This window comes from Motacilla alba, chromosome 3 (assembly GCF_015832195.1).
Source record: "Motacilla alba alba isolate MOTALB_02 chromosome 3, Motacilla_alba_V1.0_pri, whole genome shotgun sequence".
NCBI lineage: Eukaryota > Metazoa > Chordata > Aves > Passeriformes > Motacillidae > Motacilla > Motacilla alba.
The window spans coordinates 268396-377320 of NC_052018.1; the positions used below are offsets into that span (position 1 = coordinate 268396).

Sequence of the window (108925 nt, forward strand, 5' to 3'; positions counted from 1 at the left end):
GCAGAGCCCGGGGGCTCTCTGCTCTGGGTCCCTCTCAGAGGCAGCAGCTCGGGCTGTGCTTTTGTCGGCAGTTATTGCACCAGGAGTAGATTATTTTACAGGCTGGGAGGTGTGAGGTGCGCCAGGACCCCGGGGCTGGGGCGCTGCGGGGGGAACGGGGGGGCTGCAGCTGCAGCTCGGGGGGTGCAGTGCGGCTGCCAGAGCGGCTCCAGGAGGCTCAGGCAGGGGAGTTGCTTCAGCGTGGACACACAGACAGGCAGACACGGACACACGGACACATTTCAGGCGCCTGGAGCAACCTGTTCTAGTGGAGGGTGGGGTGTGGAAGGATGTGGAAACCCAGGGCACCACAGGGAACATTTCCCTGTCTGCTGTGGGGTGCCCTGACCCCCAGGGCAGCGCTGACTGTGACCCTCACTCGTGGAGAAAGTTTCCTGCACTTCAGGATGGACTGGAACCCACGGAAGTGTGAAACAGATTACACAGAGCAGTGCAGGTGCAGCACTGGGTGAGAAACTGAGGGCTGGGGATTTTTAGTGTGCTGGGGACAGAAGCAAGGTGGAGGGCACAGGGTGTCGTCCTGGGTTTCTTCTTCATGCTGCTTCCTCCTCCTTCTCCATGGGTTTGGGTGGCACTCTGTACCTGGGCAGGACAGGCTGCACTGGGGCTCTGTGGGATCAGTTGTTGGGTTAAAAGGGGAATAATCCAGGTGTCAGCTCTTATTTGGGTAGTTCAGTCTTAGATCACCTTGTACCAAGAGATCGTTGGCCATTTCGTGCCTTCTGATGCAAAGCTGCCGAGCTCACAGCAGCGAGACTGTTTCACTGATGAGGAACAATGAACCCCTGAGTCCCAACATGAACCACTGCCTCAAGCACCTTCCGTCCAGACCCAGAGACACCGACCACTGGTACCACCACAGAACCAGACGGGTTTTAAGGTCCCTTCCAACCCGACTCATTCTGCAATTCCACAAAATCCCCAGGGCTTTCTTTGTCTGGGTCCTGTAGGAACGTGCCCCCTATGGACAGAGTGACAGAACTTTCCCCTGTCCCCCAAAAAGGAAAGAGCCCAGAACCTTCTCCCAGTGATCAGGTAGAAAAGTCACTGATAGAACCTTGGGGCTTCACCTCGAGTTTGGGGACAGCTAATTGGCCATGAGCCAAAAGGTCCCGCCTGGGCCATTGAGTAGAAAAGGACAGAACAAAGAAGCCAAATCGCTTTTGTGAGGTGTCTTTACCAGGAGCACAAGCCTGTGGCACCTGGGTTGGTTTTGAGTTTGTTATTTTGCCTTTATTAAACCTTTTTTGTTCCTGCCGCTGTCACATCAGCCTCCTGCTCCTTTTATGCCTCCCGATGAAAGCTGAGCTATTCTGGGGTGTAACGTTGGGGTGTGAGAGCTCATCAAATCAGCTCGAAACCCCCCGGGCAAAACGGTAGAGGGTCCCTCTTTTGAGGCAGGAGACGGTGTGGTTGATCTGTGCCATAAATCCGGTGGCTGTGAGAGCCTGGAGCCAAAGCTTCCTTCAGTGCTCCCCCAGGCAGGGCTGCCCAGGCAGCGGGGGTTTGCTAATTCCAGTCTAGAGGGGGAAAAGGGCTGTTCCCTCTCTTGGGAATGTGCTGGTGTCGGCGTTTGGGGTGTTTTCTCTGCAGCTGCCACCCTGGTGCCGCTGCAGCCCAGGAGCGGGGCTCTGCACGTCGTGGAATTGCAGCTCTGGAAACGCCCGGCGCGGTCCCGCGGCTCCCCGCACTGCCCAGCCCTGAGCGAGGCCGGGGGGACTCAGTTCCTGGGGCCAGGGGGTGCCGATCCCAGCTGCGCCTGGCAGCGAGTGACGCGCCCAGCATTCCAGCCGTGGTTTGAGTCTCAGGGTAACTCCCTTCCAGGTCTCCCCAGGAGCGGCAGCCCCAGGTGCGGATGGTGCCCGGCGGGACATCCCTGCACACCTGGGCTCTCTCCCGTCCTCAGGCTCACGGGAGCCCCGGCTGCTTTCGGCTGCTGGTGCTGCCTCTCTGGGGCTCGGGGCTGAAGGCGCTGGGAGGATGGCTCACCTTCAGACTCGGGAGTTCATCGTTTCTCACCTGTGTCACAGCCTCACCGCAGTGAGCTCTGCAGCTCTTCAGTGACAAGGCACACAAATGGTTAACTGTCTCTTGGTGCAGGGTCTTTGAAGGCTAAATTATCCAATTAAGAGATGACAGCTAAATTATTTTCACCTTTAACCCAATGACTGATCCCTCAAAGTCTGCAGGGTGGGCTTTTCTGTCCAGTTACAAAAAAACACCCAAACCCATGGAGGAGAAGGTGAAGGAGAAGGAGAAGGAGAAGAAGGAGAAGGAGCAGCCTCCACCCTAAAACCTCCATCCTGCCCCAGATTTATTCCCATATTCTGAAGCCCCAAACTCCAAGTTTTCCACCCTGTGCTATCACACACTTCTGACCAGCTCCACGCCCACAATCCCAGTGCTCTCAATCAGTTCTGGAAGCTTCTCAGGTCACACGCAGAGCTCTCCTGGGGGTCAGAGCCTGTCAGCACAGAAAGTCTGAAATCCCAGCAGCCAGGGCTCCAACACCCAACCAATTGCCCGGGGTAATGGGACCCCTCTCGCTTCCCGCGCAGCAGACCCAGCTGATCTTCCCCTCCTAATGGCTCACTGTCCACCTCCCTTTCTGGAGAGCGTCCACGGACAGTGAGGGGTCAAGGGACAAAGGATGATCTTCCTCAGCTGCCTCAGCCCCGTCCTGCTGTGCCCAAAGGAGCCTGCAGCTCCCCCAGCGCTGCTCTGCCCACCCCCGGAGCCGGGGGGATCAGCCCTCCAGTGACCAGGAACGCGATCCAGCTGGGAGCAGGGCAGGACAGCCCCGGGGCACCGGAGGGTGCAGAGCCCCGGGAGGGGCTGAGGGAGCTGGGAAGGGGCTCAGCCTGGAGAAAAGGAGCCTCAGGGGGGACCTTGTGGCTCTGCACAACTCCCTGACAGGAGGGGACAGCCAGGGGGGTCCGGGCTCTGCTGCCAGGGGACAGGGACAGGACAAGGGGCAATGGCCTCAGGCTGGGCCAGGGCAGGCTCAGGGTGGGCACTGGGAACAATTCCCACCTGGAAAGGGCTGTCCTGCCCCGGCACAGCTGCCCAGGCAGGGTGGATTCCCCGTCCCTGGAGGGTTTAAAGCCCTGTGGCTGTGGCACTTGGGGACAGGGGACAGAGGTGGCCTGGGCAGCGCTGGGGGATGATCAGGAATATTTGATGGAATTTTGGCTTTTCCATGATTCTAGGAGTTGTAGGAAGACTCTCACACCCGATTTCCTTGTGAAACTCTTTCTTCTCAAGGTTAGGAGGACGGTGATCCTTCTCAGACTGGTAATTCTTGGAAAGGAGCCAGCAGCAATCCCTGCTTCCCTTGGCACCCCACGGGCAGAGAGGGGCCAGGGCCGTCATGGCCCAGGGATGACCCAGGCTGGGACAGAGAATCTCCCACGTGGACACAGTGGAGGGACAGCACAGAGAGGCTGAGCCCTTCCCAGCCTTCAATTCCCTCCCCTCCAGGAATTACTGCCACGGCTCTGGATCCCCACCTTCTGCTGACAACGGGAATGCCATCCCAGGGAAACGCCTTCCCGAGGATTCTGCTGGGGTTTGCTGCCCCAGGGCAGGGCAGGACCAGAGCCCGGCTGTGAGCAGGGATCCCCCTGATCCTCAAGTTCTGCTGATAAAAGTGGGTCCAGAGGAGGCCAAGGGCTGAGCCCCTCTGCTCTGGAGCCAGGCTGGCAGAGCTGGGGGTGCTCCCCTGGAGAGGAGAAGGATCCAGGCAGAGCTCAGAGCCCCTGGCAGGGCCTGAAGGGGCTCCAGGAGAGCTGCAGAGGGACTGGGGACAAGGCCTGGAGGGACAGCACACAGGGAATGGCTGCCAGTGCCAGAGGGCAGGGCTGGATGGGATCTTGGGAATTAGGAATTGTGCCCTGGCAGGGTGGGCAGGCCCTGGCACAGCTGGGGCTGCCCCTGGATCCCTGGCAGTGCCCGAGGCCAGGCTGGACACTGGGCTGGGAGCAGCTGGGACAGTGGCAGTGTCCCTGCCATGGCAGGGGTGGCACTGGCTGGTCCTGAAGGTCTCTTTTCACCTTAACCACCCTGGGTTTAATGACGTTTCTCACACATTTTCACACATCACCAGCAGTGGAGCTGCATTAACAGAACCAGCACCGACCCTGTCCCACACCAAGCCCCAGTGAGCTGCTGAAGAGCCCAGACACAGACAGACAGACAGACAGACAGGCAATGCCACTGGTGCACCTGAGCACAAAAGGTTCAGTCCCAACCTCACCATCAATGAGCTCCCACCGGAGTGGGGGCACAGACTGGGGCTGGCCCCAAATCCCGACCTTTCTGCACCAAAACCGCCTGAATCTCCAAGGAGCTGCCAGCGCCCAGACCCGCCCCATTCAGGGGTGCCGCAGGGCCCCCCGGGCAGGTACCTGCCTGCCACCCCCCCAGCACACCCCTCCCCTGGGGACACGGGGGGCATGGAGGGTCCCCAGCACACCGGGACACGGCACCTGGGAGCTCCCAGCACCTCCCATCCCAGTCAGAGCACCCCAAAACAGCCGGGAGCCCCCTCCACCCCCAACCCCCGCCCTGCTGTGCTCAGGACTGACACTGCTGGGCTGCCATGGTGACACCTGGCAGCTCGGTGACACGGTGACACCTGGCAGCCGGCAGCCCCTCCCCACGCCGTCCCCCCGCGGGCGAGGGACGGAACCGGAGCCGCGGGTACAAAACCCGGTGCCGCATCTTTATTGTGGGGGGCGGTGGGGGCCGTGGGGGGCGTGGGGGGCCAGGGCAGCCCGGGCGGGCGGTGCGGGGCCGGAGTGCGCGACGCTGGGACGGCGAGGGCGGGGGGTGCCGATAAATAACGGGGTGGGGAGGGGGTCCCGGCAGGGCGTGGGGACCCCCCGGCCCGGCTGTGCCCCGGCAGCTCTAGGGCTCCTCGGAGTCGTAGAGCAGCGCGGCGCTGAACACGGTGAGCGGCTCGTCGGGGGCGTGCGCCAGGCGCCCCGACACCAGGTCCACGCAGAGCGTCTCGCCGGCCGCCAGCGGCAGCAGCAGGCTGAAGACGCCGAGGGCACCGGGGCTGGGCCCCTGTGCGGCCACGGGCCCCTTCTCCAGCCCCTCGGGCTGGAAGCCGGCCGAGTCGAGGCGGGCGATGCCGTGGCCGGAGCGGGACAGGACGGCCTCCAGCGCCTGGCCCCGGTGCCCCGTGAGCACCGCGCTCACCAGGTACCGCCCGGGCACCGGCACCGTGAACGTGCCTGCGACACGAACGGGCCGTCACGGACCTGCCGGGACTCCCCGAGCCGCATGCCCGCAGCACCCCGAGGTCAGCGGGGGATCCCGGGACAGGCACGGCACCGAGCGGGAGCCCCCGGCTGCCGCCCCACGCGGCACCGGGCACCCCGGGACTCTGCCTCCCGCGCCCACCCACGGCCCCTGCTGCGACACCCCTCGCCCCACAAGCACCCCAGAGCCCCCAGAGCCCCCCCGGGCCCCCACCTGTCTCGGGGTCGTAGGCGCCGCCGTCGTTGAGCAGCACCTGGTCGAAGGGGACGGTGCCCGGCTCCGTGCGCTGCGTGCTCAGAGCGGCCGAGAAGGCGACGCGGGGCACCGAGCCCGGCTCCCCGACCGCGCCTGGGCACGGCGGCAGCATCAGGCACCCCCGAGCGCCCTCCCCTCAGCCCTCCGCCGCCCTGCTGCCCCCTGGCCCAGCAGCCACACCCCACGACCCCTCCACACCCGCCCCTCCAGGGTCCGTGCCCCTCTTGACTCCGTCTCCACCTCGTCCCCAGCGCCCCCTGCCCCCCAGTGCCTCCCCACGCCAGCCCAGACTGCTCCCTGCTCCCCCTGCAAGCCCCCAGCCCCCCACACGCCCCCAGCCCTCCGTGGTGCTCCCCACACCCCAAGCCCCCCAGCCCGCAGCCCCCCAGCCCCCCAGATGCCCCCAGCCCTCCGTGGTGCTCCCCGCACCCCAAGCCCCCCAGCTTGCAGCCCCCCCCAGCCCCCCACATGCCCCCAGCCCTCCGTGGTGCTCCCCGCACCCCAAGCCCCCCAGCCCTACCTCTCTCTCCGGGCAGCCCTGCAGGAAAGATGAGGAGGGGCTGCTGCAGGGCCGGCGTGGGGCAGGACCCCCGGGGACGGGGTCCAGCCACACCTGTGTGGTCGGGGGCATGTGGGGGGGCTGAGCCTTACCGGGGGGGCCCACGGGGCCCTGTTCTCCATCCTTGCCAGGGGGCCCAGAGGGGCCAGGAGGGCCCGTCTCACCCATGGGGCCAGCAGGTCCAGGGGGGCCAGGGGGGCCTGGAGGGAGGAGGGTGTTAGAGCCACCTTGGCCCCACGGCCGGTGCCCCACGCGTGATGTCCCCTTGTCCCCACACACTGCAGCCCCACAGCTGAGATCCTCCTGTGGTCCTGTGCCCCACACCACAGCACCACCCAGCCAAGCCCCTGCCTCCCCACACCCACTGCAGCACTGCTGCTGACCTCGTGTTCCCACATCCCCATAGCCCCACATCCCTGTGTCCCCTCGTGTCCCTGCACCCCTGTGTCCCCACATCCCCATAGCCCCACACCCCTGTGTCCCCTTGTGTCCCCACATCCCCTCGTGTCCCCACACCTCCACCACCGTTCCCGCAGCCCCATGTGCCCTCCCTGCCCCAGGTGCCCCCATCCCCTGGGTGCCCTGTCCCCCCGCGGCCCCCCACATGCCCCCATCCCCCCAGCTCTCCGTATCCCCGCAGGTCCCCGCAGCGCCCGGTGTCCCCGTGTCCCCGCACCGTGTCGCTCCAGCCGTGCCAGGCGCTGCAGCTCCCCGCGCAGGTGCCCCAGGCTGGCGTTGAGGGCGCCCAGCCGGGGCGGCAGCTCCAGCGCCTTGTCCAGCAGGGCGGCCTGCCCGCGGGCCGTGGCGTTCAGGTCCCGCACGGCGCCCCAGAGCCCCGCGACGTGCCGGCCCAGCCCCTCGCGGACGCCCCGCAGCCCCCCGGCCACCGCCTCCAGCTGCTCGCAGACCCCCTCCAGCTTGGCCACGCGTGGCTCCAGCCCCGCGGGGCAGCCCCCGGCCCGCGCCAGCTCCCGCGCCAGCGCCTCCAGCCGCTCCTCGCTCTCCGCCTGTCGCGCCGCCGACGCCGCCGCCGCCTGGTCCAGCTCGGCCACCACGCGGTCGGTGGCGGCGCTCAGCTGGCGCTGCCGCGCATCCTGCTCGTCCAGCGCGTCCTGCAGCCCCTCCACCGTGGCGTTGAGCCCGCTCAGGGCCGCCAGCGCCGCCGCCAGCTCCCCGCGCAGCACCCGCAGCTCCGAGGGGGACGCGCCCCCGAAGACGCCGAAGCCCTCGAGCGGCGCCTCCGGCTCCTCCGGCTCCGCGGGGCCCGGCGGGAGCCGCTCCGGCGCCCGGGGGGGCGGCGAGGCGCAGGGCCGGGCGCAGGGGTCGCCGCTCAGCTCCCCCAGGGCCGCCTCCAGCCGCCCTGTCCGGTTGCGGAGCTGCTCCAGCTCCTCGGCCAGCGCCTCCCCCCGCGCCCCCAGCGGCCCTCCCAGCGTCCCGGTCAGCCCGTCCTCCCACACAGCCTCGGTGTCCTCGGGCTGCCGGAGGTGGGGGCCCAGCGCCCCGTCCTGCCCCGGGCACGGGGGCCCGCAGCGGGCCAGCAGCCCCTCGAGCTGGTCCAGGCGGGCGCCGCGCTGCGCCCCGCTGGCCGCCAGCCCCTCCACCGCCCGGCTGAGGTTGGCCAGGCGCCCCGGCAGCCCACCCGGCCGCCCCTCGGGCTCGGAGAGCCACGGGCCGGCGCGGGAAGCGTTCAGCCGCCCCTCCAGCTCAGCCAGCCGCCGCGCCAGCACCGGTCCCTGCCCCGGCCCCGCCGCCGGCACCGGCAGCCCCTCCAGCCGCCGCTCCAGCTCGGCCAGGCGGCGCAGCACGTCCGGGGACGGGGGAGCCGCAGGGGCGGGGGCCAGGCGGCTGCTCAGGCTGCTGATGTGCCTCTGCACCGACTCCACCGCATCCCTGTTGCGCTGGTCCACCGAGCCCACCAGCTTCTCCAGCGCCCGCATCCGCTCCCGGTCCTCGGCCGCCTGCCGCCGCAGCCCCTCGGTGCCGGTGGTGCAGGCGGCGCACAGCTCCTGCAGCCGCTGCTCCAGCTCGAACAGCGCCGCCGTCCCCGCGCCCCCCGCAGCCCCCGGGCCGTCGCGGCCGCCCTCGGTGCGGTGCAGGCGGGTCTCCAGCTCCTCCAAGCGCCGCTGAAGGTGGCTCAGCGCCTCCCGCACCTCGGCGGGGGCGGCCGCGTCAGCCGGCTGCTGGCCCCCGGGCTGCCCCTCCACGGCCGCCCGGGGCGGCTCCTGCCCGGCCCGCAGCTCCTCCAGCTGCTCGCTCAGCCGCCGCACCTGCTCCTCCAGCCGCCGCACCTTCGCCGGGTCCCCGCCGCCTGCCGTGCACCGCCGGGGACACGGACAGGGTCAGGGGCAGGGGCAGGGACGGGGACAGGGTCAGGGGCAGGGACAAGGACAGGGACAGCGACAGGGACAGGGACAGGGGCAGGGGCAAGGATAGGGACAGGGGCAGGGACAGGGTCAGGGGCAGGGGCAGGGACAAGGACAGGGGCAAGGATAGGGACAGGGGCAGGGGCAGGAACAGGGACAGCGACAGGGGCAGGAACAGGGACAGGGGCAGGGACAGCGACAGGGTCAGGGACAGGGTCAGGGGCAAGGATAGGGACAGGGGCAGGGACAGGGTCAGGGGCAGGGGCAGGGACGGGGACAGGGTCAGGGGCAGGGACAAGGACAGCGACAGGGACAGGGGCAGGGATAGGGACAGGGGCAGGGACACGGACAGGGGCTGGGGCAGGGACAGGGACGGGGGCAGGGACAGGGACGGGGGCAGGGACGGGGGCAGGGACGGGGCAGGAGCAGGGACAGGGACAGGCACAGGGACGGGGCAGGGGCAGGAGCAGCGACAGGGGCAGGAGCAGGGACAGGGGCAGGAGCAGGGTCAGGGGCAGGGACGGGGGCAGGGTCACAGCCACACACAGGACGTTCCCCCCACCGCATCCCCCTCCCCAGCACTACCTTCGCCCCCCAGGCCACTGAGGGGGTTGCCGAAGCCAGAGAGCGTGGGGCGGCCGGGCCGGGGCGGGGGGCGGCCGGTGGGCTGGGGGGATGCTGGAGCAGGCCCCTCGCTGCAGTCTGGCCCCGAGTAGCCCTGGCAGCAGCGCCAGGCCAGCTCTGTCACCGTGCGCTGGGACACCTTGTAGCGGGGCCGCAGGAAGCTGCGGTACCTGCAGGGGTACGGGGCGGGCTTGGGGGACGCCAGGAGGGGCGCGGGGCTGCCCCAGAGAGCCTGAGCCAGCACCGGCTGCGGCTTCACCCAGCAGCGCCGGCGCCTCGCTCAGCAGCCGGGGGGCTGCCCCTGCCCAGCCCTGTCACCCTGTCCCCAGTGCCAACACCAGTGTCATCCCAGCGCGGGTCCGGAGAGCCGCGGGGCGCCCCAGGGCTGCACGTGACGAGGGGGACAGTGGCCGGTCACCCTCCGGTCCGGAGAGCCGCGGGGGGCCCAAGGGCTGCACGTGACAGGGGGGACAGCGGCCGGTCACCCTCCGGCACTGCTTGAGGTCACTGACTCTTGCGCAAAAGTAAACATGACCCCAGGGTGGGTAAACACCAGCGGCGGCGGCGCGGCCGGGGCTCGCCCCGGCTCTGTGCTGGCCCCCCAGATTGCCCCGAACCCCCCCAGAGCCCTCCCGCCCCGCCCCAGCCCCACTCACGCCAGGACCCGGGGGCACTGGAGCTGCCCCCAGGCGCAGGGCTGATAGTCCGGCTTGATGAAGCTCTCGACGCCATCCTCCACCACGCAGCTCACGCTGCGTGTCACCACGTAGGCACACCAGTTCCTGCCGGAGGGAGGGGGTCAGGGCACGCAGCCGGGGCGCGCTGGCACACGGCGTCACCCCAGGACACACCGGGAGTCATCCTGGTACGGACCGAGCACGGCACACGCCGGGCATCATCTGGGCACTGTCCTGGCATCCAGGAGGCGTCGTCCCGGCACAGAGCAGCCACTGAGCTGCCCTAGCACGGCCCTGGCATCGTCCCGGCACAGAGCAGACACCGAGCTGCCCTAGCACGGCCCTGCCATTGTCCCGGGATAGAGAAGACACTGGAGCTGCCCTAGCACGGCCCTGGCATCGTCCCGGCACACACCGTGCACAGCATCCCGGCACACACCGGGCATCGTCCTGGCGCGGAGCAGGCACTAGGCATCGCCCCGGCAGAGACACAGCACACCCCGTGCCCCAGGCCTTCCCGGGCACGCTCCAGCTGCCCAGGCACACCCCGCGTCCCCCGGCACCCCGCGGCCCCTCCGGCCACTCCCCGGATCCCCCAGCGCGCTCCTGCGCTCGCCCAACCAGCCCCACCGGTAGCACCGTCACGGCCGGTGCGGCGGGTTAATGGGCCGGATCCCGCCCCAGCAGAGCCCCTCAGCCATCCCGGCGACCCTGCAGCCCCGGCTGCCCGCGGGAGCCCGGCAGGGACGGGCCGTGCCCGGAGCAGGATGCCCACACGCCGTCCATCGCAGCGTGCCGCGCATCCCGCGCTGCCCGGCCCCGGGAGGGCACGCTGCGCGCTGCCCCGGCAGCGACCCCGGCAGTGCTGCCAGCCCCTCTGCGCCGCGGGGCGGGAGCAGAGCCGCGGCAGCCCCGCACGGGTCCCAGCGCGGCGCCGCAGGCTGGGGGACCCCAGCCCCCCCGCGTGGGACTGCAGCCTGGCCCCGCTGCAGGGACCCCGTCTCTGCAGCCTTATATGGTCGGGACCCGAAGCCCGGGCCCCGCTCGGGCCCCCCAGCCCCATCGGGCAGCCCCCCGGGGAGCGGCCCCCGGTCCCCGCCGCGGGGCCCCGGTGCGGCGGCCGGTTCCCGTCAGCCCGGCTGGTTCCCCTCAGGCCCCGGCTGGATTCCAGCTCCTCCCCGGGGGCCGCCGGGAATTCCTGCGCCGACCGACGGCCCCCCTCCTCTCCCTCCCATCCCATCCCATCCCATCCCAGCCCGGCACCCGCGAGGCCCTGGGACCCCCGGGCTGCCCCGGGGTCCCGCACCGGGGCTGTCCCCATGCCAGGCGACGGATGGGACCTGAGCTCCCCCGAAAGGGGCGGATATGGGGGCACCTCCCGCGCCCCCCGAGCCGCGGGGATGGAGCGCTGCCCGCCCCGACCCGTGGGGAGCCCCCTGAGCCCCCACAGCCGCACGTAAAGGCTCCACCGTGCCCGTGCCCCACCGTGGTCCACCCTCCCCGGGGACCCCGCGCTGCGACCGGGTCCCGCCATCCCCCCGGGGCCACCGTGGGGCCGGGGCAGTCCCAGCCCTGCGGCCGCGCTGCTGCGGCGCTGCTGTGTCCCCGGCGAATGCGCTGCGACCCCAGCCCAGCGTGGGGCCGCCCCCGGCCCGCAGCCCCGGGCTGCCCGCGGCCCCACGGTGCCCGCGGCACGGGGCAGGACGGGCTGGGCGGAGGGAGGCTCCGGGCCGCCGTGCCCCTCTCCGGCAGCGCCGGACCACGCGTGATGCCGAGCAAGGACCGGCCCGGGAGCCTCGGCCCCGCCGCACCGGCGGCCCCGACCCTCCACGTGCGCCCACTGCCCGCCCGTCCCGGGCCCGGGGGTGACGCCCCCGCTCCGGGGACCCCCCGCCCGTCCCGCCGCCCCCCCGGGCTGGACGTGGCACGTGCCGGTGCCTGCCCGGCGCCGGGCTTCCCGTGGCAGCGGGGTGGGGGCTGCAGCCCGCGCCCCCGGTGCCGCCGGGGTCGCCCCGGTGCGTCCCGGTGCTCGCGGCTCCTACCTGTGCCGGCTGGCGGCCCGGGCACCGCTGTGGGCCGCGGCCGGGCCGGGGGCGAGCGGGGCGGCCCCGCCGGTGTAGAGGCTGTACCGGGGGGGGAAGTTGGCGGCCAAGGCCTGCGCGGCCAGAAGGCACGGCCAGAGCCAGGGTGCCATGCTGGGCCGGGGCGGCTCCGCTCGGCTCGGTCAGCCCGGTCCGGCGCGGCTCAGGACCGCATGTGGCGTCCCGTCGCGGCTCCGCGGCTCTCTGGGCGGCTCGGCACGGCTCGGCTCGGCTCTGCCCTCCCCCCGGCCGCCCCTCGGCCAGCCCCTCGCCACCAGAGCCGCCCCGCCGCCGCTGCCCGCCGGCGGGGTCCCCGGGGCCCCCCGCTTCCTGCCCGCCGCGGCCCCCGCCCCAGCCGCGCCGGGCACCGCGGCCCCCGCCGGCCCCGCCGCCGCCACATCTGCTCCTCGTTAGGCCGGGCCGGGGCCGGGGCAGCCGGGGAGGCCGGGCAGGGGGCCAGGGCGCGGGCGGCCAGCGAGGCGGCCGGGGCTACCGCTGCGGCACGGCCATCGGGCCCCGCGGCCGCCGCTCCGCCACCGGCTCCGGCTCCGCACGGTGCCCCGCGTCCCGCCGAGCGCCCGTGGCCTCGCGGCTCACCCCGCACCGGGCACAGCGGCGACAGGTCCCCGCGGCGGCACCGCGTCCCCCAGTGCCACGTCCCCGGTGCCCGTGAGCCCGCGCCAGGTGATGCGTCCCGGTGCCAGCACCGAGCCCGGTGCCGCCCCGCGCCCCCGGCCCCACCCGACACCGCGTTGGGGACACTGGGGACACACTCTGGGGACACTGGGGACACTGGGGACATGCACTGGGGACACACTCTGGGGACACTGGGGACACACACTGGGACGGCAGCGGTCACACCGCGGGCCGCCGTGGCCCCGAGCCCACGGTGATGCCATGGCTTCCCCGGAGCTCTCGGTGACGTCACGGCCGCACGGTGACGTCACGCCTTGGCCCCGGCCCCGCGGTGACGTCAGGGCGCGGGAACCCCCCGCCCCCGGGGAGCCGCGATGAGGGTTAAGCACAAACAGCTGGCGGCAGCTGGAGGGGAAGGGACAGGGGAGGGACACAGCGGGGACCGGGAGATGCGGAGCAGCGACACACCGGGGACCGGGACGCGGGGGAGGGACACACCGGGGACCGGGACACGCGGGGCTGAGGGGCCCGGGGCTGGGCTGGGCCCGGCGCCAGCCGCCGCTGCTCCCGAGGGGGATGGTGGCACCTCCTCCGTGCTCTCAGGGGCTGTGGGGGGCTGCAGGGGCCATGGGGGGCTATGGGGGCCATGGGGAGCTGCGGAGGGTGTGGGGGGCTATGGGGAGCTATGGGGGGCCATGGGGGGCTGCGGTGGTCGTGGGGGGCCCCGGGGGACGCGTCTTTGCCGTGTCCCGGGGGTCTGCAGACCGCGCTGGGGGGCACAGGGCCGGGGTGCGGGCAGCACCCCGGGGGGGCTCGCTGCTGGCACCCCTCGAGTGGAGACCCTCAACCCGTGCCGAGACAGAACAGCCCACCCGAGTGCGTCCCGCACATCGCAGCGCACTCCCGCTACGGGTGGCCTGGCGTGCCTCCGGTACAGCCCGGTATGGCCTGGTACAGCCCGGCACAGCCCCGGTATAGCCCGGTACAGTGCCGGCACAGCCCGGTAGAGCCCCGGTAGAGCCCAGCACAGCCCCGGTACAGCCCGGTACAGCCCAGTATGGCCCGGTACAACCCGGCACAGCCCAATACAGCCCGGTATTGCCTGGTACAACCCGGCACAGCCCCGGTACCGCCCGGCATAGCTCAATACAGCCCGGCGTGCCTCCGGTACAGCCCGGTACAGCTCCGGTACAGTGCCGGCACAGCCCCCGTACAGCCCGGTAGAGCCTGGTACAGCCCGGTACAGTGCCGGCACAGCCCGGTAGAGCCCCGGTACAGCCCGGTACAGCCCCGGCACAGCCCGGCAGCCCCAGTCCGCCGCGGCACGTCTCCGCGCAGCCCGTCCCGCTGAGGCCCCGCGGCCTCGCCCGCTGTCAGCAGCTGCGGCGAGCTGTCATTAGAGTCATTAGCGCTAATTAGCCGCGGCCGCCCGGCCCCGCCCCGCCCTCGCGCCGCGCCTTGTATGGACACGGAGCGGCCGCCAGGGGGCGGAGCGGCGCCGTGACGTCACACCGGGGGGCTGGGCGCCGTGACGTCACGGCAGCCGCGAGCGCGCCGCTGGGCCGGGGCCCGGTTGCCGTGACGTCACCGCCGGGGCAGGGCGCCTCCCGCCGTGCCTCGCGACCGGAAGTGGCGCGCGCTGGGAGACGTGTCGGTGCGGCGGGACCGGAGAGTGAGCGCGGGGCACCGGGGGAACCGGGAGCCGGGACACCGGGGGGAACGGGCGGGAGAGGGAACCGGGGGGAGAGCGGGGCACCGGGGGGACCGGGCGGGAACGGGAACCAGGACACCGGGGGGACCGGGCGGGAACGGGAGCCGGGACACCGGGGGGACCGGGCGGGACAGGGAACCGGGGGGAGAGCGGGGCACCGGGGGGACCGGGCAGGAACGGGAACCGGGGAGAGAGCGGGGCACCAGGGGGCCCGGGCAGGAACGGGAACCGGGACATTGGAAGGCCGGGCAGGAGCGGGGACCGGGCAGGAACGGGAAGTGGGGGGAGGGCGGGGCACCAGGGCCCCCGGGCCGGAACGGGAACCGGGGCACCGGGGGGCTCGGACAGGGGCGGGAACCGGGACACCGTGGGGCTCGGACAGGGGCGGGAACCGGGGCACCGGTCGGTCCGGGCAGGGGCGGGAGCCGGGGCACCGTGGGGCTCGGACAGGGGCGGGAACCGGGGCACCGGGGGGCCCGGGAGCCGGCCCGTGCCGCTCGGGCGGGTCCCCCCGCGGCTGCCAGCGTGCCCGTTGCCCCGGCGTGCAGGATGATCACGGACGTGCAGCTCGCCATCTTCGCCAACATGCTGGGCGTCTCGCTGTTCCTGCTCGTGGTGCTGTACCACTACGTGGCCGTCAACAACCCCAAGAAGCAGGAGTGAGGAGCCCGCGCAGCCCCGAGCAGCCCGCCCCGCCATGCCCCGCGCCGCCCGCCCGCCCTCCCTCCCGCCAGGCCTCGCTGCAGCCCCGGAGGCGCCAGGCCGAGCTCCTTCCAAACCGGCTTTAACGGAAACACGATGATACACGACACACCCGCGTGGCGTCATCAGCCCCCGCGGGCTCAGCGCAGCAGCAGGGGCGCCGTGGGCAGCAGCCGCGCCAGGGGCGATCGGTGCTGCGGCGCCGCTACCGGGGCCCTGCCCGGGCGCCGCAGGCACGGGGCGGAGCAGGGCCGCGGTGGCGCTGCCCGGTACGGCGGGGCCGCGGCTCGGGGAACGGGCCGCTGCCCCAGCACGGGAAGGGTCTCTCGGTGCTCAGGGGGGGCGCGGGGGCCTCCGGGCGCAGCCCTGCGTGACAGAGCGGGTGTGAGTGGGGCACGGTGCCCCCTGCCCGGGGCGTCGGCTCTCCTGCCCCGCGGCGGGGGCTCCGAGGGGAGCAGCAGCACCTACCCGGGCCTTCCTGGGGCTCTGCGGGCGTTCAGCTTCATGGGGAGCACCTGCGGAGAGCAGGGAAGAGGATCAGCGCCAGGTCTTTGTCCCTGGGCTTCCCCCGTGTCTTGGGGAAAGGTGTGTGGGACAGAAATGTCTGGCAGAGCCCCACGGGGGCTCCCAGTCTGTGGGGCAGCCCCCCAACGGGGGCACAGGCCCTGCTGCCTGCCCGTCCCCTCCCTGCCGGTGCCCCTGGTACCTGCAGAGGTGCCACGTCCTGGAGCTCCTGCACGCCTCGCTGGGCCTCCCGTGCTCCGTGGCCGGCGCTCGGCGCTGCCCGGCTGCCCCTGGGGACGGGCCCTGTGTGACAGAGGAGACAGAGCTCAGCCCTGCCGGCACTCGGTGCCGGGCTGGAGCCATCGTGGGGCACGGTGGCACAGCCTGGTGACATCCCTGCAGTGTCCCTCCCTGCCGGCTCTGCCCCTGGGCACGGCCCAGCAGCGCGGGGTGGCTCTGGCAGTGGCGGATGCCGGGATGGGATGGGCACAGAGCTCAGTCCCAGCTCGTGCTGCCCGTGCACAGGGCTCTGCCCGGCTCCTGGCGCGGTGTCCCGCGGCACTGGTGTGACCGTGCTGGCCAGGCTTACCGGGAGTGAGGAGCTGGGGGCACAGCTGTGACCTCTGAGCCGGGCTGTGTCCTGGGGCAGGGGACGTCTGCTCAGCCTGGGCAGCTGGGGGGAAAAAGGAAGCTGTTTGGGGGCCTGGCTGCAGTGGACAGCGCTGAAGGAACACACCTGAGTTGCCTCAGTTTCTGCTCACCTGGTTCAAGTCTTTATCCCAACCCCGTTTTTCCCCATCCCACAGAAGTGGTGAGGTGGGGGGCCCGCTGGGGGGAAGCCAGGCCCCGCAGCAGATGGGACCCTGCAGGCAGGAGCCCCTGCTGGACTACAGCAGCACAAGCAGTGCCAGCCTCGGCCAGCAGAGCCAGCAGCAGCCGGGGGTGTCACTGGGGCCTGGCAGCCCCCCTCAGCCCGGCACGGACACAGGTCTGGGCTCCCCGGGGTGCAGCCAGGGGGACACGGGGAACCAGGGGAGGGTGGGACAGGAGCAGGGCAGCAGGGGCTCCAGCCTGTCACAGCTCCGAGCACACTCGGCTTGTTCCCTGCTGCCTGGGGAGGGCCAGGCTGGGGTGGCACAGCCAGGGGCTGTGTGAGGGCACCAGCACGGGCCCTGGGAGGAAGAGCCAGGGCTCAGAGCATCCCTGTGCCCACACAGTGCTGCTGACAGTGCTGGGCCCCTCGCAGGTGGCACTGTGCGAGAGGGTGGTGGGAGGGCTGGAGGGGCCAGGCAGGAAGCAGGGCAAGCTGATGCCAGGGCAGGGGAGGAAGAGCCGGGTCCTGGTGCCGCTGGCAGGCAGCACGAGGGTGCAGTGTCCCCTGGGGGCTCACTCTGCTGGGCCCTGTGCTGGAGGAGGCCGTGCCAGCGGGGAGCACGGGAGACCCCAGCCAGGGGACACCAGGGACCAGGCTCTGCCCCTCGGGCTCACAGCCAGGGGACACCAGGGACCAGGCTCTCGGGCTCACACAGTCTGTTCCTGCTCACGCCCCAAGCTGTCCCCAGTCCCTCGGGCAGGGATGGGGCCAGGGCTCACTCCAGGCCAAAGGAACAGACGGAACAACGTGCCCATGAGAACATCAGCCTTTTATTTCCTCCCCACCATGTTCTCATGGCAGACAAGACACAGTCATGACAGAGGGCTGGGCAGCAAACCCCGAGGACAACACAACAGACACCAGAGGAACACAGCTCAACACAAGCACAGCTTTAGCCCCACAGTGGATGGGAGCACAGGGCTGCAGGGCTCCCCCTGCCACGGCCCTGAGCCCCTGCCCCACGGTGGCAATGCTAGCACAGGGGGCATAGCCAGTGTCCTGCCTGACTCTGGCACCCCGCTGCAGCACATCAGCCCCCGCCAGAGGGGACTCTGCGTGTTGGAAACCCCCTGGTGCCCCCTGCCAGCTCACAGCCACAGGTCACAACCCACTGTTGCCCAGCCAGTGCCTAAAGAGGAGAAAGGCACTTTGGTGTGTCCCTGCTGGCCTCAGGAATGCTTGGGAACAGGGCAAGTTGAGCAAAGGTTTTCTGTGCTGGCTTCTCCAGAAGCCCCTTGGTCTCGGCACTGGAGGGGGGGCACCTCCCTGCAGCCCCAGTGCCCAGGGTCCCCCACATCCCAGTGGAGCAGCAGCAGCTCCTGCCCAGCCAGGGCTGAAGGGCTCCGGAGCTCAGCTGGGCTGTGGAACTGCAGGCCTTGCTGTGCAGTGGCAGCCCCGAGCCCGCTCAGGCCCCTCCTGTGGGGCCAGGCCCCCACGCCCGCCGTCGCCGTGTCCCTCAGGGGCTCCCTCAGGGCCGTGCTCCCGCCCAGCAGCTGGACAGGCGCCGCAGCAGGCGGGCCAGGGCTCCCCAGCCTGGCTTACCTCTGCCCGGGGCCGGGGCGCTGCCGCCGCTCCCGGGGCTCTGGGAGGCCGCGGCCGGGGCCGGGGGCCTGGGGGGGCTGCCCAAGGTGAAGCTGGGGGAGGCTCGGATCCGGGGGGAGTCCTGCTGGCTGCCCCCGCTCACACTGGGGCCGTTGCTGAAGCTCCTGGCCCGGGCCAGTGCGTTGTCAGAGGCCGAGGTGGGCAGCCCGCTGCAGGGGTGAGAGATGGGGGTCAGCCCAGCACGGTGAGGGGGCTCCCCTCCGCACCCTCCACCCAGCACCACAGCCCAGCAGCGAGTGCTGGGGCTGCAGCCCCACCCTGCAGAGCCCCGGACTCCTCCTCAGGAGCTGGTGAACAGCTGGGGACAAGGATGTCACCAGCACTGTCCCTGAGAGCTGCAGCCCCAGGGCCCTGTGCTGGACACGGCTGTCCCAGCAGCGTTGTCTCAGGGTTCCCACTTCCTCACCCCCAGCCCCAAATCAGGGAATTGCTGAGTTTGGAAAAGGCCTTAGACACCATGGTGTTCCACCCCTCCCCAGCACTGCCCAGGCCAGCACTGACCCATGGCCCCCAGTGCCACATCCACAGGGCTTTAAATTGCTCCAGAAAAGGAGACTCCACAGGCTGCACGTCCCTTTCCAGGTGGGAATTATTCCCAATGCCCACCCTGAAGTTCCCCTGGCCCAGCCTGAGGCCACTTCCCCTTGTCCTGTCCCTGTTCCCTGGGAGCAGAGCCCGATGCCACCTGGCTCCACCCTGCTGTCAGGGAGTTGTGGAGAGGAAGAAGGTCCCCTTGAGCCTCCTTTTCTCCAGGCTGAGCCCCTTCCCAGCTCCCCCAGCCTCTCCCATCCCAGCCCAGTGCTGGACGTGCTGCAGGAGACACTTCCCAGATTACTGGGGCAGGTAAATCAAATCCTAACCAGTTCACCCTGTGCCTTTCTCTGCTGGGGCAGGCAAATCCAATCCCAACCAGTTCACCCTGTGCCCTTCTCTGCTGGGGCAGGCAAATCCAATCCCAACCAGTTCACCCTGTGCCCTTCTCTGCTGGGGCAGGCAAATCCAATCCCAACCAGTTCACCCTGTGCCCTTCTCTGCTGGGGCAGGTAAATCCCAACCAGTTCACCCTGTGCCCTTCTCTGCTGGGGCAGGTAAATCCCAACCAGTTCACCCTGTGCCCTTCTCTGCTGACGGCTCGGAGCAGAGGGACTGACAACCGCAGTTCCCAGAGCTGGCAAGAGCTAGGGCCAGGGCAGGCGACCCTGGCAGGTGACTCACTTGGGGACATTTATCATGTCTAAGTGCCGTTATCCTGCAGCTGCCACGCTCGCCCCAGCCAGCCCTTACGTGGAGCTCCTGGGGGGGGTCCTGGCACCTCCTCTCCTCCGCGGGGCCCCGGCGGTGCCGCGCAGCCCCCGCACGTGCTTCAGCATCCAGGCGCGCAGGTTGCCCAGGCAGGTGTGCTCCGAGAGCACGATCCGCGGCCAGGGGTTGCACTCGGCCATGTCCAGGGCTGCCACCGCCACCGCCCGGCCCACCTGCCCGGGACAGGGCACAGGTGAGGGGCACGGGGGGAACGGCACAGTGCGGGGCACAGGTGAGGGGGAACAGGACAGTGTGGGGCACAGGTGAGGGGCACGGGGACAGTGTGGGGCACAGGTGAGGGGCACGGGGACAGGGGAACGGCACAGTGCGGGGCACAGGTGAGGGGCACGGGGACAGGGGAACGGCACAGTGTGGGGCACAGGTGAGGGGGAACAGGACAGTGTGGGGCACAGGTGAGGGGCACGGGGACAGGGGAACGGCACAGTGTGGGGCATGAGAGGACAAAGGGACAGGGGGAACAGGACAGTGCGGGGCACAGGTGAGGGGCACGGGGACAGGGGAACGGCACAGTGCGGGGCACAGGTGAGGGGGAACAGGACAGTGTGGGGCACAGGTGAGGGGCACAGGGACAGGGGGAACAGGACAGTGTGGGGCACAGGTGAGGGGCACAGGGACAGGGGGAACAGGACAGTGTGGGGCACAGGTGAGGGGCACAGGGACAGGGGGAACAGGACAGTGTGGGGCACAGGTGAGGGCACAGGGAAAGGAGGAACAGGACAGTGTGGGGCACAGGTGAGGGACATGGGGAGAGGAGGAACAGCACAGCGTGGGGCATGAGAGAGCACAGGGAGAGGGGAACAGGAGAGGGGCATGGGGACAGGGGGAACAGGACAGTGTGGGGCACAGGTGAGGGGCACAGGGAGAGGGGGAACAGGATAGCGTGGGGCACAACCAGAGAGCACAGTGAGATGGGGAGCACAGGAAGAGGGAAAGCATGGGGGAAGAAAGGGGGACACAGGGAAGGAAGGACACAGTGGGGGGCACAGGGAGAAGAGCAGTAGCGAGGGGCTCACAGGGAGAGCAAGCCACCAGGAGAAGGGGGGCACGAGGGGAGATGAGGGCACCAGGAAGAGAGAATGCCAGGGAGTGGGGGCACCGGGGAGAGGGGCAGCTCCCCAGAGCTTGGGACAGCAAGGCGAGGGGAGGAAAGAAGCCCCACGCCACATCCCAGCCCACCCTCCGGATGTCACTCCCCCTGCAGGCTGCCCCGGGCCCCGTACCTGCTCGAAGAGCTCCACGGTGTACCGGGAGGGGAAGGCGGGCGGCGGCGGCGGGCTGGCACGGCCGTTGTCGTGGCAGGCCCCTGGGATGCTGTTCACCGAGCGCCCCGTGTTGTAGTTGCACTCCAGGGTGTAGCTGTGGGGCATGAGGGAGCTCCTGTTACCCCAGAGACCCGCAGCAGGGCTGGGGTTATCCCACATTATTGCCCCGGCAGAGCCACTTCAGCAGGTTCAGGGCACTGGAAAGGGGGTCCCACTGCAGCAGGAAGGGGGTCCTGCTCCAGGGACACAGAAGTGCAGGGAAAGTGGTGGGGTTTTGAGGAGAGGATGTCCCAGAGATCGGCAGAACAGGAACTCGGGATGGATGTCTGAGGGTGGCACCCAAAGTGCCAGGGTCTCTGTGAGGAGACCTCTTGGTCACCTCTGGAAGGTGACGGGGAATGGGGGGGTCCCTGATGGGTAGAGAAAGGGAATTATGACCTGTCAACACCAAGAATCCAGGGAGTGGGCAGCTGCAGCCTTCCCCAGATCCTAAGGGGCCTTGGAGCACTTCCTCCTGGAGGAGAAGGAGGAGTTGGGCAGGAGAAGTGTGGGCTGGGGGCTGCCAGCTGGGATGGCTCCCGTCTGTCCCAGTGCCCAGACAGCTGCAGGGCCAGCACAGCAGAAAGCATGAGCAGCTCTGTCCCAGGCTGCCTGGGGGCCCACAGTGCACGGAGAGCACTCCCAGCACTTTTTGGGGTGCTGCTGTTGGATCACCAGCCTGGGCTGCTCCAGGTCAGTCACGGAGCAAAGCTCCCCAGTGACCCAAAGCCCACGTGTGTGTGTGTGTGTGTGTGTGTGCGCTCCTGTGGGGCTGGACTGGTGCTGGGGACACTGCAAGAGCTGAGGAAACTGAGAGAACCTCTGCTCTGCGGGTCTGGCTGCCTCACCCTGTGGGATGTTCCCAGGAATATCCCATCCCACGCGGGAGAGGGATGGATCACAGGCATCCCCAACCCACGGGATCGCTGATGGGCTGAGGCTGGAATCTCACACACAGCCATGGGGATGCTGTGCCCACCAAGGCTCAACACAGCCAGGAACACCCAGGAAAGGGGAGAACTCCCCTCAGAAAGCTGTGCAAGGGCAGGGAGAAGCAGCCAGAGCAGCTGCAGAGGGGTGGGGAGGAACAGGAAGGAAAGCAGCCTGGCTGAGCCTGCTGCATCTCAGGAACACAGCAGCACCTGGCACAACCAGGCCAGCCCTGGGGCCACTCAGGTGTGTAGTGATGGTATTTTATGAAAATCCTTTTGCTAGGATTTTCTTCTCTTGAGAAGTTGAGGGGCTTCAAGGACAAATGTAAATAATTGACTATTTGCTGCTGTGGAATGCAAGAGGTGGAGCCTTGATTGGTCGATGTTAAGTGTTTCTATTTAATAACCAATCACCGATGCAGCTGAGTTAGACTCTTTGGGAGTTACAAACTTTGTTATTCATTTTATATTACTTTTTTTTAGCTCTTTGATGTATTTTTTTAGTAAAGTTTTAGTGTAGCATTTTAAATATAATATATATTCTAATATAATAAACTATTCTTCTGAAACATGGAGTCGAGATTTCTCGTCTCTCATCCTAGCTGCCCTAAAAACCACTCAGGAGCCTGTCCCCCGGCACTGGCTCCCCCTCTGCCCACATCCCCCACGCAGCAGAAGCACTCTGGGCCCCAGGAGCTGCCCTACCTGTGGATGATGCCCAGGGCCTTGTAGACGGCCACGCGGCCGCTGCCCTCCTTGGACTGCCCGTCGCGCTTGTCCCGCGCGTACATGTTCTTCTCCGAGAAGTTGCAGCCCGTGAAGTCAAAGTGAGGGGAGTTCAGGGAGATGAGCTTGGGGAACAGCATGTTCTCCACCTGCAGAGGGCAAGGGAGCAACAGCGGTGACCTTGGCTGCTCATCCTGCTCCAGGGGGAGCGGGGCTGAGCGCAGGGCTGCACCAGGGCTGGCTCTGCCCGGTTCCAGGGTCTCACAAGCTCCAGCTGTGCCCGGGGTATACAGGAATGTGCCCCTGCTGAGGGAGTGACAAAAACATCCTTTGTCCCCTTAAAAAGGAAAAAAGCCCAGAAGTTTCTCTCCTTGATTAGGTGAAAAGGCATCTCACAGGACCTGGGGGACTCCACCTCAAAGTAAAGGATGGCTAATTGGACAGGAGCAAAAAAGTCCTGCCTGAGCAATTCACTAGAAAAAGGAGAGAACAAAGAAACTAATTGCCTTTGTGAGGTGTTTACCAGGGGCAGGAGGGCCTCTTGCACCTGGCTCGGTTTTTCTCTGCAAAGAGTTTTGTAATTTTGCCTTTTATTAAAACCTTTTTGTTTCCAACACTCCCACAGGAGCCATCCTGCTGATTTCATGCCTTCTGAGGCAGCTGAGCTACCTGGGTGTGAAATAGATCTCCAAGAGCTGAGACCTGGCTCCAGGAGACCCCTATGTCAAGGGTATGCTGCCCACCCCTCGATGGCTCTCCTGACAGCCAGCTGGGAGGACACCCTGCTGCCCCACTGCAGCTCCCGGGGGGAATCTGAGACCTCCTGCTGCCCTGCCACCAGACTGGGGGAGCAGGAAGAAGAAAAGAGGAGGAAGGAAGGAAAGGAGGAGGAAAAGGAAGGAACTGTGAAGGGATTCCACGCCCCTCTCCCGGCAGCAGGAGGGTCCCGGCAGCCGCAGCAGCCCGGGATTTGGGCGGTGCCCTCACCTGGTCGTTCTCGTCGCTGAAGCTGTTGCCGTACATGAAGCAGCCGCGCTTGGAGGCGTGCCCGTGCAGGTCCACGTAGTAAGCCAGGCCACTGTCCCGGGGCGCGATGGGCTCTGCGGGCTCGGCAGCGCCGGGCTCGGCGGCTGGGGCAGGCGCCCACGGCCCCTCCTCACGGTGCCCGCTGCTGTGGCTCGACGGCAGGATCCAGGCGGCCGGCTCGGTGCTGTCGGACAGCTGGGCATCCCGGGCCAGCGTCCCGGGGCCGGTGCCGGCACGCCAGGCGCCGGGGGAGTTGCGGAGGTTGTTGGTTTTGTCCAGCTCTGATAACGCGGCCTCCGCGGCAGGGGTGGGACAGTTGGGAGATTTTAAGCTCAGCGAGCCGGTGCTGAGAGGGGAGACAAACGTCCTCCAGTCCGGAGAGCCGGGCAGCACGCGGCTGTGGATGTGGTGGTAGAGCAGCACGGCCTTGGCCCCGTAGACGGCGGGGTGCAGCTCGGCGTCGGGGTGCAGGTACTGCCGGTTCAGGTTCACCCCGCGCGAGTCGGTCCTGCAGGGAGAGCCGGGATCCTGAGCGCCTTGCAGGGCACCCCGGCACAGCTGAGCTCGCCTTGCAGCGCCCAGGGCTTGGGGCTCTGTCCAAAAATGCCAAACAATGGCCAGACCAATGGAGCTGCCAGAGCAGAGACACTGCACAGGGCACAGTCCTGCACGGTCCTGCCCAGAGACACAGCGGAGCTGGGAAGGGAATGGAGCCCCAGGAGGGGCTGAGGGAGCTGGGAAAGGGCTCAGCCTGGAGAAAAGGAGGCTCTGGGGGGACCTTGTCACTCCCTGCAAGTCCCTGACAGGAGAATGGAGCCATGTGGGGGTTCTGCTTGCAGAGAGCAAGGGACAGCAGAGGGAAGAGCCTTGAGTTGAACCAGGGGAAGCTGAGGTTGGATATTGGGAACGCTTTCTTTAGCACAGGGCTGTCCTGCCCCAGCACAGCTGCCCAGGCAGGGTGGATTCCCCGTGCCTGGAGGGTTTAAAGCCCTGTGGCTGTGGCACTTGGGGACAGGGGACAGAGGTGGCCTGGGCAGTGCTGGGGGTGGTTGGGCTCCATGGTCTCACAGGGCTTTTCCAACCCAAGTGAACCCAGGATTCCATGATTTTATAAATGTTACAAAACCCACAGAATCAGCTTCCTGATCCCTTCTTCAGCAAACTCCCAGCCTTTTCCATACCTACACCCATCAGGGAAGGACACTCACCTTTTGCTCACATCTACCAACCACTACTCAAATAAACCACTCCTGCTTCCTTCCCTTGGGGGAACGGCTGGACTCGGTGGTCTGGGAGGACTTTTCCAGCCCGAATGACTCCAGAATGAAACCCGGAGCAGGCTGCCAGGCAGGGGGGCCCTGCACCCACCTGTAGTGGCCCCGCAGCACCCCGTCGGGGTTCAGCATGGGGATCAGCTTGAACACGAACATGCGCCGCAGCATCTGGGCGCGGGGATCCTCCTCCCGCAGGATGAAGTCCAGGAAGCCGTTGAAGACAAAGCTCGAGGGGGTTTCTCCTGGGTGCACTCTGCTGCTGAGGAAAAACACCTGGGGACAAACAGACGGGCTGAGGGGGGCGTCCTGCCTGCCCCAGGATACCCTGACAGCCAAGGGTCTCACAGACTTTGCTCCACAGACTCTGTGCAGAACTCCAGCCCTTGGGGCCACGACGCCATTCTGGGCACAGCCCAGCCCAGCCCAGCCCAGCGTGGTCCCTCACCCTCTTCCCAGTGAAGCAGCGAGGCCGGGGTGTGCTGGTGTCTGGGAAAAGCTTGTCCAGCCGGGGCTCCCGCTTCTCCTGCATGCCGTGGCACGAGGTGATGGTCAGCAGGTCCACACGCAGCTTGTCCAGCGAGTGGCACAGCAGCTCCCGGTGGTAATAGACCGAGTCCAGGGGGCTGGGGGTGAGAAGGGAGCTCAGCCAGCCCCAGGGGGCTCCCGGCTGGGTTGGGAATGCTGCCCACACTCACAGCCCCACAAGGAGCACCCCCACATCTGGGCTGCTGGCTGCCAGACACCCTCAGAGGCTGCTGGGAGCACGAGCAGCCCTTCCTTCAGGGCAAGGAGGGGGGCCCAGGGCTGGGGTTTGCCCTGGCCAGCCCCCCAGCTGTGGGGGATCAGCTCGGGCACAGACAGGCTGGCACAGGAGCTCAGGTCATCCCAGGGGAGACAATGCCTCCCTGCAGGAGCAACAGGGCACTGAGGGATTCATCCCACCAGGCAGGGAGGTAACCCATTCTGGCAGGAGGCACTGGGCTGCACAACAATAGGGATCCTCTGGAATCCCGTGGGTGGCTCAGGGCGAGCTCAGGGCACTGCTTGTGCAGAGCTGGGGCACACAGAAGCACGGGCCAGGCAGCCGTGGGGAGAGCACAGCGACCCTCCTGCTGCAGACAGAGCTTCCCCAGGGGAAAAACCCAAGCAGGCATGGGCCAGGAAGGTGGGACAAAAGCCAGGAAGGAGAAATGGGGGGCGCACCTGCTGGGGGACATGTGCCTGCAGTCCTGGAAGCGGCCGTCCAGCTGTGCCAGCATGTCCTGGCACTCGGTGTAGGAGAAGGGGTAGCAGAAGGCAAAGTAGGTGGTGGCCCCGCGGTGCTCCAGGAAGCGGTGCACGAAGGACAGCACAAACTGCGTCTCCACCACCTGCCAGGACACCAGGAGAGGGCTGGGCACGGCCCGGGGGCAGGGCCAGCCCAGCAGAGCCCCTGCTGCTCCCCTGGGACACAGAGCCAGCCCAGCACAGCCCCTGCTGCTCCCCTGGGACACAGAGCCAGCCCAGCACGGCCCCTGCTGCTCCCCTGGGACACAGAGCCAGCCCAGCACAGCCCTGCTGCTCTCCTGGGACACAGAGCCAGCCCAGCACAGCCCCGATGCTCTCCTGGGACACAGAGCCAGCCCAGCACAGCCCCTGAACTCCCCTGGGACACAGAGCCAGCCCAGCACGGCCCCTGCTGCCCTCCTGGGACACAGAGCCAGCCCAGCACGGCCCCTGAACTCCCCTGGGACACAGAGCCAGCCCAGCACAGCCCCTGCTGCCCTCCTGGTACACAGAGCCAGCCCAGCACGGCCCCTGAACTCCCCTGGGACACAGAGCCAGCCCAGCACGGCCCAGCACAGCCCTGCTGCCCTCCTGGGACACAGAGCCAGCCCAGCACAGCCCTGCTGCCCTCCTGGGACACAGAGCCAGCCCAGCACGGCCCTGCTGCTCCCCTGGGACACAGAGCCAGCCCAGCATGGGCCCAGCTGCTCCCCTGGGACACAGAGCCAGCCCAGCACAGCCCTGCTGCCCTCCTGGGACACAGAGCCAGCCCAGCACGGCCCCTGCTGCTCTCCCCTGGCCTCAGCAAGCACTGGGGGTGCCCGTGGCCCCTAGCCCTTGGCCATCCCCACGGCACAGCAGCTGTTGCTGCTCCTGTGCCTGCCTTAGAGATGCCAGGAACAGAGCAGCTACTCCAGCGAGCCGGCAGAGCCCGGGGCTCCCCCCAGCGCAGGCAGCAAGGCGTGGCAGCGCCCGGAGGGCGGGGTCCCGGTGTGGCAGCGCCCGGAGGGCGGGGTCCCGGTGTGGCAGTGCCCGGAGCGCGGGGTCCCGGCGTGCCCGGCCCCTCCGGGAGCGCTGCCGCTCTCACCTGGAAGCTGGGGCGCTGCCGGATGCGCTCCCAGCGCGGCCGCACGGGCAGCGTGCGCACGAAGGGGGTCATGCCCTGCGCGTACAGCCGGCTCTGCTTGTTCATGTTCAGGATGTGCAGCTTGATCAGCTTCCCCGGGGCTCCCCCCCGCACGCTGAAGTAGAACCACGACCTGCGGGAGGGTGCAGCGCCGCCGCCTCAGCTCCTGCCGGGGGCTCCCCGAGCTCTCCGGGGCCTCTCTAGCCGCCTGGCCCCACCGGGAGCTGCCAGAGCCCCGGTGGGAGTGGAACCGGACCCCCCGAGCCCCCTGCCAGGGCACCCCCAGCCCCCTTCCTCAGACCCCCGGCCCCACCGCTCCTCTTCCCGAGGCACCCAGAGCCTGTCAGGCGGGCACAGACACCCCGAGCCCCCTCCCAGGGCACCCTCAGCCCCTTTCCTCAGAGCCCCCGGCCCCACAGTTCCTTTTCCCGAGGCACCCGGAGCCTGTCAGACCCCCCGAGCCCCCTGCCAGAGCACCCCCAGCCCCTTCCTCAGAGCCCCCGAGCCCCCTGCCAGGGCACCCCCCAGCCCCTTCCTCAGACCCCCGGCCCCACAGTTCCTTTTCCCGAGGCACCCGGAGCCCGTCAGACCCCCCGGCGCGGGCACAGACCCGCCGGCTCCCCCCGCCCCGCCGCCGCCCCTTCCACCGACAGCCCCGGCCACTCCCGGGCCCCCGCCAGCACCCTTCCCGGGGCGATCCGCGCGGAGCCCGGCCCCCGCCGCTACCGGCGGCCCCTCCCCGGCCCCCCGCGCGGCGGTACCTGTTGCCGTTCTCATACTCCGTGTGGGCGCAGTCGGGCCGCGTCCACACGTTGAACTCGTAGTCGGCGGCGGGGAGAGCGCTGGCGCGGGCGGCGGGGCCGCCCCCCGGCTCGGCGGGCCGCACCTGCTCCACGTGCGCCAGGTTGCCCGAGTCGAAGCGCGAGCTGAAGAGGAGCCCCCCGCAGCGGATCTCCATGGCCCGGCAGGCCCGGCACCGGCATCGCCCCGGGACGGCCGCCGCACGGCCGGGCCGGCAGCCCGGCAACAGCAACGCGCGCGCCCATTGGCCGCCGCCTCCCAGCAACGCGCGCGCCCATTGGCTGGCGCCTCGGCAACGGCCGCAGCGGCGCTGGACCGCTGGGCCTCTTGGCCACGCCCCTCTCTGGTAGAGACAGGTCACGCCCCCTCAGGGAGAGGACCACGCCCCTCATGTATGGACACGCCCCTTCGTGGTCAGAACCACGCCCCTTCAAGGCATGGCCACGCCCCTCGCGTCCCCAGGGGTGAGACCGGACAGAGCGGACAGAGCGGACAGAGTGACCGGACACTGCGGGTGACCGGACAGAGTGGACAGGGTGACCGGACACCGGGGGTGACCAGACTGAGTGACCGGACACTGGGGGTGACCGGACAGAGTGGACAGGGTGACCGGACACTGGGGGTGACCGGACAGAGTGGACAGAGTGGACACTGGGGGTGAGTGGACAGAGCGGACAGAGTGACCGGACACTGGGGGTGACCGGACAGAGTGGACAGAGTGACCGGACACTGGGGGTGAGTGGACACTGGGGGTGACCGGACAGAGTGGACAGAGTGACTGGACACTGGGGGTGACCGGACAGAGTGGACAGTGTGAGTGGACACTGGGGGTGAGTGGACAGAGTGGACAGAGTGACCGGACACTGGGATGTGAGCAGTAGCTGTGAGTGGACAGTGGCTGTGAGTGGACACAGGCTGTGAGTGGACAGTGGCTGTGCATGGACACAGGGTGTGAGTGGCTGTGAGTGGACACAGGGTGTGAGTGGACACAGGGTGTGAGTGGCTGTGAGTGGACACAGGGTGTGAGTGGCTGTGAGTGGACACAGGGTGTGAGTGGACAGTGGCTGTGAGTGGACAGTGGCTGTGCATGGACACAGGGTGTGAGTGGCTGTGAGTGGACACAGGGTGTGAGTGGACTCGCACAGGTGTGCACGGAGGCAGGGACACCTGAGGGTGCCCACACGGGGCTGAGCACAGAGCGCTGCCCTGCGCACACACCTGCAAGAACAGGCGCTCCCAAACCCCGCGCACACCCGCACGGGTGACACAGCCACGGGTGACACGGCCCATGGGTGACATGGCCCACGGGTGACACAGCCACGGGTGACACAGCCACGGGTGACACGGCCCATGGGTGACACGGCCCATGGGTGACACGGCCACGGGTGACACGGCCCATGGGTGACACGGCCCATGGGTGACACGGCCCACGGGTGACACAGCCCCAAGCAGGTGACACAGCCCACGGGTGACACGGCCCACGGGTAACACAGCCCACAGGTGACACACCCACGGGTGACACAGCCCCAAACAGGCGACACCCATGGAGGTGACACAGCCCCACAGAGGTGACACCCCCACACGGGTGTCACAGCCCCATAGGTGACACAGCCCCACACGGGTGACACACACCCACAGGTGACACACCCCCACAGAGGTGACTCACCCCCAAACAGGTGACACAGCCCCCACAGAAGTGACACACCCCTACAGAAGTGACACACCCCCACGGCTGACACACCCACACAAAGTGACACACCCCCACAGAGGTGACACAGCCCCACAGAGGTGACACACACCCAGAGGTGACACACCCCCACAGAGGTGACACACCCCCAAACAGGTGACAGAGCCCCCACAGAAGTGACACACCCACACGGGTGACACACCCACAAAGGTGACATAGCCCCACAGAGGTGACACCCCCAAACGGGTGACCCACCCACACAGGTGACACACCCACACAGAGGTGACACACCCACACACGGGTGACACAGCCCCACAGAGGTGACACAGCCCCACAGAGGTGACACACCCACACAGGTGACACCCCCACACCCACAGGTGACACACCCACACAGGTGACACACCTACACAGGTGACACACCTACACAGAGGTGACACCCCAACACGGGTGACACACTGACAGAGGTGACACACTGACAGAGGTGACACGGCCCCACAGAGGTGACACACACCCACAGGTGACATACCCACACAGAGATGACACCCCCACGGGTGACACCACCCCCCCCCCAGAGCCCCTGTCCCCCCGCCCCAGCCATCTTCACCCAGGAGGAAACACCAAGCGTACGGAGCAATTATAAGGAAAAAATAATAAAATAAATCCGTTCATTCCCGGGGGGAGGGCGAGGGGCTGCAGGCGCCGAGCCTGGCCCTGTGGGCAGGGACACGCGGGGACGGGGCTCACCCACCCGGGGACAGCGGGACGGGCACGCCAGAGCGGTCACGGGGCGTGGGGGAACCTGGACCAGTGTCTCCCCAGCCCCCCAAAAAATAAACCTCCCCGAAAGCCCCGTGCGAGCCCGAGCTCCGGTGGGCCTCACGCCGTGTCCTGCAGCCCCCGGGGCAGGCAGAGCGCGGCGTGAGCTCCGGCCAGCCCTCGGCGTGAGCCCCGGCCAGCCCTCGGCGTGAGCTCCGGCCAGCCCTCGGCGTGAGCTCCGGCCAGCCCTGGCCAGCCCTCGGCGTGAGCCCCGGCCAGCCCTCGGCGTGAGCTCCGGCCAGCCCTGGCCAGCCCTCAGCGCCCCGAAATCGCGGCCAGCGCCCAGTCCTTGAGCGCCAGCGCGGCGTTCCGCAGGAAAACCCAGCAGGAGGAGGTGAAGCTCGTCAGGTGGTCCCTCACGCACTGCCACGTCACCTCGCCGCTGCAAAGGCAAGGACACGGGGTTGAGAGGGGGTCAGAGCCACACGGGGGACACGGGAGCCCCCTGGGCAGGGCTGGGGACAGGGACAGCGGCGAGGGTGGCAGCAGCAGCCGGGGAGGGCAGCCGGCAGGGCAGGGAGCCCGGGGGAGGCTGGGACGGGGGCTGCTCACCTGCAGGAGTCGAGGCAGCGCTGCCAGCCCTGCTGCAGCCCCGCAGCCAGGCCCTGCAGCAGCGGCAGCAGGCAGCTGTGCAGCAGGAACTGCAGCAGCTCCCGCACGCACTCGGCCAGGTGCAGCAGCGCCTCGGGGAGCCGGCTCCGCAGCTGCGGGAGCAGAGGAGGCACCGGGTGAGCTCCGGGCCCTGCTGGGGCACCGGGCACACACAGCCTGGGGCACTGCCTGCCCGTGACAGCCCCATCCCGTCCCATCCCATCCCATCCCGTCCCATCCCGTCCCGTCCCGTCCCGTCCCATCCCATCCCATCCCATCCCTTCTGCTCCCCAGCACCCCGCAGCTCTCCCCTGGCACTGTCATGCTTTCTGGGAAAATCCCCTGCCCAGGATTCCTCTCCTGGGAAGCTGAGAAGCCTCAGAGAAAAAGGAAAGCAGGGATTATCCGATTGCTTCTGCTGGGGTTTGCTGCTCTGGACTGTGGTTGGAGAGGGTTCATCCAACATGTGAATTGTTTTGACTTAATGGCCAACCACGGCCGGTGTGTGGGACTCTGAGGAGAGGCACCAGCCTCCATCATTATCTTCTTAAACCCTCTCAATGTATCCTTTGTCTATCCCTTACTACGGCTTTGGAATAATATCCTTTAATATATTATAGATTATAAAAATAATTAATGAGCCTTCTATACTGGGAGTCAGATTCATCGTTTCCTTCCTGCCACGGGGAACCCTGAAAACGCCACACTCCCCACGGGCCCTCTGCTCCAGAGCTCAGCACGCGGGGCAGCCACGCGGTGTGACACTGCTGCCACCACACTCTGTGACACACGGCTGCCACCCCACTGCTGCCACCCCACGCGGTGTGACACTGCTGCCACCCCACTCTGTGACACACTGCTGCCACCCCACACTGTGTGACACTGCTGCCACCCCACTCTGTGACACACTGCTGTCACCCCACTGATGCCACCCCACACTGTGTGACACTGCTGCCACCCCACACTGTGTGACACACTGCTGCCACCCCACGCTGTGTGACACACTGCTGTCACCCCACTGATGCCACCCCACACGTGACACTGCTGTCACCCCACACTGTGTGACACTGCTGTCACCCCACTCTGTGTGACACACTGATTCACCCACTGCTGCCACCCCACGCGGTGTGACACTGCTGTCACCCCACTGCTGCCACCCCACACTGTGTGACACTGCTGCCACCCCACACTGTGTGACACTGCTGCCACCCCACACTGTGTGACACACTGCTGTCACCCCACTCTGTGACACACTGATTCACCCACTGATGCCACCCCACGCTGTGACACTGCTGTCACCCCACACTGTGTGACACACTGCTGTCACCCCACTCTGTGACACACTGATTCACCCACTGATGCCACCCCACGCTGTGTGACACTGCTGCCACCCCACTGATGCCACCCCACTCTGTGTGACACTGCTGCCACCCCACACTGTGTGACACTGCTGCCACCCCACGCTGTGTGACACTGCTGCCACCCCACTGATGCCACCCCACACTGTGACACACTGCTGTCACCCCACTCTGTGACACACCGATTCACCCACTGCTGCCACCCCACGCTGTGTGACACTGCTGCCACCCCACTGATGCCACCCCACTCTGTGTGACACTGCTGCCACCCCACTGATGCCACCCCACACTGTGACACACTGATTCACCCCACGCTGTGTGACACTGCTGCCACCCCACACTGTGTGACACACTGGTGCCACACTGTGTGCCACACTGGTTCACCCCACACTGTGTGACACACTGATGTCACCCCACACTGGTGCCACACTGTGTGCCACACTGGTTCACCCGCCGCGGGGCCGTCCCCTTGCCAGCATCAGCGGCACACCCGTCCCCACCCCACCCCAGCCGAGCTCCCCGGTGGCACTCCCGGTGTCCCCCGGCACTCACCCAGTCGCCGAGCCAGGGCAGGCTGCCGTGGAGCCAGGCGAGCAGCGAGCAGCCCTGCTGTGACACCGCCCGGGCCACCTCGGCGCCCGTCCCGCCGAGCCGCTCCAGCTGCGGCCACAGCGCGGCCAGGGCCACCGAGCCGTGCCGTGCCACGCCACGCTCCAGCCACCTGCAACGGGCCCAGGTGAGGCCGGGCTGCACCCAGGGGGCTGGCACCCCGGGGTGCACGGGCAGAGCCCCAGGGTGAGCTGGGTGCTCCCAGGGAGGCAGGGGAACAGCCCCCAGCCCTGCTGGCACCCCGGGGTGCACGGGGCCAGCTCCAGGGTGAGCTGGGTGCTCCCAGGAGCCAGGGGAACAGCCCCCAGCCCTGCTGGCACCCCGGGGTGCACGGGGCCAGCTCCAGGGTGAGCTGGGTGCTCCCAGGGAGGCAGGGGAACAGCCCCCAGCCCTGCTGGCACCCCGGGGTGCACGGGCAGAGCCCCAGGGTGAGCTGGGTGCTCCCAGGGAGGCAGGGGAACAGCCCCCAGCCCTGCTGGCACCCCGGGGTGCACGGGGCCAGCTCCAGGGTGAGCTGGGTGCTCCCAGGAGCCAGGGGAACAGCCCCCAGCCCTGCTGGCACCCCGGGGTGCACGGGGCCAGCTCCAGGGTGAGCTGGGTGCTCCCAGGGAGGCAGGGGAACAGCCCCCAGCCCTGCTGGCACCCCGGGGTGCACGGGCAGAGCCCCAGGGTGAGCTGGGTGCTCCCAGGGAGGCAGGGGAACAGCCCCCAGCCCTGCTGGCACCCCGGGGTGCACGGGCAGAGCCCCAGGGTGAGCTGGGTGCTCCCAGGGAGGCAGGGGAACAGCTCCCAGCCCTGCTGGCACCCCGGGGTGCACAGGCAGAGCTCCAGGGTGAGCTGGGTGCTCCCAGGGAGGCAGGGGAACAGCCCCCAGCCCTGCTGGCACCCCGGGGTGCACCCCCAGCCCTGCTGGCACCCTCGTGGCGCTGGCACGCACCTGTAGCCCTGCAGGCAGGCACGGGACACCTTCTGCCAGGCGGGCAGCACGCCGGAGGAGCGGAGCAGCCGGGCACAGGACGAGGCTGCAAGAGACAGGCGTGCTCCCTGAGCGGCCCTCGGCCGTGGGGACACGCGTCCCTCTGTCCCCAAGGGCTCTGGGGGGGACACACGGCTCGAGCTGTGCTGTGGAACCCCTCGGGAGATGCTCCAGGAGGGGACAGACGGACAGAACCCCCTGAGCAGGCCCTCCCAAAGGGGAACAGGGGTATGCCTGCATCCCCCAGCTGGACAGACGGACAGAACCCCCTGAGCAGACCCTCCCAAAGGGGAACAGGGGTCTGCCTGCATCCCCCAGCTGGACAGACGGACAGAACCCCCTGAGCAGGCCCTCCCAAAGGGGAACAGGGGTCTGCCTGCATCCCCCAGCTGGACAGACGGACAGAACCCCCTGAGCAGACCCTCCCAAAGGGGAACAGGGGTCTGCCTGCAGTGCCTGCATCCCCCCGCACCCCCCAGCTGGACAGACGGACAGACAGACAGGCCCCACTGCTCACAGCAGCCACAGGACAAAGGCAGGGGAACAGCCACAGGAGGGATCCCCGGGAGCAGGATCACTCCTGAGCAAGGGGAAGCAGCCTCCAGCTTGTGACAGGGAAGGTTTAGGCTGTAAACAAAACCCAGTTTCTTCACAGGAAGGGCTGAGCAGGCTGCCCAGGGCAGGGCTGGAGCTTCCATCCCTTGAGGGGTTTAGAAGCCGGGTGGACGTGGCACTTGTGGGGACAGTGGTGGCCCTGGCAGTGCTGGGGGACGCCTGGTGCTCCCGGAGGATTTCTGAGCCTGGATTGCTCCCCGATGCCCAGCTCACCCTGGAAGGAGCCGTGTGTGTGCACGTCGTGCAGCAGGAAGCCAGCAGCCAGCAGCAGCAGGACGAGCAGCAGCCGTGGCCAGGGCAAGCCCCGGCCCCTCATCTTGCACAGCAGCTCCTGGGGGGGAGGACGAGGCCCTGTCACTGTCACCGCAGGCTCCTGGCACCGGGGAGGCCCCAGCACGGCGGCACCACCCACCCCTGGCTGCCCGGCCGGGACAGAGACATCTGCTGAGCAGCTGGACGGGGACCAGCAGCACATCTGTCACATCTGTCCCCAGCGTGCGTGCCACCCTGGGGCCCTGCAGCAGGAGGGGCTGGCAAAGCCCCAGCAAGGGCTGAGAGCTGGCCCTGGGGGCTGCCGGGCAGTGCCAGCCCCCCCTGTGCTGTCCTGTCCCTCACCTTGCAGGCGGCGTCACAGGCGGCCACATCCGTGTCCCCTCCGGCCGCCCTGGCTGCCAGCTCCTCGTTTGTCACCTTGAAGGAGCGAACCGTTTCCTGCAGTGACTGCTGCACCTTGGGGACAGCAGGAGCTGTGTCAGCACCCCCCGGGCCCCACAGAGCCCCCGGGCTGCCATGGCACCGGGAGGGAGGGGCAGGTGCCACGGGGACACTGCCCCAGCTCAGGGAGAGCTGTCCCAGCAGCACGGGGACACTGCCAGCTCAGGGAGCTGTCCCAGCAGCACAGGGACACTGCCAGCTCAGGGAGCTGTCCCAGCAGCACAGGGACACTCTCCCAGCTCAGGCAGAGCTGTCCCAGCAGCACGGGGACACTGCCAGCTCAGGGAGCTGTCCCAGCAGCACAGGGACACTGCCAGCTCAGGCAGAGCTGTCCCAGCAGCACAGGGACACTGCCAGCTCAGGCAGAGCTGTCCCAGCAGCACGGGGACACTGCCAGCTCAGGGAGCTGTCCCAGCAGCACAGGGACACTGCCAGCTCAGGGAGCTGTCCCAGCAGCACAGGGACACTGCCCCAGCTCAGGGAGCTGTCCCAGCAGCACGGGGACACTGCCCCAGCTCAGGCAGAGCTGTCCCAGCAGCACGGGGACACTGCCAGCTCAGGGAGCTGTCCCAGCAGCACGGGGACACTGCCCCAGCTCAGGGAGAGCTGTCCCAGCAGCACAGGGACACTGCCAGCTCAGGGAGCTGTCCCAGCAGCACGGGGACACTGCCCCAGCTCAGGGAGAGCTGTCCCAGCAGCACAGGGACACTGCCCCAGCTCAGGGAGCTGTCCCAGCAGCACAGGGACACTGCCAGCTCAGGGAGCTGTCCCAGCAGCACAGGGACACTGCCAGCTCAGGGAGCTGTCCCAGCAGCACGGGGACACTGCCAGCTCAGGGAGCTGTCCCAGCAGCATGGGGACACTGCTAGCTCAGGGAGAGCTGTCCCAGCAGCACGGGGACACTGCCCCAGCTCAGGGAGCTGTCCCAGCAGCACAGGGACACTGCCCCAGCTCAGGGAGCTGTCCCAGCAGCACGGGGACACTGCCCCAGCTCAGGCAGAGCTGTCCCAGCAGCACAGGGACACTGCCAGCTCAGGCAGAGCTGTCCCAGCAGCACAGGGACACTGCCCCAGCTCAGGGAGCTGTCCCAGCAGCACAGGGACACTGCCCCAGCTCAGGGAGCTGTCCCAGCAGCACAGGGACACTGCCAGCTCAGGGAGAGCTGTCCCAGCAGCACGGGGACACTGCCAGCTCAGGGAGAGCTGTCCCAGCAGCACGGGGACACTGCCAGCTCAGGCAGAGCTGTCCCAGCAGCACAGGGACACTGCCAGCTCAGGGAGCTGTCCCAGCAGCACAGGGACACTGCCAGCTCAGGGAGAGCTGTCCCAGCAGCACAGGGACACTGCCCCAGCTCAGGGAGCTGTCCCAGCAGCACGGGGACACTCTCCCAGCCCACAGCTGCCCCCGTCCCCCTGCTCACCCTACCTTCTTGCTGCTGCTCTCCCAGGTCTCCAGGAGGTGGTTCAGCAGCAAACTGGGGGGAAGGAGAACACGGGGCTTGGTCAGGAGCTCCAAGGAGCAGTTCAGGTGTCCCGAAGGCTCTGCAGGTGAGCTCTGGCCCCCCTCGGAGCCGCAGAGTGGACTGACCTGGACTGAGCGAGGTGCTTGGTGTAGAGCTGCCTCCAGACGCTGAAGCTCAGGGGGTCCAGGCTCAGGCACTGGCTCAGGGAGGTCAGAAGCTGGGCAGGGGGCAGAGCAGCTACGTGTGACCCTCTCTCTGGCACACCAGGCACCCCGCAGGTGCCAGAGCCAGGCAGCTCCCGAGGCACCAAGCAGAGCTGCTGCACCCCTGCCCACACAGGGCGTGGAACTGGATGGTCCTCAAGCCCACCCAAACCACCCCAGGATCTGCTGACTGCCATCCCCTGGGAGCAGGCAGCACACCCTGCCTACAGGAATGTGCCCCCACTGACAGAGTGACAAAAACATCCTCTGTCCCCTTAAAAAGGAAAAAACCCCGAAGTTTCTCTCCTCAATTAGGTGAAAAGACACCTCACAGGACCTGAGGGGCTTCACCTCAAAGTTAAGGATGGCTAATTGGACAGAAGCTGAAAAGTCCCGCCTGAGCAATTCACTAGGAAAAGGAGAGAACAAAGAAACTAATTGCCTTTGAGAGGTGTTTACCAGGGGCAAAACCCTCTTACACCTGGCTCGCTTTTCCCTGTAAAGAGTTTTGTTACTTTACCTTTTATTAAAGGTAAAAGAGCAAAACTTCTTTCCAACACTCCCACAGGAGCCATCCTGCTGATTTTATGCCCTCTAAGGCAGCTGAGCTATCCTGGGTGTGGAACAGATCTCCAAAAGCTGACGAGACCCGGCTCGGGGAGCCCCAGTTCCACCTGCCGAGCCATGGCCACCCTCCTGCCAGCAGTGCCACCCCTCGGTGCAGCAGCACAGCCATCCCGGGGCTCACCTCCTCCTTCATGGCCGGCGGGCAGGCGGGCGTGGCGCGGGACAGGAAGGAGGGGAAGAAGGTGTGCAGGGCGGCCTCGGGCCGGGCGCCCAGGGCCAGCACCTTCAGCCGCGGGTACAGGCGCCGCAGCTGCTCCTGCAGGCTGGGGGACAGAGCCAGGCTGCTGAAGGGCCACCGCGGTGGCACCAGGGGACACCGAGGGCGCGGCCGTGCCTGGAGGGAGCAGCGTACCTGGGGGACAGCGAGTTGTTGGGCATGAAGGCGAAGTCCAGGAGGGGGAAGAAGTCCTTGGGGCCGATCATGCCGAAGCCTTTGGTGAGGTTGGGGTGCATCCTGCAGAACAGAGCCCTGAGCTGCCGGGGCCTGGCCAGGGGGGGCCGGCTGCAAGCCCTGGTGGCCGCAGGGACGCGGGGGTCACTCACATCAGGAGCCGGTCCAGGTAGGAGACGGCGTAGGGCGACAGGGACTTGATGCCGAGCACCGGGAGCATGACGCCCAGCCACACTGCAGGGACAGGAGGAGGGTCTGCCCGGGCTGTCCCCACCGCCGGGGACAGGCAGGCACATCCCCGGGGAGGGCTGCGGGGAGCTGCGCTGCAGAGCTTGGGGAGCCTCCCCAGGCTGTCCCCAGCCCTCAGCAGTGCCACCAGCAGCAGGGGAGGGGTGCTGGCAGCCCCAGGAGGGCACCCCACACGGATGCTCCCTGTCCCCACCCGTCAGCAGTGCCACCAGCAGCAGTGCAGCTGTGCTGGCAGCCCCAGGAGGGGTCCCACAGGGCTGCTCGTGGCTCTCACCTCTCAGGCCCTCGTGCAGGTCGGTGAAGCCAGCCTGCCCCAGAGCCCACAGCACGGTCAGGCACTTGGCCGGGCGGCTCTGCTGGGAGCGCAGCACCTCCAGGTACTGCGGGAGAGAGCTCACCTGAGCTGGGAGCAGGGCAGGGCAGGGCAGCCCAGCTCAGCCCAGCCAGCCTGGGCCAGCAGGGGAAACCCCAAACCCAGCTCTGGGGGTGCAGGGGAAATCCCAAACCCAGCCCTAGGGGTGCAGGGGAAACCCCAAACCCAGCTCTGGGGGTGCAGGGGAAACCCCAAACCCAGCTCTGGGGGTGCAGGGGGAACCCAAAACCCAGCTCTGGGGGGATCAAGGAAACCCCAAACCCAGCCCTGGGGTTGCAGGGGGACAGGGGAAACCCCAATCCCAGCTTAGGGGGGATCAAGGAAACCCCAATCCCAGCTTAGGGGGGGCAGGGGGACAGGGGAAGCCCCAATCCCAGCTCAGGGGGTGTAGGGCCGCTGGGCAGGGCAGACAGAACCCACTGGGGACAGCAGTCCCTGTGCAGGGGAGGGCTGAGGGGTGCAAGGGGATGGAGGGGGACGGAGGGGCAGTGGGATGGAGCAGTGGGATGGAGCAGAGGGATGCAGGGGCAGTGGGATGGAGCAGTGGGACAGAGGGGCAGTGGGACGCAGGGGCAGTGGGACGGAGCAGTGGGATGCAGGAGCAGTGGGATGCAGGAGCAGTGGGATGCAGGGGCAGCGGGATGGAGCAGTGGGACAGAGGGGCAGTGGGACGCAGGGGCAGTGGGATGGAGTGGGAAGCAGGGGCAGTGGGATGGAGCAGTGGGACGCAGGGGCAGTGGGATGCAGGGGCAGCAGGATGGAGTGGGACGCAGGGGCAGCAGGATGGAGCAGTGGGAAGCAGGGGCAGTGGGATGGAGTAGTGGGACGCAGGGGCAGTGGGATGGAACAGTGGGAAGCAGGGGCACTGGGACACAGGGACAGCAGGATGGAGTGGGACGCAGGAGCAGTGGGACGCAGGAGCAGTGGGATGGAGCAGTGGGATGCAGGGGCAGTGGGATGCAGGGGCAGTGGGATGGAGTGGGAAGCAGGAGCAGTGGGAAGCAGGAGCAGTGGGATGCAGGGGCAGTGGGATGCAGGGGCAGTGGGACGCAGGAGCAGCCCCAGCCAGTTTGCAGCAGCCACAGGCACCCGAGGCCCAGCCCAGCTGACCTTGCCCAGGCTGGAGGTGGCAATGCGGGGCCTGTAGAGCAGCAGGGCCTGGATGCAGATCCTGTAGCCGTGCAGGGACTCCCCTGGAATGGAGACGGGGCAGGTCCTGCTCAGCCACGGCCCCCGTGGAGCAGCTCCAGAGGGGCAGGGAGGAGCAGAGCGTGGGGGGAGCTGACCTTGGGCCTTGTCCAGCTCCTGCAGCATGGTGTAGATGCAGTGGTCAAAGAAGAGCTCCAGGGAGCCCGAGGCCTTGGCCAGCAGGGAGCGGATGATGCCCCGCAGCTCCCTGCTGGCCAGGCAGTACGGGTAGTCTGGGGGAGCAGAGAGGAGTTAGTGAGACCCAGAGCTGCAGGAACCAGCCCAGCGTGAGGCAGCACAGGGAGTGCCTCATCCTCATCCTCATCCCAGCCGGGCAGCCCTGGCCCCCTCCCCAGAGGCTGCGGCATTCACATGCTCCGAAATTCTCGGGATTGGTCTCCTGGGAAGCCTCAGAGAAAAGGAAAACCACTCTTATCTGTTCCTCCTGCCTTGTGCTCGTGTGGAATGTGTTTGGGGGTTGTCTCATTGCATTCTGCTGTGAGCTGGTTTCACTCTTTGGCCAATCGGTGCCAAGGCTCTGGAGAGAGCCTCGAGTTTTCATTATTGTCTTTTTAGCTTTTACTAAGTATCCCTTCTGTATTCTTTAGTATGATACAGTATTCCTTAATAAAATATAATATGATAAAGTAATAAATTAGCCTCCTGAGAACACGGAGTCAGACTCATATTCCTGCCTTGGTTGGGACATTCCCAACAAATACAATATATGTTAGTATTCTTTAATACAATATAGTATTATAAAGAAATAAATTAGCCTCCTGAGAACACGGAGTCAGACTCTTCATTCCTGCCTTCATCTGGACATTCCCAGCAAATACAATATCTGTAGTACAGTTCAGTATTCTTTATTCTAATATAGGATTATAAAGTAATAAATTAGCCTTCTGAGAACACGGAATCAGACTCATATTCCTGCCTTCATCTGGACATTCCCAGCAAATGCAGCAAGAGGGAGCTGGGATGGCTTCCCAAGGAATGCTGCTGCTGGGGGATGGACAGGGCTGTGCAGAGGACACTCTGTGATTGGGGGTGGCAAGGGGCAGGGGAATGTTCTCAGAGTGAGTGGGGCCCTGTTGTGGGATTTGGGGTCCCAGGATGAGGGAAGGGATGAGGATCTTGACTCCATGTTGCAGAAGGCTGGTTTATCACATTATGATGTATATTATATTAAAATGCTGTATTAAAACTACACTAAAAGAACAGAGAGAAAGGATTCATCAGAAGGCTGGGCAGAAATGGAAAGGAATGAATGACAAAGGCTGTGACTCCCAGAGAGTCTGGGCAGCTGCATCCTTGATTGGTCATTAATCAGAAACCCCTCCATGGACCAACCAAGGCAGCACCTGCTGCATCCCACAGCAGCACAGAGTTCTTGGCTGCATTTCCTTCCTGAGGCTGCTCAGCCTCCCAGGAGAAGAAAACCCCGGCGAAAGGATTTTCATAGAATATACCAGTAACAGGGCCCAGCTGACCAGGCAGGGCAGGGCAATCCTGCCCCAGCCTCCCTCCAGGGCTGGGAGCCAGCTCCCCCCTGCACTGCAGCAGCAGGCAGAGCTCAGGGTCCCCCGTGCACGGGGGGCTGGGGAAGCCCCCAGAGTGCCAGCAGCGTCACCGTGTGTGGCCAGGAGGCTGGGAATGCCAAGGAAACGCTCCCTGTTCTGCTTCCCGGCCCCACATTCCCGGGAAGCAGCGGCACACGGACCGTGGGGGTGCTGGCTGAGCACGGGGTCGCTCCTGGGGGCCTGCAGCTTGTAGTTGAGGTAGCCAGCCAGGTCCTTCACCCACACCGAGGGGTTCTCGGGGAACACGCTCTGGCTCTTCTGCAGCTCCTTCTGCAGCTCCGCCAGGTCCAGCTGCGGGCGACAGACACACGGACAGGCTCAGACAGGGGGACAGCCGGGCAAAAGCACGGGGGGAGGAAAAGCTACCTGTGATTCCTAAGGGGCCACGCTCCCAGCTCCATGCCCACGGAAAACCCTGCGGCCAGAGTGTAGGAATGTGCCCCCTATGGACAGAGTGACAGAACCTTCCTCTGTCCCCCAAAAAGGAAAGAGCCCAGAACTTTCTCCCAGTGATCAGGAAGGAAAATCACTGATAGGATCTTGGGGCTTCACCTCAAGTTTGGGGACAGCTCATTGGCCACGAGCCAAAAGGTCCCGCCTGGGCCATTGAGTAGAAAAGCACAGAACAAAGAAACCAAATGGCTTTTGTGAGGTGTCTTTACCAGGAGCACAAGCTTGTGGCACCTGGATCGCTTTGAGTTTGTTATTTTGCCTTTATTAAACCTTTTTTGTTGCTGATGCTGTCACACCAGCCTCCTGCTCCTTTTATGCCTCCCGATGAATGCTGAGCTATTCTGGGGTGTAACACTGGGGTGTGAGAGCTCATCAGATCAGCTCAAAACCCCCGGCAAAACGCTACAGGAGAGCTGCAGAGCCCTGCCTTTGAGCCCGCCAGCCCCAGCCGAGGACAGCAGAGACCCGGGGTGACCCCAGCCGTGGCTGCACACCCAGAGGGGGGAAACAGCCCTGAGGACCAAACCCAGCCCGTGAAGAACCCCCAGCACCACGGCAGCAGCAGCTCCCAGCCCTCCCCTGGGCACCCAGACACGGCCACTGCCTGCTTCTGCCCCAGCAGGGCTCGGAGCCTGGGCACAGCAGCCTCCTCCAGCCGGGTCTCATCAGCTTTGGGGGTCTATTTCACAGCCAGGATGGCTCAGCTGCCTTTGGAGGCACAAAAACCAGCAGGATGGCTCCTGCTGCAGCGCTGGAAATGAAAAGGTTCCAATAAAAGGCGAAATAACAAACAGAGAAAAACCGAGCCAGGCGCAAGAGGTTCTTGCTCCTGGTAAAACACCTCACAAAGGCAATTAGTTTCTTTGTTCAGTTCTTCTTCCAGTAAACTGCCCAAAGCAAAACTTTTTGGCTCCTGTTCAATTGGCAATCCTTAAAGTGAAGCCTGTGAGATGCCTTTTCACCTAATAAAAAAAAAAACAACAGAAAAACCAAAAAACTTCTGAGTTTCTTTCTTTTTTAAGAATATTAAAAAAAAAATTGTCACTCCATCAACAAAAGGCACATTCCCACACCAGGTGCCCCTGGGCAGCTCGCCTCAGCCCCGCCTGTGAGAGGAATGGCACAGAGAGCAGCTGGTGCCACACAGGCAGTGAAACCTGTCCCCAGACCCCGTCAGGGAGGTGACAGTGGCTGTGCCTGCTCAGCACAGCACAGCTCTGGCTCAGAGGGAGCACAGGATGCCACACAGGCAGTGAAACCTGTCCCCAGACCCCGTCAGGGAGGTGACAGTGGCTGTCCCTGCTCAGCACAGCACAGCTCTGGCTCAGAGGGAGCACGGGATGCCACACAGGCAGTGAAACCTGTCCCCAAACCCCGTCAGGGAGGTGACAGTGGCTGTGCCTGCTCAGCACAGCACAGCTCTGGCTCAGAGGGAGCACGGGATGCCCCACAGGGCTGTCCCTGCAGGCAAACTGAACGTGCAGAGCCACTGGAACGAGGCAGAGAAGCCCACCCAGAGCAGGGGGTGCAGAGGGAACCCCCTCAATTGGGGGGGTGGGGGTGGAGATCCCAGGGCATGAGGGGGACAGGGGGAGAGCTGAGGCAGCAATGCCTGCCACCCCGGGGACACAGCACCCCAGCACTGCCCCGGGCAGCTCTGGAACCCCCCCTGTGCTAAGGCACAGGCAGGACAGACACACAGACAGGCTCTGCACACGCAGCCAGGGCAGGACAGACCCCGGGGCCCCACGGGAGCGGGCTGCAGCCACCGGAGGCTCCCTGCCCGGCACGCCGGTGACAGCGGGGAGCAGCGCTGCCCTCGCCGCCCCGTCCCGCCGAGCCCGGGCAGCCCATCCCGCAGGCGAGGCGGCAGCACCGGGCCGCGGCACCGGCCGGGCACACTCACGGCTTTCACGGCTTCCTCCAGCGAGCGGCACCGGCCCGGTTGTGCCGCGCCGTCGCTCCCCGGCGCCTTCCTGCCGCTCTTGCCGGTGTGCTGCCTCCGCGGCGGCGGCTCGGCGGCGGCGGCCGGCGGCACCTGCTCCTTGTTCTGCTTGCGCAGCGCCCGCTCGAAGCCCAGCTGGAAGATGGTGCTGGAGGCGGCGATGGGAGCTGCGGACGGCACCGGGTCACCGGGAGCCCGCGGGCACCGGCGGCACGAGGCGCCGGGGCACCGGAGCCAACCGCGGCCGCTGCCCGTGCGGGGCCCGGGGACGGCACGGCACCCGCACGGCCCGCTCGGCGCCGCCGGGGCCCCGCCGCCGAGCCCCGGGAGCCCGCCCGGCCTCGGCGGCCGCTCCCGGAGCGGCGGGGCCGCCCGGAGAACCCCACGGGACCCGGCGGCTACACCTGCCGGCCCCCGGGACCCACCGGAGACCCCCGGCAGCGCCACGCGAGGCCCCCGCTCCCTCACACACGGACCCGCGGGACCGCCGCCCGCCACACCGGGGCCGCTGACACTCACCGGGCACGGGCAGCGCGCGGCCGGCGTTGGCCTCCCCCAGGGCACGGCGGCTGCCGGCGCCGCCCGCGGGCCCCCGGCGGCCCTTGCGCACCACCTCCCAGCGGCCGGGGCCGCCGGTGCCCGGGCCCGGGGCCGCCCTCGCCGCCGCCGCCGCCATCGAGAGCCGGAGCGCCACGGGCGGCGCCGCGCCGGGGCCAGGGCGCGTGCGCGCGCCGCCGCCGCCGATTGGCCGCGCCCCGGGACACGCGCCGCGCGTGCCGGCTGCCACGTCCCCGCCCCGCCCCGACGGGAAACGTGACCGGGCGGGCGTGGCCACGCCCCCACGAGGGGGCGGGATCAGCACGCACCGCCTCCTCCGAGACCCCGCCCACAGAGCGGCTGCTGTATGGGGAAAGGGGCGTGGCTTCAGGGGAGATGCGCTAGTGACGCAACGGGAGGGCGGGGCTAGAAAGGGGGAGTGTCACGGTCTCAGCGCCGCTGCCTGCAGAACCGCCCCGGCCTGGCAGGGGCGGAGCCTGGCGAACGCGCAGGGCGTGTCCATGCAGATGAGGCTTTGCCGCGCAGCATGCCGGGGCGCAGCCCGCGCCAAGCCCGCGCTGTCCCGGCGCGTCCGCGGGCTTGGCGCGGGCCGGGCCGTGCGGGCCGGGCCGCAGCGCGGGGCCGGGCGGGAGCGGGGCCGGGGCGGGGCTGGGCGTGTGGTGGCGAGGCGTGCGGCGGGCGGGGCGGCGGGGCGGCGGGGCGGGGCGGGCATACTTACCTGGCAGGGGAGACACCATGATCAGGCAGGTGGTTTTCCCAGGGCGAGGCTCAGCCCTTGCACTCCGGCTGTGCTGACCCCTGCGATTTCCCCAAATGCGGGAAACTCGACTGCATAATTTGTGGTAGTGGGGGACTGCGTTCGCGCTCTCCCCTGGTCACGCTGGTCAAAGAAAGATTTAAAATACACCGGTCACGTTGTCGCGATACTGTGGCGGATTGCCCCCAGCCCGTCCTGCGCTCGCCCCGCACACTCTCCCCGCAGCCCGGGCTCGTCCCGTCCCCGAGCCCCCCGTCAGGGACCCGCCGGCCGGTTCCCGCAGGCGCCCCGGGATCCCCGGCTGTCCCCGAGCCGCTCTGCCCTGCGAGCCCCGCAGGGTCCCGGCCACGCAGCGGCTGCAGCCGCGCTCCCGCAGTGGATCGTTAAAAGCCAAACGGGGACAGAGAGCCCCGGCCAGTCACAATTAGACAGCGCTGTGTTTATCGCGACAGCGGGCGGCACGGGGGATCGCTCCCGAAATGCGCGCCCGCAGCGCACAGGGATTTTCGCCTTCTTTTTATTTCCCAAAAAGAATACATATGCACAAGCCCGGCACCTCCCATCCCCGCTCTGCATTAAAATGAGGTTATAGCCCCTCAGGCATGCGCAGCTCTTCTCCCGAATTGGGTCACTGGTCTCGAATGGGGTCGGTGGTCCCAGGGATGAAGTCAGGAAGGTCTTCCTCAGGTCTGTGTGCCCCTCCGGCACAATCCAAGCCCCCCTGCTTCCCGATGGACTGGCAGAGTCCGGGCGCTGGGCTGTCTGGTGTCTGGTGTCTGTCCGTCTGGTGTCAATCTGTTCCCGTAATGCTTCACTTGACACTTCCTCCTATAAAGGAGCGCGTAAGAAAACAATTAGCTTTAGCTTAAGCACCGAATGATTAACTTATCATCGCTGTGTCTAACTTCCATTGGAATGGGCTCTAACGCTCAGCTAGAATCCAAAATTTCTGAAAGCGTGACTCAAGAGGCCATTGCAGCCATTCCGTGTGTCCCGGGCCAATTCGGTGCCAGGCGCTGCGAGCTCCGGCAGCAGCGAGTGCGGCTGGGTCGGCCCAGGAGGGGCTCTGCTCTTCCAGCCACCAGAACGAGGGGTGGGCCACGGCTAAACCCACGAAGGGCCGATTCAGCACCAGGGAAGCATGAGAGCATACACACGCATTTACTTCAGTCTGTCATTAACCGCGATGACCAGGGGAGAGCGCGAACGCAGTCCCCCACTACCACAAATTATGCAGTCGAGTTTCCCGCATTTGGGGAAATCGCAGGGGTCAGCACAGCCGGAGTGCAAGGGCTGAGCCTCGCCCTGGGAAAACCACCTGCCTGATCATGGTGTCTCCCCTGCCAGGTAAGTATGCCCGCCCCGCCCCGCCGCCCCGCCGCCCCGCCCGCCGCACGCCTCGCCACCACACGCCCAGCCCCGCCCCGGCCCCGCTCCCGCCCGGCCCCGCGCTGCGGCCCGGCCCGCACGGCCCGGCCCGCGCCAAGCCCGCGGACGCGCCGGGACAGCGCGGGCTTGGCGCGGGCTGCGCCCCGGCATGCCGCGCGGCAAAGCCTCATCTGCATGGACACGCCCACCTACCGGCCCCGCACCGCGGTTGCCGCGCGCTCTCGTTGCCCCGCCCCCCCGCTGGCCGGAACCGGCTGCCGGTCCGGGTCTGTGTCCCGGTCCCGGTCCTGGTCCGAGTCCGAGTCCGTGTCCGTGTCCCGCTGCCGGTCCCGGTCCCGATCATGGTCCGTGTCCCGCTCCCGGTCCGGTCCTGGTCCGTGTCCGTGTCCGTGTCCGGTCCCGCTCCGGTCCGGTCCCGGTCCGTGTCCCGGTCCGTCGCGCTGCCGGGGCTCGGTGCCGGAGCACAGCGCACCGGGCTGCAGCCGCAGCAGCGGCGGCCCGGTTCCGGCCCGGGGGCGCCGGCGGGAGCGGAGCCGCGGGGCAGCGCGGGGGCCGCGGTCACCGGGGGCGGCTCACGGACACCGAGAGCTCCGCCGCCGGCTCGCCCCGCCGGGGACAGCGACACGGGCTCCGGGACACCGGAGGCACCGGCAGGGCAGCGGGGCTGCGCGGGAGCTCGCCGCGGGCAGCGGCGGGTGCCGGGCTCAGCGCGGGGCGGCAGCGTGAAAGATGCGCGTTCTACGGTTGGCTCTTGGCGAATCCTCGGATGAATGTTGTGCGTGCAGGGTAGAAAGTTCCGCTGCTTTAATTTCATCAAATGCAGGCTTAGGTTACAATGTAATGTTAAAATAGAAACCGTGGACGTGGGGTATTTTTCAAAGAGAGGAGCGAGGTGCTCGCAGCGGGCAGCAGCCACAGGACACCTCAGTCTCTCAGAGAAAAGGAGTTCATTGCCCCCTCATCAGAAGAAACGAACTTCCTGCTGCTCCTCAGCCCTGGAGCCGCCGGGATTCAGAGGGAGAAGCTGACGCTGCCCAGCCAGAATCCTCTGCTGCAATGGAATCGGTGCCTCGTGGATGAGGGGTGTGAATATCCACAGGCTGCTGCTTTGAAGGGTTGATCCTCTGCTCACGTGGCTCCTTTTTGGGGCTTGCTTTGCCCAGAAAAGGCACCCGGACTGTCTGTAACTCTTTGTTCTTATTGTCTCACATTGTCCTAAATCCTAATTGTCCACATTTTTATTACTCTCATTATATTGCTGCTTTTATAACCATTTTATTTCTATTAAACTTTTAAAATTCCAAAACCAAGTGCCTGGCGTTTTTCCCGGTGAGAATCGTGGGACCCGGCTCTGTCTGCAGGCGCCGATGAGCAGCTGGAAACCCGCAGAGCTCCCTTCAAACCTCGGGATCTCATTTCCCCTCGGAGCTGGATTTTCCCCTCCGGGGCTCAGAAAAGGCGGCGCTGCTCCCCCTCAGGGCAGAGAGAAGAGTGTCACCCCACCCCAAAGGGCGTCCCCATCTCTGGGACCCTGCCACCCCACCCCAAAGGGCGTCCCCGTCTCTGGGACCCTGCCACCCCACCCCAAAGGGCGTCCCCGTCTCTGGGACCCTGCCACCCCACCCCAAAGGGCGTCCCGGTCTCTGTCACTGAGCCCAGGAGGTGTCAGGGTTGGGGACAAGCCATCGGGGTTGGGGACAAGCCGTGACCAGCGCCGCTCTGGGCCGGGCGGGAGACAGCGCCGAGCCTGCTTCCCGAGCCAGCCCCGGCTCCCTTCGGGGACTGCATCTGTTCGGGATCGGGATCTGTTTGGGGTCTGGCTCCCTTCAGGGTCTGGTTCCGTTCAGAGTCTGGATCCATTTGGGATCTGGTTTTGTTTGGGAACGGGTTCCGTTCAGGGTCTGGATCTGTTCGGGGTCTGGATCCATTTGGGATCTGGTTCTGTTCGGGGTCTAGATCTGATCGGGATTGGGATCCATTCAGAATCAGTTTGGGACTGATTCTGTTTGGGATCCGGTTCTGTTCGGGCTCTGGTTCCATTCGGGCTCCGGTTGCCTTTGGGCTCTGGTTCCGTTCGGGCTGCAGTTCCGTTCGGGATCAGGCTCCATTCAGGATCTGGTTCTGTTTGGGCTCTGGTTCCATTCAGGATCTGGTTCCATTTGCACTCCGGTTCCGTTCGGGCTTTGGTTCCGTTCTGGCTCCTGTTCCGTTCAGGCTCCGGTTCGGTTCTGGCTCCGGTTCCGTTCGGGCTCCGGTCGCGCCCGGGCCGGGCGGGGGTCGCTCCGCCGCGCCGCCAGGGGGCGCTAACAGGAGCGCGCGGCCAGAGGCGGGGTTTGAGCAGAGGGCGTGGCCATGCAAATCAGAGCAGGGCAGTGGGCGGAGCCGTGCAGCCCGGAGTCCTGGGCGTGTCCATGCAGATGAGGCTTTGCCGCGCGGCATGCCGGGGCGCAGCCCGCGCCAAGCCCGCGCTGTCCCGGCGCGTCCGCGGGCTTGGCGCGGGCCGGGCCGTGCGGGCCGGGCCGCAGCGCGGGGCCGGGCGGGAGCGGGGCCGGGGCGGGGCTGGGCGTGTGGTGGCGAGGCGTGCGGCGGGCGGGGCGGCGGGGCGGCGGGGCGGGGCGGGCATACTTACCTGGCAGGGGAGACACCATGATCAGGCAGGTGGTTTTCCCAGGGCGAGGCTCAGCCCTTGCACTCCGGCTGTGCTGACCCCTGCGATTTCCCCAAATGCGGGAAACTCGACTGCATAATTTGTGGTAGTGGGGGACTGCGTTCGCGCTCTCCCCTGGTCACGCTGGTTAAAGACAGAATCGATTCCCGACTCTCCCGCTCTCCTATTCCTCTCGCTTCCCGGTCCGCAGCGGTTCTGTTCCTCAGGTTCCGTTCCTGTCCCAATGAATCCCGCCCTCCGCCGCCCCTTTCCCCGCAGAGCAGGCGCCAGGGTCGCTCCGGGCTCGCAGAGCCCAGTGAGCCTCTGAAGCCGCTGCCCATCCCGTGTCTCAGCCCGGCCCTCCTCACACGCCGTGCTCCCGGCGCTGACCCAGCTGCGCTCCCGCTTCCCGCGGCTCGGTCAGCGCAGAGGAGCCCCCGGGGCACGAAGGTCACCCCGAGCCCCTGCAGCGACGCCCAGCACGCAGTGTTACCACACGAGTTTATTTAAATAAAACCGAACACAGATGCAGCGTTGCGACCGGAGTGATGGACCAGACAAGCGATGCGACAGGGACGTGGCAGCCGGGGTGCCCTCGCGGTGGCCCACCCCAGCCCCGGCTCCGCGGGGGCCACGGGAGAGGGCCCGCTGCCGTGCCGTGCTGAGCACGGGCCCCCTCTCCGGGACCCCCGTGGCTGCAGGTGCCCCCCGCTGCACTGGGCCGGGCTTTCCTCTTCACCTTCCCGGCGGGCTGAACCAGCACCTCTCTCCTCTGCTCCGTGCTGCCAGGCCGGCGCTCGCTCTGCCACGGGGGTCCCCGAGGGTCCCAGCCCGGCGAGCAGCCCCCGAGGACTCGGCCTCCCTCCTCGCTCTCACCGCGGGCACGCAGGACACCGGGGCGGACGTGGCACTCGCTCACCCCGGGGGGACAACAGAAATAAATATGGGGAGGGGGCGGCGCGGGCCGGGCCCCGGCGCAGCCGCGCTCCTCGCCCGGGGATGTCGGCTGGGGATGGGGATGGCGGCGTCCCCCGGGAGCTGCCGGAGCCCGCCGTGGTGGCGTGTGACGGCGCGGGCGAGGCGCGGGCTCCGACCTCCGACGTCTGTGGCGGGGGCGGCGCGGGGGGCGCGGGGGGCGCGGGCCGGGGCTAGTACTCGTCCTGGTCCTCTGGCGGCTGCTCCTCCAGCTCGTCGTCCTCTGGCGGGGCAAAGCCCTCCTGGGGGGAACAGGGGTGGCACGGGTGGGCACAGCTGGCATGGCACGGGGGCTTTGCCCCCTCCTGGCACCCCACGGAGTGAACAAGGCTGAGACAACTGGGGGGAAGGGGGTCCCTGCCCTCCCAGGGAATCCAGGGAGCGGGACACGGGCTCCAGGGGCGGCCCGAGGCGCCCGGCCCTCACCTCTGTGGCGTAGAGGACGCTGACGATGCCGGTGATGATGGGGCTGTTCTCGTTCTCGTGCTCCTGGCAGATGAGCTCGATGTCGCGCAGTTTGCTGAAGTAGAAATCCCGCTCCTTCTCCAGCCCGTCCACGGTCAGCTTCAGGTCCATCAGCTGCGCGACAGGGGCCGAAACCTTCAGCCCCCGGCGCCGCGGAGCCCCCCCAGCCCCCCGGCAGGACCCGTGCCCACCTGCTGGTTGAGCTCCAGGATCTGCGCGTCCGCCTCGGTGCCGCCGTTGCGGGCGGCGGGCGAGTTTTTCCGTAGGATGCCGCCGGGCACGCCGCCGAGCCGCGCTGGGTTCGGGCTGTTCTTGGGGCCCGTGGGGGAGGTCCTCTGGGGGACTTGACAGCACACGGGGACCAAAGGGTTAATGCCGGCCGGGGGGGCTGCCAGCAGGGACCCCCCCCCTGCATTGAGAGGGGGCAGCAGCCACAGGCAGAGCCCCTGTGCAGAGCCACGGCTCCAGGCTCTCCCACCTCCAGCCTCCCCCCTGCCAATCCTGCCCCCAGCCCTCCAAGGGTGCTCGTGGCTGGTTTGGGGTTCAGCATGAGCTCTCAGGAGGCCCCAGACCTCGAGAGCCCCCACCGGGCCAGCACAGGGAGCCCCCAGTGCCCTTGGGAGCTGCACAGCACGGGGGGAACGGCAGCCAGGGTGGCCTGGGGTGACAAACCAGCCCAGGCCGAGCAGATGGAGGCAGCCGGGATGCCTGTGCTCCGCTCTGGGGGTCCCTGCAGCCCCCGTGGCAGGCAGGCAGGGCAGGGCAGGCAGAGCAGGGCAGGGCAGGGCAGGGCAGGCAGCAGAGCGGGGCACGGGCAGAGGGCAGGGGGGCGCCTGGCCGTGAGCAGCGGGGTGCAGAGGGCGGGGGCAGCGCTCGCCGGGGGGCCCCGGACATTACCTGCAGTGCCAATGGGTTTCTTGGGTTTGTTGTAGATGTGATCACCTGGGTTAGGGGGGGGAGCCACGTCCTGGCCCTGCCGTGCCAGCAGAGGGTTGTACTCCTTCCCGTCGTAGTTGGCGTCAAAGAACTTCTTGAACCACTGGATGAACTCAAAATTGTCCTGGAACTTGCCCTTCACCAGCCTCTCCACCGCGATGATCTGCGGGCACACCGGGGCTCAGCGGGGACGCTCAGCGGGGACGCTGCCACGGGCAGCACGGAGCCCGGGGACTCACCTCCCCGGCCCCCGCCGTCCCCATGCACCTACTTTGTCCACTCCCATCTTCTTGAAGGCGGCCTGCAGCACCTTGAAGTTGTGGATGTACTCGTGCTCCAGCTTGGCCTGGAACTTCACCTTGCGCAGGTGCACGCAGCCGGGGAACAGCATGTCCATGAACTGGCAATAGGCAGCCCCTGCCGGGCCAAGCCACGGTCACGGGGGGCTGGGGGCACCCTGGCGGCGCCCCCCGCGTCCCCCACAAGCCCACCTGAGCAGAGCTGCTCGATCTTGGTGTAGTTGAGCTGCAGGGAGTCGTTGACCCAGGCCAGCATGTCATGGCGGCTCAGGTTCTCGCTGGTCACCGACGTCGAGTACACATTGACGGCCATGCCCCAGCTGCCAGGAGACGGGGGTCACACGGGCACCCCGGGCACCCCGACCCTGCTGCAGGGGCACTGGGACCCGGGGGATGCGGGGTGCCCATCCCACCCAGACCCCAACACCAGGGGCACTGGGACCCAGGGTGCCCATCCCAGCTCTGCTCCAACTCCAGGGGCACTGGGATCCAGGGCATCCATCCCAACTGTGCTCCATCACCAGGGGCACTGGGATCCAGGGCATCCATCCCACCCAGACCCCAACACCAGGGGCACTGGGATTCAGAGCATCCATCCCAACTGTGCTCCATCACCAGGGGCACTGGGATCTGGGGCATCCATCCCACCCAGACTCCAACACCAGGAGCACTGGGACCTGGAGGATGCAGGGTGCCCATCCCACCCAGACTCCACCTCCAGGGGCACTGGGACCCAGAGCATCCATCCCAACTGTGCTCCAACTCCAGGGGCACTGGGACCCAGGGTGCCCATCCCAGCTCTGCTCCAACACCAGGGGCACTGGGACCCGGGGGATGTGGGGTGCCCATCCCACCCAGACCCCAACACCAGGGGCACTGGGACCTGGGGTGCCCATCCCAACTGTGCTCCAACACCAGGAGCACTGACATCCAGGGCATCCATCCCACCCAGACTCCAACACCAGGAGCACTGGGACCTGGGGGATGCAGGGTGCCCATCCCACCCAGACTCCACCTCCAGGGGCACTGGGACCCAGAGCATCCATCCCAACTGTGCTCCAGCACCAGGGGCATTGGGACCCAGGGTGCCCGTCCCAACTGTGCTCCAGCTCCAGGGGCACTGGGATCTGGGGCGCCCATCCCAGCTCTGCTCCAAGGGACAGCAGGGCCAGGCTGCCACCGTGCACCCTGTGGGACCCCCCACTCCAGCTGCACCCCAAGGGACGGCAGAGAGGCGTGAGGGCCCCCAGGAGCCCCGGTGTGGCCCACCTGGCCAGGCGGGGCCCTGCCCTGAACAGGGGCACCCAGGGGAGCCGGGTTTGGGCTGTTGGGTGGGCGCAGAGCAGGATGTGGCTCAGGGGCAGGGGTCCCAGGACGCAGGCACTGTCCAGGGGATGCCAGCACTGCTGAGGGGATGCCAGCACCGCCGAGGGCACTGCCCCAGCGCCCAGGGGCTGCTGCCCGGGCTGGCTGGGCCCACGGGGGCTCCCGGGGGCTGCTGCCCATAAGCAGCTTAGGGCCCCCCTCTCCGGCCCCCGGTGCTGCCTAATCTGCCGGGGCCGGGGCCGGGATCGGGGTCCATTAGAGCAGGGCTTAGAGGGGCAACATCTGCCGGCAGGCAGCCTCCGCCCAGATGGCTGGGGGCTGCAGGACCCCCCGGCTGCAAGGCCGGCGCGGCAGAGCGCAGGGAGCCGCGGCAGGGCGGCGGGCACTGAGCCCCGGTCTCGCCGTCCTGCACGGAATGCTCCAGGGCAGGCACCGGGGCGCGGCCCCATTCACGGGAGCGGGGGTCCCGGTGCTCCCGCGGCCCCCCCGCACGGCAGCGGCGGCAGCGGCGGCGCTAATCCGCTTCCCTGCGCGGCGAGGGGGGCCGCGGGCCCGGGCCAGCTGCCAGGCGGGGGCAGGGGGAGGCGCAGCCCCCTCATCCCCCCCATCTGTGCCGCAGCCCGGGGAATGAGGGGGGCACAGCAGCAGCGCACATCTGCGCCCCGGGGCTGCGGCGCTGCACCCCGGGGTGCTGCCACCTCCCCGGGGCCGTTTTGGGGGGCACAAGGTCCCGGTGGCCGCGGTCCCCCCCGCGTCGGGCACAGCACCACGGTGACTCAGCACCGGCGATGTCGCACGGCCGTAGCCCGTTGAACCCCCTCCGGGTAGCTGAGCCGATCCGGGACCCCCGGGACCCCCAGCCCGCCGTGTCACCGCCCGCAGCCGCGGGGGGGTGTCGGTATTTTTAGCCACCGCCGCAGCAGCTGGAACCGAGGCCCCCGCGCCGCCGCCGCCCCCGCACGGCGAGCTGCGCACCGAGCCGCTGCCGGCACCGGCGGGAGCCGCGGCCCGTCCCGCGCCCGTTTGGCGGCACGGCGGCCGTGGGGCGCGGGCAGGGGTCCCCCCGGGGCTGTCCCCATCCATCGCGCCCCCCTCCCCTGGCTCCGGCGGCGGAGCTGAGTCATGCGCGGCGCCGAGCCAGAGCCGCGCGCACTGCGGTGCCGGTACCGCCGCACCGGGCACGGGGCTGCAGCGCGGCAGCACCGGGCACGGCGAGGAGCAGCTGGCACCCACCCCCCTGCCACCGCCGCCCCTTCCCCAAATAACGGGGCAGCGGCCGGAGCGGGACCCCGCCGTGCCCGGGATGCCCGCGGGACCCGGCGCGGCCGCCCGGGCTCTGCGGCATCCCGCCCGTGGGGCGCTCCGGGGGGACGGGGCAGGGACCCCCCCCGGTTCCCCGGAGCGATGAACCGGGCTGCCACCGCGCCAGCCGCACCTCGAGCCCCGCACACGCCGGCACGCGTGAGAGCGCGGGGGCGAACCCCGACACGCGGGGAGCCCCCCGAGCCCCACCGCGAACCCCGACACGCGGGGAGCACCCCGAGCCCCACCGCGAACCCCGACACGCGGGGGGAGCCGTGACCCCGCCGGGAGCGCCTTGCCCCACCGGGAGAGCCCCGACCCCGCCAGGCACCGGCGCGTCCCGCGGGCGGAGCGGGGACGCCGCCCGGGGCTCCCGGTGCCGCCCAGCCCGTCGCCACCGTCCCGAACGCCCTCCGAGCCCCCGGCGCAGCGCCCCGGTGTAACGGCAGGGCAGCCGGGGCCCGCGGCGCGCTCCGACCCGCCGGGCGATGGACGCGCCCGGGGCCGGGAGCCTCCGGTGCGGCCGGTTCGCCGCCGGCTCTCGCCAAAAAAAACCCGAATAAAAACCAGCAGGGAGCCCGGGCTGCCGGCAGCCGAGAGGAGAGGGGGTGTCCCGGGCGGCCGGCCAGGCGGGGGACGCTTACCGCTGCATTTTAATTGTCCGGGCGGCAGCTGCTAATCACGGCCCGCCGAAGCCCCGGGCGTGCGTCCGTGCCCGTCCCGCGGCGCTGCCGGGGCGCACGCAGAGGTCGTCCGGGCCCGGTCCCACGGCGCGGCCCCCCCGGCCGCTCTGCCCAAACAAACGGGAGCGGAGTGAGGCCGCGGGGCGCCGGCCGAGGGCGGCACCGGCGGCGGGCACCGGGAGCCGAGCGGCACCGCGGTACCGGCGCGAACCGGGCCGCTGCGACCGGCGGCTTCTATTTTGGGAGGCGTCCCGGTGGCTTCTCAAGTGACAAGCGCGCCAGGGGGGTGGCAGACGGCCCGGCGGGGGCCGAGCGCCGTGCCGAGGAGCGGGCGGCGGGCTCGGTGGCCCGGCTGCTGGCGGCGGGGGCCGCTCGCCCACGTTCCCCCCCCGGGGCCGTTCCCCCCACCCCGAGCGGAGCATCCCCGCGCTCCGGTGGGCTGACCGGGGGCCGGCTTCGCCCCGGCTGCATCCCCAGCCCCGTACCGGCTCCGGCCGCGGCGGCAGCGCCCGTCCCGGCCCGCGGCGAGGCAGCGCGGCCGTTCCCGCACCGGGAGCTGGCGGCTCGGCGCCCGCCCGCCCGAATCCCCCCGCCGCGCCGGGCTCCCGCTAACCTAAATAAGCCGGTACGGCGGCGGGAGCATGTGCAGAGCGCCGCGCTCCCCCCGCTGCTGAAATATTAATGCGGGATGAGCCGAGCCGAGCCGGGCCGGGCCGCGCCGGGCGGGGGACAGCGCGCTGTGACACGCCGCCGGGCACGGCTGTCCCCAGCGTCCCCGCAGGCGCCGCGGGAGGCACCGAACGCGCTCACGACATCCCCGGGAGCCCCGGCGCCCGGCGGGGTGTCAGGGACCGGGGCCGCGAGCCCGGCCGCGGCGGGAGGAGCCGCTCGGGAGGCGGGAGATGGGGCTGGCAATCCCGGGAGGAACGGCGGGGCAGCGCGGAGACCGGCCCCGGTGCCATCCCGGCACGGGCGCGTCACTGACAGCGTCACCTCACCGGTGACAGCGTCACCTTACCGGGGACACCGCCGTACCGGTGACGCCGCCACCTTACCAGGGACACCACCGAATCGGGGGCACCGTCACCTTACTGGGCACACCGCCGTACCGGGGACACCGCCACCTTACCGGTGACACTGCCACCTTATCACGGACACCGGCGTACCGGGGACACCGCCACCTTACCGGTGACACTGCCACCTTATCACGGACACCGGCGTACCGGGGACACCGCCACCTCACCGGTGACACTGCCACCTTATCAGGGACACCGCCACCTTACCGGGGACACTGCCGTACCGGGGACACCGCCACCTTAACGGTGACACTGCCACCTTACCGGTGCCACCGCCGCCGCCGTGCCGCCATGAGTGCGAGCACCGAGAGCGCGTCACGCCCGGTGTGTCACGGTGCCAGCCACCTGCGCTCCGCACCGCCACGGCGGCATCGCCCGCGGGACGGCACCGGCGGCGCCGGCAGCGCCCGAGCGGCGGCGGCCCGGGCCGCGCAGGTCTCCGGGTGATGCCCGGTACCGGCGGCGATGCCCGGTGCTGCGCGGGGCCGGAGCCGAGACTGCAGCTCCCGGCGTGCCGTGCCGTGCCGTGCCGTGCCGTGCCGTGCCCGCGGGAGCCGGGGCGCAGGAGCGGCCGCCGCTGAGTCAGGCCGGGCCTCGCCGCCACCGGCCCCGCGGGACCGCCCGGCCCCGCCGCTCCGCCCGCCGCCGTTCGCGGCCCGGCTCCGACCGCTCCATCCCCGGCGTCACCGCACGGACCGCCCCCCTCACCTCGGGACGCTCCATCTCCGGAGGCCCCTCAGGCCTCGCTTCACCGGCTCCCCCGCTCCGCCGCCGCATCCCCGAAGGCCCCGCGGCCCCCCCGGCCGGTGCTGCCGGTGCGGCCGATGTCAGCGGCGCCGCCCGCTCCCTTCCCTGCCCCGCCGCACTCACTCACCGCTCGGCCGCGGCCGCCGCCGCCGCGCTCGCCCCGCTCCGCCGCTCCGGGACCGGCACCGGGACCGGGCCGGAACCGCTGGCACGCACCGCGCCTGCGCCGCCCCCCCCGCGGGCGGAGCCAACCGCCGCGCCCCGCCCCCGCTGCCATGGCAACGCGCGCGACCCCGCCCCCTCCGCGCGCTGGAATGGATCGGGCCACGCCCCCTCCAGTACGGGCGAAGGGCCTGGCCACGCCCCCCTCTGCTGCCACGGCAACGCGCGTGGCCACGCCCCCTCCGCCATGACAACGGACGTGGCCCAGCCTCTGTCGCCATGGCAACGGGCCCGAGCCGCGCCCCCTGGTGGCGGGAGGCGGCTACTGCACCCCCCGAGACCCCGGGGACCCCCGGAGACCCCCAGACACCCCCAGACACCCCAAAAACACCCCCAAACACCTCCAGAGACCCCCAAACACCCCTAGAGACCCCAAACACCCTCACAGCCCCCAAACACCCCCCAAACACCCTCAGACCCCCGCAAACACCCCCCAAACACCCCCAGAGCCCCCCAGACAGCCCCCAAACACCCCCAGAGCCCCCCAAACACCTCCAAAAAACCCTCAGACCCCCCAAACACCCTCTAAACACCCCCCAAACACCCTCAGACCTCCCAAAACACCCCCCAAACACCCCCAGACCCCCCCAAACACCCCTTAAACACCCCCAAACACCCCCAGAGCCCCCCTAAACACCCCCAAACACCCCCCAAACACCCTCAGACCTCCCCAAACACCTCCCAAAGACCCCCAGACACCCTCAGACCCCCCCTTAAACACCTCCCACACACCCTCAGACCCCCCCAAACACCCCCATTAAACACCCCCCCAAACACCCCCAGACCCCCAAACACCCTCAGAACCCTTTAAACACCCCCAGAGCCCCCAGACACCTCCAGACCCCCCCAAACACCCCCCAAACACCCTCAGACCCCCCTAAATACCCCCAGAGCCCCTTAAATACCCTGAGACACCCCCTAAACACCCCCTAAACCCCCCCAGACCCCTTTAAACACCCCCAGACCCCCCCAAACACGGCCAAAACACACTCAGACCCCCCCTTAAACACCCCCAGAGCCCCTGAACACCCTCAGAGCCCAGACACACCCAGTGACACACCCAGAGCCTGTGACACACCCAATGACACACCCAGAGACACACCCAGAGACACACCCAATGACACACCCAATGACACACCCAGTGACACACCCAGTGACACACCCAGTGACACACCCAGAGCCTGTGACACACCCAGACACACCCAGAGACACACCCAGAGCCTGTGACACACCCAATGACACACCCAGAGACACACCCAGAGACACACCCAGAGACACACCCAGAGCCTGTGACACACCCAGAGACACAGACAGTGACACACCCAGAGACACACCCGGTGACACACCCAGTGACACACCCAGTGACACACCCGGTGACACACCCAGTGACACACCCAGAGCCACACCCAGAGACACACCCGGTGACACACCCAGAGTCTGTGACACACCCAGAGCCTGTGACACACCCAGAGCCCCTGTGACACACCCAATGACACACCCGGTGACACACCCAGAGACACACCCAGAGACACACCCAGTGACACAGTCTGTGACACAGCCTGTGACACACCCGGTGACACACCCAGAGACACACCCAGAGCCTGTGACACGCCCAGTGACACACCCAGAGACACACCCAGTGACACACCCAGTGACACACCCAGAGCCTGTGACACACCCAGTGACACACCCAGTGACACAGCCCATGACACAGCCTGTGACACACCCGGTGACACACCCAGAGACACACCCAGAGCCTGTGACACGCCCAGTGACACACCCGGTGACACACCCGGTGACACACCCAGTGACACAGCCAGTGACACACCCAGAGCCTGGGACACACCCAGAGACACACCCAGAGCCCCCCCAGACCCCCGTGTCCCCCCCACCCCCCGTGTTTGTGCAGCTGACACAGGGCCAGCGCCGTGACCCCCCCGTGTGTCACCGTGTCCCCGTGCATGTCACCGTGTTCCCGCGCGTGTCCCCAAAGCCTCACGCACGTCCCACATCCCCTCGTGTTCCATCTCGTGTCCCCATGTGTGTCCCCTCGTGTCCCCATGACCGCCTCAGTGTCCCCGTGTCTCCCCCATGTCCCTGTGTCCCCTCAGTGTCCCCCCGTGTCCCCATGTCCCTGTGTCCCCCTGTGACCCCATGTCAGGGCTCTGTGTCCCCCCCGTGTCCCCATTTCCCCCGTGTCAGGGCTCTGTGTCCCCCCATGTCCCCCCATGTCCCTGTGTCCCTGCATCAGGGCTCTGTGTCCCCATGTCCCCCCGTGTCCCCATGTCCAGTCTCTTCCTGTCCCCAACACAGAGCGGGGGTCCCTCTCCCCCAGGGCTGTGACCGTGGGGTCCCCGCTGCTGTCCCTCTGCTGTCCCCCGTGTCCCTGTCCCCCATGCCCCTGTCCCCCGTGTCCCTGTCCCCCGTGTCCCTGTCCCCCATGCCCCTGTCCCCCATGCCCCTGTCCCCCATGCCCCTGTCCCCCCCAGCCCCAGAGGCCAGGCGGGCTGTCCCCGGTCCCTGTCCCCTGTCGCTGTCCCCAGAGGCCAGGCGGGGCTGTGACCGTGGGGTCCCCCCTGCCGCTGTCCCCTGTCATTGTCCCCAGAGGCCAGGCAGGGCTGTCCCCGGTCCCTGTCCCCTGTCGCTGTCCCCAGAGGCCAGGCGGGGCTGTCCCCGGTCCCTGTCCCCTGTCATTGTCCCCAGAGCCAGGCGGGCTGTCCCCGGTCGCTGTCCCCTGTCGCTGTCCCCAGAGGCCAGGCGGGGCTGTCCCCGGTCCCTGTCCCCTGTCATTGTCCCCAGAGCCAGGCGGGGCTGTGAACGGTCGCTGTCCCCTGTCATTGTCCCCAGAGGCCAGGCGGGGCTGTGAACGGTCTTTAATGAGCACACAACGCGCGGCGGTTCCTACATCGCTACCGGGGGGACAGGGACCCCCCCGGGCCACCGCCCCGACACCTACAGGGACCTACGGGGGCACAGGGGACACGCTGCGACACCCCCCCCCCCCCCAGCGCCGCGGGGACAGGGACCCCCCGGGCCACCCCCCGACACCGACAGGGACCTACGGGGGAGGCACAGGGGACACGGGGGACAGGGCTGTGACACCCCCCAGCAGCGGGGACAGGGACCCCTGGGGGGGGTGGACAGGGACCCCTGTGGGTGACAGGGACCTCTGGGGGTGACAGGGACCTATGGGGGGGGGACAGGGACCCCTGGGTGGGGACAGGGACCCCGGGGGGGGGACAGGGACCACGGGGGGGGGACAGGGACCCCTGGGTGGGGACAGGGACCCCTGGGGGGGGGGGGACAGGGACCCCTGGGTGGGGGACAGGGACCCCGGGGGGGGGACAGGGACCCCAGGGGGACAGGGCTGGGGAGCTGGCAGGGGGGGTGACATGGGAGGGGACCTGGGACCCCACCTGGCAGTGAGCAGTGACCTGGGAGGGGACCCGGCAGGGGAGGGCCTGTCACAGGTGTCACAGGGGTCACAGGGACACGGGACACACGCCTGCAGGTGTGCTGACACCTGCCCAGGGGTTCACCTGTGCACAGGTGTGTGCGAACAGCCCCCGGGCCTGGGCAGGTGTGACACGGTGTGTGACACTGCTGTGTGACCCAGGGGTGTGACACAGGGGTGTGACACAGGTGTCACCCGTGTGTGTGATCCAGGTGTGAGCCAGGTGTGAGCCAGGGGTGTGGCCCAGGGGAGTGACAGGTGTGACCCAGGGGTGTGGCCCAGGTATGACAGGTGTGACCCAGGGGTGTGGCACAGGGGTGTGGCCCAGGGGTGTGACAGGTGTGTGACAGGGGTGTGGCCCAGGTGTGACAGGTGTGAGCCAGGGGTGTGGCCCAGGGGTGTGGCCCAGGGGTGGCACCGCTCGCTGCGGGGCTGGGGGAGCTCAGGGCGGGGGGACGGGGAGCTGCAGGGGTGGGGGCAGGGACGGAGCTTTGGGGCTTTGGGGGGCAGAAATGGGGCGCAGACGGGGGCAGGGAGGGGGGCTGGGGTCAGGGATGGAGATGGGGGTCAGGGATGGAGATTTGGGGTCAGGGATGGGGGACGGAGAGATGGGAATGGGGGGCTGGGGTCGGGCATGGAGCTGGGGGGTCAGGGATCTTGTTTTGCGTCTTGAGGGGCACAGAAATGGGGGTGCAGATGGGGGTTCAGGGGTGGGGGAGAAGAGATGGGAAGGGGGGGGCTGGGGCTGGGATGGAGCTGGGGGGTCAGGGATGGGAATGGGGGCAGGAATGGGACCAGGACGGGGCTCTGCCTCGGGGTGGGGGTCCAGGGCTGGGGCAGAGGGGGGGTCCCCGCGCCTCCCCTACGCTAGTGACACAAACCACTTCGGAGCATTTCCACGTGATGCACAAACAAGTCAAAAATTCACTGATCCAAACCCAACGTGCAAACAGAAAAGGGCCGGGGGTGGGGGGCACCCCCTGCCGCCCCCCGGCCCTCCGCGGCCCCCGCGCACGGCCCCGGCCCGGCCCGGCCCGGCACGGCCCCGCACGGCCCCGCGGCGGCACGGGGAGCCCCGCGGCAGCGGCGCCGGGCCCGGGGGCGCGGGCGGCGGCGCCCGGTGCTCACTCGGGGGACTCGTCCCCGGCTCTACCAGATGCCGCTCGACCGGCCCCCGGGGGGAGCGAGAATCCGGGCCGAGGCTCGCTTTGGAACGTGGTCATCGATCTGAGAACCTGCCGGACACACGGGCGGTCAGCGGGACCGGGGGGCGGGCACAGAGCCGGGACCCCCGCGGCACCCTGGCACCGACTGAGGGGCTGTGAGACCCCCCGGTACCGACTGAGGGGCTCTGAGACCCCCCCGGTACCGACTGAGGGGCTGTGAGACCCCCCGGTACCGACTGAGGGGCTCTGAGACCCCCCCGGTACCGACTGAGGGGCTGTGAGACCCCCCCGGTACCGACTGAGGGGCTCTGAGACCCCCCCTCCCACCGTGGCTGTGCTGCACGGGGACTGACCAATGGTGACCAATGGTGACCAATGGTGACCAGCACTGACCAGCACGGACCAGCACTGACCAGCACTGACCAGCACTGACCAGCACTGACCAATACTGACCAGCACTGACCAGCACTGACCAGAACGGACCAGCACGGACCAGCACTGACCAGCACGGACCAACACTGACCAGCACGGACCAACACTGACCAGCACTGACCAACACTGACCAGCACTGACCAGCACTGACCAGCACTGACCAGCACGGACCAACACTGACCAGCACTGACCAACACTGACCAGCACTGACCAATACTGACCAGCACTGACCAGAACTGACCAGCACGGACCAACACTGACCAGCACGGACCAGCACTGACCAGCACGGACCAGCACTGACCAGCACGGACCAGAACTGACCAGCACTGACCAGCACGGACCAACACTGACCAGCACGGACCAGCACTGACCAGCACGGACCAACACTGACCAGCACTGACCAACACTGACCAGCACTGACCAATACTGACCAGCACTGACCAGCACTGACCAGCACTGACCAGCACGGACCAGAACTGACCAGCACGGACCAGCACTGACCAGCACGGACCAGCACTGACCAGCACGGACCAGAACTGACCAGCACTGACCAGCACGGACCAACACTGACCAGCACGGACCAGCACTGACCAGCACTGACCAACACTGACCAGCACTGACCAGCACGGACCAGCACTGACCAACACTGACCAGCACTGACCAGCACTGACCAGCGCCTCCCGCAGCCCTGCCTTGTGCCCGCGCTGACCTCCAGGTCCCCCCCGCCGTGCCCGGGAGCCAGCGCTGCCGGTGCCAGCGGAGCCCCGAGCGGCGCGGGGAGGGGGCAGCACCGCGCCGGTGCCCCCCACACCACCCCCGGTGCCCCCCACACCGCCCCCGGAGCCCCCCACACCGCCCCGGTGCCCCCCACACCGCCCCCGGAGCCCCCCACACCGGCCCCGGTACCCCCACACCACCCCCGGTGCCCCCCACACCGCCCCCGGTGCCCCCCACACGGCCCCGGTGCCCCCACACCGCCCCCGGTGCCCCCCACACCGCCCCGGTGCCCCCCACACCGGCCCCGGTACCCCCACACCACCCCCGGTGCCCCCCACACCGCCCCCGGTGCCCCCACACCACCCCCGGTGCCCCCCACACCGCCCCGGTGCCCCCACACCGCCCCCGGTGCCCCCCAGCGCAGCCACGCGGCGCACGGTGCCCGGAGGGGGGGCGCGGGCTGGGGGCACCCCCTGCTCTGCCACGGGACAGGGGGGGCGTGGGGAGGGCTGGGGTACCCCGGGGGGACCCTGCAGGGGGACAATGGGGACAGCCCGGAGCGGGGGGGATGGCGGGACGCCCTGCGGTGGCACCGGGAGCGCCCCGGGAGGTGGCGGGGGGCGATGGGGACACGCAGGGGGGTGGCGGGGGGCGATGGGGACATCCCCCGGGGGCGATGGGGACATCCCGGGAGGTGGCGGGGGGGGGCGATGGCGGGGGACATCCCCCGGGGGCGATGGGGACACGCAGGGGGGGTGGCGGGGGGCGATGGGGACAGCCCGGGGGGCGATTGGGACACGCCGGGAGGTGGCACGAGGCGATGGGGACACCCTGGGAGGTGGCGGGGGACAATGGGGACATCCCGGGGGGTGGCGGGGGACAATGGGGACACCTCGGGAGGTGGCGGGGGGCGGTGGGGACATCCCGGGGGGTGGCGGGGGACAATGGGGACACGCCGGGGAGGTGGCGGGAGGCGATGGGGACAGCCCGGGGGGTGGCGGGAGGCGATGGGGACAGCCCGGGACGTGGCGGGGAGCGATGGGGATACGCTGGGAGTTGGCGGGAGGTGATGAGGACAGCCCGGGGGGTGGCGGGAGGCGATGGGGACAGCCGGGGCGGTGGCCGAAGGCAGCGGCGGGGGCTGCGGGCTCGCCCCGGCGCCGGGCCCGCTCTTACCGGACAGGCTGAAGCTGGACTCGTGCAGGTCCCTCATGCCCCCGTGCCGCGTGGCCGGCCGGGTGGGCGTATCGGCCAGCGGCGTCCCCGTCTCTTTTTTGCCGGCGTGCACCACCACGGCCACGTCCCCCAGGTACGGGGTGCGGTCCACGCCGCGCAGCTTCAGACTCTGCCGGGAGCGAGAGACAGCGGGGAGAGCCTCAGCCGCGGGCCGGGCGGCGGATCGGGGCATCGGGGCATCGGGGGATCGGGGCATCGGGGGATCGGGGGATCGGGGGCAAGGGCCGGGCAGGCTGCGGCTGGGGAGGGGGCGCTCGGAGAGGAGCTGGGCGGGCTGGGGGGGTCCCGGGGCGAAGCAGAGCGGGGCAGGAGCAGGGGAGGGGGAGCTGGGTGGCCCTGGCAGAGCAGCCCCTGGCCCCGTCCCCCCAGCGAGCCGAGCTGAGCCATGCCAAATCAAGCCAAGCCAAACCAAGCCGAGCCAAATCAAGCAAAGCCAAACCGAGCCGAGCCATGCCGAGCCGAGCCAAACCCATGCAATGCCCTGTGCCCCCGCCCTGGCACCCAGAGCTCCCGGCAAGCGCCCCAGTGCTGGCCAAGATCTTCCTGTGAGCTGCCCCCTTCCCTCGCAGTGTCACACCACGCTGTCCCCAGCCTGTCCCCCGCTGCCACAGCGCGGCACGGGGGGTGCCCAGCGGCAGGGAGTCCCGGGTGTCACTGCTGGACAGCCCCAGCCAGGCGTGTCCCTGTCCCTGGGCACAGCCGGGGCAGGGGCACGGCGAGCCCCGAGGGCCAGCACGCGCCCTGGAATGGCCACGGGCCACGCACGCGTGGGGACGAGTGTCCTCCGGCAGTGCCACTGTGCTGGCAAGGAGCCGGGGCAGCGTCCTGTGCCACACACGGAGCCGCAGGGACCCTGCGCCGCGCTCCTGGCACGGCGTGGCATCGGCCTGGCACAGAGCGCCTCTGGCACTGCCACTGTCCCCAGCACGGTGCAGCCCGGTCCCTCACCGTGGCATTGCCACAGCACAGCCACGGCATGGCCATGGCACAGCCACGGCACTGCTCTGGCACGGCCATGGCACAGCCACCACTCTAGCACAGCCATGGCACAGCCACGGCACTGCTCTGGCACAGCCACGGCACTGCTCTGGCACAGCCACGGCACAGCCACGGCACTGCCACCACTCTAGCACAGCCATGGCACTGCTCTGGCACAGCCACAGCCATGGCACTGCCCTGCACGGCCATGGCACAGCCACGGCACCACTCTGGCACATCCCTGGCACAGCCACGGCACAGCCACAACTCTAGCACAGCCATGGCACCGCTCTGGCATGGCCACAGCACAGCCACCACACCACTCTGGCACAGCCCTGGCATGGCCACGGCATGGCCATGGCACCGCTCTGGCACAGCCACAGCCATGGCATGGCCACAGCACCACTCCGGCACAGCCATGGCACCACTCGGGCACAGCCACAGCCCTGGTGTGGCCATGGCACTGCTCTGGCACAGTTGTGGCACAGCCATGGCCTTGGCAGCGCTCTGGCATGGCCATGGCACTGCTCTGGCACAGCCATGGCACCACTCTGGCACAGCCACAGCCACGGCATGGCCATGGCATTGATCTGGCACAGTTGTGGCACAGCCACAGCCTCGGCACTGCTCTGGCATGGCACCGGCCCCGCTCTGGCACGGCCCCGGCCCCGCTCTGGCACAGCCGTGGCCCCACTCTGGCCCTGCTCTGGCCCGGCCCCGGCGGCGCTGCCCCCGTACCTTCTCGCGCTGCACCAGTTTCTTGTAGGCCACGTCGGGGAAGGAGCGCAGCGGGCAGAACTTGCCGGTGCCCTCGGCGCACATGAAGACGCCGTTCTCGTAGACCACGCGCCCGCGGCTGATGGTCACCAGCGGCACGCCGTGGCACCGCATGTTCTCGTACAGGTTGATGTCCCCGCCCTGCACCTGGGTGCTGGCAGACACCGTCCTGGCCGGGGCCACGGGGCCCTCAGTGGCTGCGGGGGGCTCAGGGAGCCGTCCCCGGCCGTCCCCCCAGCACGGGCTGCACCTACTTGGTGGCCTCGGGGTCCCAGACCACGACGTCGGCGTCGGCCCCGGGGATGATCCGGCCCTTGCGGGGGTACAGGTTGTGGATCTTGGCGGCGTTGGAGCTGGTCACGGCCACAAAGCGGTTCTCATCCATCTTGCCCCCCACCTGCCGCCGCAGCGCGGGTCAGCAGGTGCGGGCTGTGTCCCTGCCTGCCACCCCAAAATCCCCCCAAAATCCCAGGCCATCTGGGGGTCAGCATGTGCGGGCTGTGTCCCCCCCAGTCCCCCCAAAACCCCAAGCCAGCTGCGGGGTCAGGTTGTGCAGGCTGTGTCCCTCCATCACCCCCCAGTCCCCCCCAAAATCCCAGGCCAGCTGTGGGGTCAGCATGTGCGGGCTGTGTCCCTCCCTGTGCCCTCCCTGTCACCCCAAAATCCCAGGTGAGCTGTGGGGTCAGCATGTGCGGGCTGTGTCCCTCCCTGTCACCCCAAATCCCAGGCCAGCTGGGGGTCAGGATCCCCGCCAGGCCAGCTCTGGGGAGCTCGTTGCCCTCTGAGCACCCCTGGGGTGTCCCACCCAGGGGCCCCGGCCAGCCGGGCCGGCCGTGCCGTACCACGCCGCGCTCCCAGATGATGTTCATGCGGTCCTGCACCCCGCTGACGCCGTGCGGGATCTTGGTGAAGTCCTCCTTGCCCATGGCCTTCTGCTTGGTGCTGAAGGGCCGGTGGTCCGAGGCCACGATGTTCAACGTGTCGCTGTGGGGGACGGAGCAGCGTGAGGGACGGCACTGCCCGGGCGGCCCGGGGTGCCCGGGGAGCCCAGGACTCAGGGAATGGGGTGCCCCTGCCGTGGGGTGCCCAGGACTCAGGGAATGGGGTGCCCCTGCTGTGGGGTGCTCAGGACTCAGGGAATGGGGTGCCCCTGCCGTGGGGTGCTCAGGGAGCCCAGGACTCAGGGAATGGGGTACCCCTGCCGTGGGGTGCCCAGGACTCAGGGAATGGGGTGCCCCTGCTGTGGGGTACCCGGGGAGCCCAGGACTCAGGGAATGGGGTACCCCTGCTGTGGGGTGCTCAGGACTCAGGGAATGGGGTACCCAGGGAATGGGGCACCCAGGGAATGGGGTGCCTGGAGAACAGGGTGCCCAGGGAGTGAGATGTGGGAATGGAGCACTCAGGGAATGGGGTACCCAGGGAATGGGGTGTCCCTGCCATGGGGTGCCTGGGGAGCTCAGAGCCCAGGGAACGGGGCACCCACACCATGGGGTGCCTGGAGAACGGGGTGCCCGGGAAAAGGAGCGCCGTGCAGGGAGGGGGTGAGGGGAGCACCCAGAGCCCGGTGCTCAGCCCAAGTGCAGCCCCCCCAGAGCGTGTCCCCAGGGGTGCGCAGTGGCCAGTGAGGCACACAGAGCCCCAGGCCCACCCTGTGGGGTGCCCAGAGGGGGGGGTGCCTCGAGGCCACAGCACCAGGGCAGCACAGCTGGACAGCCTGGCACCCGGGAGGGACACCTGGCTGCGCCCGGACGGCACTGGCAAGAAGCTGGCACAGACGGGGTGCCCTAGGGCAGGGACGACGTGCCTGGGGCAGGCAGGGGTGCTTGGAGCAGGGATGGGGTGCCCAGGGCAAGCAGAGGTGTCCGGGGCAGAGAAGGGTGCCCGGGGCAGGGACGGGGTGGGGCAGAGGAAGGGACGGGGTGCCCGAGGCTGGTAGAGGGGCCCAGGGCAGGAACGGGGTTCCTGGGGCAGGGATGGGGTGCCCGGGGCAGGGATGGGGTGCCCTGGGACAGGCAGAAGTGCCTGTGGCAGGCAGGGGTGCCCTGGGGTAGGCAGGGGTGCCTGGGACAGGGATGGGGTACCTGGGGCAGGCAGGGGTGCCCTGGGGTAGGCAGAGGGGCCTGGGACAGGGATGGGGTGCCTGGGGCAGGGACGGGGTGCCTGGGGCATGGATGGGGCACCCTGGGGCAGGGATGGGGGTGCTTGGAGCAGGGACGGGGTGCCCGGGGCAGGGAGAGGTGCCCGGGGCAGGGACGGGGTGCCTGGGGCAGGCAGGGGAGCCCGGGGCAGGGTTGGGGAGCCCGGGGCAGGGAGAGGTGCCCGGGGCAGGGAGAGGTGCCCGGGGCAGGGATGGGGTGCCCGGGGCAGGGTTGGGGAGCCCGGGGCAGGGAGAGGTGCCCAGGGATGGGGTGCCCTGGAACAGGGACGGGGTGCCCGGGGCAGGGAGAGGTGCCCGGGGCAGGGACGGGGTGCCCGGGGCAGGTCTCACTTGGCGAGCAGGCTCATGAGGTAGGCAGAGGTGTTGGTGTCGAGGCGCAGCGGCGGCACGGTGACGTAGGCGGCGGCGTGGAACCAGTCCTGGTGGTAGTAGTGCAGCCCGGTGAGCGTGGCGTGCGCCGTGGTGGTCTCCGCGTAGACCACCTTCCCTGCGGGGGCACACGCGTGGGACACGGCCGGGGGGCACACGGGGGGGCACCGCCCCTGGCAGCGGGCCCGCGTTCCAGCGGGGCAGAGCCCTGAGTGTCCCCCGCGTGCTGAGCTGTGCGACCTGTGCGTGACCCGCGTGTGTCCCCTGTGTGTCCCCTGTGTGCTCACGTGTGTCCCCTGTGTGTCCCCTGTGTGTGCCCTCTGTGTCCCCTGTGTGCTCAGGTGTGCGACCTGTGCGTGACCCGTGTGTGTCCCCTGTGTGTGCCCATGTGTGTCCCCCGTGTGCTCACATGTGTGTCCCCTGTGTGTCCCCTGTGTGCTCAGGTGTGTAACCTGTGTGTGACCCGTGTGTGACCCATGTGTGACCCCTGTGTGCTCACATGTGTGTCCCCCGTGTGCTCAGCTGTGCGACCTGTGCGTGACCCGTGTGTGTCCCCTGTGTGTGCTCACATGTGTCCCCTCTGTGTCCCCCGTGTGCTCAGCTGTGCGACCTGTGCGTGACCCTGTGTGCTCACATGTCCGCGCTCATGTGTGTGTCCCCTCTGTGTCCCCTGTGTGTCCCCTATGTGTCCCGTGTGTGACCTGTGTGTGCTCATGTGTGTCCTGTGTGTCCCCTGTGTGTGCTCACGTGTGTCCACTGTGTGTGCCCCCTGTGTACGAGCAGAACTGGGGCCCAGGTGTGCTCACCTGTGCAAGGGCATGGCCCCACAGGTACACACCTGAGTTCCTGTGCCCGTGTGTCTGTCTGTTCCCATGTCTGTCTGTGCCCGTGGGTCTGTCTGTGTCCATGGGTCTGTCTGTGTGTCTGTCCATGCCCGTGTGTGTCGGTCCATGTCCATTTGTCCGTCCGTGCCCGTGTCTGTGTGTCTGTCCATGCCCATGTGTCTGTCTGTGCCCATATCTGTGTGTCTGTCCGTGCCCGTATGTCTGTCCGTGTGTCTGTCCGTGCCCATGTGTCTGTCCGTGTGTCTGTCTGTGCCTGCGTGTCTGTCCGTGTGTCTGTCCGTGTGTCTCTCTGTGCCTGTCTGTCTGTCCGTGTGTCTCTCTGTGCCTGTGTGTCTGTCCATGTGTCTGTCCGTGTGTCTGTCCGCGTGTCCCTCTGCACGCCCGCAGCCCCACAGTCCGTGCCCATCCCCTCCCAGCCCAGCTGTGAGCCGCGCCACTGGCGATCCCTGTACCCCCAGGGTGCCCCTTGCCCACGCATGGGCTGGGGGGGCGGTCCCCCCATGTCCCCCCCGTGTCCCCCCCGTGTCCCCCCCCGTGTCCCCTACCCTGCATCTTGGCGGCGGCGATGACATCCCCTGCGGACATGCTGGAGACGTTCACCAGGTACACGGGGCAGTGGGTCTGCGGAGAGGGGGTCAGTGGCGCTCCCCAGCCCCCCGAGGGGGGCGCGGGGACCCCCAGGGGACGGGGACAGCCACCCGCGGGCGGGCCACGCTCGGCCCACTCACCCGGTTGGCGATGGTGATGACACGGTGCGTGGCCTCGGCCTCCAGCTGCGGAGAGAGCCGGCGGTGACACGCGTGACGCGCGGCGGCGGCACCGACGGGCGGGTGGGTGACGCGGGGACGGGTGGTGGCGGCCGCGCGGGTGTCCCGGGCCGTGCCAGCCGCGCCCCACGCCGCCGCTGCGGCGTCACCCGCCATCACCTACCTCCTCGGGCCGGCTGATCTCGATGCCCTCCGGCCCCGTGATGCCCAGATCCAGAGCTTCCTTGGCTCCCTGGGGAATCGGGGGGGTCAGGGTGGCCCGGCTGGGTGCCCCGCGCCCCCCGCCCCTGCCCTGCCCTCACCTCGGCCACCAGCTCGCCGTTCTCGGCGTGCACGCGGGCGATGGCGCCGATGTCGCGGCAGGCGCGCAGCACCTGGTAGAGCTCGCTGTCCCGCAGCATGTACAGGTCCTTGTAGGTCATGAACATCTGGAAGGAGTTCACCCCCTTCTCCCGCACCAGCGTCTCCATCTCTGCCTTCACCTGCACCGGGAGAGGGGGTCAAGGTGGGGCCTCACCCCCCCGAGGGGCCCCGGCCACCCCCTGGGCACACGGGCCGCGGGTTTGTGGGTGGCGCGGGGAGCGGCAGATGCTGGGGGGCAGCAGAAGGGATTTTCCTGCCCCCGGGGGGTGCCCCGGCTCTGCCGGGAGGGGGCTCAGGGCTGGGGTGTCCCTGCAGCACAGCCGGGAGCCAGCTCTGATCCCAGCGCAGCAGCTTGGAGGGGATTGAGGGGCTGAGCGTGGGGTCTGCTCGCCAGTCCCGCCTGCCGCCCCCACGGGGGTCACGCTGCGGGCTGGGGTCCCCCCCAGGCTGGGAGCACAGCCCTGGGCCCCCTGCCCCCCTCCACCGAGCAGCAGCAGCGCCTCCCCTGCCCCAGCGAGGGGCTCAGCCCCGCAGGCACCCCTCGCCCCGGGGCACCCCTGCCCCGCTGAGCCCGGCTCAGGGCAGCTCAAAAGGCATCCTGGGGGCTCAGCCCACCCCCCGGGCAGCTAATGGGATCAGCGGGGCCGGGAATTAGCCCCGGCAGCTGCTCCCGGAGCCGCGCCAGCCTCACCTTGGGCGCCCACCAGGTGATGCCCATGTGCAAGGCGTAGTCGCAGCACACCTTGGGGTCGGCCAGGCTGCGGCACTTCTCGTAGGCGTCCAGCAGCGACGTCTCCTTGTCGGGCAGGACGTGCCCGATGATCATCGTCGTGCCCCCCACCAGCGCCGCCTGCACAGGGGGCACGGGGGCCGCGGTGGGGGATCAGGCTTCATCCCCAGGGTTCACCCGGGCTGCCCTGCCCGGAGCCAGGTGAGCTCCCAGGTGCTCCCGGGCTGGGGCGGGCGCTGCCCCCAGCCACGTTTGGGGGTCCCGGGTGCAGGCAGGGCCCCCTGCATCCCCCCGGCCCCACCGATGGCTGACCCTCCGCAGCAGCACATCTGGGCGCACGGCACATCTGGAGAGCCCCATCGCCGCCCCCCCCCAGCCCAACCAGTGGATTTGGGGTGCTGAGGGAGCCGGCAGCCCCCCGGCACAGAGCCCCGCGGGGAGCCCCCCCTCGGCGGCAGCGTGGGCGGCTGCGGCACTGCCGCTGTCCCCGGCTCACCCCGCCCCGCTAATCCCCAAAGCTCCTTTGCCCATCGGCCCTCTCGGGAGGCGCCGGCCTGGTGCCACGAGGCGGGTGACAGTGACACGCAGCGGGCCTGGCATGCGGCGCCCGTGGGCATCGCACAGCGCCCTTCCCTCCAGCACAGCGCCGAGCCGCCTGCCCGGCGACAAGGGACAGCCTGGGGACAGCCCGGGGACAGCGCGGGGACAGGCACGGCCAGCGTGGGCCTGGCACAATGGCCGCTCTGTGTGGGCGCTGGGGACAGCGGGACAAGCTGCAGGGACAGTCCTGGGCTGGCCCTTGACGCTCGCAGGCAGCAGCACCCGGCACACAGTGCCACCGGCCGCCCGGGCTGGCGCAGGCTGCCACGGCCCCGGCGCGGGGGGGAAGGATGTCACAGCGACGGACGGGGACACGGGGACAGGCGGTGCCACCACGCCACACCGCTGGGACGCCCGGCGGGCTGAGAGCCGCCGGCAGGGCAGGGCAGGGCAGGGCCGGCTCGGGGCTACCTTGGTGCCGTGGTAGAAGTCATCGACGCAGGTGGCGTTCATGAAGGTCTGGTGGAAGTGGGTGCTGGTGTCGATGCCGCCCGGGATGACGAGCTTGCCCGTGGCGTCGATGACCTTGGCGCCGCCGGGGATCATCAGCTCGCGCCCCACTTGCTGGATGATGCCGTTCTCGATGTAGACGTCGGCCTCCAGCGTGCAGTCGTCGTTGACCACCTTGCCCCCCTTGATGAGGATCCGCATGGTGGCCGCGTTGGCCATCATGGTGCTGCGGGGCACAGGCGGCAGCGCGGTGACCACCGGCACCCCGCCCCGGGGCTGGGGGGCACCGCCGTGCCCACCCTGGCCGGGGGTGCCCGGGGCGGGCAGGGCTGGGCCCCGCAGCCGCGCAGCCCGCACGGGTGTGGATTATCCCGGGAAATCCGTGCAGGGGAGGGGCTGGCACGGGATAGGGGCTGCCTCCCTGCCCAGAGCCCCGAAATTATCCCGGGAAATCCGCGCAGAGGAGCTGGGGCTGGCACGGGACAGGGGCTGCCTTCCTCCCCACAGCCCTGAAATTATCCCGGGAAATCCGCGCAGAGGAGCTGGGGCTGCCTCCCTGCCCAGAGGCCTGCAACTGCGCATCCCGCACGGGCCGTGGCTGTGGATTATCCCGGGAAATCCACGCAGGGGAGGGGCTGGCACAGGGTTGGGGCTGCCTCCCTGCCTGGAGCCCTGAAATTATCCCGGGAAATCTGCACAGGGGAGGGACTGGCACGGGACAGGGGCTGCCTCCCTGCCCAGAGCCCTGAAATTATCCCGGGAAATCTGTGCAGAGGAAGGACTGGTATGGGGCTGGGGCTGCCTCCCTGCCCAGAGCCCCGAAATTATCCCGGGAAATCCACGCAGGGGAGGGGCTGGCACGGGACAGGGGCTGCCTCCCTGCCCGGAGCCGCGCTCCAGTGACTCCGGGCTGCACCCGGCCAGTGCCACCCCGCTGCAGACCCTGAGCAGCGCTGCCAGAGCCCAGCCCTGCCGCCCTCCACTGCCGGTGCCACCTGTGCCGTGGGGACGCCGCTGGGTGTCCCCGCAAAGCGACAGCACCCTCACCTGGGGCAGGCTGCCCACCTCGTCCCTGCGAGTGACCGGGACTGGCACGGACAGCACCGGGGCTGGCGTCACCCTCTGCGGGCTCTGCCCACCATGAGGTGCCGGCTCCGCCGGGGACCCCCGCACCGCCGGAGCCCCCGCAGCGAGGGGCATCCCCAGACGCGATCAATGAATCCTTCGGTGAAGGTCAAACACCATCGACCCGCCGGAGCAGCGACAGCGCGTGCCAGCTGTGCCCACCCGGGACCCCTCCACCACACAGAGCCCCAGGGGCAGCGTGGGGCGCTCTGGCACGGCGCTGGCACGGGGCAGCGCGGTGGGAACGGCCCCTGGTGCCCAGCCAGCCCCGGGACAGGCCCGCTGGGGCCAGAACTGAGCCACGAGCACAGGCTGCTGCTGCTGCTGGGGACAGGGACCTGCTGCCGGGGGGTGTCTGCCGCTGCCACGGTGGCCTCGGGAGGGTGCTGACACCCGGACAGGGCTCTGAAGGGACTGTCCCGAGCTGTGCCAGGCACCTCCAGCACCTGCTGGGCAGCAAATGGCTCCTCAGGCCGGCAGGAGCCCCGGTGGCGGCGAGGCTGGGCCGGCAGCTGGGCATTCCCGGGCCAGGGGCCACCGCAGCTGCAGGGGTGGGGACAAGGGGCGTTCCCGGGGACCACCGCTGCACTGGGGGGGGCAGCTCTGCCCCGGGGTGATCCCGGTGCCAGCTGGCGCCTTGTCCTGGTGCCCTCACCTCGGCACAGAGCAGCAGCAGCAGCAGCTGCCGGGGTCCCCCCTCGGGAATGTCACCGGCATGCACAGCCGTGGCGCTGCTCAGGAGCCCCCCCGGGGGACCGGGGCGGGGTGGCAGTGTGGCAGTGGCCTCGCGCGGCGTGCCAGGCCGCTGTGGCACGCTGGGCACTGGCACCCAGAGGTCTGGTGGCCGCAGCTGCCCCTGCTGCACCCAGCTCTGCCCCACCTGAGGGCTGTGCTGGGGACACCCGGAGCTACACCCGGGGGGGACAGGAACACGGGGCCACCCCAGGCAAGGACCCACACCGACATCAGCAACACGATGCCGGGGCAGAGATCGTCCTCGGTGGGGTGACACCAGAGGGGACGAGCAGGTGCCCACGGGGGGCACACTGGCCCTACGATGCCACCCCATCCACACCACCCCGTTATCCCTGGGAGCCCAGGGCAGGGCAGGGCCGGGCAGGAGACGCAGGAGGGGCGCGGGGAGGGGTGGCAGGGCGCAGAGGGGGCGTGGGGGAGGCGGCACGTGGCACCCCGAGATGAAAGCGGGCTGCGCTGACGGATCTGGAGCGCGGCTGGCAGCGGCGCCGCAGCCCCGGGCACCGTCACGCCCCGTGGCACCGGGGATGTGGGGCTGGCGAGGGGACGCGGCGTGGCAGGGCCACGAGCGTGGGCAGGCCGCTGTGCACAGCGAGGAGCTGGCAGCCGCACGCGCTGCCCGTGGCCACCGTGGAGCCACCCACGTGCTGCCACCACGCTGCCCTTGTGCCGCCGCTCAGGCTCCTTCCCCACCCTGCCAGCCACCCCTGGCGCTGCCCTGATGTCCCCACGTCACCAGGCCCGTGCCCGGCACGGGATGCCCACAGTGGCACGCCTGGCACACCAGTGCTCCCATTTCACTGCCCCCCACATCACACCCAGCCCCCCAGCTCACACCAGCGTCCCCAGCTTCAGCAGTGACCCCCAGCTCAGATTGAGCATCCCCGGGGGCTCCGTGCCTCTGTGCCCCGGCCCGCAGCGCCAGCCCCGGTGGCTCCGGGGCTCTCCGGCCAGCCGCTGCGGCGTGGTGGCACAGCCAGCACCGGCCGGCGCTGGCCAGAGGCTCCTGCCAGACAACGGGCTCCGAGCAGGGCACAGCCGCAGCGCCGGCGCCGGGGGGGCGCGGGCAGCACCGCGGGGACCCCCGCCCAGCCCGCGCCGCAGCCCCGGCTCGGCCGGCTCGGCGGGCGGGGGTCGCTCCCCGGCACACAAAGCGGCGCGGCCCTTCGGGGGGCTCGCGGCCCCCCCAGCCGGCGCCGCCGGCTGCCGCGGGGACAGCTGTGACCCCGGCAGGACAAAGGGACCCCGGGCCCGGCGGGGGCCGCCGCGGGCACCTGTTGGGGTCGGGGCGGCCGCCGGGCCCGGCCTTTGTGCGGGGGCTGCCGCATTGTGCGGCGCGCCGAGCCCGGGGGGCCGCCGCCGCCCCCCGCTTTTGTCTGCGCCGGCGAGACCCCGGCACCCACCGTGCCCGACCCCACCCCGCCGGCGGGGGCTCCCCTTTGTCACGCCGGCCTCGGCGACCGCCACTCCGGTGGCACCGACCCGCCGCCGCCGCTGCTCGTCCCCGGCCAGAGGCGGCGGCTGGGTGGGCATCGCTCTCCGCCCGAGAGATGCCCCGGCGGGGGGGGCGCAGCACGGCCCCCGGCCCTGCCCCGGCTGCTGTCGCTGTCCCGCTGCCGGGGCCCCGCCGCCCGCCCCCGGCCGGGAGGAGCTGCGGTGTCACCGAGCCGCCGCCCCGGGCGGGACCGGGGTTCGCCATGGGCGGCAGGAGGATGCTCCGTCAGAGCCGCCACCGCCGAGCCGCGGTGCTGCGGGCGGTCCTTGTCCCCGCGGGCACCTTGGCCCGGCCCGGCCCGGCCCGGAGCGGGCACTGCGCGGCCACGCCCGAGCGGGCGCGGGGCGCTGCGGAGGGTCCCGGCGCAGGCGGGGGGGACACCGGGGGGTCCCATTGCCGCTCCCAGGGCCCCGTCCCCCCCCGGCGCTGACCCGCAGGGCACTGCGGCAGGAGGCCGGAGCGGCGGGCACCGACACCGGGCTGCCGCCGCACGGGGGGGGCCGGGCCGGGGGTCCCCCCGGAGAGCCGGGCCGGCCCCGGTGCGGGGCGCTGGGCCGGGCCCGGGCGGGGCTCGGGGGCGGCGCCGCTGCCGCGGGTCCCCGGAGCGGGATGCGGGGCGTGCGGGGGGTCCCCGTGCGGGGTCCGGAGGCGCGGGGGGTCCCGGTGCCGCCGGCCCGGGGCGGCTCCGCAGACAAAGCCCGGGGCCGCCCAGCACAAAGGATGCTCCGAGCCGGGGCGGGGCCGCCCGGGAGACCCGGCGGAACAATGAGCCGGGCCCGGGGGGACCCCCGCCGCCCCTCGCCCCCCGCGGCCCCGCCGCCCCGGGGTCCCCGCTCCGCCGCGCCCCGCGCACCTGCTGCTCCGCCGCCCATCGCGACAGAGCGCCGAGAGGGACCCGGGCCCGTTCGAGGACGGGCAGCCGTGCCCGGCATCACACCCCGCCGAGGCGACCCCCTCGCGCTGTCGCGACACCATCGCCTGTCGCGACAGGTGTGTCGCCATGGGTGGGCGGCGGCCGCGTAGAGCTTTTCTGCCCGGCGATACCCCGCGGAGCGCCCCGGGCGGGGATGGCGGGGCGCTGCCCTCCATCCTCGCCCGTCGGTTCACTCGCGCCTGTCGAGACACACGCACCTGTCGCGATTGTCCAACCCGTCGCGATAACGAGCCAGCCGCGCAGGAGCGGCGAAAGAAAAGCCAAGCACGGTCCGGCACGGTCCGGCCTGGCTCAGCCCGGCCCGGCCCGGCCCAATCCAATCCAACCCAATCCAACCCAATCCAACCCAATCCGGCCCGGCCCGCCCGCGCCCCGCCCGGCCCCGCCGGTACCTCCCGCTCCGGTGCCGCTCCCGGTGCCGCTCCGGCCGCGATCGCCTCTCACCCGAACCTGCGCCGCGGGGGCGGGGCCTGGCCGCGCCCGGACCAATCGCCGCCCGCCCTGCCGCCGGGGGGGCGGGGCCGAGCCCCCAGCAGGGTGGGCTGCGCGCGGCCTGACGGACAGGCGGAGGGGCGGGGCCAAGGCGCGGGGCCCCGCCCCCCCGCCACCTGCGCGCGCTGTTGCCGTGGTGACGGAGCGCGCGCGGAGACCCCCCGTGACCCCGGGACACCCCCGTGACACCCCCGGGACACCCCCGGGACACACCCGGGACACACCCGGGACACCCCTGGGACACACCCGGGACACCCCCGGTGACCCCGGGACACCCCGGGACACACCCGGGACACACCCGGGACACCCCCGGGACCCTCCGGGACACACCCGGGACATCCCCGGGACATCCCCGAGACACACCCGGGACACACCCGGGACACACCCGGGACACCCCGGGACACCCCGGGACACACCCGGGACACACCCGGGACACCCCCGGGACACACCCGGGACCCCGCCGGGACACCCCCGGGACCCTCCGGGACACCCTGTGACACCCCCGGGACACACCCGGGACACACCCGGGACACACCCGGGACCCTCCGGGACACACCCGGGACACCCCCGGGACACCCCCGGGACACACCCGGGACACCCCCGGGACACCCCCGAGACACCGCCGGGACACACCCGGGACACCTCCGGGACCCTCGGGGACCCACCCGGGACACCCCCGGGACACCGCTGGGAACCCCCCGGGAACCCCAGGAGCCCCCCCATGACACCCTCGGGAACCCCCCCCAACACCTTCAGGAAACCCCCCGGGACCCCCCGCCGCCCCCCACCCCCAGCCCCTTGCCCCCTGCCCACCGTGCTCCCCTGCCCTGCGGCACCCAGTGGTGCCCCATGGCCACCCTGACACCCCCAGGACATCCTGACACCCCCAGGACATCCCATCGCCCCCTGTGGCCACCCCGACACCCCCATGGCCACCCCGACACCCCCAGGCCACCCTGACACCACCCATGGCCACCAGCACATCCCCGCCAGCCCCTCCCAGCCCAGCCCGGTGACAAGGACAGCCCAGGGCACCCCGGTACTGGCACCGGTGCCCAGTAAAGCCCGGCAGCACCCGGAGCACCCAGTGGGATCCAGAGACTCCCAGTGGTGCCCAGCACAGCCCAGTGACACCCGGCAGCGCCCAGCACAGCCCAGAGTGTCCCACCAGCTGCCAGCCCGGTGTCCCCTGCCCTGTCCTGGCGGCCCCCAGGAGCTCCTGGCACAGCCCAGTGGCCTCAGGCTGCTGAGGTGTGGTGGCAGGACGTGGCGGTGCTGTCCCCATCCCTGCCCGGTGAGCAGCCTGGTACGCTGGTGGCACTGGACACCCCGAGTGACACGTGTGGCCCTTGGCCTGCGGGGCAGCAGTGGGGACACACGGCTGGGTCATGGAGCTGGGGGGACCTCGTGCTCCATCCCCATCCTAATGTCCACTTCCTGTCCCATGCCATTATCCCACCCCATGCCATGCCATGCCATGCCATCCCATTATCCCATCCCATTATCCCGTCCCATCCCATTCCATTATCCCATCCCATCCCCTCCCATCCCATCCCATCCCATCCCATCCCATTATCCCATCCCATTCCATTATCCCATCCCATCCCCTCCCATCCCATCCCATCCCCTCCCATCTCATCCCATCCCATCCCATCCCCTCCCATCTCATCCCATCCCATCCCATCCCATCCCATCCCATCCCATCCCATCCCATCCCATCCCATCCCATCCCATCCCATCCCATCCCATCCCATCCCATCCCATCCCATCCCATCCCATCCCATTATCCCATCCCATCCCATCCCATCCCATCCCATCCCATCCCATCCTGTTATCCCAGCTGGGTGGGGTGGGAAGGGAGCTCAGAGCCCCCCAGTGCCACCCCTGCCACGGCAGGGACACTGCCACTGTCCCAGCGTGTCCCAGTGTCCAGCCTGGCCTTGGGCACTGCCAGGGATCCAGGGGCAGCCCCAGCTGTGCCAGGGCCTGCCCACCCTGCCAGGGCACAATTCCTCATTCCCAATCTCCCATCCAGCCCTGCCCTCTGGCACTGGCAGCCATTCCCTGTGTGCTGTCCCTGCAGGCCTTGTCCCCAGTCCCTCTGCAGCTCTCCTGGAGCCCCTTCGGGCCCTGCCAGGGGCTCTGAGCTCTGCCTGGATCCTTCTCCTCTCCAGGGGAGCACCCCCAGCTCTGCCAGCCTGGCTCAGGGGCTCCTCTGGGCTCCCCACGTGCTGCTGATGTTTGGCCCTGCTCAAATCCCGCTCTCAGAGAAGCCTCTGCCTGCATTAAGCTGCCGATGAAGCCCCGTGCCAGGCAACAACGCGGATTTTACTTAACAACAAATGCGAGTTCCTCAGTTCTCTCATTAATTTCTAGTCCACGTTCCGTTGTTAAACCTGTCCTTTGCTCCCTGTGCTGATCACGCTCAGCCTCACTCCTCTTCTGGATCTTTTTGGGTCTCGGGTCCGGGGTGGCAATCTGCCCCTGCCGGAGCTGGCTCAGCACATTTCCCCGGCTGCTTTCATCAGCTTCCCCCTCCTTCTGGGGTTTCTGCCCTCGCGGCTGCTGAGTTCTCGTTCTGGGTGCCCATCCCGGCGCCACATCCTCCTCCCGAGCTGTGCCAGCCCTCCCCGGGCGAGACATTCCTGGGTTTACCTTCCCCGCAGCAGCAGCAGCAGCAGCAGCAGCAGCAGCAGCAGCAGCAGCAGCAGCAGCAGCAGCAGCAGCAGCGCGTCCAGCCCGGCCCGGGCACATCTGGGAATCTGGGTGGCCGCGGCTGCCCTCGGGCCGTGACCCGGGCTGGTGCCGGCTGCTGCTCCCCACACGGTGGGGAAATGCTGCCCACACGCCCTAAACCCCCCAGACCCTGCCCCTGCCAGGCCTGGGACCCTCCTGTCGTGAGTTCCCCCCTCCCGCGGCCCCGAGAGCGCGGCAGCAATTTCCTAATTACACTCCGAGCAATTTCCTAATTACGCTCCAAGCGTTTCTTGGCCTATCACCATACTGTGAATACCTGAAACTAATAACCCAAAACTGCCCCAGTGGATCTACAATGCATCCCTCGCAGTTCTACTTCTCTAGAGTTTATCTATTCTCTAAAGTTTATCTATTTATCTATTTTCTAAAGTCTATTTATTTATCTATTCTCTAAAGTTTATATATTTATCTATTCTTCAAAGTTTATTTATTTATCTATTTTCTAAAGTTCATTTATTTACCTATTCTCTAAAGTTTATCTATTTATCTATTCTCTAAAATTTATTTATTTATCTATTTTCTAAAGTTTATTTATCCATTCTCCAAAGTTTATTTCTTTATCTAACCTTATGTACAGCGCCATCCTTTAGAGCTCATTTCCAGCTCAGTTTCTCCCCCCAATGCCTTACTCCGCAGCATTTCTAGGCCAGCATTTCTTCTCCCCAAGCTCACGTAGCAGTGAGCACCGTGTGAGCCCTCTGTCGAACTCTGATCTGAGCACCGTGTGAGCCCTCTGTCGAACTCTGATCTGAGCACCGTGTGAGCCCTCTGTCGAACTCTGGTCTGAGCACCGTGTGAGCCTCCTGTCGAACTCTGATCTGAGCACCGTGTGAGCCCTCTGTCGAACTCTGGTCTGAGCACCGTGTGAGCCCTCTGTCGAACTCTGATCTGAGCACCGTGTGAGCCCTCTGTCGAACTCTGATCTGAGCACCGTGTGAGCCCTCTGTCGAACTCTGAACACCTTCTGTGACCCCGTTCCCCTCGCGCCCTCCCGGGGCTGCTCTGGGGTCCCTCCAGCGCTGGCCTCGTTTGTGCTCTGCGAGGTCACCGCGGCCCCGGCGAGCCTGGCAGTGCCCTGTGCCACCCCCCCGGCAGAGCACGGGTCCCCTGTCACTGCTGTCACAGCTGTCGCAGCTCGCCCACCTCGGGGGCTGGCATTGGGGGAGGCCCCAGGAGTCTCAGCTGCAGGGGAAACTGAGGCAGGAGCTGCACGAGCCAAGGGAGCTGGGCTCAACCCTGAGCCCCACACCTGGGACTGGGACCCCCCGGCACCCCACTGCTCACTGGGAGCACAATGGGCCGGGACCCCACTGCGCTGGGACCCCCACCCACCCACAGCGAGCCCGGGGCCCCCCAGGGCTCCACAATCACCCCAATCCCACCTGCCAGGACCCCCCCAGGGCCCCCCAGGGCTCCAGAATCACCCCAATCCCACCTGCCAGGGCCCCCCCAGGGCCCCCCAGGGCTCCAGAATCACTCCAATTCCACCTCCTGCCCCAGCTCTCCAGGGCTCCAGAACCACCAAATCCCAGGACCTGCCAGGGCCCCCCAGGGCTCCACAATCACCCCAATTCCAGCACCTGCCAGGATCCCACCAGTTTCCCCCAGGGCTCCACAATCACCCCAATTTCACCTGCCAGGACCCCACCAGGGATCCCAGGGCCCCCCAGGACTTCACAATCACCCCAATCCCACCTCCTGCCACAGCTCTCCAGGGCTCCAGAACCACCAAATCCCAGCACCTGCCAGTGCCCTCCAGGGCTCCACAATCACCCCAATTTCACCTGCCAGGGCCCCACCAGGGATCCCAGGGCTCCAGAATCACCCCAATTTCACCTGCCATGGCTCTCCAGGGCTCCACAATCACCCCAGTTTCACCTGCCAGGATCCCACCAGGGCCCTCCAGGGCTCCAGAATCACCCCAATTTCACCTGCCATGGCTCTCCAGGGCTCCACAATCACCCCAGTTTCACCTGCCAGGGCCCCACCAGTGCACCCCAGGACTCAAAAATCACCAAATCCCACCTCCTGCCACGGCTCTCCAGGACCCCACAATCACCCCAATCCCAGCACCTGCCAGTGCCCCCCAGGACTCCACAATCACCCCAATCCCACCTGCCAGGACCCCACCACTGCTCTCTCCAAAATCACCCAATCCCAGCACCTGCCAGGACCCCACCAGGGACCCGGTGCGCCCCAGGACCCCACAATCACCCCAATTTCACCTGCCAGGGTCCCACCAGGGCTCCACAATCACCCCAATCCCAGCACCTGCCAGGGCCCCCCCCACCCCGTGACCCCACCTTTGCATTTCAGCAGCTGCACTGGGACCCCAGTGCCCCCCCAGACCCCAAAGGCACTGGGACCCCCCTCTCACCCACCTGGATCCCCCCACCCCACAACAGACAGACCACACGGCCACACAGAGGTTGTTTTTTTTTTTTTCTCTCTTTTTTTTTTTCCTCTTTTTTTCTCTTTTTTTTTTTTTTTTTGCACAAAACAGGACATTTATTCAAGTGTTCTCCAGCACAAGTACATTAGAAAGGAGCTCGTCTGTTATTATACTCTTCTGGGCACCAAAGAAAAAAAAAAAGAAAAGGAGGATGGGATGGAAGCGGGACGGACAGACTTTCTACATCTGCTGCACGCATTGACCTTTATTAGTTCAGAACAGCTATGTCACGAGCAATACTCACACAGATACAACAGCGCCGGGCGCCCGCGGCACCTCCGGCCGTGAAATGCACAGTTCAGCGGCAATAAATAGAGAAGCGACCCTAAAAAAACAAACCAACAAAAAAAAAACAGGGGCGACGAACCGAGAGAGAAGTGGAAAATAAACCGGGGGTCGGGGCTGGGAGAGGGGCGGGGGCAGCAGCCGGGCGGCCGCGGCGGCGGAGCCAAATCAAAGGGAGGGAGAGGGAAGGAGGGTACCAGCTCTACAGCGTATTCCTGGGGAGGATGAGTACATGATTCCCACAAATAGTTAAGCGTCAGCTACTTCAATGTCTAGGCTAAAACACATGAAATCTCTCATTTAGTTTTCAAGTACAAAGTTAAAATGCCTTTTTCTTTTTTGTTTTTTTTTTTTAATAATAATATATAAGAGTAAAATAATAGTGCTCTTTGAAACTCCACTACGAGAAACAAAACAGTCATTGTCCAGACAGCAGACTTAATTTAACAATATATATTTTTAATAAAATGTTTTAGCACCGTGTTTGTCCCCACTCCCTCGGCGGATCTTAAGGAATTCAGGCCTTGCTGTGTTGCTTTGAGTTTTCATCTAGGGCTGTGCAACAGAATTTGTCTGGTTGGTTTTTTTTTAAAAAAAGACGTGAGTCGGGTACGTTAAAAACTGAACTCTTGCCCCAGGCATCCCCACGGTCCCCACCGCCGCCGGCACCTGCTCCCAGCAGGAACCTGCTTCCCACCGGCACCGGCACCGGCACCGGCTGGGCCGTGCCAACGCCGCGCCGCGGCTCGCGCCGGGACCCAGCCCGCAGCTGCGGCAGGGCCAAGGGGGCCCAGGAAGAGCTGCAGGGCTGGGCCGAGCCGGGGCGGCCCCGGGGGTCCGCAGGGACCCCCAAAGGCAGCGCGTGGCCGTGCAGAACCCGCCGGCAGCGCCGCAGCACGGGGCAGCACCGGCACCGGGAGCCGCAGGGCCACGCGGGGTCAGCACCCCGAGCTGCAGGACCATGCAGGACCAGCACCCGGAGCTGCAGGACCAGCACCCAGAGCTGCAGGACCAGCACCCGGAGCTGCAGGACCGTGCAGGACCAGCACCCAGAGCTGCAGGACCATGCAGGGTCAGCACCCAGAGCTGCAGGACCAGCACCCGGAGCTGCAGGACCATGCAGGGTCAGCACCCAGAGCTGCAGGACCAGCAGCCAGAGCTGCAAGACCATGCAGGACCAGCACCCAGAACCACAGGGCTGTGCAGGACCAGCACCCAGAGCTGCAGGACCGTGCAGGACCAGCACCCAGAGCTGCAGGACCGTGCAGGACCAGCACCTGGAACTGCAGGACCGTGCAGGGTCAGCACCCAGTGCCACAGAGCCATGCAGGACCTGCCAACAACGTTGCAGGGCCGTGCAGGACCAGCACCCAGCACCTCAAGGCCGTGCAGGATCAGCACCCAGTGCCACAGGGCCACGCAGGACCTGCATTTGCCACGGCGAGGCCACGCAGGGCCTGCAATCAGCGCTGCAGGGCCTGCAATCAGCGCTGCAGGGACATGCAGCGCTTGCACCCAGGTCTGTGGGACTGTGCAGGACCCACAGCCAGAGGCGTGGAGCCATGCAGGACCCACAGCCAGAGGCGTGGAGCCATGCAGGACCTGCAGCAGTGCTGCAGGGCCATGCAGGACCCGCAGTGCCCACCGTGCCCCACACAGAACACCCGGGGCCATACCAGCCCCACAGACAGGCTCGTGGGGCCACGTGGGCTCAGACGGCAGCGGGCAGGCAGGACCTGTGCCCGGTGCCATCCTGAGCCATCCCGGCCCCGGGAGCGAGCAGGAGCCCGGAGCCCGGGGCCAGTGCCCCCCTGCCTCGCCACCTTCGCTCCCCGCCAGCTCAGCTCAGCTCCCCGTGCCCCCCGCACCCAGAGGGGCCCCCAAGCCCCCAGTAGCACCAGGAGGGAGGGGAGGTGGGGGCCCCGCGGCCGCCCCTCGTGGGTCCCAGCACCTCGGGGCGCGCGGGCCGCGGCTCGCTGCCATTAGCCAGCACCCCGCAGCGAGCGCGGCCCCGCGGCCCGCGCCTTTCACAGTTAGAGAGGAGCCCCGGGAGCCTCCCCGCGCCCCAGCACCGCTCCCTGCCCCGCCGGGCCCGGGAGCATAGCACCATCCACGCACTGCCAGCACCTGCCCGCGCTCCGCTCGCACCGCGGCTCCCCGTGCCACCCCCGGCGGGGCGCCGAGGGGACGCGCTCGCTCCGAACCGCGCGCGGGCAGGGGAGCGATGGCCCGGCGGCCGCGGCGCCGCGCCGGGGCATCGCCCTCCTGCCGCCAGCCCGGCCCCGCGGATGTAGCACCAGGGTCCGGGAGCCATGCCCGCGCCATGCCCCGAACGCCCCGGCACGGGCACGGCTCCGTGCCCCCTGCCCCGCCGCCGCCGCCCCGCGCCGGAGCCCGTCCGCGGCGCCGTGCCCCGCGCCGCCCGCCCCGCGGCGAGGGGCACGGGGCAGCCGGCACGGGCCCTGCCGGACGCCGCGTACGCAGAAGAGCACCAGTACGCTGCGGGGCGGCGCCGGCGGGGCAGGGGGGCACCGCCGAGGCGCTTCCGTTCGGGACAGAAAAAGGTTATTGCATGACTCGGGATGGAGACGCTTCCGCCCGGCCGCCCCGGCCCTGCCGCTCGCTCGGAAAGGCCCGGCACGTAAGGCAACGTGGAAGCTGATGTCTCGACTCACCCCGCTGTGTAAAGCACCATTATGAAGTCAGGTTGTACAGTAGTAACAGTACCTTTTATATATATATATATCTATATCTCATATCTATCATATATATATAAACTGTAAACAAGAGGTAACAGCGGCTTCTAGGATCTGCTCTCTTCAAGGTTTCCGTGTGGTAGGCACCCAAAATACTGTAGAAAAGGTGTGTGTGTGTGGTGTGTGGTTCCCGGCCTCCCTGCCGGGCTGGCTCCATGTCACCGGAGAGCGGTGCTGGTGGAACAGAGCGAGGCTCAGCCGGGGCCGGGGCCGGGCCGGCCGGGCGCTGCTGGCGCGGACGGAGCGGAGCGGTCTCGGACTCGGAGCGGGTCTCGGAGCAGAGCGGGTCTCCTTCGCCTCCCTCCCCGCTGGGCTTTCCCGCTGCCGTTTCCCCCTCTCCGAGAGCGGCGCTGGCGACGGCGTCTGGTCTCGCCCGCCGCTCCGAGAAGCGGAAACCGAACCGACAGGAAAACCCAGCCAGAAAAGAGCGGAAAATTAAAAGGTTACCCAAAAAAAAAAAAAAAAAAAAAAGGTTTTGGTTTCTTTTCTTTTTCTTTTTTTTTTTTTTCTTCCGTTTCGTCGTCATCGTTTGTTTGCTTTCGCCGTCTTCGTTTTCGTTTGCTTCTTGTGGTTTTTGTTTGTTTTTAAATAGCTAAAGCTGATCCTGGGAAATTCCGGAGAGGACACCGACCCCTGTCGCTCGGGGAGACGCGTGCTGGGTTCCCGTCGGGCTGCGAAATCCCGTCTCTCTTCTGGGTGCTGACTCTTCTCTCATTCCGTGTGTTCACTTCTCTTGGCGTGGATGGGTTTGTTACCGACTCGCTCCGTGTGGCCAGTTCCTGCCCATCTCTAAACGCAGGCAAAGTATTCCTTCAGGGGCGCGAAGAGGTGGCGGATCACCGGCACGCTCCAGGACCTGCCGAGCAGTCTCTGCCGGGCCAGGCGGCTCATGTTGGACACGTCCGTGTAGTGCACGGGGAAGCCAAAGACCCTGCGGGACACGGGAGGGGTCAGGGCGAGGCTGGCACCCGGCGCGGAGCCCCGGCCCACCCACCCGTGGCACCTCTGTCACAGGCAGGTTTCAGGATTTTTTTTGAGGGTTTTTCTCCTGAGAAGCTGAGAGGCCTCGGGAATAAAACGTAAGGAATGATTATCTGTTGTTGTGGAATCTGTGATTGGTCTCATGTGGTTGTTTCTAATTAATTTCTAATTAATGGCCAATCGCAGTCCAGCTGTCCGGACTGTCTCGGTCAGTCACAAGATTTCATTATCATTCCATTCTTTCTCCTTTGCCTGCAAGCCTTCTGATGAAATCCTTTCTTCTACTCTTTTAGCACAGTTTTAATATGATATGTATCATAAAACAATAGATCAAACCTTCTGAAACACAGAGTCCACCACGCTCTCGTCTCGTCCCTCACCCCGAAACCCCCGCGGCCACGCCGTACCTCTCCATCTCCGTGCACCACAGGATGTCCTCCTTCTCGTTCATGAACACGGGGAAGTGCTGGTCCTTGCCCTGCTTGATGGAGTTGGAGCGGGTGGTGATGGTTCTCACTTTGCTGAACTGCAAGAGGCACGGGCTGCTCAGGCTGGGCTGGAGCCCCCGGCGCAGCTCCCTCCCGAGACCCCCACCCCGCGCCCCGGGAGCGCTGCTGACGGCGCTGGAGCCCCCTCCGGCCCCCCCGAGCCCCCAGCCCGGGCTGACCTTTGCTATCCTGCCGTGCTCCAGGCACTCCTGCAGCTCCAGCTTGTCGTTGACGGTGGACGCCAGCGGCCTGCGGGGGAGAGATGGTGGGCAGGGGGTGCCAGAGCTGTGTCCCCGTTCTGTCCCCCCACCGTGGGCACAGGGCAGGTCTCCAGCTGGGGTTTGGGGGGGTCATGGCTGTTCTGGGGGTGTGTGGCAGGAAAGGGGCAGGAAGCAAATCCTGTGGGAGCCCAGCTGTGGGCCAGCACAGCCAGCACCCGAGAGGGACACAAAGGACAGCTCAGTGCCCCCTGTCCTGCACAGGAGAGCTGGGACAGGACCAAAGGACACAAGGACAGCTCAGTGCCACCTGTCCTGCACAGGAGAGCTGGGACAGGACCAAAGGACGCAAGGACAGCTCAGTGCCACCTGTCCTGCACAGGAGAGCTGGGACAGGACCAAAGGACACAAGGACAGCTCAGTGCCCCCTGTCCTGCACAGGAGAGCTGGGACAGGACCAAAGGACACAAGGACAGCTCAGTGCCCCCTGTCCTGCACAGGAGAGCTGGGACAGGACCAAAGGACACAAGGACAGCTCAGTGCCCCCTGTCCTGCACAGGAGAGCTGGGACAGGACCAGCCACCCCCCTGGGGGAGCCACCACAGGTGCCAGACTCCTGTGTGGTTATGATCTCTTACGAAAATTCTTTTGTCGGGATTTTCTTTTCTTGAGAAGCTGACAGGTCTCAGCTTCAAGATGTGAATGATTATTATTTGCTAGTGTGGAAGGCCACAGGGGCAGCCTTGATCAGTCCATGTGAAGTGTTTCTGCTTAATAACCAATCAAGGATGCAGATGGCTCAGACTCTTTGCGAGACACAAGTTTTTGTTACACATCCTTTCCTATTTTTGTTTTGTTTTCTGATATAATTTTTGTCCTTTTAGTATAGTTTTAGTGCGGCATTTTCAATATAATATATATAATAATATAATATAATATATCATAATATAATATATCATAATATAATATATCATAATATATCACAATATATCATAATACAATATATCACAATATATCATAATATAATATATCACAATATAATATATCATAATATATAATAATATGATATATAATAATATATAATATAATATATTATATATCATAATATAATAAACCAGCCTTCTGAAACATGAAGTCAAAATTTCTTGTCTCTCATCCTTGTCCTAACTGCCCTAAAAACCACACTCCTGCTCTTGCCCAGCACTGACCAGGGCCCCTGACCAGAGCCCAGGCTCAGTGACCAGAGCCCAGGGCCCCTGACCAGAGCCCAGGCTCAGTGACCACTGCCCAGGCTCAGTGACCAGAGCCCAGGCTCAGTGACCAGAGCCCAGGGCCAGTGACCAGAGCCCAGGCTCAGTGACCAGAGCCCAGGGCCAGTGACCAGAGCCCAGGCTCAGTGACCAGAGCCCAGGCTCAGTGACCAGAGCCAGTGACCAGTGACCAGAGCCCAGGCTCAGTGACCAGAGCCCAGGCTCAGTGACCACTGCCCAGGCTCAGTGACCAGAGCCCAGGCTCAGTGACCAGAGCCCAGGGCCAGTGACCAGAGCCCAGGCTCAGTGACCAGGCCCAGTGACCAGAGCCCAGGGACAGTGACCAGAGCCCAGGGCCAGTGACCAGAGCCCAGGCTCAGTGACCAGCGCCACGGCTGTGCTGAGGGAGGACCCAGGGGTGCTCCCACCCTCCCGGAGCCAGCCAGGGGCTCAGCCTGGGGCCGCTCTCACCCACCTGTTCATGCCGGGCAGGTTCCCCCAGAAGTACCGTGCCCGGTGCGCTGCAGACACTTCTTTGGCATCGATCATGACGGGGTTGGACTGAGGGAGGGAGAGCGCCAGGGTCACCGGGGCAGGCTCAGCGGGGCCGGGCAGCCCCTCGCTCTGGGGGCGGCAGCCGGGCGGGCACTGACCTCCAGGAAGCGCGAGATGTCCCTCTTGTCGCTCACCCCCATGGCCACCACGTTCTCAAAGAGCCAGAAGAAGGGCCGGTCGTCGCCCTCCTTGGGCCTGGCTTCGTGCAGCAGGCGGTAGAACTCGAAGAAGAGGCGCCCGGTGCCCTCTGGGGGGACAGAGGAGGGGCCGGGCTAAGGGCTGGGGGTCTCCGGCAGCCCTGGGGGGGCCAGCCCCACCCCTGGGGAGCCCCAGCCCTCTCCTACCGTAGAGACCCTTCCTGGCCGGGTTGACGATGGACAGGTCGTTGCAGGGGCTGCCCCCAATGACCAGATCAAAGGGGCCCCACTCCTGTATCTGCAAGAGGGAAAGGAGAGCTCGGTGAGCCAGGCACGGCCACAGCTGGGGGGACAGGGGCACAGCCCGGGGGACAGGGGCACTGCCACAGCCCGGGGGACACTGCCACAGCCCGGGGGACACTGCCACAGCCTGGGTGAGCCAGGCACTGCCACAGCCCGGGGGACAGGGACACTGCCACAGCCCGGGGGACACTGCCACAGCCCGGGGGACACTGCCACAGCCCGGGTGAGCCAGGCATGGCCACAGCTCGGGGGACAGGGGACACTACCACAGCCCGGGGGACAGGGACACTGCCACAGCCTGGGGGACAGGGGACACTGCCACAGCCTGGGGGACAGGGGACACTGCCACAGCCTGGGGTACACTGCCACAGCCCGGGGGAGCCAGGCACAGCCACAGCCCAGGGGACAGGGACACTGCCACAGCCCGGGGGAGCCAGGCACTGCCACAGCCCGGGGGACAGGGGGCACTGCCACAGCCCGGGTGAGCCAGGCACGGCCACAGCCCAGGGGACACTGCCACAGCCCAGGGGACCATGATGGCCTGCAGCCCCACATTTCTCTGCGCAGAGAAAAGCAAGGCACAATTCTTCCCAAGAATATTTCTGGGATTTCTCTGACCCTCGGAGAAAGCAAACGCAATTCTTATCTTTGCCTGTGGAGACTGTTACCCACAGCCACGGAGCTCTGTGCCCTTGGCCTACCAGGGCCAGGAGAGCGAGTGTGTCAGGACTGGCAGGGGACAGCCACGAGATTCAGAGCAGTGCCAGCAGCTGTGTGCAGGCTGAGGGCTTGGCAGGTTCAGTTTTAGATGTATAGAATAACACAGTATAATGAAGGAATTAATTAGCCTTCTGATAAAATGGAGCCCTCCTCATCATCCCTCCTGGTTGGGGCCTTCACAGAGCAGCTGAGCTCCGGGAGTGGGAAGGACCCAGCAGGAGCATGGATCCTCCTCAGGACCCCCTGGCACTCCCACCCTGGGCTGAGGGGTGCCCCAAGGCTCCTGGAGCTCCGGGGGGGTCGTGGTGCTGGCAGGGAGGGGGTCAGGAAGGGACCCACCAGGAGCATGGATCCTCCTCAGGACCCCCTGGCACTCCCACCCTGGGCTGAGGGGTACCCCAAGGCTCCTGGAGCTCCGGGGGGGCCGTGGTGCTGGCAGGGAGGGGGTCAGGATGGCACCTACGTGTTTCTGGGTGACGTTGCGGACGTCCCCGACGTACATGATCTTGCCCTGGTGCCTCACCATGCCCACGGTGATGGAGTCCTCGCACACCTCGGAGGCGATGTACCTGTCCACCTGGATGCCCAGGTCCTTCAGCACCAGCAGGCCTGTGGGGAGCCGTGGGGAGTGGGACATGCATGCACAAGGGGCCCCCAGCCCTGTCCCCCCCTGTCCCACCCCCAGGCTGACCCCTGCCTGCTCCCCTCTATGTGTGTGACCCCTGGGAACACCCCCAGCCCTGTCCCCACTGTCCCACCCCCAGGCTGACCCCTCCCTGCTCCCCTCTATGTGTGACCCCTGGGAACACCCCCAGCCCTGTCCCCACTGTCCCACCCCCAGGCTGACCCCTGCCTGCTCCCCTCTATGTGTGACCCCTGGGAACACCCCCAGCCCTGTCCCCCCCTGTCCCACCCCCAGGCTGACCCCTGCCTGCTCCCCTCTATGTGTGACCCCTGGGGACACCCCCAGCCCATGGAGACACCGGCCGCTCTCCCCCCAGCAATCCAACCCCACCCGTGCCCTGGGGGGGCCCTGCAAGGGCCACGGGGCCAGGGACCCCCACCACCCACCCACCCACCTGTGGCGATGCCGTCGAAGAGCGAGAGCACCCGGATGGGCTTCCTCTTCTCGGCGGGCACCGGCGGGTACACCTTGGGGGGGTCCTGCAGCCACGGGGAGGGGTCAGCGGGCAGGGGCGTCAGTGGGGCAGGGCTTGGGGGTCAGGGGCTCAGGGTCAGGGTTTGAGGGGTCAGTGGGGCAGGTTTGGGGGTCAGCGGGGCGAGGAGGGGCTGGGGGTCAGTGGGGCAGAGCCTGGGGGTCAGTGGGGCAGGGAGGGGCTGGGGGGTCAGTGGGGCAGGGAGGGGCTCAGGGTCAGGGTTTGGGGGTCAGTGGGGAGGGGTTGGGGGTCAGTGGGGAGGGGCTTGGGGGGGTCAGCGGGGAGGGAGAGGCTGGGGGTCTATGGGGCAGGGCTTGGGGGGGTCAGTGGGGAGAGGAGGGGCTGGGGGTCAGTGGGGCAGGGCTTGGGGGGGTCAGGGTCAGGGTTTGGGGGTCAGTGGGGAGGGGCTGGGGGTCAGCAGGGAGGGCAGGGGCTGGGGGGGGTCAGCAGAGCAGAGCTTGGGGGTCAGCAGGGCAGGGAGGGGCTGGGGGTCAGTGGGGCAGAGCTTGGGAGTCAGTGGGGAGAGGAGGGGCTGGGGGGTCAGGGTCAGGGTTTGGGGTCAGCGGGGAGGGCAAGGGCTGGGGGGGTCAGCAGAGCAGAGCTTGGGGGTCAATGGGGAGGGGCTGGGGGTCAGCAGGGACGGCTGAGGGGTCAGTGGGGCAGGGTTTGGGGGGTTAGTGGGGCAGGGAGGGGCTCAGGGTCAGGGGGTCAGTGAGGAGGGGCTGGGGGTCAGCAGGGAGGGGAAGGGCTGGGGGGGTTAGCAGAGCAGAGCTTGGGGGTCAGCAGGGCAGGGCTGGGGGGTCAGCAGGCCAGGGCACTCACAAACTCCTGGTCGTGGTTGTTGGCGAAGAACATCTGCAGGCGCGAGGGCCAGTCCTCCCGCCGCCGCAGCAGCCCGTAGACGCCCTTGTGGCCGCACATGTAGCAGTTCCAGGGGTCCTCCTTGATGGCCGCCTGCGCCGCCCCCGGGCCCACCAGCAGGTCCACGCACTCCACGCAGAAGCACCTGGCACGGGGGGCAGCCGGCGTCAGCGTGGGGCTCGTGCCGGGGTGCCAGCCCCGCCGGGGTCCCCCAGAGCTGCCCTGACAGCACCGGCACTGCCCAGCGCCACGCCGGGACTGGCACTGCCAAAGCCTGGCACAGCCCAGCAGCGGCACCGGCACCACCAGAGCCTCCCCAGCCCCACAGCAGACCTGGGATCACCCAAAACCCCACGGCAGGACTGGGGCATCACCAGAGCCTCAGCCCCAAAGCAGACCTGGGATCACCCAAATCCCCATGGCAGGACTGGGGCATCACCAAAAGCCTCAGCCCCAAACCAGATCTGGGATCACCCCAATCCCCACGGCAGGACTGTGGTATCACCAGAACCTCCCCAGCCCCAAAGCAGAACTGGCACCACTTAAAACCCCATGGCAGGACTGGGGCATCACCAAAAGCCTGTCCCACAGCATATCTGGGATTACCCAAACTCCTCAGTCCTAGAGCAGACCTGGCATCACCCAAATCCCCATGGCAGGACTGTGGCATCACCAAAAGCCTGTCCCACATCAGATCTGGGATCACCCAAATCCCTCAGCCCCAAACCAGATCTGGGATCATCCAACTCCCCACAGCAGGACTGTGGCATCACCAAAAACCTGTCCCATACCTGGACTGGCATCACCCAAACCCTTCAGTCCCCGAGCAGACCTGGGATCACCCAAATCCCCACGGCAGGACTGTGGCATCAACAGAGCCTCCCCAGCCACAAAGCAGGCCTGGCAACACCCAAAACCCCATGGCAGGACTGTGCCACTCCAGTCTGGGGCATTACCAAAACCTCCCCCAGCCCCACAAAGCAGGAGCATGGCTCCACCGAAGCCTCCCAGCCCCAAACCACACCTGGCATCACCTGGTCCCCGTGCCAGGACTGTGGCATCACCTGGACATGCCAGCTCCATGCACCAGGACCAGGGCATTGCTAAAACCCCCAGTCCCACACCTGGACCAGAACATCACCAAAACCTCCCAGCCCTACCAGGGCACTGTGGCACCATTAGAACATCCCAAAGCAGGACTGGCATCACCGACAGCCCGTGGCAGGAAGGTGGCACCACGAAAATCTCTCCAGTCTTGCGCTGGGACATCACCAATCCTCCCAGCCCCAAAGCAGGACTGGCACCACTGCAATCCTGCACCAGGGCTGGTGCACCACCAGAACATCCCACGCTGGCACTGTGGCACCACCAAAGCACTGCCAAGCCCCACAGCGGGACTGGCAGCACCCCATTTCCAGCAGCAGAACCTCTCCAGCTCCACACGAGCACCGAGGCACGGCAAAACAGCCCAGCCTGGGCTGAGCTGAGTGAATCTGCTCCAGGTGGGGCTCAAATGCAGGTTGAGCTGCAGAGGCTGAGCTCTGGGTGCAGCCCCAGCTTGAACCCAGCTCTGGGTGCAGCCCCAGCTTGAACCCAGCTCTGGAACAACAAAGAGGATGAGGAAGGTGACACAGAGCCCAGCAAGAGCACAGGAGATGAGGAGAGCTGCCTGCCGGGTGCACAGCAGCTGAGGAGCCTGCAGGAGCAGTGAGACTTGTGCAGGGGGACACTGAGGGGACAAAACCCGGGGGGTCTTTGATGGGGACCCCTCCTGGAGGCAGCAGCCCAGCTGGGGTTGTGTTTCTGTGCACGAATAAATGGATTTGCTGAACGAGACAGCTGAGACTGCCACCTGCAAGCTGGGCTGGAGCTGGGGAGGAACGGGGTCAGCCTGGGCCACTGCAGCCAGGGGCTCACCCACGCAGGGACAGTCCCCAGTGCTGGCAGGTGACAGCCCAGGAGGCTCAGGAATGCTCAGACTGGGACATTTCCTCCATGGCATCACCCAGTTCCCACGCCAGGACTCGGCATCACCAGAACCTCCCCACAGGACTGACATCACTGACCGTGGTGGCACTGTGGCAGCGCCAGAGCCTGCCCAGACTGGGACACCACAGCTGACACGGGGACAGTGGCACCACCAGAACATCCCTGGCACCACCAGAGCCTGCCCAGACTGGGACACCACAGCCTGACATGGGGAATGGCACCACCAGAACCTCCCTGGCACCACCAGAGCCTCCCTGGCACCACCACACCCTGCCCAGACTGGGACACCACAGCCTGAAGGGGGACAGTGGCACCACCAGAGCCTCCCTGGCACCACCAGAGCCTGCCCAGACTGGGACACCACAGCCTGACATGGGGACAGTGGCACCACCAGAGCCTCGCTGGAAACACCACAGCCTCCCTGGCACCACCATACCCTGCCCAGACTGGGACACCACAGCCTGACACGGGGAGTGGCACCACCAGAACCTTGCTGGCACCTCCAGAACCTCCCTGGAACCACCATCAACTACCCAAACTGGGACACCACAGCCTGACACGGGGACAGTGGCACCAGCAGAGCCTCCCTGGCACCACCAGAGCCTTGTTGGCACCACCAGAGCCTCCCTGGCACCACCGCACCCGCCTGCTCCTGTGCCACAGACCACAGCACTGCCAAAACATCCCAGCCCCAAACCAGGAGTGGCTGAACTCCTACACCAAAACTGTGGCACCACCAAACCTTCCCAGTCCCTGCTGAGGGAGGGACATCACCAAAACCCCCCCGAGTCCCACAGCAGCACTGGCAGCACCAAAAGCACGTGGCAGGAATGTGGCAGCACCAAACTTGCCCAGCCTCACGGCAGACAGGAGGGGGGCCCCGGTGAAAGCTGCCTGGTTCCAGCCCAGCCCCTGGCACCCCCAGTCCTGTGACACCCAGCCCCCAGCCAGCCCCATGGCACCTGCAGTCCTGTGACACCCAGCCCCCAGGCAGCCCTGTGGCACCCCCAGCCAGCCTTGTGGCACCCCCAGCCAGCCTCGTGGCACCCCCAGCCAGCCCCGTGGCACCTCCAGCCCTGTGACAACCAGCCTCCCACGCAGCCCCATGGCACCCCTATGCCCCCAACCAGCCTTGTGGCACCCCCAGCCCCTGCCATGGCACCCCCTGGCACCCCCAGCCCTGTGACACCAAGCCCCCCAGCCAGCCCTGTGGCACCCCCAGGCACCCCCTGGCACCCCCAGGCCTCCAACCAGCCCCCTGGCACTCTAGGCAGCCCGTGGCACCCCCAGCCAGCCCCGTGGCACCCCCAGGCCCCCCTGTGGCAGCCCCATGGCACGTCCAGCCTGTGACAACCAGCCCCCAGGCAGCCCTGTGGCACCCCTAGGCCCCCAACCAGCCTCGTGGCACCCCCAGCCAGCCCCGTGGCACCCCCATGGCACGTCCAGCCTGTGACAACCAGCCCCCAGGCAGCCCTGTGGCACCCCTAGGCCCCCAACCAGCCTCGTGGCACCCCCAGTCCCCCCTGTGGCAGCCCCTGGCATCCCCAGCCAGCCCCTGGCACCCCCATGGCACCCCCAGTCCCCCCCGTGGCACCCCCTGGCATCCCCAGGCAGCCCCTGGCACCCCCAGCCAGTCCCTGTGGCAGCCCCATGGCACCCCCAGGCAGCCCCATGGCACTCCCAGCCAGCTCTGTGACACCCGCAGCCCCCCAGCCAGTCCCGTGGCACCCCCAGGAAACCCCCTGGCACCCCCAAGGCAGCCCCATGGCACCCCGGGCACCTCAGCCAGCCCCTGGCACCCCCAGCCTGCCCTGTGGCACCCCCAGCCCCCCCAGCCAGCCCCGTGGCACCCCCAGCCAGCCCCGTGGCACCCCCTGGCACCCCCAGCCAGCCCCATGGCACCCCCAGCCAGCCCCATGGCACCCCCTGGCCCCCCCAGGCAGCCCCTGGCCCCCCCTGGCACCTGCAGCAGTTGTTGTTGCCGCACATGAGCACCTCGCGGCCGCCGCAGCAGATGGTGCAGTAGGACTGGTAGCCGTCGTCGTCGTACTGGTAGGCGCACTCCAGGAAGCAGTTCTGGGGACAGCCGGGGTGTCACCGCGGCTCCGGGGACACCGGGGACACCGGGGACCCCGCCCCGGGGGAGGGCACACCCCGCGAGCCCCCCGGGCCGTGCCCCGTGCCGTACCTTGCAGTTTTGGCACATCCCCCCGATGAACAGAGGGTGCTCCAGGGTCACATTGAGGCTCCCGCAGGAGATGCAGATGTCTGGGGAGAGGGGAGACACGGCCCTGGCACCCCAGCATGGTGGGGACACCCCGAGCCACTGCCCTGGCACCCCAGCATGGTGGGGACACCCCAAGCCACTGCCCTGGCACCCCACCCTGCCACGGGGACACCCCAAAACCACTGCCCTGGCACCCCAGCATGGTGGGGACACCCCAAGCCACCGCCCTGGCACCCCCACCCCGGCATGGGGACACCCCCAAACCACTGCCCTGGCACCCCACCCTGCCATGGGGACACCCCGAGCCATTTCCCTGGCACCCCACCCTGCCATGGGGACACCCTGAGCCATTGCCCTGGCACCCCACCCCGGCATGGGGACACCCCAAACCACTGCCCTGGCACCCCACCGCGGCATGGGGACACCCCAAACCACTGCCCTGGCACCCCACCCCGGCATGGGGACACCCCCAAACCACTGCCCTGGCACCCCAACACCAGCATGGGGACAGCCCAAACCACTGCCCTGGTACCCCACACCAGCATGGGGACACCCCAAACCACTGCCCTGGCACCCCACCCTGCCATGGGGACACCCCAAACCACTGCCCTGGCACCCCACCCGGCATGGGGACACCCCAAACCACTGCCCTGGTACCCCACACCAGCGTGAGGACACCCCAAAGCACTGCCCTGGCACCCCACACCAGCGTGGGGACACCCCAAACCATTGCCCTGGCACCCCACCCTGCCATGGGGAGACGCTGCCCCCTGTCCTGCAGCCCCAGGACACACTGCCCCGGTCTGGGGTCACAGCAGAGCTGGGGACCAGCCCTGGAGCAGCAGGCAGAGCTCCCAGTGCCCCCCAGCCCCACCCCAGACCCCCCCATTGTCCTGGGGGTCCCTGCCACCATCCAGGGTGGGCCACCTGTGCCAGGCTGAGGGCTGGGACAAGCCTGGCCGTCCTCCCCGAGCTGCCCGGGCAGGCACAGACCCCTCCCCAGCCCACGGCCCCGCACAGCCCCCTGCTCACCCTCGATGTTCCTGCACTTCTGCCGCACCTCGTACACCAGCCGCTCTGGGGGAACACGCCGGGGGCTCAGGGGGTGCCCCTCCAGGGGGGTGAAGGGAGGGACCCCCGGGAGGGACCCCCAGGAGGGACGGAGGGACACCCGGGAGGGAGGGAGGGACCCAGCCTGGAGCAGTTCCTGTCCCCCAGCCCGCAGTGAGCACAGCCAGAGCAGCCCCGAGGGAGGAGTGGGGGGCACAGGGGACTGCCCCAGCCAGGGGGGTGAAGGGAGGGACCCCCGGGAGGGATGGAGGGACCCAGCCTGGAGCAGCTGCCATTCCCCAGCCCACAGTGAGCACAGCCAGAGCAGCCCCGAGGGAGGAGTGGGGGGCATGGGGGGCTGCCCCAGCCAGGGGGGTGAAGGGAGGGACCCCCGGGAGGGACAGAGGGACCCCTGGGAGGGATAGAGGGATCCCCGGGGGAGAAGGGGGCCCAGCCAGGAGGAGCTGCAATCCCCCAGCCCACTGTGAGCCCAGCCTGGAGCAGCCAGGGGGGGTGAAGGGAGGGACCCCCAGGAGGGACCCTCGGGAGGGAGGCACCCCGGCCCGGAGCAGCCCTTGTCCCCCAGCCCGCAGCGAGCCCCGGCACAGCAGCCCCGAGGCAGGAGTGGCGGGCAGGGGCGCCCGGGTACCTCGGGTGCGCTCGTCGATGATCTCCTTGACCTTGGGCTTCTCCTGGGTTGTGCTTTTGCGGGGTTTCTTGGCGGGCGGGGGCGGCGCGTAGGCGGCCGCCTCGGGCTCCACCCACATCTCCGTGTAAACTTCTTTGTAGGGGTTCCTCTCCTCTGCGGGGTCACCAGCGGGGTCACCGCTGCTGTCCCCCCCCATCGGGCCACATCCCCAGCGTGCCCCCAGCAGGGCTCCAGCCCCGCGGCACCTCCCAGCCCGGGCCCGTGCCACCCCGGTGACACCCGAGCTGGTGGCCCGGGGCGAGCGTCCCCAGGCGCCGAGCGAGCCCGCTGACCTTCGGGGGGCTCCAGCCCCTTGGGGCCCGAGGGCTGGAAGCCGCCCAGGGCCCACTCGATCATCTGCTTGTTCTGGATCTCCACCACCTTGGACGTGTCGCTCTCGTCGTTCTCGGGGCACGCGGGGAAGATCTTCCCGGCCCGGCTGCTGGCCACCTGCGGGGGTGCAAGGTGTCACCACCCCCGTCCTCGGCCCCGGGGGGACCGGCACGGCCAGGAACCTCCACACGAGACCCCCAAAGCCAGGGTCCCCCCCAAAGGCTCCTCAGAGAGCACTTGTGTCCTCGGGGGTCCCCCACACCTCCTGCAGGGGGGCAGGAGGGGTGGCAGGGCCGGGTCCTGGCAGCGTGGAGAGGCAGCTGCTGCTCCCACAGGGGGAGACAATGCCCTGGGATGTCCTGCCAGCTCGGCAGTGTCCCCATGGCTTGGCAGTGTCACCCCAGGGCTTAGCAGTGTCCCTGTGGTGTCCCCCCAGGCTCAGGAGTGTCCCCCCTGGGCTTGACAGTGTCACCCCCCTGAGCTTGACAGTGTCCCTGCTGCCTCAGCGGTGTCCCCATGGCTCGGCAGTGTCCCCCCACTGGGGCTTGGCAGTGTCCCCCATGGCTCAGCAGTGTCCCCTGGTGCTTGGCAGTGTCCCCCCCCACCCTGGCTTGGCAGTGTCACCCCCCTGGGCTTGGCAGTGTCCCCCCATGGCTCAGCAGTGTCCCCCCATGGCTCAGCAGTGTCCCTGCTGCCTCAGTGGTGTCCCCACGGCTCAGCAATGTCCCCCCACTGGGGCTTGGCAGTGTCCCTGCTGTCTCAGCAGTGTCCCCCCTGAGCTTGACAGTGTCCCTATGGCTTGGCAGTGTCCCCCCTCTGGGGCTTGGCAGTGTCCCTTGCTGCCTTGGCAGTGTCCCCCCATGGCTCAGCAGGGTCCCCTGGGGCTCAGCAGGGTCCCCCCCAACCTGGCTTGGCAGTGTCCCCCCAACCCTGGCTTGGCAGTGTCACCCCCACTGGGTTCGGCGGTGTCCCCTACTGCCTCGGCAGTGTCCCCCCGGGGCTCAGCAGTGTCACCCCCCTGGGCTCGGCGGTGTCCCCTCACCTGCAGCACCTCGTAGATGGCCTTGCGGTACATGGGCTGCTTGTTGTAGGTGGCCTGGTGGAAGGCGCTGGCGAAGGAGCTCAGGGGCAGCAGCTTCTCCACGCACACCTGGGGACGGGAGCGGCCGTGGGGACACCGCCGTCACCCTCTGCCACCCGCTGCCACCCGCTGCCACCGCGGCACGCCGCTTACCACCGAGAACTTGCCGTCGCCGAACCACATGACCCAGCGGGTGCCCTCGGCGGCGCGGCTGCGGCCGGTCATCCACCAGGACACGATGCGCCCGGGCCACCAGGAGAAGCCGCGCAGCTTGCCCCACACCAGCTCGCCGATGCCGAAACCGCGCCCGTCCTGCGGGGAGGGGAGGCCAGCGCGGTCACACCGGGGCTGGTCACACCCAGCATGGTCACACCGAGCGCGGTCACACCGAGCGCGGTCACACCGGGGCTGGTCACACCGAAGCCAGTGACACTGAGCCCGGTCACACCGAGTGCAGTCACACCGGGGCCGGCCACACCCAGTGCGGTCACACCAGGCCTGGTCACACCGGGCCCAGTGACACTGAGCCCAGTCACACCGGGCCTGATCACAGCCAGCGTGGTCACACCGGGCCCGGTCACACTGAGTGCGGTCACACTGAGCTCGGTCACACGGAGTGAGTGTGGTCACTCTGGGCCTGGTTTCTCCAAGTGCGGTCACACCGGGCCCGGTCACACCAAGCGCGGTCACACCAGGCCCAGTCATACCAGGCCTGATCACACCCAGCATGGTCACACCGGGCCTGGTCACAGCGAATGTGATCACACCAGGCCTGATCATAGCCAGCGTGGTCACACCGGCCCCGGCCACACTGAGCTCGGTCACACGGAGTGAGTGTGGTCACTCTGGGCCTGGTTACTCCAAGCGCAGTCACACCGGGCCCGGTAACACCGAGTGCGGTCACACCAGGCCCAGTGACACCAAGCCCAGTCACACCAAGTGAGTGCGGTCACACCGGGCCTGATCACACCCAGCGAGCCTGGTCACACCGAGTGAGTGTGGTCACATCAGGCCCGGTCACACAGAGTGTGGTCACACCAGGCCTGATCACACCCAGCGCGGTCACACCAGGCCCGGTCACACCGAGTGAGTGCGGTCACACCGGGCCCGGTCACACCAGGCCCGGTCACATCGAGTGCGGCCACACCAGGCCCGGCCACACCAGGCCCATGCCGCTCGGCCCATGCTGCTCCTCCCGTCCCGGCGCGGCCCTCACCTCGTACTCGGGCTCGTCGTCGGCGGATTTGGAGGCGTTCTTGTCTCCCGCCTCGGCCACGGCGGGCTCGGGCGTGGTGGCCACGCTGGGCGAGGCGGGGGTCGGTGGGCTGCTGCGGCCCGGGCGGCGGGCTGGCCTCCTCCTCCTTCTGCGCCTCGGCCCGCGCCGGCTCCTCCACCACGTTCATCACGGCGATCACCTTGGCCTTCTTCTCGGCCTGCGGAGAGAGCGGCACGGCATGGCACGGCACGGCACGGCCCGGGGGAGCCCACCGCGGGGCTGGCGGCCAGCACCCGTGCCTCGGTTTCCCCCTCTGAGCCCCGGGACCTCCAGAACTTACCCTGGGGCCCATCCCGGTACCCTCACAGCTCATCCCGGGGCCCATCCCGGTACCCTCACAGCTCATCCCGGGAGCCCCGGGGCCCATCCCGGTACCGTCTGTGCTCATCCCGGTACCCCCGCATCCATCCCGGGAGCCCCGGGGCCCATCCCGGTACTGTCTGAGCTCATCCCGAGAGCCCCGGGGCTCATCCCGGTACCGTCTGAGCTCATCCCGGGAGCCCCGGGGCCCATCCCGGTACCGTCTGAGCTCATCCCGGGAGCCCCGGGGCCCATCCTGGTACCGTCTGAGCTCATCCCGGGAGCCCCGGGGCCCATCCCGGTACCCTCTGTGCTCATCTCCTAACTCCCGAACCCATCCCGGTACGGTCTGTGCTTATCCCGGTACCCTCCGAGCCATCCCGGTACCCCCGGTGGCTACCCCAGGAGCCCCGGGGCCCATCCCGGTACCCCCGGGGCCCATCCCAGGACCCCCTGCGCTCATCCCGGTCCATGTCACCCTCTCCGGATCGCCCCCATCGAGCTCCCCCGGCCCCGGCGGGATCTCCCCGCGCGGCCCGGCCCGCGGTGGTGCCGGTGCCGGTCACGTACCCGCGGGGAGCGGCCGGGCCCGGGCCGGGGCGGAACGCGCGGCGCCGGAACGCGCGGAGCCGGCCGGGCCGGTGCGGGTCAGCCCGGCGGCCCTTTGTCTGGGCTCCGGGTCACGTGGTGCCTCCCGGCCCGGCTGGTTGGCTGCGGAGGGGGGCGCGGGGGGGGCGCGGGCCGGACCGGAACCGAAGGGGACCCGAAAGGGCCCGAGTGGAACCGAACGGAACCGAAAAGAGCCGAGCGGAGTCGGAGTGACCGAGAGCGGCCGAAGAGACCCGAAGGGCGCGCGGGCCGGTCCCGAAGGGAACGGAGCGAACCCGAAGGGACCCCGGAAAGGTTCGGGAAGAACCGAGCGGAGCCGAGAAGAGCCGAGCGGAGCCGAGCGGCCTCCGGGACGGATCCGAGCGGTGCCGAGCAGAACCGAACGGTTCCGAGCAGAACCGAACGAAGCCGAGCACGGAACCAAACGGAGCCGAACGGCCCCGAGCGCTCCGGCCCGGTCCCGGTCCCGGTGTCCCCCCGGTGTGGCCCCAATCCCCGGCCCGGTGCCCCTTCGCCCCGGCCCCGCTGTCCCGCCGGTGCCCCGGTGCCGGCCCGTCCCTCCCGGTACTCACGGGCCGCGCTCCGGTCCCGGCTGGGCTGCGCCTCGCCGCGGGGCCGCTCCCGCCGCCTTTTGTGCCGGGGCCGCGGCCCCCCGGCCTTTGTGCGGAGCGCCGGGACGGGGCGGGGGGCGGCGGCGCCCCGGGGGCCTCGCCCCGCTCGGCTGGAGCCGCCCCCGCCCCCCGCGCCGGTGTCCCCAGTGCCACCAGTTGGGGACTGGGGGGGGGGGGCACCGGCACGGCTGGGCACGGCAGGATGGACACCGGTGTGCGGTCACACTGCCCGGTTCGGCCCGGGACGGACACCGGTGTGCGGTGACACTGCCCGGTTCGGCCCGGTACGAACACCGGTGTGCGGTCACAGTGCCCGGTTCGGCCCGGTACAGTCACCGGTGTGCGGTGACACTGCCCGGTTCGGCCCGGTACGAACACCGGTGTGCGGTCACAGTGCCCGGTTCGGCCCGGTACAGTCACCGGTGTGCGGTCACACTGTCACACTCACTGGCACGGGGCTGGCACCGGCCCGCTGGCCCGGTTCGGCCCGGTACGGATGGGACACGCTCGGGGTCCCTGTCTCCACGTGCCCTGCCAGCCCGGTGTCCCCGGTGTCCCCACGGCGCGGTGCCTCCCGGGGGAGCAGCGGGACCCCTGCCCTGCCACCCCCTGCTCGGGGGTCCTCGGGGGACCCCAAGGGACCCTGAGCTCGGCAGGGCCCCAGTGCCACCCTCGGGGTGCTCCCCGGGTGACAGCGGGGTGACATCACCCGCTCCGTGCCCCCCCCCGGTGACAGCGGGGTGACAGCGGGGACGCCCCGCTTCCTGCAGCCCAGCTCGGGCTTTGGGGACCTGGCGTGTTTGGAGACACGGGTGGCCCTGGGCCGAAGGACACGGGGCGGGTGGCACCCGGAGTGTCCCGGGGCAGGGTCACAGCCAGCCTCGTGCTGGTCCCAGCGGGGCCCCGCTCCGCCCGGGGGCACAGGAAATGTCCCATCGCCGGTCGTTAAGGGACATCGGCTGGATATCCCCGCTGGACAATTGTCCCAAGCGATCCCTGCCCTGGGGCCACCGGCAGCTCCGGCAGCTCTCCACCCCCACCCCCACCCTCATCCTCATCCTCATCCTCATCCTCATCCTCAGCTCCATCCCCCACCCCTGTCCGTGCCGCACCCCCACCCTCATCCTCATCCTCATCTTCATTCCTGCATTGTCACTCACCCCCATCCCCATCCCATCCTCACCCCCATCCCCAATCCCATTCCACCCCATCCCCATCCCCACCCCCATCCCCATCCCCATCCCCATTCTATCCCCATCCCCATTCCCATACCACCCCCATCCCCAATCCCATTCCACCCCATCCCCATCCCCATTCTATCCCCATCCCCAATCCCATTCCACCCCCATCCTCTGTCCCTGCCCCATCCCCAATCCCTGTCCTTGCCTCACCCTCACTCCCATCTCCATCTTCATTCCACCTGCAGTGCCGCCCCCATCCCCTGCCCCATTCCCATCCCATCCCATCCCATCCCATCCCATCCCATCCCATCCCATCCCATCCCATCCCATCCCATCCCATCCCATCCCATCCCATCCCATCCCATTATCCCACCCATCCCATCCCATCCCATCCCATCCCATCCCATCCCATCCCATTATCCCATCCTATTATCCCATTATCCCATCATCCCATTATCCCATCCGCTGTTCCTGCCCCATCCCAGCCCATTCCCTCCTTCATCCCTTGTCCCATCCCCTTCATCTTCATCCCGACCCCCTGGTGCCACCTCTGTCCCCATCTCCACAGCGGGCACGGGGTGGGGGGGCCGGCGGGGACATGAGAGGGACAGCGCCTGCCCTGGGTGTCCCTGTCCCCAGCTGTGTCACTGCACTGACCCCAGGTGTCCCTACACTGACCCTGGGTGTCCCTGTCCCCAGCTGTGTCCCCACACTGACCCTGAGTGTCTCTGTCCCCAGCTGTGTCACTGCACTGACCCTGGGTGTCCCCACACTGACCCTGAGTGTCTCTGTCCCCAGCTGTGTCACTGCACTGACCCTGGGTGTCCCCACACTGACCCTGGGTGTCCCTGTCCCCAGCTGTGTCCCCACACTGACCCTGAGTGTCTCTGTCCCCAGCTGTGTCACTGCACTCACCCCAAGTGTCCTTGTCCCCATGTCCATGTCCCCACACTGACCCTGGGTGTCCCTGTCCCTGTGTCCATGTCACTGCATTGACCCTGAGTGTCCCTGTGCTGGCCCCAGGTGTCCGTGTCACTGCACTGACCCTGAGTGTCCTTGTCCCCATGTCCGTGTCCCCACACTGGCCCTGGGTGTCCCTGTCCCTGTGTCCATGTCACTGCATTGACCCTGAGTGTCCCTGTGCTGGCCCCAGGTGTCCGTGTCACTGCACTGACCCTGAGTGTCCTTGTCCCCATGTCCGTGTCCCCACACTGGCCCTGGGTGTCCCTGTCCCCATGCCAGCCATGCCCTGTGCCCCGTGGGACACTGAATGTCCCAGAGCTGTGCCCTGTGTCCCGTGGGGACATTGTGAGTGTCCCAGCTGTGCCCTGTGTCCCATGGGGACACTGTGAATGTCCCAGCTGTGCCCTGTGGGGACATTGTGAGTGTCCCAGCTGTGTCCTGTGTCCCATGGGGACACTGTGAATGTCCCAGCTGTGCCAGCCATGCCCTGTGGGACACTGTGAATGTCCCAGCTGTGCCCTGTGTCCCATGGGGACACCGTGGCCGTGCCAGCCATGCCCCGTGCCCCACATGGCCATGCCAGCCGTGCCCAGTGGGATGTCACTGTCCCCGTGGCTGCCAGCAGGAGGGTGCTTGGCAGCAGGGCTACCGACAGTGCCAAGGAGGTGGCACAAGGGGACACACTGCCAGGGAGACGCGCTGGCACTGGGGACAACGCCGAGAACGGGGCGAGGAGTGCGATGGGGACCCCAGGCACCCACAGAGCCCCCGTCCCTGCTGCCACGGGCAGCTGCCAGCACCACGGGCACCGGGAAACGGCCATGCCCTGTGTGCCCACCCAAGCTCTGTGCCACTGTCCCCATGTCCCCAGCCAGCCCCACCCCGGCTCCGTGCCACTGTCCCCCGTGTGCCCAGTCCCATCCAGGGCTCTGTGCCACCGTGCCCCGTGTCCCCATCCAGCCCCACCCTGGCTCTGTGCCACCATGCCCTGTGTGCCCACCCAGGCTCTGTGCCACTGTCCCCATGTCCCCAGCCAGCCCCATCCCGGGCTCTGTGCCACCATGCCCTGTGTCCCCATCCAGTCCCAGCCAGGCTCTGTGCCACTGTCCCCTGTGTCCCCCATGTGCCACTGTCCCATTCCGGGCTCTGTGCCACCGTGCCCTGTGTGCCCAGCCAGCTCCATCCAGGGCTCTGTGCCACTGTCCCCATGTCCCCAGCCAACCCCATCCTGGGCTCTGTGCCGCTGTCCCCTGTGTGCCCATCCTGGGCTCTGTGCCACTGTCCCCCGTGTGCCCATCCAGTCCCATCCCGGGCTCTGTGCCACCGTCCCCCGTGTGCCCATCCTGGGCTCTGTGCCACCGTGCCCTGTGTGCCCAGTCCTATCCCAGGCTGTGCCACTGTCCCCGTGTCCCCAGCCAGCCCCACCCCGGCTCTGTGCCACTGTCCCCCTTGTGCCCACCCTGGCTCGGCCCCACTGTCCCCGTGTCCCCATCCAGTCCCACCCTGGCTCTGTGCCACTGTCCCCTGTGTGCCCATCCAGGGCTCTGTGCCACTGTCCCCGTCCCCAGCCAGCCCCACCCCGGCTCTGTGCCACTGTCCCACCCCCCGGTGTGTCCCCAGCCAGCCCCACCCCGGCTCGGTGCCACTGTCCCCATGTCCCCATCCAGCCCCACCCCGGCTCGGTGCCACCGATGCCGGGCTCGGCGGCCGCGCGGTGCCCGCCCCGCCGGTGCCAGCCCTCACCTCCCGCTTCCAGCGTGCCAGCCACTCGTCGCGCTTCCTCTTGCTGATGTAGTAGGGGTCCCCGGCCTGGAAGGTGTGCCGCTGCATCGGCCGCTGCCGCAGGCTCGACTCCCAGCCCAGCCCGCCGCGGAGCCGCCCGCGCGAGCCCTGCCGAGAGAGAGAGCGGCTCAGGGCACTGCCGGGGCCGGGGCAAGGGCACTGCCGGGGTCAGGGCACTGCCAGGGGTGAGGGCTCTGCCAGGGGTGAGGGCACTGCCAGGGTCAGGGCACTGCCGGGGCCAGGGCAAGGGCACTGCCAGGGTCAGGGCACTGCCAGGGGTGAGGGCTCTGCCAGGGCTGGGGCACTGCCAGGGTCAGGGCACTGCCGGGGCCGGGGCAAGGGCACTGCCGGGGTCAGGGCACTGCCAGGGTGAGGGCACTGCTGGGGTGAGGGCACTGCCAGGGCCAGGGCACTGACAGGGCCAGGGCAAGGGCACTGCCAGGCTCAGGGCACTGCCAGGGCCGGGGCAAGGGCACTGCCAGGCTCAGGGCACTGCCAGGGATGAGGGCTCTGCCAGGGATGAGGGCACTGCCAGGGTCAGGGCACTGCCGGGGCCAGGGCAAGGGCACTGCCAGGCTCAGGGCACTGCCAGGGCCAGGGCACTGCCAGGCTCAGGGCACTGCCAGGGCTGGGGCACTGCCGGGCTCAGGGCACTGCCAGGGCTGGGGCACTGCCAGGGTCAGGGCACTGCCAGGGTGAGGGCACTGCCAGGGTCAGGGTGAGGACACTGCCGGGCTCAGGGCACTGCCAGGGCTGGGGCACTGCCAGGGTCAGGGCACTGCCAGGGTGAGGGCACTGCCAGGGTCAGGGTGAGGGCACTGCCGGGCTCAGGGCACTGCCAGGGCCGGGGCAAGGGCACTGCCAGGGTCAGGGCACTGCCAGGGTCAGGGCACTGCCAGGGTCAGGGCACTGCCAGGGCAAGGGCACTGCCAGGCTCAGGGCACTGCCAGGGCCGGGTCAAGGGCACTGCCAGGGTCAGGGCACTGCCAGGGTGAGGGCACTGCCAGGGCTGGGGCACTGCTGGGGTCAGGGCACTGCCAGGGCCAGGGCACTACCAGGGCCAGCCACAGCTTGGGGACAGCACAGGGGACACAGCAGAGCTGTCTGGGGCACACCTCGTGCATGGGGCAAGGTGGGCACTGCGAACGTGGCCTGGCCCACGTGTGCACCAGCAGCTGGAGCGCAGAGAGGTGACCCTGGGCACAAGCCCTTCCCTGCGGGGTGGTGACGCCTGGCACAGGGTGCTGTGGCTGCCCCCGGACCCCAGCAGTGCCCCCGGGCACACTGGACGTGGCTCGGAGCAGCTCGGGCTGGTGAAGGTGTCCCCTCCACGGATGAACTTCGAGGTCCCCTCCAGCCCAAACCAGTCTGGCACTCAGGGACCTGGACGCCGTGGCATCACAGCTGCACCTTGGGGTCACCACCGGTGCCGTCCAGGCACGGATCCATGCCGAAGCAGATCCCACACGCCGTGCCCGGGGAACAGGGAGGGCTCAGCCGGGGCAGGCTCCATGCCCTGCAGGGCTGGAGGGGCTCCCTGCCCCGGCACACCCCGGTGCCACCCGGTCCCCAGCGCAGCAGCAAGTGCTGCCCGGGGTCTGCCCGGGTGGCGTGGGGGCCCAGGACCCCCATCCTGTGGGGATGTGGGCACTGCTGCGCCCCACGGCCACCGGGGCTGAGGGAGAGGGGAGATGGTGCCCGGGGGCATGAGGAGCACCACGCGGGCTGGTGGGCTGTGGGGCTGTGCCCCTCTCCTGGGGTGGCTGTGGGGCTGTGCCCCTCTCCCGGGCTGGCTGTGCCCCTCTCCCGGGCTGGCTGTGCCCCTCTCCTGGAGTGGCTGTGCCCATCTCCTGGGGTGGCTGTGGGGCTGTGCCCCTCTTCCGGGTGGCTGTGGGGCTGTGCCCCTCTCCCGGGTGGCCGTGCCCCTCTCCCGGGCACCCCCGAGCAGGCTGCCGCCCCGTGCCGTACTTGCCTCCATTTTCAGGCTGTCGAAGTTGTTCTCCTCCTTCTCGTCCTTGCCTGCGGAACAGAGAGCGGCGTCAGCGCTGCCAGCGCGGGGCCGGGACCCCGCCGGGCGAGGGGACCCTCCCGGGACCCCAGGGGGGACAGGGGGCTCCCCCGGCCCGCCCAGAGCCCCCCGGCAGCGGGCCGGGGTGGCGGCGCCGGGCGATGCCAGGCGGGTGATGCCAGGCGGGCGCTGCCGCCGCCCCGGCGGGGTTTGGGGGTCCGGGGCAGTGACCCCCCCCGGGCCCCCGGGCAGGGGAAGCGGCGCGGCCCCGCTGCTGCTTCCTGTGCTCTCGGCACATCCGCGCTCGGCGCTGCTGCCGGGAAAGCGGCTAAAAATAACCCCGAGCCTTTCGGGGGGTGAGCGCGGCCCCGGGGGCGCTGCCGGGGGGACAGGGGGACCCCCGCCCGCCGCCGGCACCCCGCAGCACCCGGGCCCGGCTGCTGGGCGCTGGCCACGCTGCTGGCACCGAGCCGGGGGTGGCCCCGTGTGACACGGGCACGGCGCCCTGCGGGTGGCACACGGGGTTCCAGCCCCCCCCCGGGGCAGCTGGAGCCCCCCAAAGCTGCAGGGGCTGGGGAGGAGAGCAGCCCAGAGCGCTGCTCGGAGTGCTAGGGGACAGCAGGGGACACGGGGGAACAAGGGGGGGGGACAGCAGGGGACACGGGGGGACAAGGGGGGACACTGCAGGACAGTGGGATGGTAGGGGACAGCAGGGGACACGGGGGAACCAGGGGGGACACTGCAGGACACTGGGACACTAGGGGACACCTGGGGACACAGGGGAACAAGGGGGGACACTGCAGGACAGTGGACACTAGGGGACAGCCGGGGACACGGGGGGACAAGGGGGGACACTGCAGGACAGTGGGATGGTAGGGGACACTGTGGGACACAGGGGAACAAGGGGGGACACTGCAGGACACTGGGGGACATCTTGGGACACGAGGGAACAAGGGGGGACACTGCAGGACAGTGTGACACTGCAGGACAGTGGGATGGTAGGGAACACCAGGGGACATGGGGGAACAAGGGGGGACACTGCAGGACACTGGGACACTAGAGGACAGCAGGGGACACGGGGGAACAAGGGGGGACAATGCAGGACACTGGGATGGTAGGGGACACTGTGGGACACTGGGGAACAAGGGGG

General features: G+C 68.2%; 9 protein-coding genes and 3 non-coding genes across 18 annotated transcripts; 3 read left to right on the forward strand and 9 right to left on the reverse strand.

The window, feature by feature from the left end:
- Positions 1-4741: 4741 nt before the first annotated feature.
- EMILIN1 (elastin microfibril interfacer 1) lies at positions 4742-12201 on the reverse strand. 2 transcript variants are annotated; one of them, XM_038133778.1, is made up of 9 exons: positions 10110-10341; positions 10003-10060; positions 9786-9911; positions 9091-9299; positions 6819-8450; positions 6235-6342; positions 6104-6121; positions 5542-5676; positions 4742-5300 (listed from the first exon to the last, which is right to left on the reverse strand). In XM_038133778.1, exons 2-9 carry the CDS (start codon positions 10026-10028, stop codon positions 4969-4971), a joined length of 2586 nt encoding a protein of 861 aa, XP_037989706.1. In that variant the 5' UTR covers positions 10029-10060; positions 10110-10341; the 3' UTR covers positions 4742-4968. The 2 variants fall into 2 exon arrangements, with proteins under 2 accessions (XP_037989706.1, XP_037989705.1); XM_038133777.1 differs by lacking the exons at positions 10003-10060; positions 10110-10341 and adding an exon at positions 11849-12201.
- Positions 12202-14037: 1836 nt separating this feature from the next.
- OST4 (oligosaccharyltransferase complex subunit 4, non-catalytic) lies at positions 14038-15045 on the forward strand. The gene is made up of 2 exons (XM_038133505.1): positions 14038-14195; positions 14783-15045. Exon 2 carries the CDS (start codon positions 14784-14786, stop codon positions 14895-14897), a length of 114 nt encoding a protein of 37 aa, XP_037989433.1. The 5' UTR covers positions 14038-14195; position 14783; the 3' UTR covers positions 14898-15045.
- On the reverse strand, positions 14924-27923 carry AGBL5 (ATP/GTP binding protein like 5). 2 transcript variants are annotated; one of them, XM_038133504.1, is made up of 14 exons: positions 27652-27923; positions 26852-27023; positions 25702-25868; positions 24944-25121; positions 24593-24771; positions 23186-23732; positions 22178-22347; positions 20460-20595; positions 19201-19391; positions 17857-18065; positions 16030-16113; positions 15643-15743; positions 15405-15451; positions 14924-15302 (listed from the first exon to the last, which is right to left on the reverse strand). In XM_038133504.1, exons 1-14 carry the CDS (start codon positions 27846-27848, stop codon positions 15077-15079), a joined length of 2604 nt encoding a protein of 867 aa, XP_037989432.1. In that variant the 5' UTR covers positions 27849-27923; the 3' UTR covers positions 14924-15076. The 2 variants fall into 2 exon arrangements, 1 of the variants encoding a protein (XP_037989432.1); XR_005256498.1 differs by lacking the exons at positions 14924-15302; positions 15405-15451; positions 15643-15743; positions 16030-16113 and having other exon boundaries at positions 17928-18065; positions 19132-19391.
- Positions 27924-30012: 2089 nt separating this feature from the next.
- Positions 30013-44254, reverse strand: TMEM214 (transmembrane protein 214). The gene is made up of 18 exons (XM_038133611.1): positions 44051-44254; positions 43493-43698; positions 41274-41424; positions 39649-39783; positions 39473-39555; positions 38264-38369; positions 37893-37974; positions 37702-37803; positions 37471-37612; positions 36645-36736; positions 36483-36531; positions 34959-35072; positions 34557-34674; positions 33690-33774; positions 32696-32864; positions 30747-30898; positions 30448-30576; positions 30013-30392 (listed from the first exon to the last, which is right to left on the reverse strand). Exons 1-17 carry the CDS (start codon positions 44205-44207, stop codon positions 30450-30452), a joined length of 2070 nt encoding a protein of 689 aa, XP_037989539.1. The 5' UTR covers positions 44208-44254; the 3' UTR covers positions 30013-30392; positions 30448-30449.
- A 545-nt stretch (positions 44255-44799) lies between these two features.
- LOC119699981 lies at positions 44800-44963 on the forward strand. Its single transcript, XR_005256628.1, has one exon. It is a non-coding gene; the product is annotated as a U1 spliceosomal RNA (small nuclear RNA).
- Positions 44964-46035: 1072 nt separating this feature from the next.
- On the reverse strand, positions 46036-48347 carry LOC119699726 (vacuolar protein sorting-associated protein 37C-like). The gene is made up of 2 exons (XM_038133612.1): positions 46609-48347; positions 46036-46519 (listed from the first exon to the last, which is right to left on the reverse strand). Exons 1-2 carry the CDS (start codon positions 47047-47049, stop codon positions 46424-46426), a joined length of 537 nt encoding a protein of 178 aa, XP_037989540.1. The 5' UTR covers positions 47050-48347; the 3' UTR covers positions 46036-46423.
- On the reverse strand, positions 46038-46201 carry LOC119699964. The gene has a single exon (XR_005256612.1). It is a non-coding gene; the product is annotated as a U1 spliceosomal RNA (small nuclear RNA).
- Positions 48348-48856: 509 nt separating the features above from the next.
- On the forward strand, positions 48857-49020 carry LOC119699965. Its single transcript, XR_005256613.1, has one exon. It is a non-coding gene; the product is annotated as a U1 spliceosomal RNA (small nuclear RNA).
- A 351-nt stretch (positions 49021-49371) lies between these two features.
- On the reverse strand, positions 49372-56966 carry MAPRE3 (microtubule associated protein RP/EB family member 3). Of its 3 annotated transcripts, none has more exons than XM_038133754.1 (7): positions 56819-56966; positions 51750-51877; positions 51530-51675; positions 51220-51421; positions 50514-50665; positions 50284-50436; positions 49372-50099 (listed from the first exon to the last, which is right to left on the reverse strand). In XM_038133754.1, the coding sequence occupies exons 2-7, from the start codon at positions 51868-51870 to the stop codon at positions 50031-50033; spliced, it is 843 nt and encodes a 280-aa protein (XP_037989682.1). In that variant the 5' UTR covers positions 51871-51877; positions 56819-56966; the 3' UTR covers positions 49372-50030. The 3 variants fall into 3 exon arrangements, with proteins under 3 accessions (XP_037989682.1, XP_037989679.1, XP_037989680.1); XM_038133751.1 differs by lacking the exon at positions 56819-56966 and adding an exon at positions 54830-54991; XM_038133752.1 differs by lacking the exon at positions 56819-56966 and adding an exon at positions 54830-54968 and having other exon boundaries at positions 51265-51421.
- A 4149-nt stretch (positions 56967-61115) lies between these two features.
- Positions 61116-76754, reverse strand: DPYSL5 (dihydropyrimidinase like 5). Of its 3 annotated transcripts, none has more exons than XM_038132206.1 (13): positions 76463-76593; positions 71917-72181; positions 70867-71025; positions 70115-70294; positions 69976-70044; positions 69774-69818; positions 69591-69666; positions 68162-68318; positions 66516-66657; positions 65928-66070; positions 65635-65842; positions 63859-64027; positions 61117-61602 (listed from the first exon to the last, which is right to left on the reverse strand). In XM_038132206.1, the coding sequence occupies exons 2-13, from the start codon at positions 72175-72177 to the stop codon at positions 61517-61519; spliced, it is 1695 nt and encodes a 564-aa protein (XP_037988134.1). In that variant the 5' UTR covers positions 72178-72181; positions 76463-76593; the 3' UTR covers positions 61117-61516. The 3 variants fall into 3 exon arrangements, with proteins under 3 accessions (XP_037988135.1, XP_037988134.1, XP_037988132.1); XM_038132204.1 differs by lacking the exon at positions 76463-76593 and adding an exon at positions 76658-76754 and having other exon boundaries at positions 61118-61602; XM_038132207.1 differs by lacking the exons at positions 63859-64027; positions 76463-76593 and adding an exon at positions 76658-76754 and having other exon boundaries at positions 61116-61602.
- Positions 76755-83728: 6974 nt separating this feature from the next.
- Positions 83729-107929, reverse strand: DNMT3A (DNA methyltransferase 3 alpha). The gene is given in 20 exon segments (XM_038133357.1): positions 83729-85938; positions 86396-86514; positions 86656-86725; positions 88420-88505; positions 88598-88746; positions 88844-88934; positions 90123-90268; positions 90739-90823; positions 91639-91822; positions 95630-95742; positions 95855-95934; positions 96926-96970; positions 97593-97745; positions 97925-98081; positions 99007-99114; positions 99199-99357; positions 100262-100360; positions 100362-100478; positions 105729-105875; positions 107740-107929. Coding segments are annotated over 20 exon segments (2256 nt in total). The 5' UTR covers positions 107746-107929; the 3' UTR covers positions 83729-85796.
- Positions 103498-105011, reverse strand: LOC119699617. Its single transcript, XM_038133358.1, has 2 exons — positions 103938-105011; positions 103498-103778 (listed from the first exon to the last, which is right to left on the reverse strand). The coding sequence occupies exons 1-2, from the start codon at positions 105008-105010 to the stop codon at positions 103766-103768; spliced, it is 1086 nt and encodes a 361-aa protein (XP_037989286.1). The 5' UTR covers position 105011; the 3' UTR covers positions 103498-103765.
- Positions 107930-108925: the final 996 nt, after the last annotated feature.

Bases quoted from the DNA above. Each gene is read 5' to 3' on its own strand.
- AGBL5 (XM_038133504.1), bottom strand. From the start codon at position 27,848: ATGGAGATCCGCTGCGGGGGGCTCCTCTTCAGCTCGCGCTTCGACTCG. The intron at 25,869-26,851 runs GTGAGAGCGGCA...GTGTCCTGGCAG, and splicing joins GGCAGCGCCCCAGCTTCCAG to GTGGTGGAGACGCAGTTTGT. The intron at 23,733-24,592 runs GTGGGTGCAGGG...CTCTCCCTGCAG, and splicing joins GTGCTGCGGGGCCACTACAG to GACCGACTCGCGCGGGGTGA.
- LOC119699726 (XM_038133612.1), bottom strand. From the start codon at position 47,049: ATGAAATTAAAGCAGCGGAACTTTCTACCCTGCACGCACAACATTCAT. The intron at 46,520-46,608 runs CAGGACCGGACC...TCGGACCAGGAC, and splicing joins ACACGGACACGGACACGGAC to CGGGACCGGGACACAGACCC.
- DPYSL5 (XM_038132206.1), bottom strand. From the start codon at position 72,177: ATGATGGCCAACGCGGCCACCATGCGGATCCTCATCAAGGGGGGCAAG. The intron at 70,045-70,114 runs GTGAGGGCAGGG...CCGATTCCCCAG, and splicing joins ACGGCGAGCTGGTGGCCGAG to GGAGCCAAGGAAGCTCTGGA. The intron at 68,319-69,590 runs GTAGGGGACACG...GTGCCCCCGCAG, and splicing joins CGCCGCCGCCAAGATGCAGG to GGAAGGTGGTCTACGCGGAG.
- LOC119699617 (XM_038133358.1), bottom strand. From the start codon at position 105,010: ATGGGGACAGTGGCACAGAGCCTGGGTGGGCACACAGGGCATGGTGGC.
- OST4 (XM_038133505.1), top strand. From the start codon at position 14,784: ATGATCACGGACGTGCAGCTCGCCATCTTCGCCAACATGCTGGGCGTC.
- MAPRE3 (XM_038133751.1), bottom strand. The intron at 50,666-51,219 runs GTAATGTCCGGG...TGTGCTGTCAAG, and splicing joins GAAACCCATTGGCACTGCAG to TCCCCCAGAGGACCTCCCCC. The intron at 50,100-50,283 runs GTGAGGGCCGGG...TGTTCCCCCCAG, and splicing joins GCGTCCTCTACGCCACAGAG to GAGGGCTTTGCCCCGCCAGA.
- TMEM214 (XM_038133611.1), bottom strand. From the start codon at position 44,207: ATGGCGGCGGCGGCGGCGAGGGCGGCCCCGGGCCCGGGCACCGGCGGC. The intron at 37,613-37,701 runs GTACGCTGCTCC...TCTGTCCCCCAG, and splicing joins AACAACTCGCTGTCCCCCAG to CCTGCAGGAGCAGCTGCGGC. The intron at 35,073-36,482 runs GTAGGGTGAGCA...GCTGTCCCCAAG, and splicing joins GGGAGAGCAGCAGCAAGAAG to GTGCAGCAGTCACTGCAGGA.
- EMILIN1 (XM_038133777.1), bottom strand. From the start codon at position 12,000: ATGGCACCCTGGCTCTGGCCGTGCCTTCTGGCCGCGCAGGCCTTGGCC. The intron at 9,300-9,785 runs GTGAGTGGGGCT...GTACCCCTGCAG, and splicing joins CAGTGCCCCCGGGTCCTGGC to GTACCGCAGCTTCCTGCGGC. The intron at 5,301-5,541 runs GTGGGGGCCCGG...TTCGTGTCGCAG, and splicing joins CGCCTACGACCCCGAGACAG to GCACGTTCACGGTGCCGGTG.